This window comes from Callithrix jacchus, chromosome 21 (assembly GCF_049354715.1).
Source record: "Callithrix jacchus isolate 240 chromosome 21, calJac240_pri, whole genome shotgun sequence".
NCBI lineage: Eukaryota > Metazoa > Chordata > Mammalia > Primates > Cebidae > Callithrix > Callithrix jacchus.
Window position 1 is genome coordinate 31,834,568 of NC_133522.1, and position 144,179 is coordinate 31,978,746.

The 144,179-nt window shown below is 39.9% G+C and overlaps 3 protein-coding genes and 1 pseudogene across 9 annotated transcripts in view; 2 read left to right on the forward strand and 2 right to left on the reverse strand.

Annotated features, from left to right (window-relative positions):
• The first annotated feature begins 15,329 nt into the window (after positions 1 to 15,329).
• JAM2 (junctional adhesion molecule 2) lies at positions 15,330 to 91,291 on the forward strand. 2 transcript variants are annotated; one of them, XM_008986518.5, is made up of 10 exons: positions 15,330 to 15,810; positions 57,773 to 57,838; positions 64,036 to 64,143; positions 68,220 to 68,372; positions 72,293 to 72,495; positions 75,413 to 75,512; positions 79,508 to 79,615; positions 83,581 to 83,596; positions 86,754 to 86,796; positions 88,826 to 91,291. In XM_008986518.5, the coding sequence occupies exons 1-10, from the start codon at positions 15,747 to 15,749 to the stop codon at positions 88,856 to 88,858; spliced, it is 894 nt and encodes a 297-aa protein (XP_008984766.1). In that variant the 5' UTR covers positions 15,330 to 15,746; the 3' UTR covers positions 88,859 to 91,291. The 2 variants fall into 2 exon arrangements, with proteins under 2 accessions (XP_008984766.1, XP_054105062.1); XM_054249087.2 differs by lacking the exons at positions 79,508 to 79,615; positions 83,581 to 83,596; positions 86,754 to 86,796; positions 88,826 to 91,291 and adding an exon at positions 77,518 to 77,855.
• A 5,262-nt stretch (positions 91,292 to 96,553) lies between these two features.
• On the reverse strand, positions 96,554 to 107,850 carry ATP5PF (ATP synthase peripheral stalk subunit F6). Of its 5 annotated transcripts, none has more exons than XM_008986522.3 (4): positions 107,681 to 107,850; positions 101,866 to 102,033; positions 97,264 to 97,388; positions 96,554 to 96,731 (listed from the first exon to the last, which is right to left on the reverse strand). In XM_008986522.3, the coding sequence occupies exons 2-4, from the start codon at positions 102,024 to 102,026 to the stop codon at positions 96,694 to 96,696; spliced, it is 324 nt and encodes a 107-aa protein (XP_008984770.1). In that variant the 5' UTR covers positions 102,027 to 102,033; positions 107,681 to 107,850; the 3' UTR covers positions 96,554 to 96,693. The 5 variants fall into 5 exon arrangements, with proteins under 5 accessions (XP_008984770.1, XP_008984768.2, XP_078214660.1 ...); XM_008986520.4 differs by lacking the exon at positions 107,681 to 107,850 and adding an exon at positions 107,183 to 107,247; XM_078358534.1 differs by lacking the exon at positions 107,681 to 107,850 and adding an exon at positions 107,133 to 107,247.
• GABPA (GA binding protein transcription factor subunit alpha) overlaps positions 107,166 to 144,179 on the forward strand; it is a 44,848-nt gene continuing 7,834 nt past the window's right edge. The window contains exons 1-8 of one of the 2 annotated variants that reach the window (XM_002761327.7): positions 107,166 to 107,772; positions 114,142 to 114,244; positions 118,059 to 118,203; positions 124,177 to 124,261; positions 126,922 to 127,167; positions 130,302 to 130,496; positions 141,841 to 141,894; positions 143,924 to 144,064. In XM_002761327.7, the coding sequence (XP_002761373.2) occupies positions 114,168 to 114,244; positions 118,059 to 118,203; positions 124,177 to 124,261; positions 126,922 to 127,167; positions 130,302 to 130,496; positions 141,841 to 141,894; positions 143,924 to 144,064 (943 nt within the window). In that variant the 5' untranslated portion in view covers positions 107,166 to 107,772; positions 114,142 to 114,167. The remainder of the gene's footprint in view (positions 107,773 to 114,141; positions 114,245 to 118,058; positions 118,204 to 124,176; positions 124,262 to 126,921; positions 127,168 to 130,301; positions 130,497 to 141,840; positions 141,895 to 143,923; positions 144,065 to 144,179) is intronic. The other variant, XM_008986519.5, reaches the window with a different exon arrangement.
• Positions 142,682 to 143,179, reverse strand: LOC108589407 (protein LLP homolog pseudogene; annotated as a pseudogene).

Sequence of the window (144,179 nt, forward strand, 5' to 3'; positions counted from 1 at the left end):
GCTGATATCCAGAATTTACAAAGAACTTAAACAGATTTACAGGAAAAAAACAAACAAGCCCATTCAAAAGTGGGCAAAGGATATGAACAGATACTTTACGAAAGAAGACATATATGAGGCCAACAATCATATGAAAAAATGCTCATCGTCACTGGTCATCAGAGAGATGCAAATCAAAACCACATTGAGATACCATCTCACGCCAGTTAGAATGGCAATCATTAAAAAATCTGGAGACAACAGGTGTTGGAGAGGATGTGGAGAAAAAGGAACACTTTTGCACTGTTGGTGGGAGTGTAAATTAGTTCAACCATTGTGGAAGACAGTGTGGTGATTCCTCAAGGCCTTAGAAATAGAAATTCCATTTGACCCAGCAATCCCATTACTGGGTATATATCCAAAAGACTATAAATCGTTCTACTATAAGGACACATGTACACGAATGTTCATTGCAGCACTGTTTACAATAGCAAAGGCCTGGAATCAACCCAAATGCCCATTGATAATAGACTGGATTGGAAAAATGTGGCACATATACACCATGGAATATTATGCAGCAAGCAGAAATGATGAGTTTGTGTCGTTTGTAGGGACATGGATGAATCTGGAAAACATCATCCTCAGCAAACTGACACAAGAACAGAAAATGAAACACCGCATATTCTCACTCATAGGTGGGTGATGAAAAATGAGAACATATGGACACAGAAAGGGGAGTACTAAACAGTGGGGTCTATTGGGGGGAAAAGGGGAGGGCCAGTGGGAGGGGGAGGTGGGGAGGGATAGCCTGGGGAGAAATGCCAAATGTGGGTGAAGGGGAGAAGAAAAGCAAAGCACACTGCCATGTGTGTACCTACGCAACAGTCTTGCATGCTCTGCTCATGTACCCCAAAACCTATAATCCAATAAAAAATTAAAAAAAAAAACAAATGTACAAGAAAAAAATAAACAACCCTATCAAAAAGTGGGCAAAGGATATGAACAGACACTTTTCAAAAGAAGACATTTATGAGGCCAATAAACATATGAAAAAATACTCATCATCACTGGTCAGTAGAGAAATGCAAGTCAAAACCACATTGAGATACCATCTCATGCCAGTTAGAATGGCGATCATTAAACAGTCTGGAGACAACAGATGCTGGAGAGGATGTGGAGAAATAGGAACACTTTTTCACTGTTGGTGGGAGTGTAAATTAGTTCAACCATTGTTGAAGACAGTGTGGCGATTCCTCAAGGATCTAGAAATAGAAATACCATTTGACCCAGTAATCCCATTACTGGGTATATACCCAAAGGATTATAAATCGTTCTATTATAAAGACACAGGCACATGTGTGTTCATTGTGGCACTGTTTACAATAGCAAAGACTTAGAACCAACCCAAATGCCCATCAATAATAGACTGGATAAAGAAAATATAGCACATATATATCAGGAATACTATGCAGCCATAAAAAAGAATGAGTTCATGTTCTTTGCAGGGACATGGATGAATCTGGAAACCATAATTCTCAGCAAACTGACAGAAGAACAGAAAACCAAACACCGCATGTTCTCACTCATAAGTGGGTGTTGAGTGAGAACACATGCACACTGGGAGGGGAACATTACATATTGGGGTTTGTTGGGGGGTGGGGGACTAGGGGAGGGATAGCAGTGGGTTAGGGAGACTGGGGAGCAAAAACATTAGAAGAAATAGTTAATGTAGGTGATGGGGGGATGGAAGCAGCAAACTATTGTGGTATGTGTATACCTCGGTAACAATCCTGTAAGATCTGCACATGTACCCCAGAACTTAAAGTATAATTTTAAAAAGAAAAAGAAAAAAAAGAATTTCCTAATCTTCGTTTCTGAATTTGAAGACTCAAACCTAAGAGCAGTCTAATTTTATATTTGAAAATGTTTTTAAGATTACATATCTCAGTCCCATTTTCTGTATACAAGGAACCAAAGTACCAGAAGTGTTAGGGGACTTCTCAGAGAGTAGGTCTGGGGGAAAAGGTCTTTGCTTCTGGAATGGCCAGTATTATCTCTACCTTTGATTTTTAGTGCTCCAGGATGTTGAGTCCCTATCCTAGGAAGGATTGGCTACTTCCGCCACAGGCGCTCACACTGCATCCTGCTTCTTAAACGTCATCCACCCCAAGGGGCATTTTCAAAGCCTCTGCTGTTCCCTGCTATTGTGTGCCCTGGCTCGAAGCCAACAGACAAGCATTTGAACTTCTGTCTCTGTGATGATGTCTAGCTTCAGGGAATTGACAGCTTGGCCTTCTTTAAGTGCTAAACTTCAAGAAAGGATCTTGCAAAACTGGTCCCATTCCTAGGAGCACTCCCATCTATAAGGTGCAAGACCAGCCTTATCATTCTGCAAAACAAGGAAGAACTTCTAAGGCTATGAGAAAATATCTCCTTTCTTGACTTATCCAGAGAAACTGAAATCTTGGCTAGTGGGGTGGACAGAATGTTGTCACTTAACAGAAAATCAATTACGAAACTAAACATTAATCTGAGGCTGTTCCCGTCAGCTACTTTTCATTAGGGCCAAAAAGAGCATTCCAGAAAGACTAAAACCATCCACCTGGTTTAAAGGGGGCAGATCCAAGAACACAGCAGAATTTCTAAATCTTTCAAAGAGAACAGGCATCATTCTGTTTCTTGTACATTCAATTTTCATTGTAGCAAGGGAGATCAAGTTTATCCATGTTCTCTGACATCTTCTCAAAGATTTCTAAAGATAGAAGAATGCAGCTGAGATGCTTTTAGGTATAGAATTCCATCATCATTAAGAATTTGATTTGTGAAAATATAAATAAATGTTTATAGCTATTCATTAGAGGAAAATGTGTTCAGGATACATAGTAAACACCAAATATTCATGAGCAGTCTATTGTTTCTACATGTACTCATATTTATCTGTCTTAAGTTGGAGTATATAATAAATTCTGTACTTCAAAAGAATGTCCTAAGGCCTAGATCCAAAAAAAAAAAGGGTTGCAATGGATTTAATCTTTTTTTTTTTTCTGTACTCCAGGATAAATTCACAAAAATGCAAAGTATTATTTTGAAGTTCTGTTTTTTCTTGTTGGCACAGAGGGAGAAATATTCTCTTGGCAAATAGGCCAAGTGATAGAATCAGTTACTAAAAACTCAAGTATTACTGTTGCCAATTTGGCCCATGAATCAAACGCTTTAAAAACTGCTTGATGTTTTTACTAAGTACCCTGAAGAAATAATTAGACAAGTGTACAAATGTTTAAGAATGTGCATCACAGTTTTAAAATGTTAAAAAATCAAAATGACCTAAAAGTAAATAAAATATGGGTTCGTTCAAGTTATTATATCCCTACTGTCAACCCAATGGTGCCATCAGGCTGACGTTGCAGTAGACCGATTAACGTGGAAAGATGGTTATAAGAATGAAGGCAACGTAGCAGAGCTGTAGAGTAAAGGCTTCAGATATAGATAGACCCGAAGTCATCTTGTTCTGCTGTTTGCTAACTGGATGATCTGGAAATTTATCTCACTCTGACCTTCATTTCTTTCACATGAAGATTCAAAGTTGATAATGAAAATAGAACATTTAGGCCCAGCGCGGTGGCTCAAGCCTGTAATCCCAGCACTTTGGGAGGCCAAGGCTGGTGGATCACGAGGTCAAGAGATTGAGACCATCCTGGTCAACATGGTGAAACCCCGTCTCTACTAAAAATACAAAAAAAATTAGCTGGGCATGGTGGCGTGTGCCTGTAATCCCAGCTACTCAGGAGGCTGAGGCAGGAGAATTGCCTGAACCCAGGAGGTGGAGGTTGCGGTGAGCCGAGATCACACCATTGCACTCTAGCCTGGGTAACAAGAGTGAAACTCCATCTCAAAAAAAAAAAAAAGAAAGAAAATAGAACATTTAGCAATGAGATTGGCATATTGAGATACTGAAACTAAATGTACCATTGACTTAAAAAAGATATTGTTAAGTTTTAAAAACTTACTCTTGTCAAATGACATATGGATTTATATATTCATCCAGTAGCCAAATATTTGAGCATTTATTAACAGACAAGCACTTTGTTAGACAAAGAGACTATAAAATAACAATAAAAGACTTTGCCTTCGGAGTCCTGCTCATGACTGATTGTGATCAATTACGCGTAAAACCCCAGCTATAATGCAAGAGAGGAAGCGGGTAATAAGAGCTTACAGGAGTGGGGTTGGATCCAGTTGGGAAGGACGGGAAGTTTCCTAAATTAATGGCAGCTGAGTAGACGCAGAGGCTGAGTAGGCTTTGACTAGATGAGATGGATATAAATGAGGAGCAGTGCACATAACAGTTAAGCAGATTGAGTCTACAGTCAGCCAGGAGTGGTTCCAAAGCTTGCTCCACCACTGTCTTGGTTAGTTAGGCTTCTGTAACAGAATGCGATAGATTGAGTGTGGCTTAGACAACAAACATTTATTTCTCACAGTCGTGGGGGCTTGGAATCTTTCTATTCCGTATTAAGGCTCTGGCGAATTGAGTGCCAGTGAGGCTCTGTTCTCTGGTTGATAGTGGCCATCTTCTGATCATATCCTTTTTTTATTTCCTTGAGACAAGGTCTCACTCTGTTGGCCAGGCCGGAATGCAGTGGCATGCTCATAGCTCACTACAGCCTCAACCTTCCAGGCACAAGCCATCCTCCCACTCCAGCTTCCCTAATAGCTGGGACTACAGGCACGCACCACCTTGCCCAGCTAACTTTTTATAGAGAAGGGATTTTGCCATGTTGTCCCAAGCTGGTTTCCAACTCCTGGACTCAAAAGACCTGCCTGCCTTGGCCTCCTAAAGTATTGGAATTACAGGCATGAGCCACTGTGCCCAGCAAGTGAGCAGAGAGAGGAAGCAAGCCCTGTGTCTCTTCTCATAAGGGCACTAATCCTATTCATAAGTGTTCCACCATTATGACCTAATCACCTTCCAAAGACCCCACATACTACTACCATCACTTTGAGGGTTAGGATTTCAACATATCAATTTTAGGGGGACACAAACATTGAGTCAAGACAACCACCCACAAGCTGTCACAATTCTGGATCTATTACTCAACTTCTCTGTCCCAATGACCTCACCTGTAAAATGGAAATAATACTTTTCCTTATTTAATATGATTATGAGGATTAAATAGACAAATAGGAAAAAACCTAGCCCAGTGCCTAACGCATAGCAACTATTTAGTAAATGCTAGATAATACTAAAGAAATAAAAGAATTGGAGAATCAAAGGAGAAGCAGCATTTGCCAAGGCTCTGTGGGAGCTCCATGAGAAAAAAAGATGAAGCCTTGTTACATGTTCTGCTTTTATTCTAAATGCTGCCGGAAACCATTGAGGATTTTAAGCAGGGGCACTCTGTGGGTTCCATCCTATTCCCTCATAACCTTTGTGCTGCAGCCACACCTTCTGACTTTCTTTCTCTAGTACTTGTGACAAGTCCTTTGCCCGTGGTGTCCCCTTTTCACAGACTCTTCTTTCTACCTGCCTTCTCCTGCCTCCTTCAGACTCCAGCCTTCCGATTCCCCTGGGAAGTCTTCCCTGACCTCTCTGATAGCAAGTTATTTTTCATAGCACCCTCAGCCATTGCTCTGCCTGATTTCTCTCTCTTTCTCTCCCACCTACATCTTCACAAGATGAGACATTGTCTGTGATTGCATGTAGTTGTGCCTCCATCCACTAGCACAGTGGCTGGCCTATTGTAGGCATGTGTTTCATACTGGATAATGGAAGATGAAAAGAATAGGAAAGAAAGAGGGAGGGGAAAATTAAAGAGAAATAAGGTGGAGTCGGGGGGTGTTGAGGCCAGCTCAATTTTAGACATTCATTTTGAGTGGCACATCTAGGTAGGGATTTCTGAAAACAGATGTGGAGGTCAAGAGATGTGGACAAGGCCGGGCATGGTGGCTCACGTGTGTAATCCCAGCACTTTGGAAGGCCAAAACAGGTGGATCATGAGGTCAGGAGATCGAGACTATCCTGGCCAACATGATGAAACCCCGTCTCTACTAAAAATACAAAAATTAGCTGGGTGTGGTGGCCGATGCCTGTAATCCCAGCTACTTGGGAGTGTGAGGCAGGAGAATCACTTGAACCTGGGAGATGGAGGTTGCAGTGAGCCAAGACTGCATCACTGCACTGCAGCCTGGAGACAGAGCAAGACTCTGTCTCAAAAAAAAAAAAAAAAAAAAAAAAAAGATGTGGATTAAGGAGTCCTTAGAACATGGGAACTAACTTCAGCAAGTGAATGAAGAATAGCAGAGTCTTTGGATGCAAGGGTTGGGGTCGCTAACTATCAATATGGACAAGTTACAAAGTCACTGAATCCTCTTTAAGAACCACACAGAGATAGAACTTGATCCCAGCCACACAGACCCCCAATAGTATGCTTCCCATATCTCCAAGCTAGTCACTTAGAGCAGCCTGAGTATTGATCATACATAAATGAGACACTCCTAATGGTTTGGCTTCTGAAGTTTATTAGGTACTTACTAATATCCATCAGTTACAGATAGGGTTGTTGAAATACACATGATGGTACTTTTCCCCCAGCTCCCTCTGGAGTGTTGTAGAGATCTAAAAAGAAAATGCGCATGAAAAGACTTTCACAATATCAAGGGTCAAACATGTGAAGATGACATTGTCATTACAGAGATCAAGTGACAATATTAAGGATGGTTTTTTCTTCTTCCTGGAAAGGAGAAGTGCATTGAATTGGAGTCCATTTTTTTAGACACCTTCGTGGTTGTCTGTCTATTCAAGGTTTATTTTGTTCATTTGTTTTTAATTTTTAACACTCAAGCTGTTTTAACAAAAGACCTTAGGTTGGGTAATGTGTAATGAAAACATATTGTTCACACATGTGGAAGCTAGGAATTCCAAGATCAAGGTACTGACTGAATCAATATCTGGTGAGGGCTCACTCTCTGCTTCAAAAATGGCACCTTATGGCTGCGTGCTCACATAGCTAAAGGGCAAACTAAGTCCATCAAGCCTTTTTTTTTCTTTCGATACAGAGTCTCACTCTGTCACCCAGGCGGGAGTGCAGTGGCGCCGTCTTGGCTCACTGCAACCTCCACCTCCAGGGTTCAAGCAATTCTCATGCCTCAGCCTCCCAAATAGCCGGGATTACAGGTGTACACCACCACACCCAGCTAATGTTTCTATTTTGGTAGAGATGGGGTTTCACCATGTTGGCCAGGCTGGTCATAAACTTCTGACTTCAGGTAACCTGCCTGCTTCGGCCTCACAAAGTGCTGAGATTACAGGTGTGAGCCACAGTACCCGCCAAGCCTCTTTTATAAGGGCATTAATCCTAGACATGAGGACTTCATCTTCATGGCCTAACTATCTCCCAAAGGTCCTACCTTTTAATGTCATTACCTCAGGGCTTAGGTGTCAACATATGAATTTGGGGGGGCCACAGTCTTTCACAGCATAGCAGTGGTTAGGAGCATTGGTCTTCAAGTCAGACACATCTGGTTTAAATCTGTTTCAATTATTCCTAGTTGCCTAGCCCTGAGTCAGAGACTTTTCTAAGCCTTTGTTTCCTCATCTAAGATGAAAATAACAGTACCTCCTCACAAAGCAGTCTATTTGATGTTGCCAATAAAGTGCTTTGCACAATGCCAACCATATAGCACTTAATAAATGTTAACAATTAATATCGTCATTATCTTTTTTTTAAGACAGGGTCTCGCTCTATTACCCAGACTGGAGTGCAGTGGCATAATCTTGGCTCACTGCAACCTCTGTTTTCTGGGTTCAAGTGATTCTCCTGCCTCTCCTGAGTAGCTGGGATTACAGACATGCACTACCATGCCCAGCTAATTTTTGTATGTTTAGTAGAGATGGGGTTTCACCATATTGGCCAACCTGGTCTTGAACTTCTGACCTCAAGTGATCCACCTGCCTCAGCCTCCCAAAGTGCTTGGATTACAGGCGTGAGCCACCGTGCCTAGCTATCATCATTATCTTTAAGAGTGATCTGGAGAGCAGGAACCAAATGAAAGAATTCCTGAATCTATCTCAATAGCTTTGAGCATCCTCTCATCAGGATTATATTACCCAAGATGCAAGATGTTGCATTAGACTGCATAGCTCCCTGCAACAGAATGGAGAGTGCCTATCACCCCACCTGCTGTTTAATTAAGGCCATATATTAAGCATAGCTGTCCTAAGCAAGGACTCTGGGAGGAAATAAGGTATAACATAGGTCATGTTATATGCTGAAAATCTTTTCCCTGCTCATGTAGAGGGATCTATGCTGATTTGGAGACTGCATGGGAAAAGACCTAATGTGTTTATTCCAGGTATGACTCTTTTCTTATCACGGAGAATAATCTTGAGTAAGCCATTTCACCATTTTGGGTCTCATTTTCCTTGACTGTGAAATGAATAAGGGAGAAATGGTGGGGAGTGAAGCTGGAAAGTATCTCTACATTGTCCCCAAAGGTTTTCATTGTTATGAGGTTATACTTGCGGACTAATGGATGCCTGTCCATCCTTTGTTTGATCCTGGCAAGTGTTTGTTAAATGTTAGTTTCTCCCCAAGAAAATGCCATTAAAAACTATTTTCATATCACCTGATTTCTTGTAAAATTGCTAATTAACATTCAATAAAGCACCAACTGCTGAGCTGATAATAAATATGCTTTATAAAAGAAAGAAGTCCACCTGTAATCCCATCGCTTTGGGAGGCCTAGGTGGGTGAATCACCTCAGGTCAGGAGTTCCCGATCAGCCTGACCAACATGGTGAAACCCCTTCTCTACTAAAAATACAAAAAATTAGTTGGGCTTGATGGTGCATGCCCGTAATCCCAGCTACTCAGGAGGCTGAGACAGGAGAATTGCTTGAACCTGGGAGGTGGAGGTTGCAGTGAGCTGAGATCACCCCACTGTATTGCAGCCTTGGAGACAGAGCAAGACTGGAAGGGAAGGGAAGGGGAGGTGAGAGGAAGGGAGTGGAGGGGAGGAGAGGGGGAGGAGAGGGGAAGGGGAAGGGGAAGGGGAAGGGGAGGGGGAAGGGTAGGGAAGGGAAGGGGAAGGGGAAGGTGAGGGAAAGGGAAGGGAAAAGGGAAGAGAAGGAGGAGGGAAGGGAAGGGGAAGGGAAGGAAAGGGGAAGAGAAGGAGGAGGGAAGGGAAGGAGGGAGGGAGGAAGGAAGGGAAGGAGGAGGAAGAGAAGGAGGAGGGAAGGGAAGGGGAAGGGAAGGAAAGGGGAAGAGAAGGAGGAGGGAAGGGAAGGAAGGAGGGAGGAAGGAAGGGAAGGAGGAGGAAGGGAAGGAGGAGGGAAGGGAAGGAGGGAGGGAGGAGGGAAGGGGAAGGAAGAAGGGAAAGAAGGAAGAAGGAAGGAAAAGAAGCACTAACAAGGGCTTCTTTGCTGATTTTAATTGGCAGGTAAAACTAATCTAGTGATGTAAAGTAATTTAGGAGCAGACAACTTGAAAGAATATTAACGTTTGTAGTAATTAGAACCAGGTGAAACTACTGAGTTGTTAATTTTTCTTGAAAGTACATTTTGAGTGCTGTATTGTTGTAAAGTACCTGAAGGAAGGTGTCACTTTGGGACAGTAAGGTCAGCTGCATGCTGGAGACACCATGGGCTTCCCTGAATAGGTGTATTTGGCTAGAAGAGAGGGTGGGAGGGGCACAGCATGGGTGTGCTTGTGGGCTTAACAGGACGGAATGTTGAAATCAGGCTTATTTCAAAAAGTGATCTGGGCTGGGCCCGGTGGCTCATACCTGTAATCCCAACACTTTGGGAGGTCAAGACGGGTGGATCACTTGAGGTCAGGACTTCAAGACTAGCCTGGCCAACATGGTGAAACCCTGTCTCTACTAAAAATACAAAAATTAAAAAAAAAAAAATTAGATGGGCACTGTGGGGGATCACCTGTAATCCCAGCTACCCAGGAGGCTGAGGCAGGAGAATGGCTTGAACCTGGGAGGAAGAGCTTGCAGTGAGCCAATCATACCATGAACTCCAGCCTGGATGACAGAGACTCTGTCTCAAAAAAAAAAAAAAGAAGAAGAAGAAGAAGTTAGGTAATCAGGAACCTGTTAAAGACCTTACATTCTATCCATAAGAGTTTAAACTTATAGGAGAGACACATTTGGGAATGTATGTGGTTCTGGAAATAGGAGATATCTTTTTCTCTAAATTTCAGAGTGTGGGCACACTTTCCAGCACCTTCTCCACACCCATGAGGAAAAATAAACCATCCAACACAGAAATACCAAATCTGAGTTGTGAGAAGTCACTCCATTTAAACCCAGCCCTTTCCTTCATTGCTTGTTTTAGGAAATGTGCCTCGACTCCTCCTCAATATTACTTTGAATTCAGAATTAGAATGGGTGAAAAGAATTAAAAACGGTAAGATGGCCTGAAACGCCGAGTCCTCTTTTATATTGACCTGACAAATCTGCTGATAGAGTCCGAGTGAAAGTGACTGTGACAGGCGGGGGCAGGTAGTGTGACCGTGGAGGAGAGAGCAGAACTCTGAGGGACTCCCATGGTATTTTCTCCCCATTCCTGCCCCGTGCTCCTTGGTGCAGTGATTACTGCAGGCAGAACCACAGTACAATCAGTTCCCAAACGCTCATGAACAAAGCAGCATTAACTATGGTCATTTCTTTCACCATCGTGTTGCCGATGATTTTTACCTAGGATTTTGTTACGTGTTTTTATGGAACAACACACTCTCTTTCGACCAAAACTTTAGTCAAGGCTCTCTGAGTCCTCTTCTTGACTAGACACAAGCATGGGCTTCCCTCTCTGTCTCTGTAGAATCCAGTTTGAGCAAGAATCCTCCTAAGTCAGTTTACTGAAAATTCCCCACCCTTGGTATCTGACCTTGGATATCTTGTCACCCTGGCCCGCCCTCAGCAAGAACCCTATCAAGTCAGTTTCGCCAGAAACCCCTTATCCTTGATGATTCCCGTTAGTACTTTTCCATCCACTGACCCTGCTACTGAGTTATGAGTCCACTTGCCCTTGTTAGAATTGAGTCCAATTTTTCTCCCCCATAGCAAGACCCCGCTGCCGTGGTTCCTATACCCATCTCCATGGCCTCCCACTTTGAATAAAGTTGCCTTACCATCTTTAGCAAGCATCATGAGTAGTTTTTTCCTGGAGTGTTTCTGAAACCACCAATGCAAAATTATAACTGGAACAGTGAAAGAGAGCTGACCTAACCAACTCCATCTTCTAACCTCCAACTGTCCTTGTTTACTCCTGGGTGTAGGCTGAACTAACTTTGGGAGGAATTTAGTTTATTGTTTATAGTTAGAAACCTTTCCCCCAAAACCAACCCCCTTCTTGCCTGGGGACTAGACTGCCTTTGTAGGACTAACAAATTGGCCACAAGATTAGAAATTATGGTTTAAGAGTCATGCAAATGGAAGCTATAAGATTTTGACCCTCCACAAACTACTCCTAAAATCAGTGCTTGAGATATTTTGCAGACCCTGCACTTGATGGCACCATCTAAACTGAGAAACTGGCTCATCGGATCTTGTGGCCCCGACCCAGGAACTGACTCAGCACAAGAGGACAGTTTCAACTTCCTACAGTTTCATCTCCAACCCAGTGAATCAGCACTCTGGGCTCACTGGTCTTCCTCCCACCCACCAAATTATTCTTAAACATTTCAATCCCTGAATGCAGAGAGACTGATTTGAGTACTAATAGAACTCCGTCTTCCACATAGCCAGCTCTGCGTGAATGACTCTTTCTCCATTGCAATTCCCCTGTCTTCATAAATCAGCCCTGTTTGGGCAGCCAGCAAGGTGAACCCACTGGGTGGTTACACTCCTAACACAATGAAACCATAAACACTTCAGGAGATGGATATTCCAATTACCCTGCTTGCATCACTACACACTGTATGCTTGTATCAAATCATCACCTCTACCCCATAAATATAGACAACTATTATATACCCATAATAATTTTAAATTTTTTAAATAATTTTAAATATGTCTTATGCATTAATTGCTTTACTAAGTATAAAACACGAGTCTGCAAATTTTTTCTACACGTTTTTTGGAGGCTTGCTTTCTCTATTATCCACATGGGCAATACCCTCATAATCACTAAATACAAGAGACAATTTTCAATCCTCTTTTTACCATTTGACTGTACAAACACCTCCACCTTGAGATCCTGATTCTTTCCCAGTTCTTTTTGTACTTTCTGACTGCTCTTTCTGGTGTTCTTTTTCTTCCTACCTCTTTGCAGTTATTTCCTTAGATTTATCCATAAACATTCACTTTTTTCTCTGATTGATCTCTTTCACTGCTCCTGCCTTCTAGAAAGATATTCAAACAATAGTCCACGGATTAGTTGCATCAAAATCAATCAAGGTACTTGTTAAAAATACAGCTTCCTGGGGCCACTGAGATTAAAACTTCTGAGACTCCGAATTTTAACATAATTTGAAGGAAAGAATCACAATGAAGGAGCTCCAAAGGATTTTGGGGAGAAGACAGTCCAATGATCACTGTTTTAGAAGATGCTGCTGATATTTATATTTATTTCTTTAGTCAATCCTGAGGGTTTCCTGAGCTCTAGCCCACTCATTGTGACAGTTTACTGGTCACCCCAGCTATATTTCCCTCCCTCAACTCATCCCAAACCTGCAGAACTATGTATGTCCTTTATGTTTCTTATATTCCTTTAATGACACGATTTATAACCACCGCATATAGTCACCCACTCTAGAAATCTGACACCTATGTCTTCTCTCCTTTCTCACCCCTATATCTAGCTGATAACATAATCCTGCTGACCAGGTCTGTGAAATATCATCTGAATCCACCTGGCTTTTCACTTACCACACAGCGACCATTTACTTCACACCTTCATCTCTTTCTCGGGATATTGTAATAGTTTTTAGACTTGTCTAACACCCTGATTCTCTTATCTCTAATCCATCCTGTACATCCCTATGAATCATCATTCTAGGGCAGCACTGTCTTCCTGCGATGATGGAAATGTATTGTCCAATATGGTAGCCCCTACCCTCATGTGGCCATTGAGAACTTCAAATGTGATCGGTGTCAGTGGAGGACTGCATTTTAAATATAATTGAATTTAAATTCATATTGCTGGCCAGGTGTGGTGGCGCACACCTGTAATCCCAGCACTTTGGGAGTTGGAGGCAGGTGGATCACCTGAGGTCAGAAGTTGACCAGCCTGGCCAACATGGTGAGACCCTATCTCTACTAAAAATACAAAAATTAGCCACCGTGGTGGTGCACACCTCTAGTCCCAACTACTCAGGAGGCTGAAGCAGGAGAATCACTTGAACCTGGGAGGCAGAGACTGCAGTGAGCCAAGATTGCACCACTGCACTCCAGCCTGGGTGGCAAAGTGAGACTCTGTCTCAAATTAAAAACAAAACAAAACAAAAAACTTATATACCTACTTGGATCTAGACACCACGGTTCTAAAATATGGGTCTTTTCTTATCTCATTGCTTTCAAAAAGTTCATTAGCTGTAGGATGAGGTCTAGACAGTAGTATGAATCACCTTCATAATTTAACCTCCTCTGTATTTTCTACCATCACCATCTACCTTACCATCCCATTCCCACATATACTGTAATACGGTAGAACCTTGCTTTTTCTAAGCCAGCCATAATTTTTTTATCTTCCAGCTCTTGATCCTGCTGTTTCCTCTATGTTTGACCTACTCTTTGAGGTTTATTAAAGAAAGCTGTGCCCCCACTCCCAACAGAAGGAACATCCTCTTATCATGGACCTCAGACAAGCCATTTAGCATCTCTCAGCCCAGTTTTCTCATCTGTAAAGTGGGAATGATAACAGTTCCTCTTTTACAGAGCTCTTGGGGGAATTAGATATTGCATTATTTAGATTCCATCACTAAGAAAGCCTGCAATAAAAATAGCTGTTATTATTTTCTGTCCTCCTGTCACATTTATCATGTGGTATCAGGCGCCTTTCCAGATAAGACTCTCTCCCCTCAAGACTGTGAGCTTGTTAGCAAGAAAGCCTCGATCTTGTTCATGTTTGTCCTTCAGCATCTGGCACATTGTTGCCATTTGACAAATGCCTTGGCTGGGTGGCAAACAAGTAACTTAGCCAGTTACTCACATAGGATTGCAGAGAATTTTTTGTAAGTATGACATTTTTGTGTATATTTTTAGGGAGGAGTAAAAGAGTAGCAAGAATTAGAAAAAAAGAAGATGCCAACAACTTTTCTTTTTAAGCATCAAATGTTTCTCATTACTGCCCAGAAAAACTGGCATAAGCTGTTGTTAAATCTGTGTTCCTTCTCCTCGCTTGACTGGAGTTTGAGTTTTAACATTTTGCCATTCTGACTTTCCTTTCTGGGCCCCCTGGGTCCTCTCCTCCCACCCCCTCCCTAGGTACTAAGTTTTCATCATTGTCACCACGGCAACAGCAAGGATGCCCCATTCCTCACAGCTCCGCACAGCTAAACTCTGGTGGCCTTTGTCCACTGAGCTAGATGAATTCTTTATATGTACGTCACTAAATCAACTATGTTCTATACAGAACTTCATCCATTATTCAATCATAAGAAAAAAAAATGATGTGTACCAATTTCTTCTTCTGGGAATGGCCTTTTTCCAGACCTGCCAATACTCTTGAATGAACCAGACATTTTTGGTCCCTAGGAACAAATATAAAAATTGCCAGTGTACGTGCATCCAATGTAAGTGCGGTGCAATTTTAAAGCACGCAACAGAGCATTTATAATGGGTTTCCCTTTTAAAAGCACAGTAGACCAAAAATAAACCTGACAAAGGGCAGCTGTAGAGTTTTAACACGTGGAAAACTCCACAAGCAGCAGTTATGTAACTTGAAAGAAACATGATAAATATTTCACACCATTAGATGAACTTCCAACTCTGACACTGAAAAAAAAAAAAAAGCAAAGAACACGAAATAAACGCACCTCAAATCTCCAAGGAGCAAAAAGCTTAAACTGAAAAGGGACCGAGGCTGTGCTAAAATCTGAGACCTGACTTCCAGCACTAGTCTTGATTGCTTTTTTTTTGTCTCGAGTCCGAGGCGGAGCCCGCGAACCCCATCTCCTCAGAGCGCCACCCCCTCGGCTTCTCCCGTTGGGCAGAAATTTTCCGATTTTCTCCACCCCTGGGCTGAAAAGCCAGAAAGAAGTTCTGAGCCAAGGAGGGGAAGAAAGGAGTTGGGGCAAAGCAGGAGGCGTTTCCTCACCCGCACACACCCCCGTCCCCCAGACACCCAACCCCCCACCCCGCCCCCCAGCCTGCCGCGCCTCCCGCCCCCGGCTCCCCGCCCTAGGGACAGCTGGCAGCCCCGCGCGGACCAGACACAAAGCCGATCAATCCCGGAGGCGTGGGGGCGGAGGGACGACCCGCGGCCGCTTTCCCGGGCGCTGCTCTCCTCCTGCTGCCCCCTCGCTAGGACCCGGCGGACGCTTCGCCTGGTTTTCACGCCCTCAACCCCCCACTCCCACACCCCCAGAAAAGGACAGACCCTCATCCCTGGGCTGGAGGACCTGCCTCTTGGCAGCCAGCTGAGAAGGCGCCCGGGGGGGCGGGAAACTAACATCCCATCTAGAGCCGTCCCTCTCCTTCCTCCCCTCCCCGACTCTCTGCTCCTCTCCCACCCCAGAAGTTCGAGGGCCCCCGGCCTCCTGCGCGCCCGCCGCCGAGACCCTCGACGTCGTCTGAGCAGCCGGCTCCGGCACCGCGAAGATGGCGAGGAGCCGCCACCGCCTCCTTCTGCTGCTGCTGCGCTACCTGGTGGTCGCCCTGGGCTGTAAGTTGCTGGGGTTCCTCGACCCTTGCACCCACTCCTGCCGGGACCATCCTGCCCCCAGCCTCCAGCCCCCCACGGGGCGCTCGCGCGCGGTGTCTGGGCCGCTCCGGGCCGAGGTCGCCGCGGGGCGCTGACTTTGCTCCCCAGGGCGCCGGAGGGCGGACGCGAGGGTCAGGAGCGCGAGGTCGTGGGCTTCTTGTAAATTGTGTCTGATTTTGTCAGTTCTAGATACAGAAAATTAAGGGTCCCCACTAGCGGGTTCTCATCTGTTTGCAAAGTTGGGGTAAGTTTTCAGACAGAGGGACGTGATTCGAATGCAAAACTCACTACCCACTCGTAAGATGCTAAGATCCCAAGAAAGATGGCATCACCGGGAGGCGGGCGCCGGCCGCTCTGTGAGTCCAGGGAGGGGACAGCGTCCGCGTGGTCTGGACTCTCTAGCGTCTCAGCCGAGCCGGCGTTAAACAGAGCACTTGGGGGCGGGGGTGGGGAGTTCGTGGCTGCTGAGCCAGAATTACTTTTATCCTCTCCACCTGCACATCTACATTCAGTTAGAGAAGTCTGGTCTGGGGACTCTAGCCAGCTGCTGTGTCCTCAGGGGACGTCCGGCGGGACGATTGTTAGAAAGATGCAGAAGCCACATGATCCAGTAGCTGGGGAGACATCCCAAAGCCAATTTCACCGGATGATTTTAAACAGGATTTTCACGGATTCTGGGCTCATGAGATTTAAAACCCTGGGAACATTGACGTTATTTTGTTTTCTTCGTGTTAACTTTTTAGGAAAATGGGAGAAATTACAATAGACCTTAAGCAATGCAGTTCTACTTTTGCTTTTTCTTTTTTCTCCCACTATTTTTGGCTGGCTCGCTTTTCTTTCTTTCTTTTTCTTTCTTTCTTTCTTTTTTCTTTCTTTTGTAAAATGATTTATTGTAGCTATTCACATTCTGGTGATGTAATACTTACAATAATTAACCTGCGGGACGAGTGCCTAGTGTCTACTATCACAATACGATGATCTTTTCTCACATTCTGGCTGCCCAAGTGATCGTCGCATAGCTCAAGTGATGTGAGCCACGTCCCTTTGTGGAGGAGGAAGGTGCACATTGTCTCCGGGAAGGGACATGTGCTGACCAATATTATATAAAGTCAAACCAGAAAGGCAGAGTTTCACAATGAAACCCTTGTGCAATTTTGAAATATCAACTGATATACGGAACACACAGAGAAAAAAATGCGCTCCTGCTAAAAGGCAACAGAGAGGTAGGCTGGAGAAATTGTAACAGAACATCTGAGAAAGTTATGTATTCTGCTGAAATCCTAAATTCAAATAGAAAAGAGTGTGCCTTTTAGTGTAGAATTGTCACTAATTAGAAACAGAAAATCGTTTTGCTGTGCTATTCCTATTGAGTCACCAACATAGAAAAAATACACCCTAATTTTGAAATTGTAGTGTAGAAACAACCAAGAAGCAAACAAAAGAATAGATGAATGGGCCTGAGTGAGCTCTTCAGGCTTTAGGTAAATATAACACATTGGCTCTGCTAACCTTGATTCCTAGAGGGGATAAATTTGAAAGTGTTGTGGGAACTTTTCTATATTGTTTCTGAGATACCAAAAGATCTGGCATTGCAAGAGTGTTTTCTTTTCTTTGCGTGTGGGTTTTTTTTTTTTTTTTAACGTTTCAAACAATTTTAGAGTAGTTTGGTTTTAAAGAAAAATTCCAAAGCTGGTATAGAGAGTTCCCACATACCCCACACCCACTTTCCCCTATTGTTAATGTCTTTCATTAGTATGGTACATTTCATTCAGATTTCCTCCATTCTTACCTAATGCCTTTTCTATTCCAGATATGGAATAGCCATCCAGGCTATCACATTACATTTATTTGTCATGGTTCCTTAGGCTCCTCTTGGCTGTAGCAGTTTCTCAGGCTTCCCTTGTTTTCTCTTACTATGACAGGTTTGAGGAGTATTGGTCAAGTATCTGGTAGAACGACCATCAGTTGATGTTTCTCTGATATTTTTCTCATGACTAGACTGGGGTTATAGGTTTTTTGGAGGAAGATCAGAAAATGGTAAGGGGCCTAGGTAAAGTCACATTTTCATCACATCATCTCCAGGGAACATACTGTACACATGATTTGTTGCTGTTGATGTGAACCTTGATCACCTGTAATCACACTCATCATGTAGTGCATACCAGTTTTCTCCACAGATCACCCACCCCTTTTTCTTCATTTCCATGCTAGATTTTTTGGAAGGAACTCACTACATGCAACCCACACCTCTTCAGGAAGGAGAGTTATGCTCCATCTCCTCAAAGGTGAAGTGTCTTCATAAATTATTTGGAGCTCTTCTGCATGGGAGATGTGTCTCTCCCTTCCCCTCACTTATTTATTTAATCATTTACTTTTCCATCAGTATGGGCTCATGAGTATTCGCTTTATACTTTGGGTTATAATCCAATACTATTTTATTTAGTAAATACTTAGTGGATTTCTTATGCTGTTATTACATATTCATCTTTTTAATATTCTTCCCAGTTGTAACAGACCACTCTTTTGGCCACTCCTATTATGTACAATGTCATGCTTACTCCCTTCTTTCCTTTTTTTCCTGCTGTTTATCAACATTTTTTAATATCTTTCTTAATAGTCTGGAGGATTGCTTTTTGTTGCTGTTCTTTTTATTTGAACTATGATGTCAGTATCCCTGTGGACATAACAGACATTTTCTTGTGTGTTTAGTTGAATTGTATTTTTCTTTCCCACTCCATTGGGAAAAGAATTTCTTGATGTTTATTCACCACTGTATATCCAGAGCTGAGCAAAGTTCCTGGTTAATAACAGGGATAAATATATGCCTGTTGATTCTATAGTATCTTAGTCCATTCCTGCTGTAACCAAATACCATGAACTGAGTAGCTTATAAACAACATTTATTTCTCACAGCTCTGGAGGCTGAGAAGTTCACAATCAAGATACCAGCAAATTCAGTGTCAGGCAAGGGCCCACTTTCTGGATCATAGATTGAGCCTGCTCAGGGTGATCGCCCATGATGGAAGAGGAAAGGCAGCTCTGAGGTCTCTTTATAAGGGCACTGTTCTCATGACCAGATCACAGTTCAAAGCCTTCACCTCCTAATACCATCACATTGGTGATTAAATTTCAACATACAAATTTGGGGGGGACATAAATCATAGCAGATGGAAGGGGGATGAGGCAGGGTAAGTAAAAAGAAGTGTATGGATTGAACTGATTGCAGTATGAATCATGAAGCTCTAACTTCATGTTAAGTAGATGGGGTGTGAGATGTCTTGGAGCCATCATTTAAGCTGATATCTGAAAAAATAATAGGAATGAGGATTCTGTGTGTGGTGGGGTGTTGTTATGCTTTTTGGGGTCTCTCAGAGCCTACGAGCTAATCATAAATGAGAGCAGTTCCTGATTCTACCTAGGAAGTAGCAGCTGGTCCTCAGATCTGGACTGGAACCTGATCCAGGCGCTTAGCCTGAGTCTAATCTCTCATCAACTGATAAAGATTGTGGTGGGAGAGAGGTCTGAATCTTTTGTAAAATCACAAGGCTCTGCCTTTTTGCCAGAACTGACCCAAAACAGCACTCCAGGGAACCAAGAACAGGAATTCTGCCCTCTGTATCTATTATTAAGAAACAACTGTCATAATCAATTTGCTGGAGAGAACTGGTTTCATGCTGACATAGTCTTAATTATCTGATGAACAGAAAGGTTCAAATGGGCGTGTAGGTGGATTTAACAACCATTTCAAGACTATGAAAGAAATTATATTAAAAAGAACAAAGTCAAAAACAAAAACTTCAGCCTGAGCAGCACAGCGAGTTTCCTATGACTGAGAACACTCATGTATCCTCCCGCATGAGCAGTTTAATGAGAAGAGCCCTTGGGAGCTTACAGATGTTCACCACCCATAGTTTCCATTGCTTTGATTTCCTTCTATGGGCTTTCTCCACAGAGAAGACGTATTAGAATATAGAGGTAAGAGCTGCTAATTTTATTGAAGTAAGACTTCCAGGAAGCTATAAAGGCCATTGCTTAAAATAATATTTTTTCATCCCATAGTAATATAGTAGTAATACCGTTGAGTCAATACTCCAGTTTACCCGCCTTGATAGATTGATGTTTTGAGAAGATGATGGTGAGGATGGAAAAGGAGAATCACAACCTGGGTCAGGTGCTTCCTTTGGCAAAAGCAGTAAAAGAAAGCTTAAAACCATATACTGTTTTCTTGGACAGTATTACTGTTAACAAGGCTAGAACTCAGAAAAATAATCCAACTGTATGACTTTTCTATTGCTGTGAAGCATGGCCATAAACAAAACAATACAAATGTATTGTCTTAAAGTTCTAGAGGTCAGAAGACTGAAATAGGTCTCACTGGGCTGAAATAAGGGTATCGGCAAGGAGCATTCCTTCTGGATGTTCTAGGGCAGAATCTGTTTCCATGGCTTTTCCAGCTTCTGGAGGCTCCCCACGATGGCCCTGTTCCACCAGCTTCTAACTCTGTGACGCCAGGCTGCCACCTCTCTTAGTTTTCTCTCTTCTGCTTCCTTCTTCCACTCATCAGGACCCTTGTCATTACCTTGGACTCACCTGAATAACTCTGGATACTTACTCATTTCAAAGTCAGCTGGTTAGCAGCTTTCATCCGTCTACAACTTCAATTCCTATTTACCATGTAAAGTAAGATATTTATAGGTTCTGGGGAGTAGAATGTCTATTTATATGTCTATGGCTATTATTATGTCTCTCACACCGGCTAAAATGAGGTTATGCCCAGCAACAGTGTTTTCAGTGTTGTACTCAAGAATATTCTAGATCCCATGAAGCCACCATAACTTTTACTTTTAAAGTACAACTCATAGTGATATAAAGCTGGTTGATTGTTTTGTTTTGTTTTGAAATGGAGAGTCGCTCTGTTGTTCAGGCTCAAGTGCAGTGGCTCAATCTCAGCTCACTGCAACTTCTACCCACCAGGTTCAAGCGATGCTCCTGCCTCAGCCTCCTGAGCAGCTGGATCACAGGCACCCACCACCACACCCAGCTAACTTTTGTATTTTTAGTCAAGACTGAGTTTCACCATGTATGCCAGGGAAGTCTTGATCTCCTGACCTCAGATGATCCGCCCACCTCAGCTCTCAAAGTGCTTGGATTACAAGCATGAGCCACTATGCCTGGCCTAAAGCTATACTTTTTTTGAGTTGTATTTTACATTGCATAGTATGGTGGTAAAGAACATTCACTCCAATGCTGTACTCTGTGCTCTTACCAGCTGTGTGACCTTGTACAAGTTATTTAACACCTGTATATGTCATTTTACTCATCAGTGTTGGTGATAGTCCAAATAAGACTGCTAACCTCATAGAGGTTTAGGAAGAATTACATACATTGACATGTATGACAGACTTAGCAAACTGGAGAAGCCATTGAAGCTCTTTGACATGAAATCTCAGTTAGATTTGCATTTTAAAGAACATGCATTGGAGAGAGTATGGTGAATGGAAGGATTGGGGTGGGAGGAATCAAACTGGGGAGACCAGTTAGAAGTTATTGGAGTAGTCCAGGCTTGTATAAGTATTTATTTTATGTAATTTATCGATAAATATACTCACATAATTTCACATACACGTATAACCACTGACAGTTGTTTTTTACAGTCATGTGTCACGTAATGAGGAGATATGTTCTGATAAATGTGTCATTACATGATTTTGTTACCGTGTGAACATCATAGCGTGTACTTAAAGAAACCTAATTGGTACAGCCTGCTGCACACCAAGGCTAATGGTGTAACCTATTGCTCCTGGGCTACAAACCTATACAGCATGTTACTATACTGGATGCTGTAGGCAATGGTAAACAGTTGAAAGTATTTATGTACCTAAACATATCTAAACAGGGAAAAGGTACAGTAAAAACACAGCATAAGAGATAAATGGTACACCTGTATAGGCACATACCACGAATGGAGCTTGCAGGACTGGAAGTGGCTCTGAGTGAGTCAGTGAGTGAGTGGTGAGTAAAAGCGAAGGCCTAGGACGTTGCTGTATGCTACTATAGACTTTATCAGCACTGTACACTCAGGCTACACTAAATTTAGAAAACAACAGAGTTCTTGTGCTGTATCAATACAGGCGTTTCAGCATCACTAGATGATAAGAATTTTTCAGCTCCATTATGATCTGTGGGACCACTGTCATATATATGGTTCATTGTTGACCAAAATGTCATTATGCAGTACCTAACTGTATTAATTAAGTCTGATCAGGAATCTAAGAAAAATGGCTCTTCAGTTTTTAAGGAATTTTTTTTTTTATGTATGCTGCATTTTCAACTTTCTGTTCAGTTCCCAACCTGTAAACATGAAACAGTAGCTCTTTTGGTTACTGTATACCTTCTTTCAATATTATTCTGTTTCCCACACCTAAGTTTATTTTCAGTATTTGTTTTCAGTGTTTCCAGAGTTTCTCTGAGTTGTCACCCTTAGAACAGTTATTTTTACTTGATCTGATGTTCAGAAGAGTGGCCCTCTGTGTTCTAAAATGTGTGTGTGTGTGCATGCATAGGATGTGGGGAGAATGAGAGAGAGAGAGGATGGGTGGATGTGTGCTCAAATGAATGCCTGCTGGCAGGACCACAAACCCTACACTATGAATCTTCAGGCCAATGAATGGGTAGGAAATGCTCTCCAGTTTGAATTGTTCCTACATTTTATGAGCAGAGAAGCAAATCCTGTGAAAGTATTTCAAGACCTGCCCTCTTAGCTGTCCGTTGTCTTGGCTCAAAAGGCCCTAAGGAAGAATCCTTATGAACTTGACAGGAATTTGGTTCTTTACTGGAGAGCCCTGCTCCTTATTGCATATCATCAGCATCAAATTTTTGTGTTTTGTTGGGTTTTCTGTTTTCTTGAGGTTGCCGAGAGTTTCTACTGGGATAATTTAGGACGGACTCATCTTTAGATTTGTAAAGAGTAAAAACGCATAACCTGGCTTGTCTTCTTTAGGTTAGGTTTGTCCACTTTGCTTGCTTTCATTTTGTCAATGCGGTCACCTGCTTTTTTACTCTTGCTTTCTTCACGCTGTGAAAACTTGCTAAATACCTACTATGGACAAAACCAAAGATAAAAATGAATTAATTGTTAAATACATTTTCTTATATGTCTAACTAAAAATAGTATAAGCTTAGGGTAAATTCAAACAGAGCAGCAAGTTTACAAAAGGAGAAGTAAGTCTCCTTCGCAGCCTTCCTGATTTCTATTTAGGCCTCACAGATAACCCATCCTTAAGTTTTCTGCAAATAGTTTCAGAAAATTGGAAAAGAAATGTTCCATTATATATAAGTATACTCTTATAGTTTCTTTAGAAATAAACATCACAATTTATTATGCTTACTGCTCTATACCTTCTAGAAAATCAAGTCATATTCTATATAGTGTTGTGTACCTTGCTACAAAAAAGTGATTTATGTTAGTAATTAAGCTACAACATAAAACTCAATGTCACAAGCAGGACTCAAGATAACATCCTACAGAAGCCTTTAAAACTGTTGTGCCAAAATGCAGTGGGAGCTATTTTCTAACTAGAACCACCAAAAGCAATGAAACAAAGTGATTAGTAAAACAGAGGGACATAAACTTCCAAACCAGTAACCAAATCTCGAAAGGGAAAAATTCCAATCAAGATCCAATTAAAAAGTCCAAAGGAGAACGTGTGCAAACCCAGAAAGGGCAGAGACACTGGCACCAGCTAAGATTCACAGGCAAGTGCAAATGGGTGCTATTTTTAAAGGAGGCCAAAGAAGAAATAATGACCACAAAGAAAAAGGGAACATGTGGAACTTCTGGGCAAGTGCTAAATTTGAAAAGGGAGAATGGTGGTTATGTTTTTTTTTTAAATGCACGAGAGGGCTGGGTTTCATGGCTCATGCCTGTAATACCAGCACTTTGGAAGGCCGAGGCAGGCGGATCACCTAAGGTCAGGGGTTTGAAACCAGCCTAGCCAACATGGTGAAACCCCGTCTCTACTAAAAACACAAAACTTAGTGAGGTATGGTGGTGCCATGAGTAGCTGATAGTCCCAGCTACTTGGGAGGCAGAGGCATGAGAATTGCTTGAACATGGGAGGCAGAGGTTGCAATGAGCTGAGATTTCACCACTGCACTCCAACCTGGGCAACAGATCAAGACTCTGCCTCACAAAAAAGGCAACAGAGGAAGACTCTAACACACACACACACACACACACACACACACACAATTCACTAGAGGCATTTAAAAATAGGAATGGATTTTGATCAGAAGCAGAATTGTCACAGTGGAATAAGCAATAACTCAAATATCCACATGCAGCCATCTATGTCATCAAACATTAAAACTGAACCTAAGCATATTGGAGACATGAGATTATTTTACAGTCCATATAGTGCTTTTGGATCTAGAACAAGTCAGGTTCTTTTGTGCCGTGTGTTGGGGTGTGTTTGTGTGTATGTAAGTGTAAACGAGTGAACTTCTATGCCATTTCATCTAGATACAGTACTTCTTCCCAACCTCCATTCATCTCTGTTGTTGTTGCTATTGTAGTAATTATTCCTCATGTGGCCAAATGCAATTTCTCTCTGAAGGTCTAACTCCAAATTTCCCTGTACCTTCTCTTGAGCCTTTCCTACTCATCAATTCCCTGCACCTTCTCTTAAGCTTTTCCTACTCATCAAAAAATACTAGCATGTTTGAAAAGCCCTTATCAGTGATCTTCAAACTTTTTTATGTTACATATCCTACTCCATTTTTTAAAAAAGTGTGTGTCCTGACATGCTTTTCTTTATAATTTATAATATGTATTTCTGGGTCAACATATTAATCACAAAACATAATACATAGGATAAATGCCAAATGAATGAGATAATGGAGAAATAAATAAAACACTAACAGAGCAGGAATGAAGTGGTTACAGCTTTATATTATAGTATTTTATAAACCTCTATAAGCAAAATAATGTGAGATTGGTACATGAATAGACAGACAAACCAATGGAAGAGTATATAAAGTCTAGAAATTATGCCAACTTCATTTAGAAATTATGTGTGTGTGTGTGCGTGTGTAAAATTGTAGCATTTGAAACCATGGAGAATACTTAATTAATAGTGTTACCACTGTAAAGCCATTTAAGGAAAAAATGGATCAGAACCTGATATTCTCCATGATGATAAATTTCAAATGGATCAGAGATCTAAATGTAAGTAGGTAAACAAATAATAAAACCATACCTCCCCCCACCAGAAAAAGCAAAACCAAAATAAAACATAGGTCTACTTTTCTATAAACTGGACTGTATATCAAATGAGTATCTGCATGGGTATAATAAAACACCCTGAACAAATTTTAAAAATGACTAATTGGGAAATGATATTTGTAATTTACATCTCTGACAGAGTATTATCACTGATATAAAAGGAGCCCCTAAAAATTAAAACATAAACATCAAAATTTTATAAACAGCACACCAAAAAAAAACAGAGTTCTCAGAAGAAAAATTTAAATGGTTCTTCAAATATGAAGCTTTTCTCAGTATAACTTAAAATGCAAATTAGATTGTCCCAAAGATAGCACTTCTTCCCTTAGCCTGATTGCATTAACTCATCCACATACTCTGTTATGAAGTTGTATGGAAATAGGCATTCCACATACTTCTGATGGAGCTGTGAAATGATGCAACTGCTGTGGAACAGCAATATGTAGAAACATTTTATTTCTTCCCTTTGACCAACGATATTCAGCAATGTGTAGAAAAATCCTTTATCTGCCTTTGACCCATCGACCCCACTACTGGAAACCTATTTTAAAGCTGTAGTTGCAAACGCAGGACACAATTTATGCATGATATTATTTTCTTTTTTATGCATTGTGTTATTTATTTCACAACTATTATAAAAAAGATTGAAAACAAATGTCCAGTCATAGAGGACTGGCTAAATAAATACAGTACATACAGTGGTACACGCTGTAACAATATAATGATGGTGATTACTCTGTACTTTTATCTCCAAAATATAGTAAGTGAAAAAAGCAAGATGCAGAACAATATAAATGCAGCATACTACATTTTGTGTAAGACAGAAACACTGGCAGCTTAAACTGTTAACTAATGAAATTATTATTATTATTATTATTTTGAGATGGAGTTTCGCTGTTGTTACCCAGACTGGAGTGCAATGCCACGATCTCAGCTCACTGCAACCTCTGCCTTCTGGGTTCAAGCAATTCTCCTGCCTCAGCCTCCCGAGTAGCTGGAACTACAGGCACGCACCACCATGCCCAGCTAATTTTTGTATTTTTAGTAGAGACGAGGTTTCACCTTGTTGACCAGGATGGTCTCGATCTCTTGACCTCGTGATCCACCCGCCTTGGCCTCCCAAATTGCAGGGATTATAAGCGTGAGCCACCGCGCCCGGCCAACTAATGAAATTTTTAACAGTAGGTAGAAAGAACAGGAATGGAACAGACCTCTCTTATTATATATAACTTATTATATAGATTTGATTTTCAAAATTTAAATGTTTTGTTTCAAAAGATGAAATTTACTAAAACAGCCATCCCTAAAATTTGAAAACAAATGGAAATAAATGAACTTACTGAGCCTTACACCGGTAATCCCCATACTTTGGGAGGCCCAGGCAAGAAGATTGCTTAAGATCAGGCATTCAAGACCAGCCTGGGTAACATAGGAAGACCACATCTCTACAAAAAAAGAAAAATAAATAAAAATTAGCTGGTCATGGTGGCATGCCTGTAGTCTCAGCTACTCAGGAGGCTGAGGCGGGAGGTTCCCTTGATCCTGGGAGATCGAGGCTGTAGTGAGCTGGAATTGTGCTACTGCACTCCAGCATGCGTGACATAGCAAGATGCTGTCTCTAAAAGAAAAAAAGGAATAAAGAAATAAACCTACTGTATATCAAATCAGTGATGTAACCATGCAGAGGAAATAATAATTTCAATCTGAACCTAAAAACATAATATCCCACCAAACAGTAGAATATATCGTAAGGACAAAAATAGCTGCAAATATGTCTTAAACTTTAGGACTTTAAAATAATGATTTTGTTATTTTGACACTACATTACATTGCAGAAAATACAAATCAATAATTATACTAATGTACATAGAAATTAAGATTTTTTAGTGTAGGAAAAAAGATACATGTAGAAAGTTTTTAAAATTCAGTACAAGTCCTATAATGTTCTATCTGAATTGGAAATGTTCTACTTGAATTGAGTTTGAACTCATGATGCTTTTCTCTTTTCAAAGCTGTTTTTTCTATCTGTCACTAAAAAGGCCCAGAAGTCGTCATAACTTTTATCAATCAGCTTAGAAGTAATGAATAACGTCAAAACCCTCAGTAAACTCTTTGCTGCCATATGCATTATTTTTGGCTTTGTTTCATTCTCGTGGCTCCAGATTAGCTGCTGGTCTCTTCTCTACAATCTTCTCATTCCAGGACTCAGCCTGAAGGAATTGGCCCTGTTTGGAACAGACAGTCTTGGTGGCCTAGGAAAAAGCAAAAGACAGAGCTAAGCTGTGTCCTTAATGGCTCTAAAAGCTTCTATTTAATGTGCTATATGCCCATTGGTCAAAGCATATCACGTGGCCAAACGTGGAACTGGGATGGAGAATTGTGTTCTGCTTGCTGGGGGGCCCTAGAAATCATACAATAATAAATGAGAAGGGATTTAGGAGTTGGGGATAATAATATAAACTATTCTACAACCTCTCGAAAATGAGCATACTTAGCATGTAAACTATAATTCCTAAATACCATTCCATACTAATAATGGCTAGGGGACTTTGGAGGGACGCCTGATTCCAGTTTTAGGGTTAGGCAATTTAAGATGAACCTGGGATGTTTTGTTGCCCTCGTGTATTAGTCTGTTTTCACAACTACTATCAGGAATGCCAGAGACTGGGTAGCTTATAAAGGAAAGAGGTTTAGTTGACTCACAGTTCAGTGTGCTCTGGGAGGCCTCAGGAAACTTACAGTCATGGTGGAAGGTGAAGGGGAAGCAAGGCACCTGCTTCACAAAGTGGCAAGCAGGACAATGCCAAATGAAGGGAGAAGAGCCCCTTATAAATCCATCAGATCTTGTGAGAACTCACTATCATGAGAAAAGCATGGGCAAAACCGCCACCGTGATTCAGTTACCTCTATCTGGCCTCTCCCTTTAAATGTGGGGATGATGGGGATTATGGGAATTACAACTCAAGATGAGATTTGGGTGGGGACACAAAGCCAAACCACATCACTTAGAAAGCAAATTAGCTGTCAAAGACTAATGAGATTGTGCCCAAAGGGCAAAGGAATCAAACTGAAAAGGCTTTCTTTGGCCAAACTGGAGGCAAGTTGAGAATCAAAAGAGAAAATATATACTGAATGCAATTGATTTAAATATGTTGAATATATTTTTAAATACGTTAATTATAAAGATACTAAAAAGAAAATCAATAAAATTTTTAAAAGTCATCACTCTTTGGTCACCATCAGAATTGACTAGGTAAGTTACTTCTCACCCTGATAGTTGGCACTCAAAATAAATAATTGTCATTATTCTGCAGTCTTAAAAGACTGCATGTATGTGTAACCACATAACCTTAAATTAGAAGGAAAGTTCTACTTTATAGAATTCAAGCTAATAAATGTCAAAGATAATAGATGATTTAAAAACAATCGAATCTAATCATATTTTGCAACATGTAATTGACATAGGGTATGATTATTAATGGGTAAGATCATTAGACAAAATGTTGATGGGAGCTTTACAATGGCAAGATCCATTTTTTATTACCTGAAACACTGATTAATCTTAACATCATTGAAAGTAGGACAACCAGGCCAGGTGCCCATGCCTATAATCCCAGCACTTTGGGAGGCCAAGGTGGGTGAATCACATGAGGTCAGAAGTTGAGACAAGCCTGGCCAACATGGTGAAATCCCATCTCTACTAGAAATACAAAAATTAGCCAAATGTCGTGGCTCGTGCCTGTAATCCCAGCTACTTAGGAGACTGAGGCATGAGAATCGCTTGAACGTGGGAGGCAGAGATTGCAGTGAGCCAAGATTGTGCCACTGCACTCTAGCCTGGGCAACAGAGTGAGACACTCTCTCTCAAAAAAAGGTAACTAGGGCAACTAAACATTATGTGATATGATAGGAAGCACATAGCACTCCCTGTGTAATATTCTTGCCCATCCCTCCACAAAAGAAAATGACCTTCACCTGAATGAAGCCTCTCAGCAAGCGAACTTCTCATTACAGAAGGATAGATGCACAAATTAAATGACATCACAAGGCAGCACGTGCACGAACTCAGAAAGTGGGTTGTTTTGCAGAATAACTGACTAGGTTTCTGCAACGAGTCAATGGCATGAAAGGCAAAAACAAAGAGGGAGACAGGAAAGAGCAGGTCAGCACTAATTAAAAACATGCATCAAAAGTCCTGAGCAGCAAATCTAATGCTGAGATGTGATGTGTCCTGTTTCAAATAAGGCATCAGGGAAATGTGGCTAGATATTAAATTATACTAAGGAATTATTTTTGTTCGTTGTTCAAATGGTATTATAGCTATATGTCTTTAATCTTTAGTGATGCTTGATATAGAAAGAAAGAAAATTATTTTATATGGGCTGGGCGCGGTGGCTCAAGCCTGTAATCCCAGCACTTTGGGAGGCCGAGGCAGGTGGATCACGAGGTCAAGAGATCAAGACCATCCTGGTCAACATGGTGAAACCCCGTCTCTACTAAAAATACAAAAAATTAGCTGGGCATGGTGGCGCGTGCCTGTAATCCCAGCTACTCAGGAGGCTGAGGCAGGAGAATTGCCTGAAGCCAGGAGGTGGAGGTTGCGGTGAGCTGAGACCGCGCCATTGTACTCCAGCCTGGGTAACAAGAGCGAAACTCCAACTAAAAAAAAGAAAAATTATTTGATATATATGATTTGCTTTAATGTTTTTCAATAAGATAAATGTAGTAAATATAACAAAATCTTTATAACTGTTTAATCTGGATGATGAATATATAGTGTTTATTGTGTGTTATTTCTTTTTATACTTTTGAAAATTTTCTTAGCAGAAAACTATCTAAAACCATAAAATAGAAAAAAAAGATAGTAACGTGATAAATATACTGAAATTCTAATTTTTTTTTCTTGAAGCCCTCTGGGCTTTTTTGTATGTTCCACTTTTCACTCTACAGTTTTAAGGAGAAAATAAATCGAACAAAGTGAATTTACTTGAAATATTTGAAACACCATCTCTCTTAAATGTTATGCCTTAACCAGGGTAGTTGGTATAAGAAATGCAAATTGTGTTTAAATAGTCCGTTTTAAAAAGCCATTTATTTTAGTCTATTTCCCACTAATCGTTTTTTATTAATGCCTTAAAAAAAAGAAAAAGAAAAGGAAACCAATTTAACCCTGTCATCAGCAAGATCCTGGGTAATACAGCAGAGTCTGTTAGTATATTCACTGCATAAGAGCTACATTTTTTTTTTCATAATGTAGCATGGACCTTTCAGTGCATTTCTTTTGAAAGGGACTTTAATATTTTATTCCCTAAAATGTAAAAATACTCATCAGATGAATGCATGCCACATTCATAGACTGATGGCAAGAAAAAGTGAATATAAAAAGAGTTGATTAAATTCCTAAAAATTTAAAATTTTTGTCTTGCATTTGTTTAGTGGAGACTGGTGCCATCAAGGCCTTCTTGTCAACCCTCAGGCCCCTTCTAAACAAGTAAAGAGAATATCTGCAGATGCCTTACAATAGACCTATCAACTCAAGCACATTTCAAAATTGGTCATAATTTCTAAAATATTAATTCAATGTTAAAGTTCTTGTCATTAATAATGTAGTATCAAGCTTCCTATGGGTTCTTCATATGATTTAATTTTTTATAGTTTCTTTAGCCCTGAAGAGCCCCAATCTGTAAGGATTCTCTAGAGATGAGGATCATGGGAAAAGAATGGAAGAAGTAGAAGCATTTAGCAGCCACATTAGAATAGCCTGGAGCCTGTGTCAGCAGCATATGCACACTGTCATTGTAGTCATTTGTGTCAGACGCTATTTCTGTGCTGGTTAACACTTTCTCCAAATACACTATGAATTCATGAGCAAGGGAATGTACATGTTAATGGAGGAAGAAGTTTCACTTCACCTCCCACTCCTTTGCCTCTTAGTTTTAGAGTGGAAGCAAGGTTGCATCACAGCCCTCTACAGGATATATATTCCTCATTATTTGAACAATTATAAATGCCTTGCTTGTACAATTCTATGTATGTTCAAGTATTTATATTTAGCCACAAGTTACCAAAATCTGCTGAGTAATGATGAGACCAATCAAGACCAGTCTTTTTCGTTATGTGGACTAGAATGTTTGAGGAGATTTATTTCTAATTATTAGAAAATAAAAGGACAAAAAATTTTGGAAGTGAGCTATTGCAACGCTTCTTTTATAGAGAAGTTATCCCATTGACATGTATGTTGAATACAAATGTTTTCAGAGGACAATGGACTTACATCTATTTGTTTTCCTTTTTTGAGATGGGCTCTCTCTCTCTGTCACCCAGGCTAGCTTGCAGTGGTTCATTCATAGCTTGTGCTAATTGATTTATTTATTTATTTTGCAGAGATGAGGTCTCACTGTGTTGCCCAGGTTGGTCTTGAACTCCTGAGCTCAAGTGATGCTTCTGCCACCACCTCTCAAAGTGTTGGGATTACCGGCATAAGCCACTGCAACCAACCTGGCTTTCATCTTTTACCTCAAAGAATAGTAGTTACATCTTCTCTTACAAGGTGACTCATGGCAGGTTCATATGGACAGGGATAATGGGCAGTATCACCTTCACTTTTTAAATCGATTAATTTTATGAATTATATTTCTAATATGTATTTGCCAGTGGTACATTATTGAATTCATAAGTTAAATATCCATGTGAATTGTCTCTACTAGATGTTCAAAGGATCTCCTTATATCTAACCACAAATGGCAAATTTTGTTCGCAAGGAAGCAAATAGTATGATATAAATAAAATGAAACTAGAGTTCCAATGGGCTAGATTGAGTCAGTTCTGCCCTTAGTAATGACATGGTTTTAGAAAAGCTACTTTATTTTATTTGAGTTTTTTATCCCTCATTTGTTAAATGAAAAGGTTTGATTTAATGATAATTTGTGTTGTTCATAATTTAATGCTTTATGGTTTTAAATGAGAAAATGTACCATATTTTAGCCTGTTATAATAAAATTGTGTGATATGTAGCTGAGAACATGTTTTAAAATTCTAAACTGCCTCCTTTAGAATTCTTGTTGGTTGGAACAGAGCCTGTTTTGGAAGGAAGCAAGAAATTGGCTCCGAAAACTCTGGATATTCATGGAGTTGACTGTATGTCATGCTGTACACTTTTTGTTTGATGCAGCAGGCAACAGGAAGTTGTTGAAGGTTTTGAAGAGTGAAATAATATATCAAAAAATAATACTGGGGATAGCAGTCATTTTGATCCTTATATATAGACTAGACTTGGAAAGAAAGGGTAACTGTAAGGCAGGCCTTAGGTAATGAGATCAAGATTAAATTGGGAGCTGTCAAAATTCTTCAGGAAAAGTTGAATCCAGAAGACATCGAAAATAAAAATTGATGAGATGTGGTGATTGATTAAATATAGGGGACATCAAAGAAATCAAAACAGTAATTCCAAGGTTGTATAACTTTGTAGGACCAGAGAATCCAGGTATTTAATTGAGAAGGAATAATTTTATAAATATATATTTTAGGAAGCAACAAAATAGCCCACTAAATGTATCTCTAAAGACTGTTGGAGGCCGGGCGCGGTGGCTCACGCCTGTAATCCCAGCACTTTGGGAGGCCGAGGCGGGTGCATCACGAGGTCAAGAGATAGAGACCATCCTGGTCAAAAAGGTGAAACCCCGTCTCTACTAAAAATACAACAAAAAAAATTAGCTGGGCACAGTGGCACGTGCCTGTAATCTCAGCTACTCAGGAGGCTGAGGCAGGAGAATTGCCTGAACTCAGGAGGCGGAGGCTGCGGTGAGCCGAGATCGCGCCATTGCACTCCAGCCTGGGTAACAAGAGCGAAACTCCGTCTGAAAAAAAAAAAAAAAAAAAAAAAAACCGTTGGAGAGTGGATGATCATGATCTGTTGCCTGTCCCCTCTGTTTAAGTGGTAAAATGTTAACAGAAATGTGAAACCAGTCTGGAAAAAAATATGGAGAAGATTTGTAGGGGGCAAAAAAAACTCAACTCTGGAGAATGTGCTTGGTTAAAGAATGTAAAAGAGCAGAGACCACGACAAAACAAGTGCCCAGAGAAATAACAGACAGCAGGACGGGTGTCCGGGAAGCTGGGGAGGAATTCTGCAATGTCAGTCGTTATCTAGAGGTCAGGAAGAATGAAGGGAAAGATCAGAGTGAAGTGTTGGGTAACCTGAGGGGATTAAAAAGTAAAGAAAACACAAAATTAGCGTTTGAATGGAACATTACAATGGACAAAACACTTTCACGGGAATTATTTTAATTCTCACGTTAACATCACTGTGAGACACATAGGACTATTTTTTATCACTGTTTCATAAATGAGACACACAGGAACTTAGAATACTTTCAGGACTTACGCTGAGGCAGGACTGGAAGTTAGAGTTACTGACTCCAAATCCCACCTTCTTTGCTATCCGGAAGGCAAGGATACAAAGAATAGGCTGGAAAGCATCAACCAACAGCATATTTGCAGTGTTCCTCCCTGTCTCTTACCGTATACAAATGCTTTCCATATTCACAACTCAAACCAAATTCAAAGCAATATTAACCTGAAGGGCAAGCCATAAGCCTGTAATAAATATTTCATGTTCTGAAAATATTATTTAACTAAATGGGAGAAATATCCAAAAATGAACATGTGCCATATTGTAAGGGGTTTAGTTTCCAATTTAGTCACCCTAACAGTATCACAGATCATTTAAAAGGGAAATAGAAAACATCCTCATAATTTTCTAGTGTTATCTTGCTGTAAGTTCATATTAAAAGAATAACATTAATATTGTCTTAAGCAAAGATAAATAGTATTATATATCATGCATTTACTAAATTTCAATTATGTTATTTTTAAAATTGCTATGTGCGTCTGATGATAGGACATAAAGCGGTATTTTTCCTTCCTTTTAACATAAATAATAACTCTTTTAGCTGATTTCTTTGGTGCCATTTTGTAATTTCTTTTGTCTTTCACTACTTCCCAACTTTAGTTTCCATAGGAACAGGATCAATTGGAAACCATTTGGGATTCTTTCAAAATGTTAAGTCCGAGATTTCTAATTAGGGTTCAGGCACTTATGGTTTAATTGCTACCAGACTTTCTCTGTGTTTTATCTTTGAAGGTGGCAAAAACTGGGTTATGATTTCATGATATGTTTTCCTTTTCAAAGATTTTTATTAAAGACTTGGATCAAAGAGCTTTAAGATCATTTAAAAATGTGTTAATACATGCTTGAAAAAACTAAATATATTATGCATACTATTCTTGACAGATAAGAAGACTTAAAACAATAATTATCCCAGTTAAATGCATCAAAATTAGTTGAATTTTTTTTAGCTGAAAATGTGATTCTTTGAAATGTAGCATAAATCTAGTTTCTTCTCCAATACCTATTTTATAGTTCATTGTTGTTGTTGTTCTTCTGAGATAGAATCTTGCTGTCACCCAGGCTGGAGAGAGCTGGGTGACACAGCAAACTCAGCTCACTGCAACCTCTGCCTCCTGGGTTCAAACAATCCTCCTGCCTCAGCCTTCTGACTGGCTGGGACTGGAGGCACACACCACCACGCTCCACCATGCTCAGCTAATTTTTTTGCATTAATAGAGATGGGGTTTCACCATGTTGGCAAGGCTGGTCTCGAACTCCTGACTTCAAGTCGTCAGCCTACCTCGGCCTCCCAAAGGCTGGGATTAAAGACCTGAGCCACTGTGCCCAGCCTCGTTTATAGTTTTATTGTGAGAACAGGTATGTCCAATGGAAAATAATGTAGATGATAGATTTTACTTTTTAGAAACTACCGTTAATGGTCACAATAGGTAAGCTGTATAAGAGAAAATATCCCTTGTTTCTAAAACAAAGCATTCAATTTTCTATTAGCAGAGAGTGTGCTCAAGGAATTAAATCAGGAACTATAAGCAGAAAGGGGATTACTGCCCGCAGGGGGGTGCTGTGAAATGTTATGGGACCTATTCCAGTAACAGTGATGAGTGGTTGCTACACATTGCTGAGCAGGTACCAGCCCTGTTCAGTAGCTTGCGGGTGCCAGATAGTCCTGCAAAATAAAGCACTTTCCTGAGTCCCTTATTTTTCATAACTCTCCAAAGTCCTACTGCATGTTGATATAAGTAAAAATTTCATAATTATCTGAGCTTATACTGAAACTTACCCTGTTTTACCTATAAACACAAATATTCTTTTGGACAATCTTATATAATTAAATATACAAATTTGTATTCTAATGTTCACAATAACTCTATTTTTTTGTGGGGGCGGGGATGTAGTCTCGCTCTGTCGCCCAGACTGGAGTGCAATGGTGTGATCTCGGCTCACTGCGACCTCTACCTCTCAGATTCAAGCGATTCTCCTGCCTCGGCCTCCTGAGTAGCTGGGATTACAGGCACACCCCGCCACACCCAGCTAATTTTTGTATTTTTACTAGAGATGGGTTTTCAACATGTTGGCCAGGCTGGTCTCAAACTCCTGACTTCAGGTAATCCGCCCGCCTCAGCCTCCCAAAGAGCTGAGATTACAGGTGTGAGCCCCACTGGGCCTGGCCACTAACCCTATTCTATTTTCCGTACTATTTGGAATGGTTTCTGATCTTACTTAAATCCCACTTAACATTATAAGTGTATACCAGGCATGGTGGCTAATGCCTGTAATACCAGCACTTTGGGAGGCTGGAGCAGGAAGATCTCTTGAGGCCAAGAGTTTGAGACTAGTCGGATTGAACAAGATGACAAGACTCCGTGTCTATGAAAGTAAACATTTAAGAACATTAGCTAGGCATGTGGTATGTGCCTACAGCTACTTGGGAGGCTGAAGCAGGGGGATCTATTGAGCCCAGAGGTTCAGGGTTACACTGAACTATGATCATGCCACTGCATACCAGCCTGGGTAACAGAGCAAGACACTGTCTCTTAAAAAAAGAAAAAAGAATAATAGTAAGTGTAGGCTAATATGTAACTACATTGTGTTTTCTAGTATACTCATGTATAAGCATTTATGAATTAAAATATATATTATTCGGTTTTTATTTCTCTTTAACATTAAAAGGACATTACATTATTTCCCAAATTTTACATACAAATTAATTTTATGTATATGTATCATATGTTTGTATATGTAATGTTATAGTATTGATAAATTTTGTTTCAGGATAATAAAGGAGGCATCAAAATTTATTATTAAATGAGTGTCTGATAGTATTAAGAGACAATGAATTAAAATAAATGAATGCAAATTTCATGTATTTCATCACTGCACTGAATAGGTTTGTGGTGGTTGAAAACAAATTTATTTTATACTCTATTTGAGGGAAACAGTTTTTCCCTTTCCAAGATTCATTTTTAGTTAACATGAGCAAAAAACTTAAATGGAAGAAAAGTGTTAAAAAATAATTACAGAACATGCTGCAGAATAACCATGGATATGTGTAGATGTGGGTGTGTTTCATTAAAACATATTTAAGTATTTTTTTCTTTTATATGTAGTTAAGGTGATGAGAGTTTTTGAATTATTCATTGTCAAAATTACTTTTGGATTTTTGTGCCAACAGGCTATAAACCTGTAACATTATAAAAAATGTCAAATATAGATAAAACTTACTACTTTTTTATTTGATTGATTTGATTGATTGATTTAGAGAAGTGGTCTCACTCCTGTCGCCCGGGCTGGAGTGCAGTCATACAATCACAGTTCACTGCAGCCTCGACCTCCCGGGCTCAAGCCATCCCTCTCACCTCAGCCTCCTGAGTAGCTGAGACTACAGGCTCATGCCACCAAGCATGGTTAGGTTTCGTTTTTGTTTTGCAGAGACAGGGTCTTGCTGCATTGCTCAAGCCAGTCTTGAAGTCCTGGGCTCAAACAGTCCTCCAGACTCTGCCTCCCGAAGTGCTAGGATTACAGGTGTGAGCCACTGTGACTGGTCTTATTTTTATATTTTATTTTTTTGAGACAGGGTCCTGCTCTGCCACCCAGGCTAGAGTGCAGTGGCATGATCATAGTTCACTGTAGCCTCAACCTACTGGGTTCAAGTGGTCCTCCCATCTCAGTCTCCTAAGTAGCTGGGATAGGAGGCATGAGCTACTGCACCTGGCTGTACTTAGTTTATAATTTAACTGCTATTATTTGTAGGTCTTGTAGCCTAGGTATTGCAATAAATTGAACAATAGTTAATATTTAAGTGTATTTTATATGCTTATACTATTCTTAAAATATAGTACAAGAAGTTTATACGTTTGATTTGAAGACAAAACATGTCCACTTTTGTTTACAAAAGACATTTAATTATCTCCTATTGTGGGTTAAGTATGGTGTAGATACAACCTACTATCATATAGTTCCTAACATCATGTTTCTAACTATTCGATGGGAGGATCAGACATGTAAAATATTATAATTCTTTTAAAAGTCTTATAAAAAAGTACCATGTCAGATAGAGGAAGGGATGACTATGTATGGGGAGGATGGAAGGGGCCAGTGAAAGCTTTACTTTTCTTGACATTTAAGTGGGGTGTTGAATAACATAGACGTTCATCATTCAGCAGGAAGTGTTGAAGAAAGGGGATTCCAGGCAGAGAGCACAGAGAATGCAGAGAGCCAGAGTGTCTGAAAACTCCATGATGGGTGCCTTGAGCATAGGGTTTGTTGGGGGCAGCAGTCAAAGGGGAGGCTGGCAAGATGTGAGCCTGTTCCAAAGGCCATTTGAAGGAATTTGGAATTCATCCTGGAGGTAACAGGAGGCCTCTGAAGGAAGCTAAATATCAGATAGTATTTTAAGCCGCTAAGTCATGTAAGAGTAAGGAGGATGAACTGCAAACTTGCCCACATCTATGTTCACCCTTGGCAATTGCCCTCCTGAATCAAAGGAAGAGGGGTGCTATGGCTTGAATATTTGTTCCTTCAAGACTCATGTTGAAACATAATCCCTAATGTACCAGTATTGAGAGGTAGGGCCTTTAAGAAGTGATTGAGTCATGAGGGCTCTGCCTTCATGAATGGATTAATCCATTCATGGATTCACAGGTTAAGGGACTAATGAGTTATCATAAGAGTGGGACTGGTGGCTTTATAAGAAAAGGGAGAGACCTGAGCTAGCACTCTCTCCCACTGATCCCCCTCACCATGTGATGCCCTGTACCACTTAGGGACTCTTCAGAGTCCCCACCAGCAAGAAGACCCACTCCAGATATGACCCCTCTACCTTGGACTTCTCAGCCTTCATACTTGTAAGAAATGAATCCCTTTCCTTCTAAATTACCCATTTCAGGCATTCCATTATAAGCAACAGAAAACAGACAAAGACAAGGGGTCTCTCCTACCCAAAGCTAATTTCATGCCTGTGCTCATGATCCTGGTTTCCAGTCTCTTGTGTTCTTTGCTGCAGCAATTATCTCATGTCTCCGCCATGTATCTTCAGCTTATCTTTATTATTGGCTCTCTTACCACAGGCTATACATACGCTCAAACCTCTACAGTTTAATGTAGGAAAGAACCCCGCCATGATTTTCCAGGGAAACTTCTTGAAACAGTGATGTATATTTATCTCAATCTTCTTACGGACCATTCAACCCACCGCACACTGCCTGTTTCCCATGCCGTTGAAATTGCTGTCATTCATCACCAGTAATTTACTAGCTCCTAAGTCCATGGCTTCCGTTGTTAGTCAAAGCCTTACTTGACCTTTCTGGAACATCAAACATTGTTGGCACTCCCTCTTTGAAAGTCTGCCCGTCCTTGATTTCCCTGACATCATTCTGTCCTAGTTTCTCTTATTTCTCTGATTGCCTCTTCTCAATCTCTTACATGGATTCTTCTTGGCCTTTTTCTCTCTTATTCCATGCCAATGTTTCATGCTCTAAATTATAGTCCTCCCTAGAGAGTCACAATGCTCCTTAGCATGTTAGAGGCTCCGAGAAGTCCTTTTAGACAATAGAGAACTTTGTTTAACTTGTTAACCCAGTGTTTAACCCAGCGCTTTTTTTAATTGCCATGGAATCCGTATCCCTTTGTAAAATGCCAAATGTCACTGGTCAGAGGGAGAAGATGCAGGAAAGGAATATCAAAGAAGAGAACAGTGTCACAATAGCCACTAAAGGTGACAAATCATAAAATGCTACTTAATTTTATCAACACAGATTGGAGAGAAAAGTCCTATAGGTTGTCTAGAGTGTTACCTTGGGCTTTCACAGGAAAACTTCCCTTAAGAGGGTTCTTGGGGATTGGAGAACACTGTATGGAGAGGAAACAGCACTCCCACCCCTGCCTGTACCTCCTCTCAGAGTGAAGACTGTACAAAGGGTAAGAAAGGCTAAATGAACATGTCCTTTGTCCTTGACATGCCCCTGAGGAAGGTATGTGTTAAGGTTTAAAGGCTGTTTTAGATCAGCATTCTCAGAACAAAAGAGACTATGAAACACTTTTAAAATGACTGTGTTGCCACACCTTCAAAGGAAGTCCTTAGGTACAGAGCTCACTAGTTTTAAGTAGGCATTCAAATTAATTTACTACTATAATTCATTATGATGCTTGTATTAGGGTTGTCCAGACAAGTAGAACCAACAAGATGTGTGTGTGTGTCTGTGTGTGTGTGTGTGTGTGTGTGTATGCACATGTGCATATAAAGAGACTTGTTTTAAGGAATTGGTTCATGTGATTATGAAGCAGGAGTGGCCACGAACAACCCTCTCGAACACCAAACGGGGAAGGAAGTGGCTTTTTATTCGGCCTGGAGTCTCAGCAGACTTGTGTTTCAAGAACGGAGCTCCCTGACAAAGAAAATCCTAGCTCTTGTGAGAGGGTCGTGATCGATGAAGTAGGCATGGGATACGTGACTAGGTGGGGGTATGAGTAAGACTGAACGAGAGCAATGCTTTCTGGAGGGCGTTTCTCCATATTATGCCTGTGATGTATAGATATAAGTGCAATTAAGGGTGGGGGGTTTAATCTTTAACCACCAGGTCTGTGGACAGCCAGCCTTGCCACTGACTTCATGCCTGCTATGTCTCAACTTTTACTTCTCCTTTTGAAATGCAAGGCTAAGGGGAGTGGTCTTAGAAGCTTAAGAGGAAGGGGTCTCCTTCCTCAATTACAGAGACAGGCAAGCCACAGACCCAGGAATTGCCAAGGCTGCAGTTGAAGTCCAACGGCCATTCTGCTGGCAGAATTCCCTCTTGCTTGAGAGAAGTCCGTCTTTTTTCTATGTAGGCCTTCAATTGATTGGATGAGACCCACCAACATTACAGAGGGCAACATGCTTTACTGATTCAAATGTTAATCCTAGGCCGTGCACAGTGACTCACATCTGTAATCCCAGCACTTTGGGAGGTCGAGGTGGACGGATTACTTGAGGTCAGGAGTTTGAGAACAGCCGGGCAAACATGGTGAAAACCTGTCTCTACTAAAATATAAAAATTAGCCAGGCATGGTGGTACACACCTGTGGTCCCCACTACTCGGGAGGCTGAGGCAGGAGAATTGCCTGAACCCAGGAAGTGGAGATTGCAGTGAGCTGAGATTGCACCATTGCACTCCAGCCTGGGTGACAGAGTGAGATGAGACACCATCTCAAAAATAATAATAATGTTAATCTTATCCAAAAACACCCTCACCGGAAACATCCAGAATGTTTGACCATATATCTGAGCACCATGAGCTAGCCAAATTGGCATGTAAAATGATAGATAATTCCACTATCACAACGCTATTATCAATTGTATGTCAACATTTTAAAAAAGCAAATAATTTTAAGAAAATTGTTTACCTTGAGTTATTAAATTTAGAATGCTTTATTAAGCTTATTTTGATTTTATAGTAAAAGATTTTTAAAATTACATCAAGTTATGGCTTTTATTTATTTAGTTTTTACTTTTTTGAGACCAAGGTCTTGCTATGTCACCTAGGCTGGAATGCAGTGGCGAGATCACAGCTCACTGCAGCCTTGACCTCTTGGGCTCAAGCTATCCTCCCACCTCATCCTCCCAAGAAGCTGGGACAACAGGAGAACGTACCATGTGCAGCTCATTTGTTTATTTTTTGTAAAGATAGGGTCTCACCGTGTTGCCCAGACTGGTCTCAAACTCCTCAAGTGATCCTCCCACCTCCTTCTCTCAAAGTGCTGGGATTACAGGCATAAGCCATCACACCTGGTAGTTGTGGCTTTTAAAATCATATTTTAAGTTACTATCTAGAAATATATTTTAGGAGTTGAGTTTTTCTGTCATTTTAAGCATCAAATATATTCCTTTAATTTTTTTGTTGCAGCATAATGTGAAAAGTGTTTCTGCACAGTGATGTCTTTTGTGCCAGAACTGGCTACTTCAAAATCTTTTGTTCTTTAATCTTGGGCTGTTCATCGCTTAATTTAAAAAATTATAGTGGTATACTCATTATACAGTAGTCTCCCCTTATCCATAGTTTCGCTTTTTGCAGTTTTGGTTACCTGTGGCCAATCACGGTCCAAAAATATTAAATGAAAAGTTCCAGAAATAAACAACTCCACTGGGATAGAAATCATCCCCTTGTCCAGTGTATTCATGCTGTAGAAGCTATCCACCTGTTAGCCACTGATACTGCCTGCTCCTGTCATCCAACCAGTGATATGGTTGTGACTGGATGATTCAGGATCCCTTGAAGTGGATATTTCTCCTTCTGATGTATTATCAGAAGGTCAATAGTAGCCTAATGCTACGTCACGATGCTTGTTACTCACCTCAGTTTATCTCATCACATAGGCATTTCATCTCTTACATCATCACAAGAAGGGCGAATACAGTACAATATTTTGAGAGACCTCATTTGCATAGTTTTTATTACAGCATATTGTTATAATTGTTCTATTTTATGTAATCATAAATTCTTCTTGTTAATCTTGTACCATGGCTAACTTATAAATTAAACTTTATCATATGTATGTATAGGAAAAAACGTAGTGTATGTAGGGTTTGGTACTATCTGTGGTTTCAGACATCCACTGGGGATCTTGGAACATCTCTCTCATGAATTAGGGGGGACTAGTGTGTTCCATTCCATCTTCTCCAGAATTAACTTCATTTCCATTCATTCAGCAAATATTTACTGAGTACCATATAGCAAGCATTGTCCTTTGCCCTTAGGACTATTAACAAAAATTAAGGGCCCCACCTTTAGTACATAAACACATACGTAATGTATTAGAAGATAATAATGCTGTTTTCAATTGTATGTCACTGGAAGAGCGAGGGAGTTCAGAGACATCTGAAGGAAGAGTCTTTCAGAGCCTGGCCTGATTGAGGATGAACAAGGAAGCCAGTGTCCCTGGAGCAGAAGGAGGGGAGAGTCTAGAATGGAGGTTCAAAAGCAATGAGCCACATTGCATAGGATCTTCTAGGCCAATGAAAGGAGTTTTCCTTCTATTCTGGGGAAACGAAGAACTAGTCCAAGGTTTTGAGCAAGAGTGCCGTGATCTGATTTAGCATTTTTAAAGAGTCACTCTAGCGGATGTGTTGAGATTAGATTTCAGACAGGCAGGACAGAAGCAAGACAGTCAGGAGGCTATTGCAATAATCCAAAAGAGATGTTAGTGCTCAGACCACAGTAGTAGCTACGGGAGGAGTGAGAAGTGGTCAGATTCTGAAGCATTTTGAAGGTAAAACCCACAGGTCTTGCTGATGAATTGGATATGGGCTGTGATATGTGGGATCACTAAAGATAAATGCCAGATTTTTTTTAACCAGAGCGATGGAATAATTGAGTTGCCATCCTCTGAGATGAGGAAGGTGGAGCAGGTTTAGAAAGAAAGATGAGGTTTGGATGAAGAGTTTGAAACATCTAAACCTTCAGGTGATAGACATTTGGATCTGAAGTTCAGCGAAGACGTCTAGATTGGAGATAAATATATTTGAGCACGTTTAGCATATCAGAGTGTTAAATGCCAGGAATCTGGATCACATCATTAGAGAAGGAAATAGAGATAGAGAAGTAGAGATGATCAAGGATGGGAGCCATGAGAAGAAAAACTGGGAAAGTGTGTTGACATTAAGTGTAGAAAGCATGTTAAGAAGAAGGGTGTGATGGGTTGTGTCAATTGAGTTAGTTATGGAAGGCATCACCATGAATTATCTTTTACAGAGGATGAGACACAGCTAAAGAGGCTTTGAGTATCCAAAACATTTTATAGTAAGGACAAAAAAGGAAGTAGGATTTAAACCCAGGGCTTTCCACTATAATGAAGTAATCATTACCTTTTAAAAGGTGGGAGAGGCCAGGTGCGGTGGCTCACACCTATAATCCCAGCCTTTTGGGAGGCTGAAGCAGGTAGATCGCTTGAGCTCCCAAGTTTGAGACCAGCCTGGGCAACACAATGAAACCCCAATTCTACAAAAAAATGGAAAAATTAGCCACATCTGTTGGCTAACAGCTGTGATCCCAGCTACTTGGGAGGCTGAGGTGGGAGGATCACCTGAGCCCAGGGAGGTTGAGGCTGCAGTGAGCCATTATTATGCCCCTGAACTCCAGCCTGGACAACAGAGTGAAACTCTGTCTCCAAAGGAAAACAAAAAGGTGGGGGAAAATTATAACCCTAACAATTCATTTTCTATTTTCATAGAATATCCTCAGACACGATTATTGTGGAAGAATCATTTGTGAATGCTCTGTGTCACCACATTGGATAAAAAGCAATGTGAAGTGAGGGGAGAGGGATGAGAAGCAAGTGTTTATAGAGAATCTACTGTGTGCCAAGATCTAGACTAAGCAATTATGTACATGATTTCATTTAATCTTTACAACCAGCTAGGGAAGGCATTACTGGCTTCATTTTACCAAAACGAAACTGAGGCTGTAGCTTGTCCAAGGTGACATAGCTAGTAATTCATCGCACTGGGTTTCAAATACTGGCTTATGACTTCCTAAAGACAGAATGGTTCTGTTTCCATCTATAACGAAGACTTGAGTTGCATTTCTCTTGTACGCTACTCTTTTCTTATCTTGCTAGACTCTAATATTGTCTTTTATTTAATCCTAGATGATGTTTATTCAAAAAGCCAAGCTGTTGGATATAATAGTGGTGGAACACAATTTAGTTGTTTATCCCGGTGTGGGTAAAGTCAGTTCTGATACCACCTTATTAAGACTCAGTGCTAAGATTAAGTGCTAAGGCTGACGCTAAATAATTTCATAACTTTTGGTGGATTCTGTCATAACTCCAGTTCTCTTCATGCTGTGACACACACATCAAATAGCCATTTCACTTGAGTTGTATTCTGACAATTAGAATTTTGAATACCATATCTGGACACAGATACCTTTGTTCCTCTTTTCAATACTCAATTTGAAAGAGTTTCAAAAATTTGACTTTGCCTGCTCACAGTGGCTCATCCCTATAATCCCAGTGCTTGGGAGGCCGAAATGGGTGGATCACTTGAATCCAGAGGTTCAAGACCAGCCTGGGCAACATAGAGAGACCCCATCTCTACAAAAAATACAAAAAATTAGCCAGGCATGGTGGTGTGTGTCCACTGTCCCAGCTATTCAGGACTGCTGAGGTGTGGTGATCACTGGAGCTCTGGGAGATACGGGCTGCAGTGAATTATGATCATGCCACTGCACTCCAGCCTGGGTGACTGAGCAAGACCTTGCGTCAAAATTAAAAAAAAAAAATTGACCTTTATCCAATAGCACAAAACCTTATTTCCTGACCATTCCAGGAGGCAGCTCCAAACATCCCACTGATTTTAATGTGTGCAGATATTCATTAAATTATTTACTTTATTGATCTAGGTTACTGACCCTAAAAAATTGTGTGTTGGTGTTAGCTCACAGTTGGATGTGTAGAATTAGTTTTGAAATAAAAAAGTCAAAGATCTGCTTTTGCCAAAAGAAAAGGGAAATTATAGTCCCTGGATTTAGAGGACCCAAGAAATCAGGGTAGCTAATTCTTAGGAATCTTGCCTGATAATTGTGAATATGATAGTTAAGCGATGCCAAACCGTTGTTTCCGTGTTCTGCACTTCAAAATAAATGGTTCTTGTTCTTTTGGCTTCCTGAGGACTAATCAAAGGAAGCACGAAGCAACAATAAGCTGGGAAGTTTCCCTTAGCTTTCAAGTTTCTTCTGTAAGCACTTGTGGTAATAGAACTTAATTAATAACATTTGTATGTAATGTAAGGGCCAAGATTTTATGAGTCATCTTTCAGCAGGAAAGTTGAAAAATGAAATTCACACAACTCTCATGTTTTAAGAAATGAAGTTTGATAGAGAGTGTGCATGCTAAATCATTGGACATAAAAAATCTTTAGTGTTTTTAAGGCTGAATATCCGATCGTGGTCCATGGAGACCATTTCTTTCTCCCAGCTTTGTGGGTGGTAAAATCGAGAAAGCTAAGTAAACTCATTAACAAGAAGCCCAAACTTAGGTGTAGGAGTGGATTGTTAGTTCCCAGTGTAAGAAAAATAATACCAAAAAAAAAAAAAAACAAAACCCTTATTCTTGCAAATTTTACAAAATGTGTATGCATTGCTGAGTCCTCCTCACTTACCCTTTCTTGGGCCTTGGGTGGTACCATTGTAAGGGTCGGCCTCAAAACTAAGCCTTGTTAAATTCGTAGTCAACCTGTATCCCTTTATGTGCCTCTTTATTATATATAATTCTTCTATTTTTGAGAAAGATTAACTTTTTCTTTTTTTTTGAGACAGAGTCTTGCTCTGTTACCCAGGCTGGAGGGCAGTGGTATGATCTCAATTCACTGCTACCTCTATCTCCCGCGTTCAATTGATTCTCTTGCGTCAGCCTCCGGAGTCACTAGGAAGGACTACAGGCATGCACTACCACACCTGGCTAATTTTTCTTATTTTTTTAGTAGAAATGGGGTTTCACCGTGTTGGCCAGGCTGGTCTCAAACTCCTGAGACCTCAAGCAATCTGCTAACTTTGCCCTCTCAAAGCTGGGATTACAGGCGTGAGCCACTGCGCCTGGCAGAAAAGAATTATCTTTGAGAAATGCAAAAATAATCTCATTTGCAGATTCTACATTTAACAGATTGGTGATATTAGAGAATCCTTTTGATCTTTTTTTATGCTAATCTCTACAAAACACATTAAACTGTTAGTGATTTTGGAAATTCACTCAGTAAGGCACAAAAGTAAAACTACAAAGATAGAAAGTTTGAAACAATACCAAACATTACGTAGTGTGGCAGGTTGAGAGAGTTTAGGAGATGGTAGAGTGATACATCTTCTCACATATGTTGTTTAAGCGGCTATTTTTCTTTTTCTTTCTTTTTTTTTTTCTTTTTTGAGATGGGGTCTTGCTGTATTGCCCAAGCTGGTCTCAAACTCCTGGGCTCAAGCAATACTCCCAAATCAGCCTCCCAAGTAGCTGGGATTACAATTACAGGCACATGCCACCAAATCCAGGCAGTTTAGTAAGTAACAAACACCTGTGGAATAATTTCTCTATCCTCTGACCCAAACAGCCTCTGAGTAATCTGTGTGTGTATCAGCTGTTAGGATGTTTTATGCAGAGATGCACAGATTCTCGCAGAATTTCAGAACGAGAGTTCAAATCCAGGTTCAGAAACTCAGTTTTAAGCATTTGCCCATAGCTGATCAAACTCTGGAGAACTAATTTGTTTGACAATTAAATTAGTAAGTATATTTCAAGTGAGAAATAGAACTGCCAAATGCTGGCAGTGGTTCTGTACTTCTATTTTTTAAAAGCCATATCTAGGTCTAAGAGTTAGGTAACTATAATTGCAGATTAAAAAGCAATGACTAATCCTAAATTAATCTAGCTCTCAAAGTCTGATGCACCGTCTCTGCTGTAGAGACATGCCCGTACATAACCCAGACCATATGTATCATTAGTAAGGAGGGCACTCAGGCTTGTTGTTCTTTGTCTCTTTGCTATCACGCCATGTGTCTATTTTGATGCCTGACATCTTTGATGATTTCCTGCTTTCCACTACTGAGGTTTTAGGGCCATTGTTTTTTTCCAGTATCTTAATCTTAAGGAGAAACAATTTAAACATGGAATGGCCAGTAACCATAACTTCCATTGAGTATGTGGTTCTTATTAGCATCCATTTTGGAAGGGGTATTTCTTCATTTGTCTTGATAATCTACTAGATTTGAGTTGACAGTTGCCATCTGTCTAAAATCAATAGTTAATGTCACAGGTAAATGAACTGTGTTTGGCTGAGATTGTCACTTGGGGAAAATCAAAGACTACAGAATCCTAAAATGACTTCTTCATGTCTGATGAGGAGTACCTGGTGAGAAATTCAGCCACTGATGGTTTTCCTGTGCCAATGGCTACCATTACACACTTGAACATGTGCAGGACAATTTTTTTTGAAATTTTTGAGAATTTATTTTACTTTGAGAATTTAATTACTTCATCTCTTTCTAATAACACTTAGAATTTTTAATCTAGTTGTTTGGGCAATGGAATGGCCTGAAAGTTTTCCTGAACTTACTAATGCATATAACTTATATGAAAATAACTTTATCCTCAATTCTGAATCACCAGTACTTCCCTCTTACACTGAAGTTGTTGAAGAACCAGAAAAGGGGGAAGGCATAAAACTTTTGTGCATAAATATACATCATTTATTCAAATTAGTTCATTCACCATAAACATTTACTCATTAACACTGTCTCTTTGAAAATGGCAATTCGTAATAGACTCTCTGAATAATACCTTTACAACTCTAAAGGTTGAAAATGGCTATGAAGGTCTGGCAGTCTTCCATCTGGCACTACTTTCTCATAATGCCGTGTACTGATTAGAGGGCAGGGAGAGAAGAAAGGGGACTATGGAGACAGACTAAGTAGCTATACACCTTGGCTTCCCTGCTTTCTAAAGCATTGTGACCTTGAGCACCTTCCTTAACTACTCTAAATTGTAATATCTGTTGATATAGTTTGGCTGTGTCTCCACCCAAATCTCATTTTGAATTGTAGCTCTTGTAATTCCCACGTGTTGTGGGAGGAACCTGGTGGGAGATAATTGAATCATGAGGCAGTTTCCCCCATGCTATTTTCATGGTAGTAAATAACTCTCAGAGAGCTGGTGGTTTTATAAGTGGTTTTGCCTTTCACTTGGCTCTCATTCTCTCTTGCCTGTTGCCATGTAAGACGTGCCTTTCACCTTCCGCCATAACTGTGGGGCTTCCCCAGCCACATGAAGCTGTGAGTCCATTAAACCTCTTTCCTTTTTAAATTACCCAGTCTGGGCTAGGCTCCTGTGGCTCACACCTGTAATCCCACCACTTTGGGAGGCCTAGGTGGGTGCATCATCTGAAGTCGGGAGTTTGAGACCAGCCTGGCCAACATGATGAAACCCTGTCTCTACTAAAATTATGAACATTAGCCAGGTGTGGTGGCATGCACCTGTGATCCCAGCTGCTCGGGAGGCTAAGGCATGAGAATCGCTTGAACCTGGGAGGTTGGAGGTTTCGGTGAACCAAGATCATGCCACTACACTCCACCTTGGGTGACAGAGCAAGACTTTGTCTCAAAAAAATAAAAAATAAACAAATTACCCAGTCTCAGGTATGTCTTTATTAGCAGCATGAGAACAGACTAATACATCTGACTAATGAGTATTTTAGCACAGTGGAGTGAGTGATATCTTACTTAGAAGATTTTTTTCATTCAGGAAAATTATCCTTAAATTCCTAAGATGGTCATAAACTGACCAGGACATCAGCCACTGGTAACTCTAAAGTCAAGTATGTCTTTTCTTTCTCCTTGCATTTTGATGTGGCTTCCCTTTTTCTGAAAATAAGATATTGATGTCTCATCAGAAGGAAGGGCCAGATTGTCTAGTTCAAGAGACTAGAAAAACCTGTGTCTGTTTCTTTCTCTTGCTCTCTGATTTTCTTTCTCCCCTACCCTCTAAATCTAGTATGGTTGACGATAATGAGATAGATGACTGTAATATGTAGCTCCGAATTAGTTCCTACCTCATTGGGTTACATTCTATTAATACACATATTTATCCATAATAAACACTGGGTGGCATTCTTTTATTTGTCAATGCCGACCTTGTGCAACTTTTTATATTTGTTAGCGTATGTGCTAATCTGTTCTCCCATTGCTATAAAAAAATTCCTGAAACTGTATAATTTATAAAGAAAAGAGGTTGAATTGGCTCATGGTCCTGCAGGCTGTACAGGAAGCATAGTGGCTTCTGCTTCTGGGGAGGCCTCAGGAAGCTTCCAATCATGGAGAAAGGTGAAGAGGGAACAGGTATCTCACATGGTGTGAGCAAGAACAGGAGAGAAAGCAGGGAGGTGCTACACACTTTTTGGCCAGGCACAATGGCTCACACCTGTAAATCCCAGCACTTTGAGAGGCTGAGGTGGGTGGATCACTTGAGGCCAGGAGTTCAAGATCACCCTGGCCAACATGGTGAAACCCTGTCTCTACTGTTAGTACAAAAATTAGCAGGGCATGGTGGAACATGCCTGTAGTCTCAGCTACTCAGGAAGCTGAGGCACAAAAATTACTTGAGCTCAGGAAGCAGAGATTGCAGTGAGCCAAGATGGAGCCATTGCACTCTAGCTTTGGTGATACAGGGAAACTGTCTCAGAGAAAGAAAAACAAAGAAAGGAAGAGGGGAGGTGCTACACACTTTTAAACAATGAGATCTCATGAGAACTCACGCACTATCATGACAACAGTACCAAGGGGGATTGTGTTAAGCCATTCATGAGAAATGATTCCCATGATCCATTCACCTCCCACCAGGCCCTACTTCCAACATTGGGAATTACCACTCAACATGAGATTTGGGTGGTACACAGATCCAAACCATAACAGTATAATAATTCAGTAATTACCAAAACCACATGACCATACATTTTTATTTTTATGAAACTTTTGATATAATTGATATCCATAGTTTTTATAACTTGCTTTTATATGTGATACTGTGTGTACTATACTTTTTAAACAAACGAAAAACTTCAGGATGGGCACAGTGGCTCACATCTGTAATTCTAGCACTTCAGGCAGATCACTTCAGGTCAAGAGTTTGAGACCAGCCTGACCAACATGGTAAAACCCGATTTCTACTAAACACAAAAATTAGCTGGGTGTGGTGGCACGCACCTGTAATCCCAGCTACTTGGGAGGCTGAGGCAGGAGAATCACTTGAACCTGGGAGGTGGATGTTGCAGTGAGCCGAGATCATACCACTATACTTCAGCCTTGGCCACAGATGGACAGCCTAATCCATCTTAAAAAAAAACAAACAAACAACTTATATAACACTTCTTCAGTTTTTCCTAGTCATGATTTCAATTAAAAGTGTTAATTTAAATAACACCTTTATAGTAATTTTAAAATTGTAGTAATGTAGAGTCAATATTTATTCTTAGTCAAACCAGACTATCTTAGATGAGTAATAGAGAAGAAAAATACTTTTGTTCTTAAAGTTGGGCGGAAAATAAACACAAAAGGTTTCACTTGACTGGGAATTATTTGACTTGGAGTTGGTAGCAGTTAGGAAAATAATCATCCCTTCACCTTATTTGATGAACTTCTGCCAGTGCTTTGAGAGCATGTTCATGACTATTAAAGATGTTCTGAGGCCAATTTTAAGACAATTGTTGACCTCAGCCAGCAGGCCTACATGCCCATTTTCTTTTGTTTATTTTCCTCTTTAATTTATTCTGGAAAAGTGAAGAAAAAATAAAAATCACTTCAAGAAAGCAGCCAACAGAGGCTATACCTAACATCTGCTAGTGATACGTTGATGTAAAATCCAACATTTTGTTTTTATAAAAAGAGTTATTAATACAAGATTGTTAAAAAGGAACTCTAAGACTAGAAAGCTAAACAAGCTAGAAATCTTATAATAAATCAATTTTTAATGTAAAGATTCAGAGCTTTCCGTTCAAATAAGTTCCACATATGTGACCATATATTTTAAATATTTTTACTTAATTTGTTGGTAAACCCTGAAGTAAACAGAGTTAGAGGAAGAAAGGTAGCTAGAAGGAGAAGACACTTAAAATCACAAACGTGGGTACAATGTATGTTTGGATGCCAGGTACTCTAAAAGGCCAAACTTCACCACTCACAACATATCCATGTAGCAAAATTGCACTTGTACCCCTTAAATTTATACATGTAAAAAGAAAAACATTATGGAAATCAATATTTGGCTACTACAAAATACTACCAATGATTAATTTATTAGCGCTAATTCCCTTTATAATTTTTTGCCTGCGTAATTTTGCCAGTTCAACTAATTCTCTTTTAACATCTGTGATACATTACTTTTCTGTTCAAATATTAATACACACATAAAAAATGTACAAGGGAATTAACAAAATTTCTCAAGTTAACAGCTGTTATTTTTCACAGAACTTTTATAGTAATTTTTGACAATTTAAGAAATGTTTCTTAAATGAAATGTTAACACGTAGAAAACTGGAATTGAGAAAGAGAAGATGATTTTCTTACTCAATGAGTCCTGAAATCCAGTTCCTAAATCTTCTAATCTCAGATTGTACTAAAATTTGCCTGAAATGAAGGAAGGCCAGGACCGACTGAAGAAAGTAAATATTCTCGGTAGCCAGTGTCGTGTCTGAAAATGTCAAAGGTATGATGATATGGAGGGAACAAAGATTATCTTTTCCTATTTTGCCCAAAGGTTTTTCTCAACTGGTTTCCAGGGAATTTGAGTCTTTATTGTTTTGTCTAAAAAATGTACTAAAATGCTTCAAAAATCACAAGAATTATCAGTCATAAGTAGAGTTTCTCTGAGGACATTAATTCACACATTGCTAAGGGAGACAAAATGCCTTTTTTGAAATATACTTTGAAAGTTTCACAGGATAATGGTTTGGCATTGGAATCATTGGCAAAAATGTTCAGAGATTCTGTCATTAAAAGTAGGAGTAGGCCGGGTGCAGTGGCTTACGTCTATAATCCCAGCACTTTGGGAGGCCAAGGCAGGGGGATCCTGGAGGTCAGGAGTTTGAGAACAGCTTGGCCAACATGGTGAAACCTCATCTCTAAAAAAAATACAAAAATTAGCTGGACATGGTGACATGTGTCTGTAATCTCAGCTACTCAGGAGACTGAGGCATGAGAATTGCTTGAACCTGGTAGGCGGAGGTTGCAGTGAGCCGAGATTGCACCACTGCACTCCAGCCTGGGCAACAGAGTGAGACTCAGTCTCAAAAATAAAAAATAAAATAAATAAAAATAAAAGTAGGAGTAAAGCAACAAGAACATTTAAGGTCCTGTCTTTTCCCCAGCTCACTGAAGACGATTCTGGCTTGGTCTCCTATGCCTCATTCCTTCCTCTGCTCTCTGAAGATTCAGACTCTATCTTTGGAGTCTATAAAATAACATGTGAGAAGCAGAGGAGAAGCTAAGAAAGAAAGGGGCACAGGAGAAGAAAGAGTTATGGGGGAAGAGAAAAGAAAGAACAGCTGTCATGTGATCAAAGTGTATGGAAAAGGAGGAATAGGATATTTAAAAAGATTGCTTGGACCCCTTTCACGGTTCTTGAAATATACAAGCAAAAGAGTTCTTTTGAAATTACTCCTTGGTGGCCCTGACACCTAAGATTGAGCCACATGGGTCACTGCTTTCTACATACATATTTACAGCTGTCAAGAGAAAGGATCAGTTCAATCCTATACTCTTCATATAGACACCATGTTTGCCAGTTTCCCTACTGAATATATTTTCCATTGAGAGATATAGAACGTGCGTATCACTGGTTTTACTGTTGTACTAGAAATCTAGTAATTCGTGTCCCATAGACTTTTGCAAATTAAAAAAAAGATTTTTTTCTTTGGGTCCCTGTGTTGTCCAGGCTGGAGTACAGTGGTGCAGTCATACCTCACTGTAGCCTCAAACTCCGGTGCTCAAGTGATCTTCCTGCCTCAGCCTCCCAAGTAGCTGGGACTACAGGCAGGTGCTACCATACCCAGCTAGTTTAAAAAATTTTTGTAGAGATGGAGGATGTTACTATGTTGTCCAGGCTATTCTTAAACTCCTGGCTTCAAGTGATCCTCCTTCTTTGGCCTCTCAAAGCACTTTTGCAAATTTTAGCTTCACAATTAGATTGCTGTCTAGGATTCTAAGGAAAAAAAAATTCTCCAGAAGAATAGCATATATTATTTAGGAGTGATACAATCTAGCACAATGGAAGACTAATTTACATGTTGATATATATAGATGAATAAATAGATGTCATGTCATCTGAAAGATTTCTGTCTTTTTTCCAGGAGTTTAATCAATTCTCTTTCATAGTTATAAAATTCTGATTTCATAGGAACTTTCAAAATCCTAGAATTCATGGTTCTTTCCCCTTCTTTATAGTCTATTGGTTTATTCCTGTTCCTGGTTGTTCAAACTGGTCTAACTATAAGTCTAGGGCAATGAGTGAGCTCTTCACCCACATCTCTCAGGGGACATTTAGTTGTCATCACTTGGGAGCGTGGTGATACCAGCCTCTAGTGGATAAAAGCAGGGATATTGCAGAACATCCTACAGTGCACAGGACAGCCCCCTAGAACAAAGAATGACTGGGCACCAGATATCAATAGTGTCAAGATTAAGAAACCCTTACCTAGACCTCTCCTCTGGAACTACCTTGGTGTCTTACTTTCCTAGTTCAGCCTCTTAGCTTCAATTTTCCTGTTGTGCTTCAGAGCCAGTCTTTTGCCTTCATTCTAACCAATATCTCAAACTCTCTTGTCTTCATTAGACCAATGAACCTTTCCACCTGGCATCTTTGTTAATATTTTGCCTTTATTCTAACTAATTTCTCAAACTCTCCTGTTTTCATTAGACAAATGAAACTTTCCATCTGACATCTTTGTTAATCTGCTATCCTTGCTCATGTTCAGCTTGGGGAGAACATGGTGCAGGCCTAGTATAGCACAGTAATTAACTATGTGGGCTTTAGGTACTGACTGAGTCTGAATCCAAACTCCACCACTTACTTCCTGTATAATCATGGCCAAGTGTCTTACTCTCTATGTGTCTCTGTTTTCTACCCTCAAAAATGGAAGTAAAAATGACCCTGCCATGGAGAATGGTAAGAGTCAAATGAGTTAATACTTGTAAAGCACCAAGTGCTTAATAAATGTTAGCTATTATCATCCTTCTCAAGAACCCATCAAGGTCCGTGTCCTCTAACTTCCTTCCTTCTCTGTACTCCAAGTCCGGAAAGCAGGTGTATTTTACTCATGATGGCTTCTCTTAAATGTTGGCCTAAATTGTGAATGTTTTCCCTTACTCTGATGCCTAGGATTTTGGATGTGGAAAGGCATGAAGTACCCTATTTTTCTCTCTCAGGTTTGGCTGTCCATATCCATTCCCTGAGCACTTTGTGGCATAAAGGTAGGAGGTGGGAAAAAGAGGGAAGGAAAAATATTTTAAAGCATTTTCATGGATGACACACAATTCTTTGTCTATAGATGGAAACTGATGAGTGAAGTGATGAGAGGATGGATGCACTCTGGGCAGCTCCTAAGTTTCTGATGTGAGTGGCCATATGGAATGTGATGCTTTACACAGAGATGGGATTCGTAGAAATAAGAGATAGTTTAGGAACATGCTAATGAGTTTTACCCATGAGTTTGTGGTAATTGTAGGAAATAGAAATACAGATGTCCATCAGAAAGCTGGGCTTGTGGATTTAATTTCAAGAGAGAGATTAGAGCTTGAGATGTGAAGTTAGGACTTTATGGCAAATAAATGTTCATTGGGTCAATGAGAGTATAAAATCATCTATAAAAAGGAAGTTGTTTAGTCAGAAAAGCAGTTTCTGGATGGATGAATGGAGGGATGGATGGATGGATGATGGATGGATGGATGGATGATGGATGAATGGATAGATGGATGGATGGATGGATGGATGAGCAGAACAAGGAGGAAGAATTCATAAAGCAGCCAGAATGAAGCACCAGGATCAGAACAGAAGGACGAAGACTAGGAGAGAATCAAGTTACATAATAATACAAGGGAGTCAACAGAGTCTCATGTCATAGAAAGGTCAGGCAAGATATAGACTGAAAAGTGTCCATTAGATATACCAACGCAGACAGGTCATTTTTGTCTTGGAGAAAACAGGTTCAATAGACCACACAGGAAGTCAGAGGACAGATGGTAGAATGAGTGGAGAAATAACATTTCAAATAAATTACAGAACAATATGGTCAAGAGATAACCTTCCTTAGATTTTCACGATAGGCTTAATTCAGTCTTACCTTATTTCATGTGTAATTTTTGGGGTGAATAAGGAAAGACAGCAGTTGGATTGTTTGCTTAATTTCTTTACTTGAGATGACCAATGTATTAGTCTATTCTCACCCTGCTAATAAAGACATACCTGAGAGTGGATAATTTATAAGGAAAGAGGTTTAATTGACTCACAGTTCAGCATGGCTGGGGAGGCCTTAGGAAACTTACGATCATGGCAGAAGGGGAAGCAAACACATCCTTTTCACATGGTGACAGCAAGGAGAAGTGCAGAGCGAAGGCAGGGAAAAGCTCCTTTTAAAACCATTAGATCTCGTGAAAACTCAACTCCCTATCATGAGAACGGCATGGAGGTCACCACCCCATGATTCAATTACCTCCCACCAGGTTCTTCCCACAACATGTGGTGATTATGGAAACTACAGTTCAAGATGAGATTTGAGTGGAGACATAGCCAAACCATATCAAACAACAATAATGCTTTGTATTATTCTGATTTTGAAACAACACTAATCCAATATTGTATACTTACAACACTTTCCCCAAAGAATTGCTTTTCTTCAGGAACTCTTCCTTAGTGTCAGTTTGAGCCAACCTCATTTCCTGGACTTTTCTCATTAGTATACAAAAAGGAATGGGCTTATTTATTCAACAAGTATTTATTGTGTCTTGCTTTATGCCAGGCACTGTTCTGTGTGTTGGGGTTAATTTCAGAGAATATAACAGGCAACAGTCTTATGCTTGTAGCATTTATATTTAGAGATGTATACTTATAGGAAAATATTTAAATTATTTTTAAACATGGCCATTACTTGGAGTATAGAATGACATCCATAAAGAAAGTTATACAAATCAAAGACGGAATTAGAAAGTTTTAAATTCCTATCTCTGCTACTTTCTTCTTTAGTGATAATAATGCCTACCACACCAGATTATTTTCAATATTGAATTTTTTGGGATAAAAGCAAGTATGTGAAGGTGAAATGGGAGAGTTTCCTGATCCCCCTTGCAGGACATGTGACAAGGGTGTGGCTCACCTGTTTAGTCGTCAACACTACTTGAACCCCCGCAGAGGGTGGGAGGGGTGCAGCATGCAGACAGACAGGTTCAGCAGCCCAAGTGGGTGTGTGTTACAGTGTCCCCTTTTAGCCCTACCATCCACAGATGGCCTGAGTGTTAACCAGCCCAATGAACCCTCTGCCTTTTCGCATGGGCCAAGGGCCAGTGTGACAGCTTTCTGTATCCTGAGCTCTTGCTCAGCGTTTCAGAAAAATCGGGTCACACACAGGCTTGAGGAATGAATGCAGAGTTTTACTGGGTGGTGGAGGTAGCTTTCAGCAGGATGGATGCGGAGCTGGAAGAAAGGATGGAGTGGGAAGATCATCTTTTCCTGGAGTTTGGTCATCCAGAGGCTGAACACTTCTCCGACGGCCCCCAGTCAGACTCCTCTCAGTGTTCAGACGTCCCTCTTCTCTCTCTCTCTGCCCCATTGTTCTGCTCTCTGTCTGCTTGTCTCCTCATCTCCTCACCTGCTCATCTGCATCTGGAGCCTGGAGTTTGGGGTTTACATAGGTACAGGATAGGGGGCATGAAAACAGGCATGCCTCTCCCCTTTTAGGGTCACTGGTCTCCAGGCTTGAGGGTGTGGCCTTTGCCAGGGAGCTGCCCTCTTCTACCCAGTACTGCCCTGTCTCCTCTCCATATCAAATGTACTTTTTAAAGTGAAAATGTCTGTGTTAGTTAAGGGAGTGACAATGAATCAACAGCAGCATCGTGTGACTATTAGATCACAGTAGCGGTAGCCACCATAGTCAGTTACTTCCGTCTATAGACCAATTCTCAAAAATCATTGAAATGTTTTGGGGAAAAAAAATAAAGATGTTCTGTTTCAATTTTTCATCATAATTTTATATACAGCTTATATACATTATACATATACAAATTTCATCAGAAGTATGTAAAATGACTCATTTCTATATGACAGGTGTTGTCAGGGATAATTTCATAAAGCTATTTATGCTTTTAAATAAGAACTAAAAACAATTAGGTTTTATTTGTGGGGCAATACCGTGTGATCCTAGATTACATATTAAGGGGAATTAAGGTTGTAAGTTATTTTTCAAGGATTGGGCTGGCAAGAGTGTTGTCTGTGGCAGGGTCCAAATAGATGCACAGGTTCTACTTTGAGAAATGCCTGAAGGCCAAAACTACAATCTAGAAAATAAACCTGTATAGTTTGGTTTGGGTTTTTCCTATTTTGATACTTTAAAACTATGTTTTATGAATTGGGTAAAACTGTCACCCAAACTTTAGGATAGTTTTCTTGAACATGGCATACTATTCAGACATTCGAAAATGAATTTTTGTATAATTTTAATTATTCTGTCTATTTTAATCTTTCAGATCACAAGGCCTATGGGCTTTCTGCCCCCAAAAATCAACAAGTAGTCACAGCAATAGAGTACCAAGGTACAGTATCTTACTGATTTTCACAGGCTGTATTGTTTATAACTCAGGAGACTGACTCGTGTGATGTTATTTCTATTGGTTGGGATTCTCTGCCTTACCTTACACTAATTCCACTGCTTAAAATGCTGCTTCATGCTGACTGCACCTCAAGAACATTTTCTCCACCTTCTCAGTGGAAATTTTGGACATTCCGTCAAAGACTGGATGTACAAAGAAGGTTCCTTGTTATTTAAATTATCTGCAATAAAGCAAATCTAATTTGTGAAACTGGGAGATGGAGATCTTGAAAAGTTTCTAGCCAGCTAGATATGAAAAATAGAAATCAACACTTCAAACCCCACTCTGTGTATTTAAGATGATATTAATATAGCTTACTTTGGGTTGCCATTTTCTTACCTATTTAGATTCTTTAAAATGTGTATAAAAAGGAGTTAATTAAAGAATATAAAGTTTCTGTTTTGCAAGATAAAATAGTGCTGGACATTGTTATACGCACATCAATATTCTTAATACTACTGAACTATACAGTTAAAAAGGACCAAGACGGTGAATTTTATGTTTATTTTGCCACATTTAAAAAATTGTCAAAAGAAACTTGTAACCTATATATGGGTTTTTTAGTAAGTTTTGTTGTTGTTGTTGTTTTACTTTGCTTTGTTTTGTTTGAGTCAGAGTCTCTCTGTCACCTAGGCTGGAGTGGAGTGGCATGATCTTGGCTCACTACAACCTCCACCTCCAGGGGTCAAGTGATCCTCCTACCTCAGCCACCTGAGTAGCTAGGATTACAGGTGCAGGACACCATGTTTGGCTAATTTTTTTGTGTGGAAATAGGGTTTCACCATGTTGCCCAAGCTGGTCTTGAACTTCTGGGCTCAAGCAGTCTGCCCACCTTGGCCTCCCAAAGTATTGGGATTACAAGTGTGGGCCACCACGCCTGCCCTCTAAGTTTATTTCAAATATTGACTACCCTACTTCTTTTCCAAAGGATCCTTTAACTTTTCTGCAATTAATAATTCTAGGCAATCAGAAGAATTACTGTTTCTTAAATTTAATACTTGATTCGGCCAGAGATTGTAGCCATTTAAGAAACAGGTCCTAAATGTCTGATCTCTCATCATCAGGTATGTCTTAGGTTCCTGGAGCTGAAGAAAGATAGGTTTGAAGGAAAGAGACAAAGATTAAAGTAAAGGTCTGGAGTGCGGGGAATTAAATGAGTTAATATTTACATAGTGCTTTCAATAGTGCCTAACACATGATACAAATTACATGTGCTTGTTAAGTAAAAAATACACTGTAATAAGAATCAGTCCTGGCTGGGAGTGGTGGCTTGTGCCTATAATCTCAAACTCCTGAAGCCAGCAGTTTGAGATCAGCCTGGGAAACATGAAGACCCTGTTTTTATTAAAAAAAAATCAGCCAGACATGTTGTCCCAGCTACTCAGGAGGCTGAGGCAGGTGGATGGATCACTTGAGTGCAGGAATTTGAGGCTGCAGTGAGCCATGATCATGCCAATGCACTCCAGCCTGGGCAACAAATTGAGATATTGTCTCAAAAAAAAAAATGGCCAGGCACAGTGGCTCACACCTGTAATCCCAACACTTTGGGAGGCTGAGGCAGGTGGATTACCTGAGGTTAGGAGTTCTTGACCAGTTTGGCCAACATGGTGAAACCCGTCTCTGCTAAAAAAAATTAGCCAGGCCTGGTGGCAGGCATCTGTAATCCCAGCTACTTGGGAGGCTGAGGCAGGAGATCACTTAAACCTGGGAGGCGGAGGTTGCAGTGAGCCGAGATCACACTACTGTACTCCAGACCTAGCTAACAGACCAAGAGCCATCTCAAAAAAAAAAAAAAAGTTCATCATTTAAAAACAAATGAATAACTTAATAACAAATTACTTAAACAATTATTAGGTTAACTATGTTCTCTTAAGGTCTAATATTTTATATGCTTAAGCTATATAGGACACTCTGTTATGAGTTAGTTTTGAACGGAGGGAAGAGGAAATTCATGTTTGAGGGAATCTGGGACTATGGAGCACTTCCAGGATGGAAAAACAGGGTGGGGTGAGATGCCAGAACGGAAGCTGGAAAGGCCACAAGGTGAGCACAGAGTGAGAGAGGGGAAAATGAACCAGGATGTCCCTGAGGAACAAAGGAAGCGAGTTCAGTTCCCCTACTTCTCACTTACTCGGAGGTTCTTAATGCTGGGTCCAGCTGGATACAGTGGATGTGTATCCTCTGCCATCACGTCTGAGTTAGGACATCAAAATTATGTTCTTTAATCTTACATTATTTTAAAAACACGTATCAGGATGAATTTCACATAAACTGAAATCCATGGTTTTTAAGTGAACAATTCAGTTGCATTTGGTAAATTCACAGTATTGTGCAACCAGTATCTCTACCTAGTTCCAAAATATTTTCATCACTCCAAAACCCTGTACCCAGTTACATTACTTTTTAATGCATGTTTTATTTTTCCTACAGAAAATCCCAAATCTCCCCTAATGTATTGCAATCAAATGTTAATCTCACTCCAAAATAAATTTTCTATTTTCTTGTTTCATCTCACCTCTTTTTAATTAAGAATTTCATTTAATTGTATTTTATACGTATCTCCATCATTCCAGCTTGGCTCTTCATAAGGCATAAATACATTTCTGTCTCTTCTACATTTTAGTTTTAGGATATTTGATTCGGTAACTTAATTTTGCTTTAAATCTATAATATTTCGTGACTTGTATATTTGTGTATGTTTGTTTTACCCAATTTGTTCATTTGTTATGTCTTGTTTCTCTGAGGTCAAGAAGTTACTAATTAATTCCTTCTTTCCAGCGCTGCACTGCATCACATCCCATGGTAGTGCAAGAGCAGGACACTGAAATCAGGGCAGCTCTGCCAGACTTGTAAATTATATGAGCAGCCTCCTGCAAAGGGAGTTTAAACCTGAAAGCTATAAATCAGAGTTTAATAGCAAGCATTTCTTCACAGAAGTAATTTCTGCTAAGTCACAGCTATTTTGGTAGTATCAATTCTTTTTCTGTTATGTAAGATTTTGATGATTTTTAACTTGAGCCCTGAGAATGAAATCAAAGGATAATTAGCCGCACAGAATCCAGGAAAATTAAAATTCACAATGATTCTATCTATGTGATTCTGAAATGTAATTATTTTGCTGCATGTTGTTGCTAATGCTTTTTATAAACAAAAAATTCTCTTTTCTTGATCCAAATGAAATAGATATTTTGGCACTGAAAGAATAGAACATTTTCCTGAGGCTAAGAAAGCAAATGAACATACAGCTTAACTCTAATGAACTCTCTTCTCTCTTATGTTGAGAAAATATGATTTATAGCCATATTTTTTGCTATCTCCTACAGAGATAACATTTTATTTCAAATTGGAGAGGTTTACAGGAAATCTGTAATGGTATAAAGTATGGATTTCTATGTCAAGGCAAGCTTGCAACTATAACTAAGAGAAATTCCTCAGGAGTGGAAAAAAATAATGACCATTTATGGAGCACATACTATATGCAGCGTGGTATCATGCGCATCATGCACGTAAATATAGTGTCTCATTTCATCTTAGTGACAACTTTGTAAGATGAGTACTGTCCTTTTTATCATTTCATAGTCATGAATATAATGTTCAAAAAAAGTAATTCTCCCAATATGACATACCGAGTATGTGGTAGAGTTAGGCTTTGGCCTAACTCCAAAGCCTCTGCTATAACCTACTGTATTATGGTACATTAACCCTAAAGCCTGATAGAGAAAATTATGCTGACATAAGTACTGAATTTTGGCTGAAGAGAGGGAAGAGAGTTCATGGGAGTTAGGTTGTAAGTTCATTTGCTTCCTTAACCTCAGATACTGACCCCATGATTCCAGTATTTTTATTCTCTGCAGTTGTTTCCTATGGCTGCCATTTAAAAATGCTACAAATCAGGTGACTTAAAACAATAGAAATTTATTCTCTTATGGTCCTGGAGGCTAGAAGTTCCAGATCAAGGCATTGGTACCCACGGGCCTAGGCGCTGGCTCTTTTCCTGCTTGGGATATTCTTTCTCAAAGAACCATGTCATGAATTCTCTCCCTCTTTTAAACCTTTGGTCAAACATCACCTTCTAAATGAGGTGAACTCTGGCTACCGTTTTCCAAAAGTCGTAGCCCTGTCCTCAGCACTTCCAAACCTGCTGTACTCTGCTCTGCTGTCTTTTGTCTTCATAACCTTCATCATCTCCTAATGTACTAAGTAATTCCCTTTATTATGTTTCTTGTTAGCGTGACTTCCCCTGCTAGACTGTGAGATCCCAAAGGACAAGGCTTTTTGTTTTGTTCACTGATATAGCTCAAGAACAATGCGTGGCATATAGTAAGTACTCAACATATTTTGGATGAATTGGATGAACCATTTCTCCACATTTTACATGGCCAGTGAGAGGCTGGAATGAAATCACTGGACTTAGGAAAATTATTGCTATATTTTCTAGTATAGTTTTTGTAGAGGTTTTTCCACAGCACATAAGGACAGAAATTAGGAAGAATTCACCAAGAGAGGGGTGTGTGTCTGTGTGTGTGTGTATCTGTGTGTGTGTGTATCTGTGTGTGTGTCTGTGTGTGTGTATGCACGCACATGCATGAATATCTAGTTAAATATGTAAAAGTGCAATTATTTGAGTATAAAATTATTTTTAAGACACAGAAGTAAGACATGAGGAATAGGCTAAAAATGAGTGTGGGTGTGTGTTGAATTGTTGGAAACTCACAAAATACCGGAAGGAAACCTATCTACAACTCAAGACTCCGGAAGGTCACCACCCATTCTTCTTAATCAACAGAACAGAACTGTGTTTCCTCAGACAGCTCCCTTAGCACGCATTTGTCTTTGTAGCCTAACTGTAAACATGTCTGTAAAATGATGTCTCTTTGTAATGTAGACCTGCTTTAAAAACTTTAGACATCCTTGAAAACATCTTTTGGCTCTTTTCTTCCTTGCCTTTCTTTTCTTTGCCCTACTTTCTATTTTCCATTACCTTTTATTCCATTTTTGTGTGTCCAGCAATATGTGTGGAATGAAAAAAATTAGAAACTAAATATTCTGCATTCTTTTTTAACATTCATTTGCTTAACACTAAAATCAGAGGTATGAAAAGAATTTTAAAATAATTTCTGGTCAAAGACACTGTGCTTTTTTAGGTCAAACCATATGCCTTGTGGGGAAAAAATTGTCTCAGAAATACGGAATTGACATTCTAGTGAGCCTGGTTAAAAAATACTTAAAAAATATTTATAACTGGAGGTTTCCATTTGGCAACTCAAAGCAGTTCCCAGACTGGCACTGGTTTTTTTTCTCTCAGACATCTTGTTTGGACAGTGAAAAGAAGGGGATTCCTTTGGAGGCTCCAAGAATTATTTTAATGGCACAATTGCAGTAAATTTCTTATAATAAGGGAACTTAGGTACATTGAGGCAGTTACACTTGATGCCAAGATTTAATATTTTAATAATTTATCTGGACTGAGACAAGGTTATAGGCAGTTGTTTGGGGGTAAAAATCAATGATTTGTTAGAAGATCGTATTGGATACGTATTAACATATTTGTAGAGAAGGTTGACAAAGAAGGGATCTGAGTGAGAATGTAGCATGTTGGGGAAACTTCTCTGGGTTTCTCAGCATGCCCTGGGTTGGACTAAGTGCCCTTCTTGGTTAATAAGCATGAATCACCATCCGCATATCTGGTACTCAGCAACTCTGGGCTTAAATGCCATTACCTTAGTTGCCTCTTCTACCAGATGGTAGATTCCTTCAAGACTGAGACTAAGAATAATAAGATACACAATTAATCATAGCTGCCATTTGTTAAGTCCTCACTCTGTCCAAGCCTGTGTGCTTTTCATATCTTATTGTTGAAGACTCACAAGGACTCTGTGAAATACTAGCCATTTTACAGGTGAAACTTTATAACCAGGGAAATAAGCATAGTGTCACACAATTATTATGTGGAAAAGATAGAAGGCTTCCAATTCATCTCTGGGTTGAGCCAACATGGGACCTGTTGATGTAATTTTTGAATGAATGAATAAAACTATACAGGAGTAATTTTAAGATGTTTAAAATTTTGTTACCTAGTTAAGTAAAATATAAATTCCTGGCAACAATTAGAAAACAAATATTTTTGTTGTTGTTCCTAGAGGCTATTTTAGCCTGTAAAACCCCAAAGAAGACTGTTTCCTCCAGATTAGAGTGGAAAAAACTGGGTGAGAGTGTCTCCTTTGTCTACTATCAACAGACTCTTCAAGGTAAGAAGCTATAGGCTTGAAGAGGTGAGCGCAAGAGAATGCCAAGTACAACCAAAATTATTTAATTGACAAATGAGATCAGGATGTGTTTTTGTTAAGTGTGAGATAAAAGCAACTATGTCTGAGACGTAAAACACATAGCCACAAAAGCAGAGAACAGCGGGTGGATCACAAGGTCAAGAGATCGAGACCATCCTGGTCAACATGGTGAAACCCCGTCTCTACTAAAAATACAAAAAAAATTTGGTGGGCATGGTGGCGCATGCCTGTAATCCCAGCTACTCAGAAGGCTGAGGCAGGAGAACTGCCTGAACCCAGGAGGCGGAGGTTGCTGTGAGCACCGAGATCGCGCCATTGCACTCCAGCCTGGGAAACAAGAGCGAAAACTCCGTCTCAAAAAAAAAAAAGCAGAGAACAGAGAGAAGTGAAGCCCACTGGGTCCATGGACTCTTCTTTCTCAACCCAGGCATAAAAGGGGCAAAGTGCAATTGCTTTTATTGGCTCAATAGATTAAACTCCCTTTCTTCTTTTCTGTTCTGTTCTTTTCTTTTTTTCCTTTCTTCTTTACTTTTCTTTCTTTTTCTTCCTTTCTTTCCTTTCTTTCTTTTTTCAAGGTCTTGTTCTCTTGCCCAGTCTGGGGTACACTGGTATGATCATGGCTTGCTGCAGCCTCCACCTCTGGGACTCAAGTTATCCTCCCATCTCAGCCCCCATGTAGCTGGGATTACAGGGGCACACCACCATGCCCGGCTAATTTAATTTTTATTATTATTGTTTTATTTTTATTTTGGAGATTAGGTGAGGTCTCTCTATGTTGCTCAGGCTGGTCTTGAACTCCTGGGCTCAAGCCATCCTCCCGCCTCAGCCTCCAAAAGTACTGAAATTACAGGTATGAGCCACTTGCCTGGCTGTAGATAAACTCCTGAGAGAAAGGAAGAAAAAAATGGTATGGTTTGGAAATGGAAGGTTGCTTCTCAACAATAATGCTGTTACCCTGTTTCCTTGCTTCTCAGTAATAATTCTGTCACTCTATTTCCTTGTGTCCATCTTGAAAGGTAGGCCACCACTGAGAAGCTAAGGGAGTTAAGACTTATGGGTGACTTATGACAACAACCATTATCAAGTGCTTTTTTTCTTTTCTTTCTTTTGTTATACATTTCTTTCCACTGTCTACTCTTGCCATTGAATATGTGATGAACTTATAATTTAAAATACTGATAATGATGGATGAACTGTTATGATGTCCATTTGTTTCAAAATAAACCAGTGGTTAATGATACAGATGAAACAAGTCATGCATTGATGACTATTATAGGTGGTCAATGGTACACTGAGGTTCAATTCACTCTACTTTTTTTTAGACAGGCTGGAGTGCACTGGCGTGATCTCAGCTCACAGCAATCTCTGCCTCCGGGGTTCAGGCAATTCTCCTGCCTCAGCCTCCTGAATAGCTGGAGTTACAGGCACGCACCACCGTGCCCAGCTAATTTTTGTATTTTTAGCAGAGACTCAGGTTTCACCATGTTGACCAGGATGGTCTCGATTTCTTGACCTCATGATCCACCCTCCTTGGCCTCCCAAAGTGCTGGGATTACAAGCGAATTCACTCTACTTTTTAATCTTGTGTATGCTTGAATCTTTCCATATAAATATTTCTAAAGCTGGAAACATAATTTTACAAGTGTAGTTAACATGTTATTATTTTAAAATACTATGTATTTCTTTAATGTTAAAGACTTAAGTGAAAAAAGTTTGAAGTTTATAGAAAATTTAAAATATCCCCTTGGGTGCTTATCTGTCAAGATAAGACTACTAGCTATAATGTGATAATAGCACAGCTGTCTTCATTTGAATTTCCCGTAGTTGCCATTTCTGGCACATGCACATTATGCAAAACTTTTCATCTGAAATCCTTTAATTGACAAATGAGATCAGGATGTGTTTTTGTACATTGCACCTGCCTAATTTTTACATTTTTTTAAAGAGGTGAGATCTGGCCATGTTGCCAAGGCTAGCCTCAAACTTCTGTCTTCAAGTGATCCTCCCACCTCAGCCTTCCAACTGGCTGGGACTACAGGTGCAAGCCACCACACGAGGTGCAAAACACTATTTTAATTCTGAATATGTTACTATCAAAAAATAAAATGTTTTTAAACACCTTTTCTTGTGCCACAGTGTTACGTGGGCCGCCACACATAAAGTTACTGTTCCAGCCAATTAAACCAGACTCCCTGGTTTTCTGACGACATTAATATTTTTACAAGAGAACTAGAAAGGGAATGAGGCAAGCATTTGAGTTGAATTCTTTAAAATATAATATGGGGCTGGGCGCAGTGGCTCATGCCTATAATCCCAGAACTTTGGGAGGCTGAGGTGTGCGGATCACTTAAGGCCAGGAATTCAAGACCAGCCTAATCAACATGGTGAAACCCCATCTCTACTAAAAATACAACAATTAGTCAGTGTGGTGGTGCACATCTGTAATCCCAGATGCTCTGGAGGCTGAGGCATGAGAATGGCTTACAGGGAGCCAAGATCACACCACTGCACTCCAGTCTGGGCAACAGAGCAAGACCTTGTCTCAAAAAAAAAAAAAAAAAAAAATATATATATATATATATATTTTAATATGGAAGGGCCTCAGTGGCCACCTGCTGGCCTCTGCTCCTAAAAGGGTCCGTGCTGGAGCTGACAGCCTGCCAGGGAGTTGTGCACTTGGGGATCAGGTGGGAGCACCAGGGTCAGCCAGAGTCAAACATGTCAGTGCAGGCCCAGAGCAGCCCAGAAGATGAAATTAACAGTCCGCTTTATAAACCAACAGTGAAACATTAACAAACAAAGGAAAAGTTGATGATGCTCTGTTAGATGTTGTGGTTGAAAATAATCTAGATATTAATAGGTTTGTTGCAGGGGAGGGAACCTTGGCTTGCTCTGTCTGTCACCTCGTCTTTGAAAAACACATATTTGAGAAGTTAGACACAATCACTGACAAGGAGATTGATATGCTTGATCTGGCATATGGACTGACGGACAGATCAGAGTTGCATTGCCAAATCTGTTTGACAAAATCTATGGACCATATGACTATGAGTACCTGAGGAGTGGCCAGTGCCAGACCATCCATTGATATGGGCAAGACCACCTAAGCTAGAATGAATTAGGAATGCTTTCACAAAATTTTACCTATTTTATAATTATTTCTTAATATAATTAAATGAAAACATGCATGAATGAACTTATTACTATGACCCACTTTACTATTTTAACTCATCTTGTATAACTACCGAATTTTGTAGTTCCAAAAATATGCAGTTTTTATTTTGTTAAATGATAAAAATATGCAGTTTTTATTTTGTCAGTTAAATATTAGAAAATAATTAATATGATAATACCTTAAAATTTTGCCTTATGTTTATTTACCAACTTTTAGCAAAATGTTTTCACATGGCCTTATGTCTGCTTACCTAGAAAGTAAATTTTAAAAAAGATTTTATTAGCCCTGTTTTATGTGAGTGAAGACAAAGACCTAAACTATCTTGTTTAGGGCCATCCAACTAATTAGAAAATCATATGAGAACCTGCATCTTGTTACTGTAAGTTGTATGTTAGACTGAAACTGGATAAATTAAGACTGTCTTATAGGAGCAATTAAATCTGAGTGCATAGGGACAAAAACATTTACTTGCTCAGTGAACTGCTTAACTGACAGTTATTAAACTTCTACGTAAACATTTCAAAATTTTGATTCAGTGAGAAGTATAATGTCAAACATAGGCATTACAGCACTGCCAAAGAAGTTTGATCTTTGTTTTGACTAAGCTAGTAGAATAAACTAAAATTAGATAAATAAAATAAAATATGAGAATATAAAACCAAATTTTTTTGAACATTTTAGAAACTGCCCTTTCCAAAAGAAAAATGTAAAATAACAGCATCCATATATAATTTTTACATTTTAAACTTTTTAATAGGGAAATAAATGTTTTGGTTACTAAATCAACTGACTAGATGAGGAAGGTATTGCACAGAAAGCTACTTGGGTTGTTACTAACATCAATGTCTTGTTTTCCTAAAAGGTAATTTTAAAAATCGAGCTGAGATGATAGATTTCAGTATCCGGATCAAAAATGTAACCAGAAGTGATGCGGGGAAATATCGCTGTGAAGTTAGTGCCCCGTCTGAGAAAGGCCAAAACCTGGAAGAGGATACGGTCACTCTGGAAGTATTAGGTGATGTGCATGTATGTGTGTGACTACGTCTCCCACCCCTTCCCCACTGCCCAGCCCGGGGGGCAACCAGCCACTGGTCCATGAACATGGCAGCTTAAACTGGGGGCCTCAACCAGTCAAGTTACAGAGACCATAAGCATCACCTTCTTGGCCACTTCTCCACATCCCCTCATTGGCTGCTGAAATTTTAGTAACTCGTTATCACAAAGTATCTCTTTGTTAAAGATGGAGGTAATTCCTAATGGTCTTACAATGTACATAGGAGTATCTTTCCTGAGGGTTTATTTTTCAGTAGTTTTCAGCATATATACATTTCTCCAACCATTTAAAATAGTAACATATAAGATGATAGAGAAGTAATAACACACAAAAAAGTAGACCAGAGGTAGGATGAGAAGTCATTTGGTAAATAAAGGAAATTGACATTGATTACATAGCTGATATGTGTTAGGCCGTTTCGCATTTGTAATTTTACTTCATCTTCACTAACAGCCTGATTTGTACAGATAAGTAAATGGAAGTTAAATGATTTAACAAGGCCATACAGCAAGAAAGTGTCTGGACTGAGATTTAAACCCAGATGGGGTTAACTCCAAAACCAGTATGTAGTTTCTATATGAATCATGGATAGGCTAGGCACAGTGGCTCATGCCTGTAATCTCACCACTCTGGGAGGCTGAAGTGGGAGGATCCCTTGAGGCCAGGAGATTGAGCCTAGTCTGGGCATCATAGTGAGTTCCCTATATCTCTTTAAAGAAAAATATGTGTGTGTGTGTGTGTGTGTGCGCGCGCGCACACACATGCGCACATGCATGTATAGGTGAGACTACAGGTGCATGCCACCATGACTATGTATATATATATGTGTGTATATATGTGTGTGTGTGTGTATAGGTGAGACTACAGGTGCATGCCACCATGACTATGTATATATATGTGTGTGTATATATATGTGTGTGTGTGTGTGTGTGTGTGTGTGTGTGTATAGGTGAGACTACAGGTGCGTGCCACCATGACTATGTATATATATGTGTGTGTATGTGTGTGTGTGTGTGTGTGTGTGTGTGTGTGTATAGATAGATAGATAGACACATATTGTATATATGTATCTCAGGCAGGAGGATCACTTGAACCCAGGAGTTCAAGGCTGCAATGAGCTATGATTGTGCCACTGTACTCCAACTGTGCGACAGCAAGACTGTCTCGAAAAAATAAGTAAATAAAAAGAATCCTGACAGATCGTAACAGTGTAATGGTAGTTTGTGGAGGAACACAATCTCGTCTCTTTCATTGGTGGTGTTTAATCTACCAAGCAAAGAGACTAAAACAGCTCCCCTTCCTTTTTCATGTTGTTCATGCTCTTTCTTAAATACTAGTGATGTACTAGTATAGGAGAAATTTAATTCAGAAAACCTGGCAGCAGATCCAGCCAGTTTGTTCATTTTTTAGTGTTATATAACAAATTCTCTCTCATTTAGCAGAATAAAAGAACACGCACTTATTAGCTCACAGTTCTATAGAGCAGAAGTCCAAAAGACTGGTTATGTGCCCAAGTTATCACAGCTGAAATCAAGGTGTTGACAAGGCTGAGTTCTCATCTACAGCCTGTAAAGAAAATCTTTTTCCAGGCTCATTCTTGGTGTTGGCAGAATTCAGTTCCTTGTGGTTGTAGGACTGAGGTCCCTGTTATGTGCTGGCTATGAGATGGGGGCCCACACTCAGCTCCTAGAGGATACCACATTCCTTGTTACCTGGTCCCTTCCATCTTCAATGAAAAGCATGTCAAATTTGTCGAATTCATCTTGTACTTGCTGTTGTTGTTTTGAGACAAGATTTTACTCTGTCTTCCAGATCACAGCTTACTACAGCCTCAACCTCCTTGGCTTAAGCAATTCTCCCATCTCAGCCTCCCAATTAGCTGAGACCTCAAGCAATCCTTCTGCCTTGGCTTCCCAAAGTGCTAGAATTACCGGCATGAGCCACCATGCCTCGCCTTCTTTTTGTGCCTTGAATCTCTGACTTTCCCTTCTGTAACCAGCCAGAGAAAACTCTGCTTTTAAAGGTTCATGTGATTAGGTCAAATCCATTCATAAAATCACCCTCTCTTAGAGACAATGGTTTTGGGACCTTAGTTACATTTCTAAAATCTTTTTTACTACAGTACCTAAATTAGTGTTTGACTGAATAACTTGAAAAAAGAAAGTGTATTTATACCAAGGACTGCAGTCTTGGGAGACCACCTTATAATTCTGCCTACCACAGCCAATTCTGGCTTTTCTCAGATAACAGGTCACCTGATGAAGTTCGGTTTACTTTCTAATACCTGAGACCAGAACAACCCTAATACCTGGAGCAGGTATCTTCTAACTTGGCCAGTTCTAGACAGAATGAGATTTATACTTGAGTACTGGGCCTGAAAAAAATACTCAGGTTTGGCCAGGCATGATGGCTCATGCCTATAATTCCCCCACTGTGGGAGGCCGAAGCAGAGGATAGCTTGAGCCCAGGACTTCAAGAGCAGCCTGGGCAACATAGTGAGACCCTGTCTATATTAAAAAAAATATTTTTAATTAGCTGGTTGTGGTGCCTCGAGCCTAGATTCCAGCTACCCGGGAGGTTGAGGTGGAAGGATCAATCACTTGAGCTCAGGGGTTGAGGCTGCACTAAACCATAATCACACACCACGGTACTCTGGCCTGCGTTATAGGGTGAGATCCTGTCTCAAAAAAAAAACAAACATCTATCTACACCCACACACATTCTCTCTGAAATTTGGCTTCTTTTAAATATAATGGGTAATAAACCAATTGAAGAAAATAAACCAAAAAGAAAAAGAGATTGTTTATAGAATAGCTGTTATATTAGCTATGGTAATGCTTACTATTATAACAGATAAGCCCTTAACTCTCAGTGAATTGCTTAACTTAGTAAGTTTCTTTCTCACTTAAGTAAAGCCTAAATAGTTGGGGCAGTGGTGGAAGAGCTATATTACTTTACTTCAAGATATCATTGGTGTAAGGTTAGCCGAGAGAAAGGAGAATAGACCCAAAGTCAGGCAATCAGGCTTTCTTAACCTGCCAGGCTGCTCCATAACGATCAGAGGAGGCAGCCCTGAGCTTACAGGTCAAGGGTTTATATGGGGTGAGAGGGGCATAAGGGAGTTTCAGGTAACAGGCACAGAGATAGTTTGTTAACTTGCTACAGACCTACAATACATTATCCTGTGACTTTTGTGGCGGCAGTCTTTAAAAGAGAAGACAGAAACCAGAATTTTTTACAGATAGGTGTCAAACAGGAATTTACAAGTATGGATGACCAACATATGTTTTCCCTGTCCTGTGAGCTGCCTGGATGGCTGCAATCAGGCTTTGCTTAATTGCCACACGTCTGGCAGCCTTGGTGTGGTGCCTAGGTAGGGGTTCGGGAATGCAGCTGCAGAGCAGTCAGAGGGGATGGGGTCAGCCTGCACAGAGGGGGTTTTCTGAGACAGCACAGCTCGTCCCTAACAATTAGAGACTCAACCTAATGTAGGTCCAACATCTTCAATACATGACTTTCCAAGGTCACTATTATTGTTGACACCTACTTGGTAGTGGGAGGGGGTAGAAGATATAAATGAATGGAGACTCGCCGGAGGTTTTTAAAAAGTCGGACTTTTTCCCACATTCCACTGGGCAGAACTCATGTATGTGACCCCATCTGGCAGCAAGAGTGCTGGGAAACATGGTCTACTCTGTGCCCATGAGAAAAGATGGGTTTGTTGGACAAGTAACCGGTTTCTATCACAGGGTCCAGTAGGCACACATCTTTACCTGCTATTAAAACCTTTGATTGTGGAGAGGAAGTCAACAGCCTTGAAAAAAACAAGCAACCTTGATTAGCTTATAAATAACCAATATCATTTGACTTCCACTGTTTAGTGGCTCCAGCAGTTCCATCGTGTGAAGTACCCTCTTCTGCTCTGACTGGAACTGTGGTAGAGCTACGATGTCAAGACAAAGAAGGGAATCCAGCTCCTGAATACACGTGGTTTAAGGATGGCATCCGTTTGCTAGAGAATCCCAGACTTGGCTCCCAAATCACCAACAGCTCATATACAATGAATACAAAAACTGGAACTCTGGTAAGGCCATTTCTAGAATTGACTTGATAACTGTCTTGCATTTGGATTAAAAAAAAAATTAGAACTTAAGATGATGTTGAAGAGAGAACTGATACCATTGCTTGCTAAGCGGAGAGGGGCAGGGGGAGCAGGAAAGATGGCAGCACTTGCACCAAGAAGCGATGGAAAGAGCTGCTACAACAGATGGGAAGAGAAAACAGAGCTGAGCGTGAAGAGTAAAGGCTCCTGAAGCAAAGGAGCAAAGGCTGCATGTTTATCTTTTCAGAATTTCAAAAGATTCTGGAATTGATTGTCCTATAAATGATACCACTTAAGGTTTTTCCTAGACCCTAAGCTACTTTCTGGTAGTAACTCTGGCTCTTTAAAGGAAATGTTTATTATTTGCTGCTTGTGACTTAGGAAAGTGCATTAACCCTTTTACCAGGGAGGCCTTCATTTATATAGGTGGTATTTCCTAAAAATTAGAAATCCCTAGACTACTGAATACTGCTATGTGCTATAAACTTTAAAAAAATGCACACTGCCTTCTTAAGTAACAGTGCCCCAAAGCCCACTAAGCCTGATTCATGATGATGAATCTATCTTCTATATCTTTATCTTCTGGGCTGGAAAATTATTAAGTGCAGCCTCAATTTACAACAGCAGGAAAATGCATGAAAACTTGCTTGGGGATACCCTGGCCAGGTGAAAATAGTAACTGTAGTCAGTGCTAGTGAATCATGGTAGGATTCCTGTGTCAGTAAATATTTCCATGACTGTAGACCACCAACAATCGACTGTGACTTGAGTAACTGTTACTTTAGATTGAGTCCAGGTAGTCTGTTTCCTCCTTTAAAATATTCTTATTGAAAGACCTTTCTAGGAATACTGATCACAATCTATGAGTAAGCTCTGTGAAGCTAATTTCATTTAAAAATAAAAAGTATTTTACTTTTTCATCTGTGATTTTTAGGAATAGAGTGGAAGTTTGCTTGAAGCTTTATAAAAAAAAATTCAGTCGATGTAATATTCCATGTCAGTTTAAAATCATCTGCCTTCTAACAACGCAGAATCACTACATCGGCCATTATTTAAAAAATCTTAAAGGTGTGGTGATAACAATAACAATGAGTTTTGTTGTTGTTGTTGAAACAGAGTCTCACTCTGTTGCCCGGGCTGGAGTGCACTGAGGTAATCTCGGCTCACTGCAACCTCCACCTCCTGGTTCAAGCAATTCTCCTGCCTCAGCCACCTGAGTAGCTAGGACTACAGGTGCCTGCCACCACGCCTGGCTAATTTTTGTATTTTTAGTAGAAATGGGATTTCTCCCTGTTGGCCAGGCTGGTCTCAAACTCCTGACCTCAAGTAATCCGCCCACCTTGGCCTCCCAAGGTGCTGGGATTACAGGCATGAGCCACCAGGCCCAGCCAATTTTAATGAATTTTGAAAGGAGGATATAATGCTTCATTCCTTTCATCTACAAGTACACAATAATATTTACAAACTAGATCTTCTGATAAACAAGAAAGCAAATTGCTAAAGTGGCTGAATAATGAAGCCAGTTGGCTGTAGCTACTCCTTTACCACCGCCAGGCTCTGGCCTCTCAGCAGTCAGCAGGCGCAGTCAGCAGGTCTGAGTGATTTTACCCTGAGCAATTGGGCAGAAAAACCTGCTGTCACACTTTGCTATATTTACTTTTCAAATTTATTTTTTTCTCAGGGCAGGTGATAAAAGCCCCAAGGCAAGTCTGAAAAGATACAGATTCACTTTCCTCAGCTAACCTCAACCTTTGAAATAGCTTGTGATGTCAAAGGAATGCACCTGGGTTGAACCAGGATGGGTTTTTATGTGAGAAATGAACCACAAAGACTCCAGTGTGTGGAAGCCAGTGACTTCCTTATAATTACCAGTTATAATGTGCTGGAAGATCATTTTGGGTTTTAGTCTAACATATTATTTATATGTAACCTTGGCCCTGAGTTCATGGTGAATATTCTAAAAGCATTCTGGCTTTGAGGAGAGTGAGAGATGATTCCATAGAGTGAAAAACAAAAAAAAAAGAAAACTTTTTCTCCCTTCATTTAGGAGGCTCTAAGACAATGACCCTTCAAGGTGACCAGGATTACACTCCCTTTCTTCCCTCCCTACCGCCCTTTCTTCTTTCCTTCCTTCCTTCCTCCCTCTCTTCCTTCCATCTTTCCTCCCTCCCTCCCTCTCTCTCTTTCCTCTTTTCTTCTCTTCTTCTTTTTTGTCTGCCTTCATTCCTTCCAAATATCCTCCGAGGGGATGAATCTACTGATAAAAATAATGAAGTCTGTTATATCAGTCTTAGCTTTCGGTTGCTTTGACATGGATGGAAGGAACAAGGGCTGGACTTTATCTTTTCAGAATTTAAAAAAATTCTAGAATTGATAGAATTGACAATCCTATAAACTGATACCAATTAAGATTTTGCTAGGCCCTAAGCTACTTCCTGGTAGCAGCTCTTCCTTGGCTTCCAAGGAAGTGTTTATCCTTGGCTGCTGCAGTGAGCTCACTTGTGACTTAGGGAAGTGAAGTAACCCTTTTACCAGGGAGGCCTGCCCTTCATTTATAAATCATGTTTCCTAGGATTTAGAAATACCTAGGTTACTTAGTGCTACCATGTGTTATGAACTTTAAAAAATGCTTGCTGCCTTCCTAACTACTGCTTTCATGGTTAAAAAAAGGAACTTCCCTGTATGTATTTTGTCTTTGTTCTTCTCTGTCAAATGAAGCAAAAGTCTAGCTTAAACTCGAGACATGGCAGATTTTTAAATTCATAGTAAAGATATAAAGTCTCACCTTTTTAAAAAGAAAAGCCAGACTTCATGCTAAAATTCAAGGGACAGGGTTATTTTAAAAGTCTACTTATAGATCTGTGGCTTGATATATATATATTTTTCCATCCATAAATAGCAATTTAATACCGTTTCTAAACTGGACAGTGGAGAATATTCCTGTGAAGCCCGCAATTCTGTTGGATATCGCAGGTGTCCTGGGAAACGAATGCAAGTAGGTAGGTATGAAATCTCGGGCCAGGTGCGGTGGCTCATGCCTGTAATCTCAGCACTTTGGGAGGCCGAGGCGGGTGGATCACGAGGTCAAGACCATCCTGGTCAACATGGTGAAACCCTGTCTCTACTAGAAATACAAAAGATTAGCTGAGCATGGTGGTGCGTGCCTGTAGTCCCAGCTGTGCGGGAGGCTGAGGCAGGAAAATTGCCTGAGCCCGGGAGGCAGAGGTTGCGGTGAGCCGAGATCGTGCCATTGCACTCCAGCCTGGGTAACAAGAGCGAAACTCCGTCTCAAAAAAAAAAAAAAATGCATCAGAACATCTTTAAAGTTTAAGACATTATTTTCTCATTTCATTCAGTTACATATGTTCTCGTGGTTTTTGGTTTTTCGGTTTTCTTTTTGTTTTTTTTGAGACAGAGTCTTGGTCTGTCGCCCAGGCTGGAGTGCAATGGCGCGATCTTGGCTCACCGAAACCTCTGCCCCCTGGGTTCAAGCAATTCTCCTGCCTCAGCTTCCCTAGTAGCTGGGATTACAGGCGCACCCACCACACCCAGCTAATTTTTGAATATTTAGTATTTGTACTTAGAAAGAGTAGATATGTAAGAATCATGTTCAAATTAAACTGATCCTAATGGAAAAACAAAGTTTTAAATTTTATTCATTTTGTACTTATTATGTGCTAAGAAAAAGTAATACATCAAAACCATGACTTCCTAGATAAAATTTCTTAAGAGAAGGTAAAGGTAGACATTTAAACTAAACAGGACCATTTAAATGAAAGGAAAAAGAAACAGAAATAGTGCTGATAGTACAAAGTAATGGTAAAAACAATGAAGACAGACCAGGTGCAGTGGCTCACGCCTGTAATCCCAGGACTTTGGGAGGCTGAGGTGGGTGGATCACCTGAAGTCGGCAGTTTGAGACCAGCCTGACCAACAGGGAGAAACCCCATCTCTACTAAAAATATAAAATTAGCCAGGCATGGTGGCACATGCCTGTCATCCCAGCCACTCAGGATACTGAGCCAGGAAATTCACTTGAACCGGGAGGCAGAAGTTGCAGTGAGCCAAGATCACACCACTGCTTGAGCAAAAAGAGCAAAACTCCATCTCGAAAAAAAAGAAAAGAAAATTTTTTCGAAGTGCAGAAAGTAAAGCACAGATTTGTTGCTTTTTGGCTGCCTCACTGTCAAACTCCAACAGACTCCATTTACTCTGAGCTTTTCAGCAGTTTAGTTCCTTTTCTTTCAGTCAGAAAAATTGTGCCTTCCTTTTATAGAGGCTTTTTAAAAAAAAAAAAAAAAACCTCATGAATTATTTTCAGACTTTATGTTACATTTTCTTTTCGCCAAGGCATAATATGGCTGTATGACTTACTCAACAATCATAGGAAACAGCGAACAGGATGTAAGAGGCTAACTTACTTCTAATCTATTATCTTCTGTCTCCCATTGCATTGAAGAAAAATAACAAAATTCATACCACGACTTAGCACTTACAGGACAAGACAGTTTTTGGTCAGGATTTGCCTTTAGGGTGAATCCTTCATAAATGTCAAATTCATTGACAAACTACAAGAAACGTTTTTGGTCAGGTAATAGCCCTTACTTTGACTGTTTCATAAATGTCAAATTTATTGACTACAGCTACAAAGTAAATAGAAGGAACACGTTGGTTCTCAGGAATTTTACTTATTGGTTTGACTGATTTGATTATGATTACTGTAAAATTTTTTCACTCTCTGCTTTTTTTTTATCCAAGTAAATAAAAAGCTCAATACCCAAGCTTGAGTTTATACCAAGGAATAATTAATGTTTTCTACTGTGGTCTAATTACTTAACCTTTCAAAAGATGTATCATGTTTCCTTTTTAAAAAATAATCAATTAATGTTTTGGAGGTATTTAAGAAAATTAATAACACACTTGGCATTAGGAAAGAATTTTGAGACTAGAAGTTTTTTATGATAAGAAGATTCACTTAAACTATATCTCTTTTTTTTTTTTGAGACGGAGTTTCGCTCTTGCTACCCAGGCTGGAGTGCAATGGCGCGATCTCGGCTCACCGCAACCTCCACCTCCTGGGATCAGGCAATTCTCCTGCCTCAGCCTCCCGAGCAGCTGGGATCACAGGCAGGCACCACCATGCCCAGCTAACCTTTTGTATTTTTAGCAGAGACGGGGTTTCACCATGTTGCCCAGGATGGTCTCGATCTCTTGACCTCGTGATCCACCCGCCTCGGCCTCCCAACCATATCTCTAAAAAATATCTTCTCCAAAATGTACATTGTCTTAAAATATTTAAAATTACTGTTGAGAAAAATATCACCTAATATTTTCTCTAGGTTATTTAATCATATGCTAATTAAAACTTGCTTTTTATTTTGATTATTTTATTTTGTTTTTTGAGATGGAGTCTCGCTATGTTTCCTAGGCTGGAGTGCAGTAGCGTGATCTCAGCTCACTGCAACCTCTGCCTTCCAGGTTCAAGTGATTCTCCTCTTTCAGCCTCCTGGGTAGCCAGGATTGCAGGCGTGTGCCACCACACCCGGCTAATTTTTGTATTTTTAGTAGAGGCAGGATTTCACCTTGTTGGTCAGGCTGGTCTCAAACTCCTGACCTCATGATCCGCCTGCCTTGGCTTTAAAATGGGAATTCTTTGAAGAATTGCTCCTTTAATAAATATATGGAAAGTATCTAAATGGCAGAAGAGTGTGGCTCATGAAATCCTCATGGACAAGATGGAGAAATATGGCCCAAACAATGTTTTAGTGGATCCACACATAGTTGAATCGCATGCTCAGAGAATGTTAATAAATTGTGTTGTATGACAGGAGGTGTCTACGGGCCTGTTATATAGTTCTTTCCTAAACAAAGTCATTTTCATCATGTTATTAATGACTTGAATAAGAGTATTTTTAATAAAATTCTCAATTTGCAGAAATGTTAAGCTTGGAAGGTTAATAAGTAATTATTGAGCAACAGAAGCAATCTGGGAAGAAGAAAAAAACCTCACAAGTAGTTATTTCCAAACTTGGGTCCAAAAAAATCCAGTTGCATTACACACATTAGAAGATGGATTCCTTGATAGCCATAGGAAAAGCCTCGGGGAATTTAATTCATTTTTAATAAATGGGATGACAGTTTAGTTGCATATATAATGTGACTGTGTATACACACATACACAGACACACATAATTCAAGAAGGAAGGTATTTCTTACACTTAGTTTTACAGAATAACAATGACTTGTGCTCTTTTTAAGAGACAGTCTCACTCTGTCACCTAGACTGCAGAGAAGTAGTGCAATTATAGTTCACGATACTCTCAAACTCCTAGGCTCAAGTGATCCTCCAGTCTCAGCATCCTGAATAGCTGGGATGCCAGGAATGCCCCACCATACATTTATGGCTAATTTTTTTTATTTTTATTTTTTAGAGATGGGTTCTTGCTATGTTGCCTAGGCTGGTCTCAAATTCCTGGCCTCAAGCAGTCCTCCCACCTCAGGCTCCTGAGTAGCTGGGATTACAGGCATGAGCCAACACGCCAGGCACCACATGCTTTCTTTGATACTGAGTTTTTTGTTATTTGCGAAATTGACGCAGATGATAATGTAGGAGAATTTTAAGTAAGATATGGGGTAGGGAGTGGCAGTAGAATATTTGAACTCATTGAACTTCAAAGATTGCTTCCAGTCTGATATTTAATCCTGTGAATTATTACACATCTCCAAAGGAATGCAAAAGAATACCATACATTTTATTTTTTTAATCTGAGAAGTTTCTAAAGTTTAGTATTTTTCCAAAGCTTAAGTTCTGTTAATATTTTTAATCAATTTTGAACCATGTCTTAGAAGTGAGTTAGTTGAACAGGCTTCAAAATCGTTAAAGTATGCTCTACTATAGCTGCAAAGGGGACCTTTTTTGAACCTTTTCAATTTAATGACTGCATCTGTCTGTGTAATCCACATAAATTTATGCATGGTTTATTTTACATTTCAGATGATCTCAACATAAGTGGCATCATAGCAGCCGTAGTAGTTGTGGCCTTAGTGATTTCCGTTTGTGGCCTTGGTGTGTGCTATGCTCAGAGGAAAGGCTACTTTTCAAGTAAGTGAATTTCACCCTTCTTTGGCAGATAACTTTCTGTGGCTATGGAGTTTATTTATGAGAACTCTTTCTCCTAGAAATGTGTGTTTGTTTCTGAGACAGAGTCTCGCTCTGTCGCCCAGGCTGGAGTACAGTGGCAAAATCTCTGCTCAGTGCAACCTCCACCTCCCAGTATCAGGTGATTCTCATGTCTCAGCCTCCCAGGTAGCTGGGATTACAAGTGTTCACCAACACGCCCAGCTCATTTTTGTATTTTTGGTAGAGATGGGGGTTTTGCTATGTTGGCCAGGCTGGTCTTGAACTCCTGGCCTCAAGTGATCTGCCTGCCTTGGCCTCCCAAAGTGCTGGGATTACAGGGGTTAGCTAATGCACCCGGCCCTCTCCTAGGAAGTTCTAATAAATTCTGGAGAATATTCTTCATTTATTTTTTGCTATTGAAAATGTTCAGGATGACATGCAGGTGGCTTATGAAACACCTTGGCAAACCTAGGAAGTAAAGACAGAACTGCCTAGTTACAAATTCCAGAAAGCACCACAGAATATGCAAGAGGCATCCTCGGAGTGGTGCAGTGCAGCGAGACAGAGTATTCCATGTGAATGGATATTTATAGCATCTTTGTATGTTTTTAACATATTTTTATTTTAAGTTAGGAATTGTATATCTCAAGAGATAAGTTGATTTCTAATTTTACAATAAATTTCATTGAAATAAGTAAGTGAAATATTTTATCAGTGTAGAACAGTGAAATGCTGAATGTTAAATTTGGGACAACTGTATTTAGAAGAGACTTAATTGTTCAGCCAGGTGTGGTGGCTCATGCCTATAATCCTACCACTTTGGGAGGCCAAGGCAGTGGATCACTTGAGGTCACTAGTTCGAGACCAGCTGGGCCAACATGGTGAAACCCCATCTCTACTAAAAATGCAAAAATTAGCCACAATTGGTGGCATGTGCCTGTAGTACCAGCTACTCAGGAGGCTGAGGCAGGAGGATCACTTGAACCTGGGAGGTGGAGGTTGCAGTGAGCCGAGATCATGCCACTCCACTCCAGCCTTGGCAATGAACAAGACTCCATCTCAAAAAAAAAAAAAAGAGAATTGTTCAATGAAAACTAGAAACCTATTGTATTTATGGGAGCTACTTCTGTACACAGTATTTAGTTCTTCAAGTTTAGACCTCTTCTCACTCATGCCTCCATTTGATGATGTAATAGGTTTGACGTAAATGGGTAAGATTGAAAAATGTTTTATTCTCTTAATGCATTTCTTCACTCCCTATTTAATCTTATTTGAGAGCTCAGAAGCTACAGCAGTCCATCAGGTCCACTGGCAATAGTGTATAAAATAGAATTTTTAGGCCGGGCACGGTGGCTCACGCCTGTAATCCCAGCACTTTGGGAGGCTGTGGCGGGTGGATCACGAGGTCAAGAGATCATGACCATCCTGGTCAAAATGGTGAAACCCCGTCTCTACTAAAAATACAAAAAATTAGCTGGGCATGGTGGCACATGCCTGTAATCCCAGCTACTCAGGAGGCTGAGGCAGGAGAATTGCCTGAACCCAGGAGGAGGTGGTTGCGGTGAGCTGAGATCGCACCAATGCACTCCAGCCTGGGTAACAAGAGTGAAACTCCGTCTCAAAAAAAAAAAAAAATAGAATTTTTAATTGAATTCTAAATAAATTTATAGCATATACAAGTTCTAGACTCATTGTTTTCCAGTGGACATTAATTTTGGAATTTAGATTCTTAAATAATTTTTTTTTTTGAGACAGAGTCTCACTCTGTGACCTGTGCTGAGTGCAATGGTGTGATCACAGCTCACTACAGCCTCGACTTTACGGGTTCAAGTGATCATCCCACCTCAGCCTTCTCAAGTAGCTGGGCCTACAGGCACATACCACCACGCCTGGCTAATTTTCTTTAATTTTTTTGTAGAGACAGGTTCTTGCTCTGTTGTTCAGGCTGGTATCAAACTCTTAGCCTCAAGCAATCCTCCCACCTCAGCTTCCCAAAATGCTAGGATTACAGGTGTGAGTCACCCTCCTGGCCTTAAAAAAAGTTTTACACCAAAATAAAACTTAAATATAAAATGTTTCTGATAATACCTACAACTAGGTATTATGTCTCATAAAATGTTTCAGTGGACATGGATTCAAAGAGATGCCCTATAATTAAGAATAACTGGGCTGGGTGTAGTAGCTCACACTTGCAATCCCAATACATTGGGAGGCCGAGGCGGGAGGATCACTTGAGCCCAGGACTTCAAGACCAGCCTGGGCCACATAGGAAGACCCTGTCTTCACAAAAAAAATCAAAAATTAGCCAGGCTTAGTTACACACGCCTTTAGTCCCAGCTACTCAGGAGGCTAAGGTAGGGGGATCACTTGTGCCCACAAGGTCGAGGCTGCAGTGAGATGTAATCTCACCACTGCATTCCAAGCTGGATAACAGGGAAAGACACTGATCAAACAAACAAAAAGAACTGCTCTGTCAATTAATACTTGCTCAGTAATTCAATACAGTCCACTGTAATGTAACTTTATGAGTTGAATCCAGCTGTGTCCCCCTGCTGGTCACCAGTGAAAATACAGACAAATAAGATTACTCTTTAAAAACTCTTTTGTCAACTTTATCTGTACTTGAAAAGAATACTGGTCTGAATTTTTAAATGAGGAATTAGTGAACAAATTTTTATTAAAATACTGAATTAATTAAAAGTTGACTTGAGGCCGGGCGCGGTGGCTCACGCCTGTAATCCCAGCACTTTGGGAGGCCGAGGCGGGTGAATCATGAGGTCAAGAAATCGAGACCATCCTGGTCAACATGATGAAACCCCGTCTCTACTAAAAATACAAAAAAGTAGCTGGGCATGGTGGCGCATGCCTGTAATCCCAGCTACTCAGGAGGCCGAGGCAGGAGAATTGCCTGAACCCAAGAGGCGGAGGTTGCCGTGAGCCGAGATCGCGCCATTGCACTCCAGCCTGGGTAACAAGAGCGAAACTCCGTCTCAATTAAAAAAAAATAATAATAAATTTAAAAAATGAAATTTTAAAAAAGTTGACTTGAATATTAGGAGTTCGTTACCTAAGAATGTTACTCTTGTTTTCATCTGGCAGAAAACTCTATCCAAGAGAATCATATTCTTGAACTTATGTTTAGGACAAAGGTTGGCAAACTACTACCTGTGGACCAAATCTGCCCTCCCCGCCTATTTCTTTATGGCCTGTGAACAAAAATGGCTTTACAGATGAACATTGCAATCCATTCGATGATAGGGACTACTGAATCCCAATTAAGAGAAATGTTGTCTTCCTCCAGAAAATTCCATTTTTCTAACTAGTAGACCTGTATTTGAAGACTTTTGTTTTTATTGATGTTTTTTGTTTTGTTTTGTTTTGTTTTGTTTTTGAGACAGAGCCTTGATCTGTCACCCAGGCTGGAGTACAGTAGTAGCACAATCCCCGCTCACTGCAACCTCTGCCACCTGGGTTCAAGCAATTCTCCTGCCTCAGCTTCTTGAGTAGCTGGGATTACAGGCACCACTACACGCAGCTCATTTTTGTATTTTTAGTAGAGACAGGGTTTCAGCATCTTGGCCAGGCTGGTCTTGAACTCCTGACCTCATGATCTACCCATCTTGGCCTCCCAAAGTGCTGGGATTACGGGTGTGAGCCACTGCACTTGGCCTTATATTTTTAATTTTATCCATAAAAATGTTTGGAAATATTTTTGCTCTCTTGTTACATAAGTATCTACCTAGTATCCTCTTGGCTCCAAAGCCTAAAATGTTTGCTGTATGACTCTTTCCCAAATAAGTTTGCCAACTTTTAATTTAGAAGGTGTAAACATCAGCAAGTGAAGATTAAAATGAATAAGAATAAATTAAACCCAAACCCATTTTTATATGAATCTGTATCATACCATAATAACCTTTGCATTAATGATACATGCTTTTCTTTTGTAGAAGAAGCCTCCTTCCAGTAAGTATACTTTCTTACAATGCATGTCTTTCCCCATGTCAACTAATTTTCTATTAATCGTCTGTTTAAAATCAAAAGAGGGAAGTTGGGTTATTTGTGTAGGTTTACTCTCCCAAGAAATTACTCAAATTTATCAAGAAACACATCTGTATTTGGCTGTTCTTGCATTGCTATAAGGAAACACCCGAGACTGGGTAATTTATTTTAAAAAGAGGTTTAATTGGCCCACAGTTCTGCAAGCTGTACCAGCCTGGCACCAACACTGCTTGGCTTTTGGGGAGACCTCAGGAAGCTTTGACTTCTGGCTGAAAGTGAAGAGGTAGCAGACACAACACACGGCAAAAGCAGAAGCAAGGCTGAGGATGTGCCACATGTTTAAAGAACTATATTTCAAGAAAACTTGGTCACTATTCTGAGGACAGCATCAAGGGGGCGTTACTAAAACATTCATGAGAAATCCACCCCCATGATCTAATCACCTCCCGCCAGGCCCCACCTCCCTTCAACACTGGGGATTACAATTCAACCTAAGATTTGGGTGAGTCAAATATGCAGACTCTACCAACAACCCACTTCACACTTCATACCTACTTGTAAATGATAGTGCAGAGAGAAGGATGATTATCCACACGAGAATATGGTCACTAATTTGATTTCATAGGCATTTCTATAAGCTACTTAAAAAAAAAATATTTACTGTATATTGCCAAATTGAAAATATTCAAATAAAATTTTAGTTAACTTTTTTTTTTTTTTAAGACAGAGTGTCACTCTGTCACCCAGGCTGGAGTCCAGTGGCGTGAGCTCCACTTACTGCAACCTCCGCCTCCCGGGTTCAAGTAATTAATTGTCTGACTCAGCCTCCCGAGTATCTGGGATTACAGGTGCCTGCCACCATGCCCGGCTAATCCTTGGCATTTTTAGTAGAGACAGGGTTTCACCATCTTGGCCAGGCTGGTCTTGAACTCCTGACCTCGTGATCTACCCACCACAGCCTACCAAAATGCGGGATTACAGGCGTAAGCCACCGTGCTTGGCTAACAGTCATTTTTTAATATTAATTGAATACCAATTTCATGCCTACACTGTTGTAAGGACTGGGGATACAGTAGTGAACAAAACAGTCCAAAAACCCCAAAAAACTCTGCCTTATGGAGCTTACATTCTAGTAGAGAAAGGCAGAGAGTAAACAGATAATACTATATAGTACATTAGACAGGGATAAGTATTATGGAGAAAAATAAAACAAATAAGAGAATATAGAATACAAAGCGTAGGAGTGGAGATTGTAATTTCAAATAGGATGGTCAAGAATGATCTCACTAATAAGTGATTTTTGAGAAAGGCCTAAAGAGGGTGAGGAAGCAAATCATGCAAATAACCATGAGAAGAGTGTTCAGGCAGAGGGGAGAGGGCAAATGCAAAGATCCTGAGGCCAGGCAAGCCTAGAGTATCTGAGGGATGTCAGCGGGACCAGGGTGACTGGAACGGAGTGAGAGAAACAGTGTACAAAAGTAGTGGGGGGCAGATTGTATGGAGTCCCTTTTAGGCAGTTGTGAGGAGTCTGGCTGTGTATCTGAGTAAGATAGATAGAAAGTCACTGAAGGGCTTTAAGCAGAGGAGTGGTGTCATCTTACTCAGTTCTTCAAAACGCAAACTGGCATCTCTGTTAAGAATAAACTGTGAGATGACAAAAGGTGGAAGCAGGGAGATCAGTTAGGAAATTGTACTAAGTGAGGCAAGAGAAATGGTACCAAAGCAGTAGTGCTGGAGATGCTGAGAAGTAACAGTGTTTTGGACATAATGTTTAAATCACCTGCTGATCTGTTGGATGTGGGCTGTGAGAGAAACGAAGAAATCGAAGATGGCTTCGAGGTTATGAGAAGGATGGAGTTACCATTTACGGAAGTGTGGAAGATTTCAGGAGAGAGTTTGGGAGCAGTGGTGGGGACAAGTGGAGATGTTGAAGTGTTTGGAATTTTAATATTTGATGTGCTTATTTGATTCTAAGTAGAGGTAATCAGTAAGTAACTGAATATTCAAAATCTAGAGTTTGGGGAAATAACTGGAAATAGAATTATAGAGTCAATGGTGCATGAAATATGGATGAGCTCCCCAGAGCCCTGCAGTTTGTGTATATTTGTTTTATGACTGTCCTGCTTGTATGTATGAATATAGCAGACCCAACTTTGGCTCTATGAGATAGAGAGATGACAAACTATCTGCAGCCATGGCAGCTGGAAGTAGAGAAGATACACTGAAGCCATCGCGTCAGATAGCTTGCCATCTCCTCATTCCTTTGAAGAATCAGCTGCTATTGACTTCCTGTTCCCTGGTTTCTGGCTCAATCCTGGTCTCTCATCCTCATAAGATCCTAATACAAGTCTAGGTTGACGTTCAAATTATCAAGAACTAGTAGTTACAAAGCCAGTGTGTACAGAAGTGCAGGGTAGCCTGAAAGTGTTGCTGCTTCCCACCCCTAACCTCCAGGTGATTGTGAGGACTTCTGCTTTTATTGAGTGACATAGAATGTAATCAGAAGGTTTTGAGCAGAGGGGAGACATCATCTTACGTAAGTGGGGAGGGTCATATTGCTGCAGTGAGAGAAGTTATTCTTCCATCAATCTCTCTAAAAAATCAAGTAGTCATCTGGTGGGGAGTAACTTCATTTCTAGACGTATGCCCTCACTTTCATTAAATCTGTGGCCTTCAAAATATGTTGAATGACGAAATGGGTGACTGGAACCCTAGTCACCCTGTAAAACTTTCTTTCCATGGAAAAATAAATACATTTTGAGATTATAATAGTCAAGCTTTCAAAATGTTAAATGTGAATTAAATGTCAATATATTAAACTAAAAGTTAATTAAATCTCTGGTTTGTGTATTCCACACAAATCTTTAGTATGCTAGTCCTGGGCTACATTTATGTGCAGAAGGCTTCACAAACACGGATGTTTTATGCATGACTTTCTCTGTGAATACTGTCTGTAAATATAAGAAATTCAGTAATAATTGTTATCTTTTCTTCTACCTGGCTAAGATAAATGTTCATGTTCTGCTGGAAATGTATGGAAGTAAAATTAACCAAAAGAGCATATGTGTTCCAGATGAAAGTGATAATATAGTAAATACTGTCTTTTATATTCCACAAACAGGAAGAGTAATTCTTCATCTAAAGCCACAACAATGAGTGAAAATGTGAGTATTTTTAAAGCATATTTATAGAATGAATGCATTTAGGGAATAGGGCAGGGAAATGAAATAGTTACATGGACTTCGTGAATTTTCACTTTGGGTACACTTTGCACTAGTGTTTATCACTGGCATTTAAAAGGGGCTAAGTAAATATTAGTTTCCTTACCCTGTCTGGGATGGCACGATAAAGATACTTGGCATTTCCCACTGCAGAAGATATTTAATCATTTCATTATTTGTTTCATGGTATTTTCTCTATAGTGTTCCTTATTGGCATCACTAGTTATCAGCTCTCTTTGAAAGATGAGTAAATTGAAACACAGGTTCTTACAGGATAACCGTGTCGGAGCTGGGACCCAGGCCCTTTTCTTCCCTGTAGTTTGACCAAGCAGAGTGCTTCCAGCAGATCTGTGGTTCTAGGACTCGCCTTTGTTTCTCTGAAGCACTTGGAAAATTTTAGGGGTAGGCAATGTCTTAGTCATTTGGGCTACTGTAACAAAAATAGCACACACTGGGAAATTTACAAACAACAAATTTATTTTCAGTTTTGAGGCCGGGAAGTCCACAGTCAAGGTGCCAGTAGATTCAGTGTCTACTGAGAGCCTGTTCCTCATAGATGGAGCCTTCCTGCTGTGTCCTCACATAGTAGCAGGGGCAAAACAAGCACCCTCTTGCCTCTTTTATGAGAGAACTAGTTCCATTCTTGAAGGTTCTCCCCTCATCACCTAATCACCTCCTGAAGGCCCCACCTCTTAATATTACTGCATTAGGGATTAGATTTCAACATGCGAATTCTGAGGGACAGAAACACTCCGACCAGAGCACAGACTATCCTCTGTTAAACTGAAAGGAACATTCCAGAAGTGTTTGAAGAGACATAGTAATTAACCAACTCATAGGGTTTAAGGAACATCATTTAGACTTTTAGACCCTTTGTAAACATTTCATTGACGCAGTAAATACCATCGTTGCTCAGATTTTGTATGAGCATTGGAAGGATATTCAGCCTTCTGGATGATTTTCTCAGGAATATAGTGGGTTGGGCTGGGGGGAGTTCCTATGGTTTTAGAGGCCTAAGTCATTTCTTGAGAAACAAAGGATGGGTTCTCAGAAACGCTTTACTCATCTACGACAGGAATTCTCTCAGCTTTCCTCTCAGTAGTCTGGGGTGGTAGGGCAGGGAGCCTGAACAACAGTATTTTAAATGCTTAAGTGATTTTAATGGGTAGTAGTGTTTAACACTCACCTACTTTAAAAATTTGATTTTTAAAAGTTACCTGTTTCAGAAACTACTACAAAAGCCACCCTATTTTATGGTTTACTATACTGAAAGCATACTGACATTTAATTAGGGGACAAGAAACTTCGTTCCTACAATTTTTATTCCTACAATGTATGGAACATCTTTGTTCCTAAATTTAGGGACAGTAATCTTAGAGTGTGGAAATGAATATTCCCATCCTTCCAAACAGTATAAAGCACCTTGAGGCTAAACTGAATGAACAAAAGCCATTCATCTTTTTTCGTTGCCTTCCTCTCAGTTGCCCTTATCAGCTAAGAGCTAGAGTCCCCTTCAGTTTCCTGTGCCCTACCACAGGGTTTCTCATCCTCAGCACTACTGACACTTGGGGCCGCAACATTCTTTGGTGTAAGGTGCTGTTCTGTACATCATAGGCATCCTATGATGTCTGGCCTCCAACACTGGATTGGAGCAACAGAAGAGGCCTGGCCTCCAACACTGGATTGGAGCAACAGAACAGGCCTGGCCTCCAATACTGGATGCCAGGAGCATCCTCCTAACAGGACTTCTCTGGCTCTGCCTTCCAGTCCTACCTCTTTACTCTCTAAGCCAAGCTTCAGAGTACCTTGTCTGCTAGGAGTTAGTTCATTAGGTCCCCATAAAACAGGTTTAATTAAATATATACTGGTTTGTACCTATAAAATTTTTATAATATAGCTTGATATTCATAAGATTATGTTTCTTTAAATATGAATTAATATATTTACACTTGGTTTTTCTTTCTTTTCCTAGGATTTCAAGCACACAAAATCCTTTATAATTTAGACTCCACATTTGAGATGCACCAAAACCATGGTTGTTACACAAGTTATTAAACTATTATAAAACTCTGCTTTGTCTGACATTTGCAAAGGGGTACATGAGAACGTGAAATTGGTATTTCATTATAATTTTTATGACTACTAACTCACCTGAACTTGTTATTTTAAACAAATAGTTCTGTCCACACCTAAAATACGGTCTGGCCTCTTGTATCTGGACTAAGTTAAAAGAATCAAAATGTCACTAGACATTTTGAGAATGTCACTAAAATGTAACATACTGATGGTGAAGTTAATCCACAGATCATGAAAATATAAATCAGATTCTGCAGGAGAGTCTGATTTAGGGGGTCCAATAAATCTCTGCAGATGCAAAAAGAACCCTGGTCTCATTTCTGCCAGAATCCTCTTCTCTCCCCAATATCATTTTGATTTAGTATCATCATTATTCCGTTGCTCATTCATCACTAACACGTCCACAGAAGGGAGGAAGCGGAATGAGTCTTAGGCCAAGGATTCGCGCTTTGTGTTTACTTTCATTTCTGAGAACTAAAAGCAACCTCAAAAGAAATCTCAAATGGCTGGAGCTCACAGGTGTGCACCATAGGATTTGCCTGCTGTGTGTCACTTACTTCTTCATTAATTCTGATGGTCAAACGTAAACCCAAGTGGCTTATTTCACCCCAGTGCTGCTTGCCACTGCTTCCTAAGATTCCTTTGAAGAGGATCAGTGACATTGACATCAGAACTCTCCACCGGAGCCTACACGAGTTTGAAGATACCTTTCCCTGCCTGAGTGGTGACTTCACATCTTTCTGTCTCTAAAAATTGTGCAGTGAAATTCCGGGCCAAGTCCCTTGCTCAGGGGTTGCCAATTCTGCTTTTGGACAGGGAGGGATGTGGAGGGAAGAAAAAATTGTCTACAAGGAAAATGAGATGAAAAAGCTCAGTGACTCCCTGCATCTGGCACCCATCTTGATACATAGTAGGCACACGAGAAATGGCTCAAATGAAAAGTGAGGCTAATGTGGGTTTCTCAACTGCTGAACCACAGAAGCCTCCAGCTACTATTACAATGTAAAAACTCCAATGATCCATTTATCAGAGCAATTAGGCTATGTTAAAAATACTGAATTGATACTGAAAACAAAATATGGCCAGGGCATGTCCTGTTCTTCTGAGCAAATCTGGATAAAAACATCACTTGCTACCTTTGACAACTGGGAACATAATTAACCTTCTTTCAAAAGAGTTCACTCTTTCTATCCAATCGGCAAAGCAAATCCCCAGGATTCACCAAACAAATGGATTAGGAACTGAATGCCTAGCATGTGCCTGGACACCAGGCCACTGGGAAGATGTCTGTGACTCTGATGCCCTTTGACTTGTCTGTGACATTCTATGTCTCTCACCAGATACCTTCCTGGAGGTTGGGCTTTTGTAACGTGGTTCTGCCCCCAGAGTGGCAAACATTTTCTGTACAGAGACAGAAAGTAGATATTTTAAGTCCTAAGATCCCTGTTAACAACTGCTTGACTCTGCCATTGTAGCACAAAGGCAGCCATAGACAAAATAAGCAAATGGTCATGTCTGTGTTCCAATAAAACTTTATTTTCAAAAACAGCAGGCACAGACAAGATTTGGCCCACAGACCTAGATTCACAACTCGTCGTGATGAAGGACAGAAAAAAAACACCTGTCTACAAGCTTTTGTAAGAAATCAGGCTAAATGGTACCTACGTTTTAGTTGGAAGATTTCTTTGGTTTGAGGAATCCTTTCCTCTTTCACTGGCATGCCAAGAGGATAGACGACTCTGAAAGACATCTTTTCAGACATACGTGTCATCACACAAGATCAACTTCTTTCAGTTTAAATGACACAAATTCATATTGTGGGGGGAAATATGTAGTGCCTTAGCTTCACTAACCGCTAAAAAACTTATTTTTAAGAACTCAAAGGCTAGAGGATTCATTTTATGCAGTGTGAACATCTAACACACTCTTCGTGTCAAATATATATTGTACCTTAACTTAAACTATTGTAATAGCTAGGTAAAAAAAAATCCTTGTATAAAGAATGCTTTCTCCCACACAAAGGGCGCAGTATTGAGCACTAATTTCCTAATTATTAAAAGTATATATATCTATATCTCTCTATATATATCTGTGGGTCACTGGTGTCCAGACTTGTATTTCCATTTGCGTTTACTTGAGAAACTTGAATACTAACAATTGGTTAAATCCTATTGTAATTCTTAGAGCATTTTGACTTTTATTTTCCTGCAGTGAATTGTGTTGTATAAGGATTAGGGCTTTAGAATCTTTATTAGCAAGGTTTGTTTTGTTTACATTATATTTGTTGCTATTGTAACTAGATTTAATTTCTTTTTAGTTGGGGGTGTGACCTAAATAAATCTGGACTGATTGTTTTTCAATACAACTTTGCAAAGAGCTTCCTTCATCCACAGGTGGGTTTGTTTGATTAAAGTCTACCCTGATAAAAATAGCTGAACTTGTTAAACTTTTTAGCCCCATATAACAGTGCAGGAAAGAGTCATCCACCTATTGTTGTTCAAAAAACCCAGGAAACTACATCCTCTTCTTACCTTCTGTAGCTACAAGGCTAGCTGCTCATTAGCTGCTTAAAATTAGAATCTCATCATCTCTGTTTGGATGGCTGCCAACTTCTCAAATGCTGAGCAAAATACTCTGAAAAAGGAAAAACTATTTATTGAACACTTTATATGTGTCCGCGGTGGGGATGGATGGGGGTGAGGATGTATAAAATCTCATTCATCTCAACAATGCTATAAAGTGGGTAAGGTCATCAATTTGCAGATGAGGCAACAGACTGAGTTAATGACTTGCCAAGTTCACGGAGCTGAGGAGTGAGGAATCAGGATCTGTGGGGACCCAGATCAGTCTGATCCAGGATGTTTCATTCACCATGTTTTTCTCTACCCCTAGAATTACTTCCTTTTAAACTCTGTTGCTGTTGTTGAGATGGAGTTTTGCTCTGTCACCGAGGTTGGAGTGCAGTGGCGCGATCACAGCTCACTGCAGCTTCGACTTTCCAGGCTCAATGATTCCCCCAGCTCAGCCTCCCTAATAAAGAGGTGGAACCACAGGTGTCTGCCACCATGCCCGGCTAATTGTTACTTTATTGTATTTTATTTCTGTGGAGCGGCATCTTGGTATGTTGCCAGGCTAGTCTCAAACTCCTGGCCTCAAACACTTCTCCCTCTTTGGCCTCGGAAACATGCTGGGCATGAGCCCACTCCTTTTCAATACTTTTATTCTGCTGTCACATGTTCCCTTCATCCTCAGTTATCTCTGGCCACTCCATGGCCTTCCTAGTCTCACAACCAGGCAAAATACCCTTTTGTCATGCCTCCCCCCCAACCCGGTCTAAATATCACAGTGGACCATTTCATTATCGTCCACTCTCCTCTCATTCTCCAAAGATGCCCAAATCTCTAATATTATTTTGGAAAATATTGAGGCTAACAAGGATGAATGCATTTAAATCCTATGACTACCACTGCCCCTTCCTATCTCTCAATCTCTCCATCTTTAACCTTCCATTTATTCATTGACTACATCACTCATTGTCTTGATTCTTTAATCACTACTTTTATCCTTTTCTCTCAGGCTTTACTACTATCTAACTTTTGTCTCCTGCGAACTTCCACCCTCAAGTACCTCTCAGTTAGTTCTGAACTCTCCAGTTCCAAAGGCTCCTTTCCCCTCCAAATCTCTTCTTCCCCCGATCCCATCTGTCAGTTGGCCCCATTTCTCTTGAACAACGTCAACTCCCTCTCCCTTCCCCTGGCTAACAGGTTTTCTCTCTTCCTTTACCTAGTCTATCACAACATCTAAACTCCTCAGCCTGGAATTCAAGGTTTCCCACAAACATATCTCAGCTCACTGCAACCTCCTGGGTTCATGTGATTCTCATGCCTCGGTCTCCTGAGTAGCTGGAATTACAGGTGCTGGCCAACATTCCTGGCTAATTTTTGTATTTTTAGTAAAGAAGTTGTTTTACCATGTTGGCCAACCTAGTCTTAAACTCCTGACCTCTGTGATCCACCTACCTCAGCCTCCGAAAATGCTGGGATTACAGGTGTGAGCCACTGTGCCCAGCTAACTTCTTAATTTTTCATTCTCAAACTTTCTTTCCAAATATTTACTATTGAATTTAACTGCTGAATTGAAGTTACTGTAGGTTAAGAAACATTTTTTTCTAAATTTTAGGACAACATATACCAAAGAGAATGAATAAAATTTTGTAAAGATGATATATTCATGTAACAGGACGTTAATTGGGACTTTCTCTGTTGCTCAAAGACTAAAAACAAGTATCCCACTTTCTAGGGAAAACGAAGGCTAGACACAGTGGCTCACAGCTGTAATCCAAGCACTTAGGGAGGTTGAGATGGGAGAATCATTTGAATCTAGAAGTTCAAGAATAGCGTGGACATCGCAGTGAGACTATCTCTACTAAAACTGAAAAAATAGCTGGGTGTGGTGACATGCGCCTCTAGTCCCAGCTACTAGGGAGGCTGAGACAGGAGGATCACTTGAGCCCAGGAGGTTGATGCTGCAGTGAGCTGTGATCACACCATGGCAACTCCAGCCTGAGCAGAAGAGTGAGGATGTTATCTCAAAAAAAGAAAAAATGAGAAATACACTGGGTATAAATACCCCTTCACTGTTCATGAAGAGACAGCTACCCTGAAATAATTTCTCCAGTCCACTACTCCACTTTACCCTTTACCTCATCACACAGTCCATATAAGCTGAACTGTGTATGTATGGATTTGGGATGGGAAAGAATGAGGGGACAGAGAGACAGAGAATGCATTTTCCAAAGTCATGAGAATCATTCCCGAACTCACCCCCAAGGGAAGTAAAGAGAATGTTTAAAACAATCACTTGCAAATGAAGGCACCTGCCAAGGAAATGGGAGCTATTTGAGCAGGTGGAAAGGGAGCTGGACAAGAGGGGGAGGGCCGGGCATGGTGGTGTATGCCTGTAGCCCCAGCTACTCTGAAGGCTACACTGGGGGGACTGCTAAAGCGCAGGAGTTGAAGGCTGCAGTGAGCTATGATCAAGCCACTGCCTGGGCACCAGAGCAAAATCCCATCTCTTTAAAAAAAGGAGAGCAAGGTAAGGGAAGATGGTGAAACACCTGTTTTCCCAAGATTTATGAGGTCAAGGACGAGTGTTCTTTGGCTCAAGTAGGCATCACTGAAGTAGCTGGCCTTGAGCCTTCTTGCCAGTGTCTCACCAGAGCAAACATGGGAAACAGTGTGTACTTACCATTCCATTAGGTGCTAAGGGGAATTTGGAAGGGAGTTGGAGTGAACCGGCCAATTAAGGAAATGGAATCTGTACGATTGGGAAGACCTCCTCAGCCACAGGGTCCCCCAAGAACTCATACATGCACTTTATGAAAGAGCTAGCATTGGGAAGGCTGCTACTACCCCAGGAGCAATAATCAGAGAACAGTAACAGCCAAAAACAAACAAAAATGCTTACACTAAATGTTAAATAAGTAAAAATTGCCTAGCCTTCTTGGGTTACTATTAAAGGTAGTGCTATATAAGTAACAGACACGTGTCCCTTTAACTCTCCTTACCTCTCCTCAACTCAAATTTCCTCTTCGTATAAGGACACCAGTCAGATAGAATTAAGACCTACCCTAAAGGTCTCATTAGTTAAAGTCCTTATTATGAGGTAGTGGGGGTTGGGCTTCAATTCATCCAAAGTATGAATTTTGGGGAAACACAATTCAGTCCATAACACCAGACAAGGGGGAAAATAACCATTTAAAATAACCAGAAGCCTGAGGTCATTCGTCATAATCACATAAGGTGGTTCTGAATGGTTAAGTGTGGGACAAGGAGTGACCTGGCAGGCTGAAGTGCTGCACAGAGGCCAGTTTGGGGCAGCCTAGCCAGCAAAAGGAGGGGGTTCTGAGGAATACAGAGCCTTGGTTAAGATCCGTGACTCACAGCACCACGAAAGGTTCAGCTGGAAAACGGAGTGCTTGCCTGACCAAAATTTAAATGTAAATGCACTGCCCTGTAACATAGGGCACCAGAATAGGATGCTTCTTACAGTCACAAAGAACCCTGTTTCAACAACGAACAACAATACTGGGATATCCAAGCAAATTCCACAGTTGTGAGACAAGGAAAAAATGTGTTAGGAGATAAATACGTGTAAGCTAATAAAAGGTAAAATTCAATTAAACTTTGAAGAAGGAGGTAGAGAGACAGGGAGATGAAGTATATGCAGAAAGGGTCAGTTTGTCCTCTAATGATTGGCAGTTCCAGCTGACACAGACAACTTCGCAGCCACAGGTGGGTGGAGGGGAACTGTTTGCGGGGAGGTCAGAGAAAGACCCTGGGCCAAGTTAGACTTCCTTGATTACCTGTAGATAGCGCCATAATTAAACACTGGATTCTCTGTTCCAAAGCCTGCAATTACTTAAATAGAAGTAGTTCAACTGCTCTGTCACTGCTTAGCCATATTTGAAGAAAAGTGGGCTGTTTCGTCCTACTGTACTGCTCTCCCCAATTCCTTCTCTACACATCTTATTAATCATATCTATGTCATTAGGAAATATCTGTAGATCTTTCAAAAAGGTATTCCCTAGCAGGTTCTGCCTTCAGCTACAGTATGCCATAAAAAAATTTATTCCCTTTGGGCCAGGCGCAGTGGCTCACGCCTATAATCCCAGCACTTTGGGAGGCTGAGGCAGGCGGATCACCTGAGGTCAGGAGTTCAAGACCAGCCTGGCCAACATGGTGAAAACCCATCTCTACTAAGAATACGAAAAATTGCCCAGGCATGGTGCCCGCCTGTAGTTCCAGCTACTCGGGAGGCTGAGGCAGGAGAACTGTCTGAATCTGGGAGGCAGAGGTTGCAGTGAGCCGAGATCGTGCCACTGCACTCCAGCCTTAGCAATGAGAGCGAAACTCTGTCTCAAAAAAAAAAAAAATCTATTCCCTTCAAGTGAGCTAAATCTCATAAAGAACGCTGTTCACTTCACACATTTAAAGAAAATCTTAAAGATGTATTAAAGACCCATATTTATTAACACGTATCAGAGATATTGTCAAATATTAAAAAGACATGGCTGTTTTTCCTTTAAAATTTACTTTTTTGTGAGCCTGTTCGATTTTGACCTTTTAAAAAAAAAAATCTGCTTTTAAACAACTTCCTTGAGAGCCAGTTATAGTTACTAAAATTTTGACCATGTCTGATATGCCAGTTATCCATATGGTATCTGCTGGAATTCTCACTAGGACAAAACACCATAGAGTTTACTCTTTTAATTTATAGAACCGCCTTCCTTCCTACCTTTCCCTCATCAATCTGAACAGAAGTGTAACAGACTCTGTGATCTACAAGCAAAGAAGAGGGGCCTGGGTTACTGGGAGAAAATCATTTAACATTTGAGGAGAGCAAAGTTAAAACACAATAGATGTTCCAGGACATCTAAAAAATTACACTCAGATTTCTGAGAAAGCTATGACGAAGAATTTATAAGCCATTTCTTCATGTTCTAAAAGAAGGGTAACACCCCTCCACAACAAGCAGGGTTATGGGCAAGGTCTCCATCTGCTTTATTGCAACCAGGATCTAAAAACAACCCTAACACACAGAACTCAATACATCAAGAACACACTCAACATCACCAAACAATTTATTTGGACTCAGAATTAAAAGGACATTTGACAGTTATGAATTGTATGTTTATTCTGAAACTTCTAACTAGCTGTATAACTAACCCATGACAAATTACCAGATTAATTTTACTTTATTTCTTCAGGCCGGGGGTTTATCAAAGACTTCAAATTTGGGATCTAAGAGGGAAAAAAAAGAAGGTTCAAGCTTAGCCATACTGCAATGAAATGGATTATGTAGAATGCTCAAGATTTAATTCATCAATCTTCTGATTTTTTTTAGTGAATATCTACTGTTTGTAAACATTTACGTAGAAATATAGCTAAACATTTATGCAACACTTTCTATGAGCCACGCATTCCATTAACTGACTTTGCATATATTATGTCATTTAACTACACGTGCAGAAGATACTGTGATTCTCCCCAAATATCAGATGAGAAATAGGCACCAGTTACTCAAGGTTACACAGTTGAAAGTGACTGTCAGGATTCAAGATCAGCAGTTCGATTTCAGATCCCCACCATTTAATCACTACGTTACATGATCTCCTATACTGCTCCTGTTCTAATGGCGGACAATAGCTGGCAGCTCAGGCACACGTCACAGTCCTAATAAATTCACATTTAACATTGTCATTAAATTCTCTAAAAATCCAAGAAGTGTAAATATTCTTCATTTATCCTCCACAAGAATGAATCACAGACTTACCTTCAAATGTGAAGGTGGGGAAGGTATTCATGTCTCCTTTACCAAACATTTGCTTGAGCTTAAAAAGCTCTCTCTCCAGATCTTGCTGATACTCTGGACCAGTATCAACAGGTCCTCCAGCTGTCCTGTTAAATAAATGAGCAAATAAAAATTAACGCTATCCACGAGCTTACGAAAACAAAATTACTCTTCACCATCACTTTCAATAGACCTTTTTTAAGCATTCATGTAGTCAAAAGAAAAAAAACTTCACAAAGAAGTATTTCCACTTCAATTTCAATTCCAATTCAAACTATTTTATTATGATGAGGTTTCACATAAATGAGCTAACCTCAAACAAATCTCTAACATTCAAAGTTCCTTAGTATCACAAACACTAAGTCAGATTTCTCAGGGTCTAAGTTGTGATAAGGTGTATGGTTAAGTCTATGGGCTCTGGAGTCAAAGACTAATGCCGTCTAAGTGTAAGCTCAACTATTCAGCAACTGTGTACACCTGAGCGAGGCACAGAGCACTCTAAATTTTAGTTTCTTCAACTAAAAATGAAGGACCTCCCAAACAAGGTGTTATGCACACGCACCTCCAAGCACAGTGCCTGGCACACAGTGAGTACTCAATTATTATTTACTAATATTGTCTGCTTTAAGTCAGTCACCACTAAATGGCTTTTAAAGACCTTAGTAACTTTAAGTCTCTATAATAGGGGTCCTATTAAAGAAGCAAATTATTTCCGACCCTCAGAGATTTTGCAATTTAGAAGAAAAAAAGTACATGTTCACAAACATCTATGCTGTAAAGGAGTGATGTGATGAGCTTCAGAGACATGGTTTACCAAAAAGCTACTCAAGTTGAGGAGAGATCACTTTTGCTAAGCTAATCAGGGAAATTTTCATTTTAAAAAGGTGGCATTTGAGAAATACCAGGCATTTGGGGCCACAGTTTATTTTGAGACCTTCTAAGACTGAAACAGCAAAGACGTGGAGGTGGTAAAGGACTGGCTAAACGTGGGGAATGCTAAGGAGTCTAGATGGAAAAACTAGCAGAACCCAGAGAATGGGAGGCCTGGAATGTTAAGCCTGGGAGTTTCTATTTTATTTGCTAAGTAATAAAATGGCAAATTTAGACTTGTGCATTTTGGGAAAATAAATATAGCATCATGGACCAGCAGCAGGGCCACTTGGGTCTAATTAATTCTTTGAAGAAATTCTTCTGTTTTTATCATAAATATTACTGCCTACCTAGCAATAAACAATATTCTAAACATTAAAAATGTACACGTGAAAATTCCTTCAAGGGTAGTAATATTTTCACACATGCCTATGATCAAAGTGTAGAGTCTTATGTGAGTTAAAGAACTTGCACAAAAAATACATAGGTGGCTCCAATGTAAGAACTTGTTAACAATGTTTCTTTTTTCTAATTGCATTTTAGGTTTGGGGGTACATGTGAAGAACATGCAAGACTGTTGCATAGGTACACACATGGCAGTGTGATTTGCTGCCTTCCTCCCCTTCACCTGTATCTGGCATTTCTCCCCATGCTATCTCTCCCCAACTCCCCACCGCCCCCCCGCTGTCCCTCTCCTATTCCCCCCAACAGACCCCAGTGTATAGTGCTCCCCTTCCTGTGTCCACGTGTTCTCATTGTTCAACACCCGCCTGAGTGAGAACATGCGGTATTTCATTTTCTGTTTTTGTGTCAGTTTGCTGAGAATGATGGTCTCCAGTTTCATCCATGTCCCTACAAAGGACACGAACTTGTCGTTTTTGATGGCTGCCTAATATTTCATGGTGTATATGTGCCACATTTTCCCTGTCCAGTCTATCATCGATGGGCATTTGGGTTGGTTCCAGGTCTTTGCTATTGTAAACAGTGCTGCAATGAACATTCGTGTGCATGTGTCCTTATAGTAGAACGATTTATAGTCCTTTGGGTATATACCCAGTAATGGGATTGCTTGTTAGAGACCCAATTTTCTTTTAGATTAGCACTGTTCAATAGAACATTTTGTCAAGTTAGAAATGCTGTCTGTGCTGTCCATATGGTAGCCACTAGCAGTATCTGGTGGCTACTGAGCACTAGAAATATAGCTAACATGAATGAGAAAGTGAATTTATACATACACTTATAAACTAATTAGAATTTGAATAGTCTCATGGATAATGGCACCCAAACTGAACAGTGTGGTTTGAAATAGATCCCTCAACTAGATACTCTAATACTGGTTACTAATGGATGATGGCTATTTTAACTTTAATATGCACTTTTGTGATAAAAAGAGGCCAGAAATCATCTACCTCCTCAACTGAATGTTAAGTCTTGCTGCTTCTCTTGTTTATTACTATATCCCTAGGCTCTCACATGGTGACTGGGACAAAGCAGTCACTCAGGAAACACTTGTTCATTTCACTAGCAAATACTGGGCATGCTAATGTATTGAATCATATCCTAAGAAATAGGTTAAGTACTATCATCATCCCGATTTTACATATGAGGAAACTGTCCTACAGAAGTTAAACCCGCCCAAGGTCATAGGGCTAATCAGTGGCAATGCTGGATGCCAGTCCAGGGTCTATCCTCAGAACTCTCTATGTGTGTGTTTGCACAAATGAATGAATGACCCACAAACAAGATTCCTTAGATTTAGGGTACACCTAAGAATTAACTTCTTACTAGATAGGCTTTTTAAGGACACTTAAAATGCAAACAATATCAATATTATGATGTAACATCACATTTGGACAGAAGACACTCAAAATTCCCTGACGAGTCCTGCACATCTGATTACTTGGTAGTATGATTTCTGGCAAATTCTAACTTTCAGCCCTGGTTTTCTCATAGGGTAACATCTACAGGGTTGCTGTTAGTTTCATTACCATGTCTACAAAACACATAGTAACTTACTACATGTTAATTCCTTCACTGTCTCCTCCTCAGTTTTAGCAATGATACCTTTGTCAGTTACCTCACCTCAAAAGTCAGTTTTCTTCTATTGCTCCCGCTCTTCTTCCTCTCCAGTAGCTCACCAAGACCAGTTATCAGTGTTTCAATGTCTCCTCTGTTGCTTTTACAACTTTTACATTACCACTGCTATAAAGTCGAGGTTCTCATCGACTAATGCTTAGGTTACACATTGCTAACATATCTTTGTTCTCTTCTCATTTCAATTCTTCTAATACCCTGGTTAAAATTATCCTCCCAATTCAGAGTAATCTTCTTCCATCCCCACAGTCATGTTCAAAAAGCTTTAATTTCTCACAAATGCCTACCACGTATCTTAATTGTCTAGTCTATAATCAAGGCCTTCCATAATCCTTCATTCTAACCCCATACCATCCTTACACTCTTCATATACCCTATACTCCAGGGAAACAGAATTATACCATTCACTAAATATATTTTGTGCTTTCTAGTTTTCATGTCTTAGTTCACACCATTCTTTCCTCCTAAAAGATACTCTCTTCCTACTCTCATTTATCTGTCCAACCTTCATACACTGTTAGAATCTAGAGTAAACCCCTGGGTGTATACGTCTACTGAAGGCCTATGGGCTTGAGAACCATTTCATGCTACAAGCAAAATCATGTGAGTAAATTCTTCATGTTTTTCTCTTTAAACTGAGAAGATGATCCACAGTTGTCCACGAGATTCTCAAGAGGGATGAATACCCAAACATTGCCTTCCAAGAAGCCTTCTAAAATGCCTCTAGCTGGAAGGAGAATTCTTTCCTATTAACTTCCCAAGCACTGAATGTTTCCCTATCTTAGCATCTAACTCATTTTACTGTATATTGTATTTATTTGCTTACAAGCTTTATGCTCCTATGAGACTTTAAGAATATTGTGGAAATGCCCTGTGGCCCACCACAGTTAATAGTAAAAATGCTTTACATGCAGTAGGCAACTAAATGAAAGAAAATGGAACTAGGAATTGATGCACGTCACTCTTAGTAAGACTTGGCCTTTGGACTTGAGGACGACTAAGGTAGTCATTCATCTCCAAAACTATGTGGTTCTACAACTGTTTTTCTTGGACTTACGTTTACATTACGCCATTTCAGAGTCTTTTGACCTTTAATGTGTATTCTCAGAGATCTATAACTATGGAAATAACCTTAAAAAAAAAAAAAGCTGTGTTTATACATTTCCCCCAAATTACGATGTCAAAGAAAGGCCACTAAATTGAGGGTTCAATAGACTCTGATAATACATTTTTCCTCAATTTGTTTTATGATCTTAGGCTAACCAGTATCTAAGAGATGTACTTTTAAAATACTTAGCTGCTAAATGATTTCCAAGACTCCATGTATTTGTATGAATTGACTTAGTTTATAACATATGACATTACGGTAAGGATATATTTTAAATGGCAATAGATTCAGTAGATTTGCTCTTGTACCTCATAAAGAAGATACAGTTTACAACTTGAAAAAAATCAAGATCATTATCTTCTTTTCTGAGGGCACCAAGTGAACTTCTCTGTGTCAGAGAGGAGCTCAGTGAAGGTCTGACACTTTCAAATACCGAGTAATTTTTTATTACCCGCTTGAAACTTACATAGTTTGAATATTTATATTTATACTGTAGTTGTTCATTCACTTACTGTCGCTTAGATTTGTATTCTCTTATCTTGTCCACAAAGAGTTTCTGTATAGGATCAAGTTCCTTAAACGCCACTGCTGTAACACCAATGTTCCTCCGCAAATGGACCGAGACTGCTGACTGAATGACAGAGGAGAACCTGAAGAGTCTCTGAAGAATCATGCTGATTCTATGTTACGGAAAACAAGCATCAGAAATGTTAATATACTTACTATAAATCACCTCTACATATACCACGAGAATCTAATTCTACTAATTGTTACTGTTAGAAGGACTGTTAGAAGGCTGTCCTCTCCCAAGAGGAAAAGCACACTGTCCCCCAAACTAATGTTACAGAATTAAATCACATCAGATCTCCGTCTATACCTGACCACAGTTCCCTCCTCCTTATTTCCCATTGCAAGTTTAAGTCTTAACCAAAAGGACCTGGGATCTAGGAACTGAGTTAGAAACTCAGGCCTGAAGCTTCATCAGGGTTAGGGCAGAAAGCACAAAATATGAGGTGAAGTATGTCTTCTCCCTTGAACGTAGTCTTGGATTACAGAAACAGTAGAGGTAGACTGTTAGAAGGCTGTCCTCTCCCAACAGGAAAAGCACACTGTCCCCCAAACTAATGTACCAGGTTTCCCATGCCTCAGGCAGGCATGATAGTCTGAAAGTGTACATTTCACAGGCCCACAGAGAGAGAAACTGCTCTGCCTGGATTCCAGCCTTTTAAGAATACTGTGACAACTAAATCCAAGTCCAGAAGAACCAGCAAAGAAAAACAGCAACCAGTCCAAATAAGCTGTGCATGACGGGGGCGGGGCGGGGAGAGATCTGGCAGTCCAGCTTTATCAGTGAAATCAATTAGTGAAGGAGATGGAAGTCTAAATTTTAAAAATAAGGACTTAAAGACTTCTAAGTCCCTAGACTTCATTAAGTTAAAATATGTTACGTTCTAACTAAAAAATTTCAATAGAGGACAATCCTATTGAGATTTACTTTAGTGATTTAAAAATCAAACACAAAAAACATTCCAAATCACATAGGTGCAAACAGGAATTCCAGAAGAAAAGGAATAAAGAGGGCCAGGCATGGTGGCTCATGCGTAATCCCAGCACTTTGGGAGGCCGAGGCAGGTGGATCACTTGAGGTCAGAGGTTTGAGACTAGTCTGGCCAACACGGTGAAACCCTGCCTCTACTAAAAATACAAAAATGAATCGGGCATGGTAGGGCATGCATGTAATCACAGCTACTTGGGAAGCTGAGGCAGGAGAATTGCTTGTACCCGGGAAGTGGAGGTTGCAGTGAGCCCAGATCACACCACTGCACTCCAGCCTGGATGATAGAGCAAGACTCCAACTCAAAAAAAAAAAAAAAAAAAAAAAAAAAAAAAAAAAACGAAAAGGAATAAAGAGACCATAAAAAACTAGAAGAATATATTTTTCTCAGATTAAGGCTGAGTCTATAAATTGACAGGGCTTGACAAAGGCACCACAGTCTGGTAAAATTTTTTTTTTGAGACAGTCTCACTCTGTTGCCCAGGCTGAACACAGCTCACTGCAGCCTTGGCCTCTTCTTGACTCAAGCAATCCTCTCACCTTAGCCCCTTAAGTAGATTGGGAGCACAGTTGTGCGCCATCACATCAGGCTAATTTTTACTTTTATTTTTTTGTAGAGACAAGGTCTTGCCATATTGCCCTGGCTGGTAAAATTTCTGAATCTTTTAAGTGAAAACATGATATGCTAACATACTTCCCACACTCTCCCCAAACTTCCTAATAACAATATTAGTCATCATCACATTGACACTGACTTCTACTAAGTTATCATAGAACTAATGGAAGTAAACAAACTATGTTATTGGGCCTAAAATAATACAGAAATTAGATAAGCATTTAGAGGCCAGGCACGGTGGCTCACACCTGTAATCCCAGCACTCCAGGAAGCCGAGATGGGCGAATCAGTGGGGCCAGGAGCTCGAGACCAGCCTGGTCAACATGGTGAAACCCCCATCTCTACTAAAAAAAAAAAAAAAAAAAAAAACTAGCCGAAGCATGGTAGTGCACATCTGTTATTCCCAGCTACTTGGGAGGCTGAGGCAGGGGAATCACTTGAACCCGGGAGGTGGAGGTTGAAGTGAGCCGGGATCATACCACTGCACTCCAGCCTGGCCTACAGAGTGAGACCCTGTCTCAAAAAACAAACAACAACAACAAAAATAAATTAGAAATAAGCATTTAGAAACTTATTTATAACAATTCAAGAGATAATTTGTTTGCTGAATTTAAAAATAAAACAATTAGAGCCAGGTGTGGTGGCTCATGCCTGTAATCCCAATACTGTGGGAGGCCAAGGAGGGAGGATTGTTTGAACTCAGGAGTTCAAGACCAATCTGGAAAAGATGGAGATAACCTATCTCTAAAAAATTATAGCTTGTATTTTTTTTTTTTTTTTGAGACAGAGTTTCCCTCTTATTACCCAGGCTGGAGTGCAATGGCGAGATCTCGGCTCACCGCAACCTCCGCCTCCTGGGATCAGGCAATTCTCCTGCCTCAGCCTCCTGAGTAGCTGGGATTACAGGCATGTGCCACCATGCCCCGCTAATTTTTTGTATTTTTTTTTTTTTAGTAGAGATGGGGTTTCACCATGTTGACCAGGATGGTCTCGATCTCTTGACCTCGTGATCCACCCGCCTCAGCCTCCCAAAGTGCTGGGATTACAGGCTTGAGTCACCGCGCCCGGCATAGCTTGTATTTTAAGTGACTTCATTTTTTAAAAATTTCATTTCTTTCATAATTCATTTTTACTGTATTCAAGAGTGTCCACAAGAGTGGGTGGTGGGAATGGCTCTTTACTACTGTTTGAGAAGCATTAGCTAAGAAACTATAGAGTAGCACAATAGTTCTCAAAATAGACTGGGGGAGTGGGGAAAGAGTTGAGATGTTTCTCTCCATTTTTGGTTGTTCTCACCAAGCTGAGTGCTACTTACTGGCCTATAATGAATATGAAGCCAGGAATGCTGCCAAACACTATATAATAACAACAATAATAACAGCCTTCCCAACCCCCAAGAATTGTCTGATCCAAATGTCAGTTGACAAACTCTGGAATGGAATGTAAAAATTATCAAAAGAAATCCTACAATGAGCCAGGCACAGTAGCTCATTCCTGGAATCCCAGCACTTTGTGAGGCCAAGGCAGGAGGATCACTTGAGCTCAGGAATTCAAGACCAGCTTGGGCAACATAGTGTGACCCCATCTCTAAACAACAAACAAAAGTATTAGCCAGGTATGGTGGTGGGTGCCTGTAGTCCCAGGTACTCGGGAGCCCGAGGTAGGAGGATCACTTGAGCTTGGGAGGTAGAGGCTCCAGTGAGCTGTGACTGTAGCACTGCATTCCAGCCTGGGTTACAGAATGAAACCCTGAGGGAAGGGAAAGGGGAAAGGGTCCTACAATCAACACAATCAACAAGATACCCTTCACCTGACAAAATGAAAGCAAACTATTTGAAGAAATTATTCATAAGATATCACTTTTATACCCCATCAGGGAAAAACACTTGAGAAAAGGCTACAAGCAAACAACAAATGACCTCATAAGGTCATGTGTCACTTATTATCATTCCTATGCTTACACACACAGAAACTTGAAGATTAGAAGTATCTCATCAAAGTTACAAAGCAAAACCTAACAACGCAAATATGTAAAACAAAAAATTGTGCAATTCAACGTCTACTTTCCCTTCTGGCAAACTAAGGACATGCTTAACATTCCACAGTAAGTTCACCCAACAATAAGCTCAACCCTAGATACTTTCCAAAATATGCATCTTCTCCTTGTACCCTTATGGGAATACTCTTAAAAAGTTAGAAGGAGCCTGGGGAGAAATGCCAAATGTGGGTGAAGGGGAGAAGAAAAGCAAAGCACACTGCCATGTGTGTACCTACGCAACTGTCTTGCATGCTCTGCTCATGTACCCCAAAACCTATAATCCAATAAAAAATTTAAAAAAAGAAAAAAAAAGAAAAAATAAATAAATAAATAAAATAAAAAATAAAAATAAGCTGTTTACAATAAAAAAAAAAGTTAGAAGGAAACGTTCTTATCTCTGCTTTACAGATCTATGTCTAAGAAGTCAAGCTGCACATATTCATACAGCTAATTTTCTCTAAGTCTGACTGCAGAGATGTTATTCCTGCTACAACATGGGTAAAATCCACTTTCATCGTTTCAATTTTCTATCTTCTAAGTGCCTATCATTCCCGAATCGCATCTCTAATTTTGGTATTCTTCCTGAACCCCAAATCTATACACTCTATTCAACAGTTCTCATCTCCCTTATAAGTTCTACGAACTCATCCAAAAAAATTAACACATAATCTCATACCAAAACTTGTTCCTTCTTTAATCCCTTTCATTTTTTTCACTGATTAGTGAATGCATATTGTCCACTGACTCGCAGAAGACAGTCATTACACAAACAGCTGTGGAATACCACCTGCCATAAATTCTCCATTCCAGTACCATCGGGTGACACGAGAGAATATGATAGCGTCTGACATGATCAGAAAGACTGGGGAACGCAACAGTAAGAAAACACTACAGTCCGAGCAGAGGTCTTGTCGTGGGCGGGAGCAACGTTGTCCCATTACAGTGATGACTGACAGGCCAAAGGTTAGTAGGTTCGCTGTCTCGTCAGTGTATGTTCTTAAGAACAATCCATAAAGCTGCCTAACGAAGTGTTAGCACTATCATCGTTTGTAGGTGGGAAGCAAACTTTCAAGATTATGACTACTCTTTGCCCTCTTTTGGTGGACATTTTGTCTAAGGAGCTAAGACGGCTACTTGCGCCCGGGGCGGGCAGGCCTAGCCGAAAACCTCTCCCGCGCGCCTGACCTTGGGATGCCCCAGCCAGGATGCGGGCCCGAGACCTCCCAGCCTCCCTGCCTCCCGCGCGGCCCCGATTTGCCCCCTGGGAAGGTATCAGTCTTATTTCTAGGTTTAAGGCAAACTCCAAGGTCTAGAAGCGTAGAGGTCAGCTGTGACCCCGGGCCAGGCCGTAAATGTCCCCAGGACACAGAGCTGCTCTCTCCTTCTAGTAGAGCAAAGGTGAGAGGCAGCCCAGCCCTCGTGAAGAAACCCAGATCTGGAGTCCCAAGAGGCCACGCTGATCTAGCTACCCTCCCAGTCACCTTGCACTCAGTACCGAGTTGCCAAAGCCGCCGCAGCCACCACCACCACCGTCCTACTTCCGGCTCTGGCTCCGCCCCCACACGCCTACCCGCCATCGCAATGCATTATGGGCCGCCGTTTCAGTCGGTCGACGCTCACCGGACAGGAAGCGTCTCGGAGACAAGTCTGCGACCGGACGGCTCTAGGTGAGACAGAAGCCAAACAGGAGGAGGAAGTAGAGGGTAAGTGCTTCCGGGTCCCGTGGCGAAGACTCCGCCATCTTTTCTTCGCCTAATTTGACCCGTTCTCTTTCCCTCCTTGAAACCTTGCTCTGTACGCATGCGCACTTTGTCTAACCTGTCCCCTAGTTCAAGCTGTCTTTCGACTCAGCGTCCTGTTCCTTAGGGTTATCGAGGTGTATAATGGTACAGGGAAAGTGAGACTGTGTAAAACAAAGCGGATTGGGGCGTTGTGCTTCCTTGTGCCTCGTGAGCCTCCGTTGCCTTGGGCGTTTGTTTCGCGCACCCTGCTGGGAGTTGTAGTCCTGGACCTGGAGGTGCTTGGGAGGCGGGAGGGGGGTTGGGGCTTCTCAGCGCCGATTCCGCGGGAAGGGCCCTAGGGCCTCACACTTCTAGTCGCGGGAGCTGAAGGTCTTACCCGGAGAGACGCAGCACGTGGAGCCTGTGCCGCTGCCATTCTCAGCCGGCTCTGGAGCGCGGGCGGGGGCCACAGGGCCGATTCCGGAGCTGGTGAGTGCGGCCGCCGGGGAGGAGGGGAGCGTGGGCCCGCGCGGGCCGGCCTCGTTCCGGGGCCTTTTCGCCCACAGCGGCCCCCCCGCGGCCGCCTCTGTGTTTTGTTTCCGCTGGTCCCCGGCGCTGTGACTCCCATTTCCGTTCGTGGAGACTTGAAGGAGCCGGGTGGGGAGGGGCGGGAGAGGCTGTGCGGGGAGCAAAGGGGAGGGGCGGGGGGCGAGCGGCCGGGAGCCTCGGGGAACCGCGCGTCCCCGGTACCCGCGCTGGACGGGTCGCCTGTCACCTCTCCCTCCCTTCCCAGTCCCCTCCTCCCGCCAGTCTGCATTCCGCGGCAGTCTCAGCCTGCTCAGCTGGGATGTGGTCCTGACACCCCCGGGATTTTAAGAGCAAGATGCAGAGCCTGTCTCATCGCGGGACTCAGCGATTCACTCACTTCAAATCCACTCTTTCTAGAACGACACAGTTACAACAAAACCATTTGTCAGTCTTTATGGTATCCGTCAGGGTTTGTGTTTTGTTTTTAAGCGAGGAAGTAAACCAGGGAAATAACAGGGTAAAGTAGCTTCCCTACTTTTTAAAGTGCCTTGTGTGCTAGAAGACACGCCGGGTGTGCGTGTTCGGATTTAGGGACCCCAGTTTGATCAGATTAGCGGCCGAGAGGACAGTGCCTAATACTGTATTCCAAGATGATTAGAAATTTAGAAATAAAATTCACTTCATAAGTAGTTTCCACTAATACACGTAGGTCTTACTCTTGAGAGGAGCAAAGATTTAGCAGGATTCCCTTGAGCGAATTGCAGAACAGGGCGGTGATAACATTCTTAGGTAGTGTTATCTGGAACTTCAGAAGGAACTGCTCAGCTCTTTAGCAACTGCTTAAGGGACTAGCCTGTCTCTCAGGGTTCCATCCAGACTTTCCAGGCTTCTTTATATTTAGACATACACTGACGCTGGGTGGACTTAAATCAGTTCTACCTGAATTGTGTATACAGGAGCATCTGTCATGACGCATGTATAGTATTGAAGTAATTAAATCCTGAGCTAGATGTTAGGCTGAAGCAAGTCATAGGACCGAGTACTAAATTAAAACGGTTGACTTTACCCTTCCCTCAACTCTTTATATGTAAAACTGCAAACCTACAGAAAAATTCAGGGAAAAAAATCATACAGCGAACACCCATATACCCTTCACCTGGGGGGTCTCAACTGTTAATCTTTCACTCTGTGTGCTTTCTCTCTTTAAATTACATAGATGTATATGCTTTGCTTTTTCTTAGCTGCTACCTTTATTTTTGAAAATAAAAATGTCTTTTAATTTCCGTCGTACTGAAAAGCATCTGATAACTTGGGAAAATGTGCAGTTAATCTCGCAGGTACCCCCACACTCCACTTAGTTTTATAATTACAATATATTGGGAGGAAAAAAGCTCTGTAATTAATGCACTCCAGTGAATCCTCAAATAGGTTGACAACCCTCAAATTTATCTGTAGTTTCAAACAGGAATGTTCCACCTATCAGTATTTTAAAAGACACAAGCTGTTCCCAGAACTTTTCGTTAAATTCAACTTCAGTTTGTATTCCATCTTGTGAAACGTTCCGAACTCGGTTGGATGGAATCTAGCAGTACCAAAGTGTCAATGAAAGTATATGAAGTTGCTCTATGCAATTCTGACGGGGGCAGCCTTTAGATGGAGAGACTGCAAGTAATTTTCTCTCAATTTTCCTAAGTATTGACATACAAACCTGGGGAATTGGTTTCAGAAAAAGATAAGACTCACTCAAAAACTGTCATGAAAAATTTGGACTGTTTCTCAAATCTCTGTTTTGCTTCTCTAGACTAAGCATAGAGAGCCGAGAGAGAAAAAGATCATTTAAGAGATTGGGTAATATTTTTTGAAAGATCATTTAAGAAACTGAGTAATATTTTTTTTTTTCTCCAAAAGGGCATGGGTTTTTGTTTGGTTTGGTTTGGTTTTTTCTCTGGCACTTTCTAGGGAATGGTCTGTAATTTTTTTGAAAGGTCATAGGACAAATTTCTTTTTAACAACTTATTTTAGTGTTTATATTAGGGGTGCTGTTTTATAATCTTTAAAAAATTGGGAGTAGACCTCCTTATAAGTCCTGAAAATAAATGATTTTTTAAGTGCTGCTCTGCTGTAAACCTGATTCTCACTTTTTTCTGTGTAATTTCTCACATTATTTCCTTGTAACCAATACCAAATATGTTTTTTCCATGTTTTTTTTTTATTAATATTTGTTTAACATAGACACTTGGATTGGCACTAGCTTCCAGCTGTCACCCACAAAGCTGCCCTGAACATGATCAATCAATCTTAACCAATTTGAGAAATTTTCTGGACTGCTTAGTTAAGGATGAAATTGCTGGCTTATAGATAAAAGAATGATACTTTTCTCCAGAATATCTACACAGACAAAGGAATCTTTATGTCCCTGCTGACTGCTCTGGTTATTTAACTTTCTAACATTCTGTGTGTGGCAGGGTGTTGTCCCCCACCCCCTGCCACACATACGGTATAAAGTTGTAGTTTCTTGTTTTAAATTGCCCTTTTAAATGATTTGAATTTGGGCATTTCTTTGTATCCTGCATTATTTTGGTTTCCCTTTATGTGAATATCCTTTTCCTGTGCTTTGCCTACGTTTTTAATTTGTCCCCTTTTTTGGTTATCAAATTCCAAGCCTTCCATTGTCACTTTTGGGTATTAGAAATATCTTCCCATTCTGTAGCCTATCTGTTGAACATAAATCTTGATTTTTGTATAATCACATCCGTCAGTTTTCCCCTTACGGTTATGTTCTTGGAATTTAAGAAATCCTTTTCTGTCCTGAGACCACAAAAACGTCTTCACCATTTTCTTCTGTTAGTTTTATAGTTTTTGCCTTTTATGTTTAATCCTTTAAGGCACCTGTAGTTCATTTTATTTGGTGTGAAATAGTTTATTTACTAATTTATTCAACACATATTGGTGGAGTGCCCGCTCAGGGTAGCACCGTTCAGAGTACTTTGTATATATCTGTGAACACATATTCCTGCGCTTGTGAAGCTTATGTTGTCCTTCAAGGTAGATCCCTACTGGGTCTACCCCAGCATTAGCAAGAAAAAAAAAAAGAGTTTCTTCATTTTTTCATCATCCCCAAAAGAAGCCTCCTGGAGCTTGCGCAGTCGGCTAGATAGGCATGTGACCAGAGCCTGCACAGTCTGTTAGATCGGCATGTGAACAGAGTCTGCGCAGTCCTCTAGGTAGGCATGTTAACAGAGCCTGCGCAGTCAACTCGATACGCATGTTTTCATCCCAGTGGACAATATTACCCTTTCATTGTTTGTCCTTAAAGGCTGTTGTACTGGTATATGCAATACAGAGCCTATATTTAAACAACCATGGTTCATCCCCATTTGGAATGTTCATCCCCATTTGGGAATTAAGGTTGCTGAGAGCAACCTTAATTATGTGGGAAAAATTAGACCATTTTGAATCAGGCAGTCTAGATTTGGGTGCCAGCTATTTGTCAGAAAACCAGCTACCCCATAGTTGAAGATACTGAGAACTGAGGAGAGTTATAGCGCTTTCTGAAGTGGGAAGTGAGAGTTTCTTAATGCTAGTGTAACAAATTATGCAAATTTAGTGGCTTAAAAACACCACCAGTTTGTTATCTTACAGTTTTGGAAGTCAGAAATGTGAAATAGGTCTCTAGGCTAAAATGAGGTGTTGCCAGTGCTGTTTTTCTAGAGCCTTAGAAGGGGAATCTCTGTTCCTTGTCTAGCTTTCAGAAGCTACCTGCATTCCTTAGCTTATAGCTCCTTGCCACCATCTTCAAAGCCAGTTGCAGCTGACCACGCTAGTCCTCACATTGAATCACTCTGGCTCTCTCTTCCAGTTTCCTCTTCTACTTTTAAGGACCTTTGTGGTTTCACTGGATCCACCTAGATTAAATCCCGAATAATTTCTGTTTTAACGTCAGTTGATTAGTAACCTTAGTTCCATCTGCAACCGTAATTCCCCTTTGCTGTATAACTTAATATATAGTCACAGGTTCTGGGTGGTTATTCTGCCTACTACAAAGAGGTAAGGGATTTAGCCAAGAGGTTATCTGGGGGAAGTCGGTTCCAGTGGACTGAACAGTGAGAGCAGAGCCACAAGGCAGAAAGATGTGAGGACAAGCAGGGGGGCCATGTGGGAGAGGGAATCACATTGATAGTGGGGTTGGGATGGGGGTAGATCTAGTAGAGCCTCATGGTCTTTGTGAAGTATTTGGATTTTGTGACTGGCATATCAAAGGAGTGCTATTATCTACCTTCAGTTTTTAACTTTTTGGAAACCACAGTGCTAGTGAGGATAGCTTCAATTTTTATTTTTTATTTATTTATTTTAAGAGATGATCTCACTTTTGCTCTGGAGGGAGTGCAGTGGCATGATCATTATTCACTGCAGCCTTGACTCCTGGTCTCAAGTGATCTTCCCACTTTAGTCTCCCTAGTAGCTGGGAATACAGGTGCATACCACCATGCCTGGCTAATTTTAAAAAAATGTTTTTATAGGAGACAGGTTCTTTTGATGTTGCCCAGTCTGGTCTTGAACTCCTAGGTTCAAGCAGTCCTCTCTTCTCAGTCTCCCAAAGTGTTGGAATTCAGTCATGAGCCACCATATCTGGCCCTAGCTTCAGTTTTAAAAACGACCACACTCTGGCTGTTGTATTGACTGAGAATAGACTGTGGGGACAAGAGTGGACCCAGGGACCTCTCTTAGGAGACTGTTGCAGTACTCCAGGTAAGGGGTGGTGGTGGCTGTTGTACTGGTATATGCAATACAGAGCCTATATTTAAACAACCATGGTTCATCCCCATTTGGAATGATACCTATTTAGGTTGATACAGCAAAGGTGTGACATGGAGCCACAGGTGGTTTAGCGTCACCCCTGAATAGTGTTTGTATGAGATGGGACTCAGAATAAGATTGCTCTCTGCAAAGCATTTGAAGGCAGTGTGTGATGCTCAATGAGTAATGGTTATTATTAAAGCAAATTAATTTTTAAATATTTAAAGTCTTCATATCGTCAAATCTTGTAAGTGGGAGCGCAATTACGTTGTAAATGTCAGAATACCAAATCTAGTAGAGCATTCCTTATAAAGGAATGCCTTTTTTAGATGTGATAGTAAACTTAAAAACTTCTCAGAAGGTGCTGTGGACTGAAACTGTGTATGGAGTCCAAACACAAATGCATTGACCTCCAGTGAGGTGGTTAATAACAGAACCTGGAACTTAACAGTATTAACACCTCAGAAATGACCACAAAGAAATACGTGTGTTTATATAGCTTTTGATGCATTACTTAGCATTTAAAAATTCTAATGGTTTTGTATCAGTGGTTTGAAGCAATAGATAGAAATTTTACATGGGATAATTAAAAACTGAAGTAGGAGTTTGTTTAAAATCAAACCACATATGAAAAAAATCATTAAAAATTTTTACTGTGTAATCAGGGAAATAATGGTCATATCTATAATTTGTTAGTTTGTTTTGCTGTTTTCTCACATGTTCTTGCATTATAAGAGACATCATTTATACCAAATCCTAGCTGATTAATTTGCATATCATTCTATCAGCATGATACTTTGCAGTACATTCTGCTACTAAGGTACAACTTTGAGCTGAATAAACATAGTTCATCTCCATTTAAGCTTCAGGTTGGAATCTGTTACTGAGACTGAGTTGCTTTAATATAGTAACATACCCTTCACTTAATTTTGAAGTAACTTATTAATTGTGACTGGGCCCAAAAACATCCCAGTAAATCCAGTAGATTGATGAAGTTGTCGTGTTAGGTTAATAAACACCACTTTAAAATATACATATTTTATGTCATTTGTGTATTTTCTTTATTTTATTTTTCAGACAGGGTCTCACTCTGTTGCCCATGCTGGAGTGCAGTGGTGCAATCATGGCTCACTGCAGCCTTGGCCTCCTGGGCTCAGGTGATCCTCCCACTTCAGCTTCCCAAGCATTAATAGCTGGAACTATAGGTGCATGCCACCATGCCCTGCTAATTTTTGTATTTTTAGTAGAGACAGGATTTTGCTAAGTTACCCAAGCTGGTCTCAAACTCCTGGGCTCAAGCAATTGGCCAGTCTTGGCTTTCCAAGGTAGGACTCCCAACTGGACTTGACGTTTAAAGTGCTAGGGTTAGAGGCATGAACCACCACGCCCAGCTGATTTTCTTCTATTTGTCAAGACTACTTCCCCCTCTTCTGCTTGCCCTTTGCCTTTTATTTGAATTGGGTCTCTACTTCTTGTGTGTCATTTCTGTTTATGTAGGTAATTTCAAAATATCTTAAAAAGTCACTCTTGCAGGACTGGTCTTTTGAAACACTTCAACCATGACTAAAAGAGAAGCAGAGGAGCTGATAGAAATTGAGATTGATGGAACAGAGAAGCCAGAGTGCACAGAAGAAAGGTTGGTGTTTTCTGAATTTATCGTGTTTTTCAAAATATCAATATACCTAATTAAAACCAGGAAACAAGTCGTAGCTCTTTTGGACTTTCTTTTTTTTAACTGTTCTCAGCATTTTAGGGGATGATGTATTGATTTATTTCCTCTCACTTGGTGTGCTTGTAGCTAAGAGGAAAGACAGTTTTAAACCAATAGTAGTAATAAGGGTAAATGATAATCAAGCGATTGATTTCAATAATTTTCTCCTTTGGGCATTTGATTCTTCATTGTTTTCCTCAGCACTGCTTTAATTTCAGAACTAGTGTAATTCAGCCTGAACTAATTTAACATATTTATAACTGTCGTAAACAGCTAACTGACAATACGTGAATAAATAAGATACTAATCTTCCCTTATAAAGGCCACATTGTATTTGAGGAGACATACAGGTATATGAGTAATTATGTGACCAGTACTAAGCTTAAAGTGTAGTGAAAAGTGTTAATTCTTATTTGAAAGAAGGACAGTAGTGATGAGTTCAGAATCCAAGGAGAGAACAGGGAGAGAAATAGACATTTGGGAGTCAACAAGAAAATTGAGAAAAGTAATAGTTAATGGTCCCTGTTTTACTATGTAAAGCAGAAGGTGAGGTAATAAGCTGAAAATAAAAGAGATTGAAAAGTAGTGAGAATCTCCCTAGAGTAACAAAGGTTTAGAAACCTCTGCAGTGGAACTGGACAAGATTGTTAAGGTTAAGGAGGATACTGAGTGTTGAGAGTACAGTTGAGATTTAAAACCTTAAATTTTAAATGGAGCTTTTCAACTTGTTTATCCCAGTTTTCCCATGATAAGAGGGAAGGCATGCTTCTGTCCGATTTCATGTATAGATATTTGCATAACAAATTGCCCCAAAATTCACCAACTAAAAATGCCCAGCATTCATCCAGATGCAGTGGCACATGCTGGTAATCCCAATACTTCATGAGGCTGAGGTGGGCAGATCACTTGAGCCCAGGAGTTCAAGACCAGCCTTGGCAACATGGCAAAACTCTGTGTCTACAAAAATACCAAAAAAAATTGGCCGGGTGCAGTGGCTCATGCCTCTAATTCCAGCACTTTGGGAGGCCAAGGCATGCAGATTACCTGAGGTCGGGAGTTTGAGACCAGCCTGAGAAATCCCGTCTCAACTCAAACACAGAATTAGCCAGGTGTGGTGGCACATGCCTATAATCCCAGCTACTCAGGAGGTTGAGGCAGGAGAATCACTTGAACCCAGGAGGCAGAGGTTGCAGTGAGCCGAGATCACATCATTGCACTTTAGCCTGGGCAACAAGAGCGAAACTCCGTCTCAGAAAAAAAAAATTAGCCTGGCCTGGTGGCATGTGCCTAATTCCCAGCTATTCTGGAGGCTGAGGTAGGAACACAGCTTGAGCCTAGAAGTTCAAAGCTACAGTGAGCCATGATTATTCCACCACACTACAACCTTGGTGACAGGACAAGAGGCTGTCCCAAAAAGAAAAGAAAGCCCATTATTTTTTATTGCACATTGTTTCTCAGAGGAACCTGGGAGCAACTTACCTGGGTGGATCTGTCTCGGGTATTTCATGAGTTTGCATTGAAGCTGTCAGCCCAGGCTGCAGTCTTATTCTAAAGACTTGATGAGGTCTAGGGTGTCTGCTTTCAAGGTCATGCTTGAGATTCTTAGCAGGATGCCTCAGTTCCTCATCACATGACTCTCTCTAGGGCTGCTTATGGGTTGGCAGCTGGCTTCCCCTAAAGCAAATGGTCTGAGAGACATAGAATGCCAAGGTAGAAAGCCCCAGTGTCTTTTTAAATAATCTAAGTGAGGTATCACTTTATCTTAGTCTTCTGGTCACACAGTCCAACCCTGTTAGAGTGTGGGAGGGAATTTTAAAAGGGCATGAATTTAAGAATCATTAGGCACCCTCTTGGAACCTGCCATGTGTATATTTATGTCTATACATACATGCACACAGATGGTCCACGAAGTCTAAAGTATGTACTATCTGACCCTTTGTGGATAGTCTAGGTTGGGTGACAGGTGGGTAATTAATATGTGTGGCCTAGGTGAAGAAGGCAGTAGTTGTCATTCACCTAACAGATTTTTGCTGTGCAGGAATTTAGGTCCAGTGATAAGAGATTTTAAGAGAAATTGGTACTTTAGATATTTGCATGAAGTCTTCCAATGTTTAAATGATAGCAGCAAAAACTTATTTTTTAATGTTTAATGTTCAGCTAGTATCAAATAGTTCTTTAAAATTTTGTTTTAAAGTGACATCTGAATCTTAAGAATAATTATTACAAAAAAAAAAAAGAGAGAAAAAAGCCTACCATGGCTATACTGAAGGGTTTGGTTAAAAGGTTTACTTTAGGTAAAAAATAAAATAAAATACTTTTTTTTAACCTTAACAAAAAATGCTTTTTTTTTTTTTAACCTTAACAAATAATAGTGTACTAGTATTTTAAAATAAGCTTCTTTTTAGTCATGAGGGGTCTATTTAATAAGTTTTAAATGTTCTAAGTCAGGTGCAGTGGCACACACCGGTAGTCCCAGCTATTTGGAAGGCTGAAGCGGGAACAACGCTTGAGTTCAGGAGTTTGAGGCCAGCCTGGCGAACATAGGGAGACTCTCTCTCAAATTAAAATATAAATAAATGTTTTAGAAAAAGTTTAAGCTATGTACATTCTTTGAATATCATGTATATATCTCATTTACTTGTAATTTATGTGAAAACTCCACAGATTTTTAAAACATACTGTTTTTGACAAGCACAAATGAGATTTGAATTATATTTAAATTAAACTTGTTGCCATACTTAATTGAATTCCACATTCACCAATTCAGCAAAATGACAGTGTTGTCTTCTATTTGGCCCTATATAAGGATTTACAAGAGATACGTAGGAATACTTACAAAAGATTTTAACCCTTTTGAATTCAAAGTATGAAATAATAATATAAAAGAGTCCTAAGACAGTTTTTAGAAGGAATATAAACCTTTTTTTTTTAATGTGGAACTGTCGTGATTATAACCAGTTATGTTCATATTAAATAAAGGGAAAGTGTTTTACTTATTATATTTTTATATCTTTATTATTATTATTTTTTTTTGAGACAGAGTTTCCCTCTTGTTGCTCAGGTTGGAGTGCAGCGTGTGCAATCTCGGTTCACCGCAATCTCTGCCTCCTGGCTTCAAGTGATTCTACTGCCTCAGCCTCTCGAGTAGCTGGGATTACAGGCATGCGCTACCACACCCAGCTAATTTTTGTATTTTTAGTAGAGATGGGGTTTCCACGTTGGTCAGGCTGGTTTTGAACTCCCAACATCAGGTGACCTGGCCACCTCAGCTTCCCGAAGTGCTGGGATTACAGGCCTGAGCCACCACGCTTGGCCATATCTTTTTCTATTTTTATTATGTGGGTAGAAAAATTGACTAGTAGAGGTAGCGCACAGATTTTGAGGAAACAGTGTTATCTTCCTTTCTGGGTCTAAAATTTGTCAAAATAACTTGAAAACGTAATGCAAATGCAAATATGTATGTGCAATACTTATATGTGTACACATACACACATCTGTATGTACATATGTAATGAGGCATATATATAAGAATGTTTTACATTTTAAGCTAGCATTTCTCTATGAAATTCAGTGTTCATTGTGGCAACATTAGTGATAAGCTTACCGCAGTATCTATGTAGAAGTGAGTTTTCAAAGACCAGAAATGTGTTTTGCTTTTGGATTGTGTTTTTAGCATATTGTTACTTTGAAATCCAGGGTAAAAAGTGTGACTGTTAGCACTTACATTTTTAACATTTAGCATTGTAGAACAAACCTACGCACCAGCTGAATGTGTAAGCCAGGCCATAGACATCAATGAACCAATAGGCAATTTAAAGAAACTGCTAGAACCAAGACTACAGTGTTCTTTGGATGCTCATGAAATTTGCCTGCAAGATATCCAGGTAATTTTTATTTTGTAAATTTGTATTTTACTATTTTAGTCTGCATAGGAATATTTTTTTGTTAGCCTTTTCTTTGCAGCTATAGACTATCTCTGTAAGATTTGACCTGTATTACAGTGAAATTTAAGTGTTTAGAAGTAAAAAGGTTTTTAAGCAAAATTTTCTCCATTTAAAATTATATTTTAAAAATTTAGTACTAAAACAAATGAAACATTTTTTACTTTCACAAATATGAAGTGAGAAGTTTAAATAAATTAGAATCAATACTTAAATATAAGTAGTAATAGTAGGAAGTACATTGACTTTTGAAGCTGAAGTGTATTTCTGGCTAACTTTTAACTTCTCAAACATATCATTTAACTAAATGATTTCTACATTTCCCTTTTATCTTTATTTTCTCTGACAGTAAGTTTTAGATAAGAATTTAAATATCAACTGATAGGTCCTGGAATTTGTTCTCAAAGGATTTTGCCCATGGTAGTATTATATAATATGTTATGTTTGAAACATATTCGAAGTCATATTTTATAGTACTTTTAGGTATAAAAGGTAGCAGCCTAAACAGGATTGCTGATACAGTTTTTCTGTGACCTTCTTTAAACATATGATTAAATAGTAGAGTTTTATACTTTTTTTTTTTTTGAGATGGAGTCTCATTCTGTCACCCAGGCTTTAGTGCAGTGGTGTTATTTCAGGTCACTGCAACTTCCACCTCCCAGGTTCAAGCGATTCTCCTGCCTCAGCCTCCCGAGTAGCTGGGACTGCAGGCCAGTGCCTCCACACCTGGCTAATTTTTGTATTTTTAGTAGAGATGGGGTTTTGCCATGTTGGCCAGGCAGGTCTCGAATGCCTGACCTCAAGTGATCCACCTGCCTCAACCTCCCAAAGTTCTGGGATTACGGGTGTGAGCCACCCCACGTGGCTGAGTTTTATACTATTTTAAAACTGACTTACAACTAATGTATATTGTGTCATCTTTTGGATCATTTGATTTATTTTATTCTTTATTCCTCCCCTACTACCTGCTTTGTGTTATGGGTATTCCTTATATTACAGAACTTTTGTGTTACTTTTTAAAAAATTCAAATCATTATATGCTGCTACTGTTTTTAATAGGATATTGTTGTATAATAAGTTGAAATGTTTTAATGAAATTTGTGCATTTTACCTGCCATTTAAGATACTTGAATCTTTTCATTTCAATATAAATCTAGTAATTGGTAGTGGGTGGGGATGACAGAGTGCTTCTAAAACTAAGGAATGTAGGAAGATCTAGTAATGTTGCAATTTTAGGATTTAAAGTTTTTCTTCTCTTAAGAGTGAGAGGATGAATTAGCGTAGTCTTTTTGGAAGACCACGTAGCATTTAATTAATATCTGTTAATGTGAAATGTGAAATACCTAAGAGTTCCACTTCAGCAAATTGTTGCTACAGAAATGCTCACCTGGGTGGGTAAAGGTATATTCCTGAGGATGTTCATGGCTTTTCAAAAACTGAGAACACATCAGAAGTTCCAATAATGAGATTTAATAAATTAATTCCATAGAATAGAATTCGAGGTAGCCATTAAAAACTGGTGAACCAGAACTATATGGGCAGGGTCGGATGAGAGAAAAAATACTTTGAAAACACTTGTAATCTTCACATCAGTCTTTGAAATCAGCATATTCTTAGTCATGCTCTGCACATGTAGAAACAGATTTAAAGAGGTTAAATAATTTGCCCAATTTGTGGCTACAAAGGGGTATACGGGAATTTGAACCCAGACCTCTGTGGCTCTAGAACTCTCTTCACTTGTTTGAGGCAAATTAAAAAAAAAAACAAAAAACAAAACCTTTTTAAAGGTTTATAGTGAATATAACTCAGTGTCACTGGAATTTGCGTGGTTTTGCTCATATGTAAAATAAAGGGAAATCTGGACTTGATCTCTTAGTTGTCTTTCAGCTGTAATATTTATTGCTTTATTTATAAAATACTTGATCTATCCAATGAAAGTATGGCCTGTAGATTACTCAACCTCTTATAGCTTCTCAATAAATATCAGTTGGATAATTGGTAATACTTATAATTCATATTGTCATAGAATTCAGGGCCAGCTTTGGATCTAAGGGCGTTTTACATTATTCCTCATCCCTCTTTCCTCCTTAAAAAGGATATGAGGATCACAGCTTCTATTCTCCATGTCAATGCAAACATACATTTAATCAGAGGTCTTGATGCTGTGGTAGTGCTCTTATATTTTCAGATGTGGGCTGACTTTAAAGCTGAGGGAACAATAGCTAAGTTGCACTTTTTTGAAGAATGTAACACAAGATCAAATACTGGTCTTGAGTTTTGTCCTTGTTCTGGCTTTTAGTGAACTGGCTAATGTGTTGAGTACCTGAGAGCTAATACTTTCAGAGTTATATATGCCATCGCTTCTAGTGTATATTACCAGTCATAATTAATTTAATCTATCTGCCTGCAAGGTTACACAGTTCTTTTTTTTTTTTTTGAGCTACAGTTGCTCTGTTGCCCAGGCTGAGTGCAGTGGCGCTCACTGCAACCTCTGCCTCCTGGGTCCAAGCGATTCTCGTACCTCAGTCTCCTGAATAGCTAGGATTACAGGCATGTACCATCACGCTTGGCTAATTTTTGTTTAGACAGGGTTTCACCATGTTGCCCAGGCTGGTCTGAAACTTCAGACCTCAGGTGATCTGCCTGCCTCGGACTCCCAAATTACTGGGATTGCAGGTGTGAGCCACTGTGCCCAGTCCTACACAGTTTGTCCTGTCCCCTGTTCAAGTTAGAGTCATAGTCATTTCTCATGTGTTTGTACCATGACTACACCATCAGTTGAATTATTAGGAATGAGAGTAGGACATGCAGCTATATGCCATGCAGACACAGTTATAAATTATGCAAGATAATTATAATGGAAGCCTGTCTTTAAGCTGATGACAAAGTGCGTGGAAGTCAGAATTAACATTTTGTCATCAATTTGCCATAGTGTGAAATGCATTCATTATAAGGATATATGAAGGAAAACACACTAATACTGAAATGATACAGAATTATGATTAGATATTCATAGCTAGGTGAAGTAGTAAGGTCATAAGTACTTTATTTTTTTTTAGGGAGGGAAGGAGGAAGGGAGGAAGGCAGGTAGGGAGGGGAGGAGGAAGGGATGAAGGAAGGAAGGGAGGAAGGAGGGGGAGGGAGGGAAGGGAAGGAAGGAATTCAAGCAATGAGAGAGACATTGCCAACCTGGATCTAGAGGTTTACAAGTTGATTTCTTTTTTTGAGAGAAGGAAAGAAAAAAAAATGAGTAAAGGAGAGAAAGAAAGAGGAAGAGAGAGAGGGAGGGTGAACAGAAATATTGCTTTATTCTGAAAAAAAAAAAGGGTATTAATAATGGCCAATCAATGTTTCATTTAAACCTATGAGTAGGTGTGATGTGGTATTGACAAGAATGTATATTTTGTGTATTTGAAGTGGAGAGCTCTATAAATATTTATTAAGTTTACTTGTTCTGGATCTGAGTTCGAGTCCTTGATATCCTTATTTATTTTCTGTCTCATTGAATCTAAGTCTCTATGTATCTGGGTGTTAGGATCATCAGCTCTTGTTGTTGCATTGATCCTTTTACCACTATATCTTTGTTGCTTTAAAATCTATTTTATCCGCTACGAGAATGGCAACTCCTGCTTTTTATTTATTTATTTATTTATTTATTTATTTTTGCTCTCCATTTGGTTGGTAAATCTTTCTCCATCCCTTTGTTTTGAGTCTTTGTGTATCTTTGCATGTGAAACAGGTCTGGATGTAACATGCCGTTGGGTTTTGGCTGTGTCTTTTGATTGGGGGATTTAGTAGATTTAAATTTATGGTTACTGCCATTTGATGTTAACTGGCTGTTTGATCCATTCGTTGATGAAAATTCTTCTTTATGTTGGTGCTCTTTACTTTTTGGTATATTTTTAGTAAGACTAATACTGGTTGTTTCTTTCTGTGTGTAATGCCTCTTTCAGAAGCTCTTGTAAAGCAGGCCTGGTGGTAATAAAATCTCTGAGTACTTGCTTGTTCATAAAAGATTTTATTTTTCCTTCAGTTGTGAAGCTTAGTTTGGCTGGATATGAAATTCTGGGCTGAAGGTTCTGTTCTTTGAGGATGTTGAATATTGGCCCCCACTCTCTTCTGGCTTGTAGAGTTTCTGCTGAGAGATCTGCTGTAAGTCTGATAGGCTTCCCTTTGTGGGTAACCTGCCCTTTCTCTCTGGCTGCCCTTAGTATTTTCTCCTTCGTTTCAACCCTGGTGAATCTAACGATTATGTGCCTTGGGTTGCTCTTCTTGAGGAATATCTTTGTGGTGTTCTCTGTATTACCTGGGGTTGAATATTAACCTGCTTTGCTAGTTCAGGAAAATTTTCCTGAATAATATCCTGAAGGGTATTTTCCAGCTTGGATTCATTCTCTCCGTTGCATTCAGGTACACCTATCAAACGTAAATTAGGTCTTTTCACATAGTCCCACATTTCTTGGAGACTTTGCTCATTCCTTTTTATCCTTTTTTCTCTAATCTTGTCTTCTTGCTTTATTTCATTAAGTTGGACTTTGACCTCTGTTATCCTTTCTTCTGCTTGAACAATTCGAGTGTTTAAACCTGTATTGTATTCTTCAGTTCCATTAATTCACTTCTATTCCTAAGTTGTCTATTCTCAATAGGATTTCATCAAACCTTTTTTCAAAGTTCCTAGTTTCTTTACGTTGGGCTACAACATGTTCTTTTAACTCACAGAAGTTTCTTATTACCCATTCCTTGAAGAGTGATTCTGTCATTGGGATGCGCTCGTTCTCTGTCAAGCCTTGTTCCATTGTTGATGTGGAACTGTGATCATCTTTAGAGGGAGAGGCGTTCTGATTTTGAGTATTCTCAGCCTTTTTACGCTGGTTTCTTCCCATCCTCCTGTCATCTTTGAAATTACCAACTTTCAGATTAGGTCTCTTGAGTGGACATCCAAGTTGTTAGTTCCCAGGGCCAGAACAGCGGCGTTAAGACTGATGGTGCTTTTCTGCCCAGGATTCTCCTGTCTGGCTTCCTTCTTGTGTCCGTAATGGGCGACTCTGCCTTCCCTGGGCTCCAACCCTCGGTCAGAAGGGGAGCCGGCCCTGTTTACTCTGCTCCGAGAGCTGCCGCGCTGAGGTGCCGGCGAAACCGCTGCGCCAACCACAAGAGTCTCGCTGGCGGCCCGTGTGGGTCCTCCAAGCCTCAGTCAGAATAGGAGCCAGCCCTGTTTACTCTGCTCTGAGAGCTGCCACGCCGAGGTGCTGGTGAAACCGCTGCGCCGGCCACAAGAGTTGCGCTGGCTACCGTGTGGTTCCTCCACTGGGGATCTTCTGCTCCATGAGCGACCAGATTTTGTCTGAAAATATGGCATCCTCTAGTTCTCTGCGCTTTGACTGAAAGCTGCAATCCCGAGCTGTTATCGATCGGTCATCTTGGATCGTTCCCCCTCATAAGTACTTTAATTTTATTAACTTTATGCTGAGAGTTTTAAGAGTAAACCCTTCAATATGTAGCATTGTTTACAAGGCAGATATGATAAGAATAAGTTAATATATTTAGATAAATTGTCACCATTAATTAAACACTCTTACTTATTCATGACAGACATAGCATTACCTTCTACTTTAAATACATTTCAGAATGAATAATTGCCTTTTGGAATTATTTAAAATCCCAAACTAGACTCCAGAGATAGAGAAAACTGACACGATAAATTTGGTGGTATGCTATCCCGAATTTCTTCCTCAGTAGTGAAAGTATTTTAAATTTTGGCAAAGAATTAAATATGACAAGCTAGATAATGTGTTCTTATTATTTAATTAGTATGTTCAGTAATTGTTTGGCACATCCATTTATACTAAACCAGAGGCGAGGGACTTAATCTAATGATTACACTAAAAGAATCTTACTCATTTTACCCATGGTTAGCTGGATCCAGAACGAAGTTTATTTGACCAAGGAGTAAAGACAGATGGAACTGTACAGCTTAGTGTACAGGTAATTTCTTACCAAGGTAAGTTACTTTTGATGATAGTTATTTAAATTTTAGCTCATGTTTTTCTGATATAATTTATAAGTTTTAGGTGTTGTAGATGGTTGTCTAAATTACTTGATATAATAGCCAGTGTTCATACTTTTGGTTTAGTAGTTATATTTGACAGGGTGAAACAGATAGTATAATAGATTCTACCTCGCTCAATTGTATAGTATAATAAATTCTACCTCGCTCAGTTGTAAAAGGATGTATGGCAGTAAATAGCAGAATCATAGAGTGCTGAAAGTCGGCAGGTTCCAGCTCACTTCCTAAGAGTACCTCAGCCACACTGGAGAACTGGACTGCCAAGGAAGCTGCTGCCCTGCCATGATTTGGAAAAATAACAATACCTGGAAGCTACCATGGTAGCTGTCAGCTTTAACCACGTTGCCTTTACAGTGATTCACACTAGTCAAAAGGCTTCGGCTGGGCACAGGACCTCATGCCTGTAATCCCAGCACTTTGGAAGGGTGAGGCAGGTAGATCACTTGAGGTCAGGAGTTCAAGACCAGCATGGTCAACATGGTGAAACCTCATCCCTACTAAAAATAAAAATGAGCCGGGCATGGTAGCACATGCCTGTAATCCCAGCTAGTTGGGTGGCTAAAACAGGAGAATCACTTAAACCCAGGAAGTGGAGGTTACAGTGAGCAGAGATTGTGTCACTACACTCTATCCTGGGCAACAAGGGCAAAACTCTGTCTCAAATAAATAAATAAAATAGATGTCATCTGCCTCAATGGTCCCCAGCCTTTTTTGGCACCAGGGACCAGTTCCATGGAAGACAATTTTTCCATGGATTGGGGCAGGGGAATTCAAGCACATTACATTTATTGTGTGCTTTATATGTATTATTATTACGTGTGGGGGTGATGGAAGACAGTGACAGAGTATCAGGCATTAAATTCTCATAAGGAGCACACAACCTAGATACTTAGCATGTGCAGCTCACAATAGGGTTTGCGCTTCTATGAGAATCTAATGCTACCACTGATCTGGCAGGAAGCAGAGCTCAGGCAGTAATTTAAGCAATAGGGAGCAGCTGTAAATACAGATGAGCCTTCATCCACTCACCTGCCAATCATCTCCTGTTGTGTGGTCTGTGGCCTGGGGTTTGGGGACTCCTGATCTGCCTGCTTGCCCCTGCTTAACTCATTTCCAAGTAGAAGGCTTACACCAGTGATTCTAAAGCCTAAATCATGCCTGGAACCCTAGCTGCAAGGAAATCCAGTCTGTACAGTTTAGCACAGAGAGAAGAATTTGTAATAGACATAGAGTCATCTAGTCAGCCTTATCCATTACAGTATTTTACTAATCTTGTATAAGTACCCAAATTAGAAAAGAAAATTAGGAAACCATTTTTTGGTGGGTTGAATTTTAGTTTTTTAAAATTTAGAATAATTTCATCTCTGGACATACATTGTTCACAATTATGTTTTACAAACCAAATTTTTCTTCAGACTCTGAAAATGGTAGTTACTTCTGATCCTGAATTCCCTCAGGATTGATTATTGGGAATAGGAAATAAATTAGTGGTTTTTATCTTTAAAAGCCTAGTGACCTCTTGATGCCACTGTGTTTAAAAAGAGTTTACTTAAAGCCATAAAATTATTAAATTTAGATGAAGGATTAGGGAATAGATTTTTAAAAATATATTTTTGATTCTGATTATTTTTATCATGTATATTTAAAAAGTTATTTTGTTAATGAATGATAGTACAGTTTCTTGCAATACTGGTTTTCGCAGGAGATTGAAGTTGAATTGTGCTTTTTTTTAAACTGTACTTGGATTGAATTTTTATAGATTGTAATATATTCAATAAGGAACGGAAGCAGTTATATAATATGATAGTGTCTTAGAGCTGTTATTTTAGTCTGAGGTTATTTCATAAAGGGCTAATTCCATTTTGAATAGATAAATAATTGTCTGTCTTACAGATAACTGCTTTTATGGCATAATTTCTTGGCTTAATTATAATTTCTGAAACACAGGTTTAAATGCTTTGATTCTGGATAGTTGAGGAGCCTTTGTTAATAAATTATTTATCTTTCTTTTTATTTTTTTTTTAGAAATTACAGTTATTAACACCTATATACTAAGGGCTTAAAACTATTCAGGATTTGGGGTTTCATCCAATTTAAAATGAAAATTAGAATTTAATGGCAAATTTAATTTAGCAAATTTGTCATTATTTATAACACATCTACTTTGTGCTTTAAAAAGAAAAACCGAGTCAGAAATTATAATTTTAATTTCCTTAGAAGGATTTTTTAAAATTCCGAGGATAGGTAGCTACTTATTCATACTCTTACCTAGTCTAATTTTTATTTTGTTTCATATTGGTAATTTTTATTTTTATTTTTTTGTGGTAAGAACTGGTATTTCTTTTTTTCTAATGATGTTTAGAGGTAGGGTTTGTGTATCTTATTTTTTATAAAATTATTTTAAACTTGTGGAAAAGTCACAAGACTAGTAAAAGAATTCTTGAGTATCTTTCACCCAGATTCCCCAAATGTTAACTTTTACTACCTTTGCTTTATTTGATGTAGTTTTTCTCTACCATTCAGAAACATAAATTATTTTTGGGTGACTTCTGTGTTTTCATTTAGATTTATATATTTTTTTATCCACTGTTAAGGAATTGAACCCAAGTTAAACATCCTTGAAATTGTTAAACCTGCGGACACTGTTGAAGTTGTTATTGATCCAGATGCCCACCATGCTGAATCAGAAGCACATCTTGTTGAAGAAGCTCAAGTGATAACTCTTGATGGCACAAAACACATCACAACCATTTCAGATGAAACTTCAGAACAAGTGACAAGATGGGCTGCTGCACTGGAAGGCTATAGGAAAGAACAAGAACGCCTTGGGATACCCTATGGTAATAAAGTACATAATTCTATATTGGGTAGAAAAATAGGAATTTAGCTTGACGTAGAAGACACTAGGGTAAGTTATAATCTATTGTATATGTAAAGTTATTAGATTTTTCTGTATCTCTGTCTTTTTTAATTGTAATGCACATTTAAGCTCATAGGGTGGACAAATTCTGTCCTGCATCCTGGAAATACAAAGAAGTCTAAAAAAATTCTGCTCTTAGGGTGTTGAGAGTGTAGTTGAAGAGAGAGAAGATAGATGAAAAGAGATAATTGCCATAAAAGATAACATGTTTTTAAACTGTCAGTAACTCTGGTAGAAGCAGCATGTTATTGGAATCTCAAGGGGATCATGGTTGGCCTGAGAGAAAGTTGAAAAAGAGTTTATTATAAGTAAGATACTACTGGGCAGAGAAAGACATTTAAGACAGGAAATGTTATGTGCAAAGCTTAGACTTGGGGGTATGCATGAGTAGTGACAAAATTCAGTGGTTAAGGAATTACTCTGTAGCATTACAGAACTGTTTTTGATTGATGAAAATGATAATTGAAAAATGACTATGGCAGTGGTGTATGGCTTATGTTAGAACAGGTAGAGACTGAGTGAAGGGAAAACAGGAGCATATTATTATAGTTGTAACTAGATGATAATGTCTACATTAGCCCAGACTAGGCGATTTCTTTGTTGAGTAGAAAGGAAAAAGTGGATGAAAACAGTGATAGGACTGAATAGATTGGCAGATTTTATGAGGGTAGAGAGGGAAGATACAATATTGATCTAACTTCCTCAAGCTTCATCTTGGTAACTAAAACAGTAGTAATCTTGATAAAAATTGGTTCCATCTTTATTACATATTTAGTGAACACGACTGTACACCAGGCACTATGTTAAATGCTGGGCTTAATGATTGTACACTAGAAAGAGCTTGCCTTCGGAAGCCCAGCTGGGGAAGTAGGGAAGTCTGGTATAGGAAATATTCTTTCAAGAGAAGGTGGATAGCACTTGATTTTGAAGTGAAAGTTCATATTCAGCTGGAGGTAGCCAGAAAATGGTTTCAGCTATATAAGATTTGGGCTGGAGATGTTACATGAGACTCATTCACATGAATTTGTATTTGAAACTATAAAAGTATATGTAGTCCCTGATGGAGAGCAAGAAATGGAAAAGAGCACACAATTAAAGCCTATTTCCTAAACCCTATAAAAATGTAGGGTTGGAGAAAAGGAAGACAACAAATAACCAAAGAGATAGAAAGAAAGAACTGATATGTATGATGTCACTCAAATTGAGGGGAGAGTTCGAATTGTCAAGACTCTCAGATGCTGCTGAGAAAATCAAAGGACGCTGACTGGTATCTCAGATTTGATGATCAAAGGATCATTCTTAGATTTAGACAAAAGTAACGAGTCGGTGAGACAAAACAGAATGATAAGAAATAGACATCTTAGAAATGGGGGCAGATGAGGAAGAATGCTGGGTAACAAATAATACTGATGGTCCAAGAGTTGGTGGGGACCTGAGTGTATTTGTAAATGAAATAGTATTGTTGGGTTTTTTTGTCCTTTTTTTATTTTTAGAGACAAGGTTGTACCCTGGGAGCAGGGCTGATGAAAGAAAAGCTGTATTATTACAGAACTACTGTTTTCCCGAGGACATTTTTTTCTTTCTTTAAACCAAACCTAAAAGACACATTAAATGATAGAGCTTACCCATGGAACTGAAAGAGAGCTATGGAACCAGACAGTTAGTGTAGAATTTTATCTCTGCACTGACCAGAACTGTAGCCACTAAACACATGTGAGCACTTGAGGTGTCCCTGATCAAAATTGAGATGTGTTGTAAATGTAAAATATCCATTAAAAGAAAAATAACATAAAATCTTTTTAAATTTTTTATTGAATACCAGTTGAAATAACATTTGGCATGTTAAGTTAAAATACATGTATTATTAAGATGTATTTCACCAACTTTTTAAATGTAACTATTAGAAAATTTGAAATTACATAATGGTCTGCATTATATTTCTGTTGGACAGCCCTGATCTTGATCGTTGTAGCCTTCAGTTCTGGATGCTCTTCCTGCATTATTTTGATAATTGCCTCTGTGTTCTTTTTTCTGGAATTCCTGTTGAATCTCTTGTGTTGATCTGCTGCATCTTTCTTCTTGCTTATTTTTCATCTTACCTATCTGCACTACTTGCTGCCAGATTTTCTTGTCTTTCTAATATAACCTGATGTTTAATTTTAATTTACAAGGGCTCTTTATTTTTGTTTGCTCCTTTCTGTAGCATTCCGATCTTACATTGCCAATCATGTTTTCTCCTACTTCTCTGAGTCTATTGATTATAGGTTTTTTTTTTTAACTTTATAAAAAGTTTTACAGCATTATTTGTTTCTTCTGGATTCTGTTTCTCTTGTGGTTTTTATTTGTTTTGTTTTTAATTTCTCTCAAATATCTAATTATTTTTGCTCATCTTTTCACATTTAAGAATTAGTTGCTTTAGGCCAGGCACAGTGGCTCATGCCTGTAATCCCAGCACTTTGGGAGGCCGAGGCAGGTGGGTCACTTGAGGCCAGGAGTTTGAGACCAGCCTGCCAACATGGTGAAATGCTGTCTCTACTAGAAATATAAAAATTAGCTGTAATTCCAGCTACTTGGGAAGCTGAGGCACAAGAGTCTCCTGAACCTGGGAGGTGGAGGTTGTAGTGAGCAACTTCAAGAGGGAGGGAAGAGGATCTGGTTCATATTTTGGCAAATAAAGCTAGCTTCCTAGCATCCTCTTTTGATTTTTTTTCAATGCAACTGCAAATTTTTTTTAAACTTGGATAATTTACTTCATTTCTCTCCAGAATAATCTCATGTTTTATTCTTTGACATTTGGCCCACGGGAGAGAAATTTTGCATTTTGTTTTTCTTGATACAGTTCCAACTGAGGTTGAACCAAGTGACTCCATCAGAAATTTAGATTAAGAAATTGAAAAGGAACTGAGAAAAAAATTACAGCATGTTTTTTTCTTCATATACATTTACCTCACTTATTTGGGGAAAGAAAACATATGTATGTATATTGACAAGTTAACTGTAAATTTATATAGCATCTAAAATGGAACTAAGCTAAAGTTAATATTTTCTTTCTAGATCCCATACAGTGGTCCACAGACCAAGTCCTGCATTGGGTGGTTTGGGTAATGAAGGAATTCAGCATGACTGACATAGACCTCACCACACTCAACATTTCTGGAAGAGAATTATGTAGTCTCAACCAAGAAGATTTTTTTCAGCGGGTTCCTCGGGGAGAAATTCTCTGGAGTCATCTGGAACTTCTCCGAAAATGTATGTAATTACAGTTATTTATTTACATTGTAACTTAAGCGTAATTTTATTTCCTTATAACTTTGTTTTCATCATGTTTACTGATGATAAATAAGCAATAACAACATTTATTTACTGTATAATGCTATGCTGAAAGCTCTATATGTTATCTCATATAATTGGTATGGTAATGCCACAAATCATTACTTTCCTTATTTTTTAGATAGGAAAGTGAGGCTTTGAGAACCCCACAAAGTCACAGCTAGGAAGTGGCAGAGCCAGGATTCAAGCCCAGGCTAACATTAGAAATTCAAGTTCTTAAATAAGATGATGTGCCCTACACTTAGCCCTCTTCATACATTCTATTGGTTGCCTTCTGTTTGATCAGGTCTTACATTTACGGCTCATCTAGAAACTTAAGATCATCTGTTTTCAGGTGGCTTCCTTCCCATTCTCTTCATTATTGATGAGATTGTCTTTTTTTAGTCTTTACTATTAACTGGATAGAGCCAAGCGAGAGGGAAGTATATGCAACCACTTTCTTGAATTGGAAACCACTGGTTATAACTTACAAAGCTTCAGACATTATTATGATTAAGTGACCATATAAAAAAATTGGACCAGCACTTTGGGAAGATAAGGTGGGCAGATCACTTGAGGTCAGAAGTTTAAGACCAGCCTGGCCAACGTGGTGAAACCCCGTCTCTACTAAAAATACAAAAAATAGCTGGGCAATGTGGTACATGTCTGTAGTCCCAGCTACTTGGGAGGCTGAGGCGAAAGGATTGCCTGAACCTGAAAGGCGGAGGTCATAAGTGATCTGAGATCATGCCACTGCACTCCACCATGGGTGATAGAGCAAGACTCCGTCTCAATTGAAAAAAAAAGGCCGGGGGGAGTTGGAAACTGCTTGGCTGTTTAAGAAAACAAGAGCGCAAATGTAAATTATTTCTGCTTGAATTTTAATCCATCTTATATTTCAGTAACTGTTAAGACACTAAAAGCAACCCATTCCTTGACAGTTTTGCATATCAGAAATGCTAGCCAGACCCACATATTTTTCAGAACACATGAATACGACACACTCTGACTTTGCTTTTCTAGCAGTTGTGGATGAAAATGTTATTGGTAGCATTTTGTTCTATTATATACCCAATAAGGGGAGAGCTCTGGTGGAGGGATTTCCCACATTGATTTAGTGCTTGCAGTTTTCATTCAAGGTGCTTTCTCTGCTCGGGTGCAGTGGCTTACTCCTGTAATCCCAGCACTTTGGGAGTCTGGGGTGGGAGGATCACTTGAGGTCAGGAGTTCAAAGTGCTTTCTCTGCTGGTGAATAAGAAATGAGCTCTGGAGAGAGGCATTTCTTCATTGTTTATATCTATAATTTTACTTTCATAAGGATTCTCTCAGGTTTTTTTTTTTTTTTTTTTTAGGTTTTTTTTTTTAGGGTAATGCATCTTGTATTTATTTATTTTTTATTATTTTTTTTATTTTATTTTTTTTAATTTTTTATTTGATTATAGATTTTGGGGTACATGAGCAGAGCATGCGAGACAGTTGCGTAGGTACACACATGGCAGTGTGCTTTGCTTTTCTTCTCCCCTTCACCCACATTTGGCATTTCTCCCCAGGCTATCCCTCCCCACCTCCCCCTCCCACTGGCCCTCCCCTTTTCCCCCCAATAGACCCCAGTGTTTAGTACTCCCCTTTCTGTGTCCATGTGTTCTCATTTTTCATCACCCACCTATGAGTGAGAATATGCGGTGTTTCATTTTCTGTTCTTGTGTCAGTTTGCTGAGGATGATGTTCTCCAGATTCATCCATGTCCCTACAAACGACACGAACTCATCATTTCTGATTGCTGCATAATATTCCATGGTGTATATGTGCCACATTTTTCCAATCCAGTCAGGTTTTTTTAAAATATGTATGATACTAGCCGGGCGCAGTGGCTCACGCCTATAATCCCAGCACTTTGGGAAGCCGAGGTGGGCGGATCATGAGGTCAAGAGATCGAGACAATCCTGGCCAACATGGTGAAACCCCGTCTCTACTAAAAACACAAAAAATTAGCTGGGCATGGTGGCTCGTGCCTGTAATCCCAGCTACTCAGGAGGCTGAGGCAGGAGAATTGCCTGAACCCAGGAGGCGGAGGTTGAGGTGAGCCGAGATTGTGCCATTGCACTCCAGCCTGGGTAACAAGAGCGAAACTGTCTCAAAAAAAATATATATATATATACAAAAATTAGCTGGGCGTGGTGGTATGCACCTGGAGTCCCAGCTACTCAGGAGTCTGAGGAGAATTGTTTGAACCTAGGAGGCAGAGATTGCAGTAGGCCGGGCTTGCGCCACTGCACTTCAGCCTGATGCCTGGTGACAGAGCAAAACTCTGTCTCAAAAAGAAAAAAAAAATTATCTATGATACTAAAAGACAGTACATTCATTGTATTTGTAGCATTTATTTCCAGTTTCAGTTCTTACTAGATAAATAAGTTGAATGTCCTGGTTGAAGCTTTATCCTTGGTTTCACAGATTTCCGTCTCTGCAGAGGTTTTGAAATGAATAAGGTAAATTCTGAATTGTGAAACATGTGAGTCATGTTTATTGAAACACTTTCTTGTAAGAATTCTCAAGAATACAACAAGGATAGTGCATAGATGATCGTTTCATTTTTCCCAAACCCACATTTTTCCATTCTATCTCAGGTCAGCTCTTTGTTGTGGCTCTTTTTGGTTCTCTTATTGCTTCCCAAACTTCCTAGAACAGAAGTCAAAGGTGTCTTGTATATCTTTTCATTTCCATGCAGTTGAATGAGTCTTCCTCAGAAAAGCTCTGTTCTGGAACCGTTGCTTTGTCTTTTTTTTTTTTTATTGCATTTTAGGTTTTGGGGTACATGTGCAGAGCATGCAATACAGTTGCATAGGTACACACATAGCAGTGTGTTTTGTTTGCTTTCTCCCCTTCACCCATATTTGGCATTTCTCCCCAGGCTATCCGTCCCCACCTCCCCCTCCCACTGGCCCTCCCTTTTTACCCCCAATAGACCCCAGGGTTTAGTACTCCCCTCTCTGTATCCATGTGTTCTCATTTTTCATCACCCGCCTGTGAGTGAGAATATGCGGTGTTTCATTTTCTGTTCTTGTGTCAGTTTGCTGAGAATGATGTTCTCCAGATTCATCCATGCCCCTACAAACGACACGAACTCATCATTTCTGATTGCTGCATAATATTCCATGGTGTATATGTGCCACATTTTCCCTGTCCAGTCTATCATCAATGGGCATTTGGGTTGATTCCAGGTCTTTGCTATTGTAAACAGTGCTGCAATGAACATTCGTGTGCATGTGTCCTTATAGTAGAACGATTTATAGTCCTTTGGATATATACCCAGTAATGGGATTGGTGGGTCAAATGGAATTTCTATTTCTAAGGCCTTGAGGAATCGCCACACTGTGTTCCACAATGGTTGAACTAATTTACACTCCCACCAACAGTGTAAAAGTGTTCCTTTTTCTCCACATCCTCTCCAGCATCTGTTGTCTCCAGATTGTTTAATGATCGCCATTCTAACTGGCGTGAGATGGTATCTCAATGTGGTTTTGATTTGCATCTCTCTGATGACCAGTGACGATGAGCATTTTTTTCATATGATTGTTGGCCTCATATATGTCTTCTTTCGTAAAGTGTCTGTTCATATCCTTTGCCCACTTTTGAATGGGCTTGTTTGTTTTTTTCCTGTAAATCTGTTTGAGTTCTTTGTAAATTCTGGATATCAGCCCTTTGTCAGATGGGTAAACTGCAAAAATTTTTTCCCATTCTGTTGGTTGCCGATTCACTCTAGAGACTGTTTCTTTTGCTGTGCAGAAGCTGTGGAGTTTGATTAGGTCCCATTTGTCTATTTTGGCTTTTGTTGCCAATGCTTTTGGTGTTTTGTTCATGAAGTCCTTGCCTACTCCTATGTCCTGGATGGTTTTGCCTAGATTTCCTTCTAGGGTTTTTATGGTGCCGGGTCTTATGTTTAAGTCTTTAATCCATCTGGAGTTAATTTTGGTGTAAGGTGTCAGGAAGGGGTCCAGTTTCTACTTTCTGCACATGGCTAGCCAGTTTTCCCAGCACCATTTGTTGATCAGGGAATCCTGTCCCCATTGCTTGTTTTTGTCAGGTTTATCAAAGATTGTATGGTTGTAGATATGTTGTGTTGCCTCTGATGCCTCTGTTCTGTTCCATTGGTCTATATCTCTGTTTTGGTACCAGTACCATGCTGTTTTGATTACTGTAGCCTTGTAGTATAGTTTGAAATCCAGTAGTGTGATGCCCCCCGCTGTGTTCTTTTTGCTTAGAATTGACTTGGCTATGCGGGCTCTCTTTTGGTTTCATATGAAGTCCATGGTGGTTTTTTCCAGTTCTGTGAAGAATATCAATGGTAGCTTGATGGGTATAGCATTGATTCTGTAAATTACTTTGGGCAGTATAGCCATTTTTACGATATTAATTCCTCTTAACCATGAACATGGAATGTTTCTCCATCTGTTTGTGTCCTCTCTGATTTCGTTGAGCAGTGGTTTGTAGTTTTCCTTGAAGAGGTTCCTTACATTCCTTGTGAGTTGTATTCCAGGGTATTTTATTCTGTTTGTAGCAATTGTGAATGGCAGTTCGTTCTTGATTTGGCTCTCTTTAAGTCTATTATTGGTGTAGAGGAAGGCTTGTGATTTTTGCACATTGATTTTATATCGTGAGACTTTGCTGAAGTTGCTTATCAGTTTCAGGAGTTTTTGGGCTGAGGCGATGGGGTCTTCTAGGTATACTATCATATCGTCTGCAAATAGAGACAATTTGGCTTCCACCTTTCCTATTTGAATACCCTTTATTTCTTTTTCTTGCCTGATTTCTGTGCCTAGAACTTCCAGTACTATATTGAATAGGAGTGGTGACAGAGGGCATCCTTGTCTAGTGCCGGATTTCAAAGGGAATGCTTCCAGTTTTTGCCCATTCAGTATGATATTGGCTGTTGGTTTGTCATAAATAGCTTTTATTACTTTGAGATACGTTCCATCGATACCGAGTTTATTGAGGGTTTTTAGCATAAAGGGCTGTTGAATTTTGTCAAATGCCTTCTCTGCATCAATTGAGATAATCATGTGGTTTTTGTTTTTGTTCTGTTTATGTGGTGAATTACATTGATAGACTTGCGTATGTTGAACCAGCCTTGCATCCCCGGGATGAATCCTACTTGATCATGATGAGTAAGTTTTTTGATTTGCTGTTGCAATCGGCTTGCCAATATTTTATTGAAGATTTTTGCATCTATGTTCATCATGGATATTGGCCTGAAGTTTTCTTTTCTTGTTGGGTCTCTGCCGGGTTTTGGTATCAGGATGATATTGGTCTCATAGAATGATTTGGGAAGGATTCCTTCTTTTTGGATTATTTGGAATAGTTTCAGAAGAAATGGTACCAGCTCCTCTTTGTGTGTCTGGTAGAATTTGGCTGTGAACCCCTCTGGACCTGGGCTTTTTTGGTGTGGTAGGTTCTTAATTGCTGCCTCGACTTCTGACCTTGTTATTGGTCTATTCATAGTTTCAGATTCCTCCTGGTTTAGGCTTGGGAGGACACAGGAGTCCAGGAATTTATCCATTTCTTCCAGGTTTACTAGTTTATGTGCATAGAGTTGTTTATAATATCTCTGATGATGGTTTGAATTTCTGTGGAATCTGTGGTGATTTCCCTTTTATCATTTTTTATTGCATCTATTTGGTTGTTCTCTCTTTTCTTTTTAATCAGTCTGGCTAGTGGTCTATTTTGTTGATCTTTTCAAAAAACCAGCTCTTGGATTTATTGATTTTTTGAAGGGTTTTTCGTGTCTCAATCTCCTTCAGTTCAGCTCTGATCTTAGTTATTTCTTGTCTTCTGCTGGGTTTTGAGTTTTTTTGATCTTGCTCCTCTAGCTCTTTCAGTTTTGATGATAGGGTGTCAATTTTGGATCTCTCCATTCTTCTCATATGGGCACTTATTGCTGTATACTTTCCTCTAGAGACTGCTTTAAATGTGTCCCAGAGATTCTGGCATGTTGTGTCTTCGTTCTCATTGGTTTCGAAGAACTTCTTTATTTCTGCCTTCATTTCGTTGTTTATCCAGTCAATATTCAAGCGCCAGTTGTTCAGTTTCCATGAAGCTGTGCGGTTCTGGGTTGGTTTCTGAATTCTGAGTTCTAACTTGATTGCACTATGGTCTGAGAGGCTGTTTGTTATTATTTCAGTTGTTTTGCATTTGCTGAGCAGTGCTTTACTTCCAATTATGTGGTCAATTTTAGAGTAGGTGTGATGTGGTGCTGAGAAGAATGTATATTCTGTGGATTTGGGGTAGAGAGTTCTGTAAATGTCTATCAGGTTTGCTTGCTCCAGGTCTAAGTTCAAGCCCTGGATATCCTTGTTGATTTTCTGTCTGGTTGATCTGTCTAATATTGACAGTGGAGTGTTAAAGTCTCCCACTATGATTGTGTGGGAGTCTAAGTCTCTTTGTAAGTCGTTAAGAACTTGCCTTATGTATCTGGGTGCTCCTGTATTGGGTCCATATATGTTTAGGATCGTTAGCTCTTCTTGTTGTATCGATCCTTTTACCATTATATAATGGCCTTCTTTTTCTCTTTTGATCTTTGTTGCTTTAAAGTCTATTTTATCAGAGATGAGAATTGCAACTCCTGCTTTTTTTTGCTCTCCATTTGCTTGGTAAATCTTCCTCCATCCCTTTATTTTGAGCCTTTGTGTATCCTTGCATGTGAGATGGGTTTCCTGGATACAGCACACTGATGGGTTTTGGATTTTTATCCACTTCGCCAGTCTGTGTCTTTTGATTGGTGCATTTAGTTCATTTACATTTAGGGTTAATATTGTTATGTGTGAACTTGATACTGCCATTTTGATGCTAGCTGGCTGTTTTGCCCGTTAGTTGTTGTAGATTCTTTATTATGTTGATGCTCTTTAGCGTTTAGTGTGATTTTGGAATGGCTGGTACTGGTTATTCCTTTCTATGTGTAGTGCCTCTTTCAGGAGCTCTTGTAAAGCAGGCCTGGTGGTGACAAAATCTCTGAGTACTTGCTTGTTCACAAAGGATTTTATTTTTCCTTCACTTCTGAAGCTCAGTTTGGCTGGATATGAAATTCTGGGTTGAAAATTCTTTTCTTTAAGGATGTTGAATATTGGCCCCCACTCTCTTCTGGCTTGTAGAGTTTCTGCCGAGAGAACTGCTGTGAGTCTGATGGGCTTCCCTTTGTGGGTGACCCGACCTTTCTCTCTGGCTGCCCTTAGTATTTTCTCCTTCATTTCAACCTTGTTGAATCTGACGATTTTGTGCCTTGGGGTTGCTCTTCTTGCGGAATATCTTTGTGGTGGTCTCTGTATTTCCTGTAATTGAGTGTTGGCCTGTCTTGCTAGGTGGGGGAAATTTTCCTGGATAATGTCCTGAAGAGTATTTTCCAGCTGGGATTCATTCTCTTCGTCACATTCTGGTACACCTATCAAACGTAGGTTAGGTCTCTTCACATAGTCCCACATTTCTTGGAGACTTTGTTCATTCCTTTTTGCGCTTTTTTCTCTGATCTTGGTTTCTCGTTTTATTTCATTGAGTTGATCTTCGACTTCAGATATTCTTTCTTCTGCTTGGTCAATTCGGCTATTGAAACTTGTGCATGCTTCGCGAAGTTCTCATATTGTGTTTTTCAGCTCCTTTAATTCATTCATATTCCTCTCTAAGTTATCCATTCTTGTTTTCATTTCCTCGAATCTTTTTCCATATCTTTTTCAATGTTCTTAGTTTTTTTGCATTGATTTAAAACATGTTGTTTTAGCTCACAAAAGTTTCTCATTATCCACCTTCTGAAGTCTAATTCCGTCATTTCGTCACAGTCATTCTCCGTCTAGCTTTGTTCCCTTGCTCGTGAGGAGTTTTGGTTTTTTCTAGGAGGCGAGGTGTTCTGGTTTTGGGTGTTTTCCTCCTTTTTTCGCTGGTTTCTTCCCATCTTTGTGGATTTATCCACCTGTCATCTGTGTAGTTGCTGACTTTTCGATTGGGTCTCTGAATGGACGCCCAGATTGTTGATGATGAAGTATTTCTGTTACTTGGTTTTCCTTCTACCAGTCTAGTCCCTTCGCTGTACGACTGCTGAGGTCCACTCCAGGCCCTGCTTGTCTGGGATGCACCTCTAGCAGCTGCGGAACAGTGAGGGGTGCTACCAGTTTCTTTTTCTGCTGTCTTTGTCCTAGAATGATGCCTGCCAAATGTCAGTCTTTTGGATATAGAGGGGTCAGGGAGCTGCTTGAGGAGACAGTCTGTACTTTATAGGAGCTCAATTGCTGAGCTGTGAGCTCTATTGTTCATTCAGAGCTGTTAGGCTGCTATGTTTAATTCTACTGCAACAGAACTCATAAAAAAAAACCCTTTTTTTCCCTGCTGCTCTTTCTGAAGGGATTGGGGCTTTATTTTTTAGTGTCCGCTGTGCTGTCCTGCCCAGCTAGGAGGCAGTCTAGTCACTATTTGCCTGCCAAGGCTCCGCCCTGCTGGTGTGAGGTTCGCCCTGTTGCTGCAGTCTCCGCCCTATTGCCACGGGCTACGCCCTGCGGTGGAGTCTCTCTGTTGTACCCGGTTGCCTCGGTAACGGCAGGCTGGGTCAGCAATGGGCGTGTACCTCAGTAGGGGCTGATTGCCTCGGTAGTGGCAGACGCCTCTGCCCCACGGAGCTGCGCTTTAAGGGAACTTCCTCACCGGGAGCGTTTGGAATCGCCATTTTGTCTCACTGCGCCACCCCAAACGCTGTGTCCCTGGGATTTCCTGGGCTGGCTCACTGTCCAAGTCCCGTTCAGTCTCAAGTTCAGCCCTCTCAGGTCTCAGTTTGCCGGTTCAAAACAGGGCACCCGTAACAGTGCGCTTTTGTATGGAGCGCTGTGGAGCGCCTCTGCGCTCCGGTGTGGGCTGCAGCCACAGCGGCTGCCGGCTACACCAGCCAAAACCTCTGCCTGTCGTCCCGCGTCTCTTTTATACCTGGGAATTTCCCCATTCTGTGGGCAACTAAGATCTGTCTGGAAATGCATCCCCGACTCACCCTCTCCACGCATCCAGCGAGAGCTTCAATCTTGGGTTGTTCTCACAGCCTGCTTTGTCTTTTAAAGCAACAAAGTCCTATAGCCTAGGTGAGTGTCTCACAGAATTTCTTGGTAATCCAGCCATGGTTCTTCACTCTGCCTGGGCAGGGAAATCCCATCTGGCTTGGAAATCTAGTGCTCAGTTCAGAATTGGGAGATGGGCAGGATGATGTGTAAGCGTATTTCTAACAGACTTTCTAGAATTCACAAGTCTGACTTCTCAGAACAGGGTTTCTTGAACACACCTGCAGTACTCTAGTCCCTCCTATAGAGAGAAGTCTGCAGCATATCTGTGAAAGGCACTGATTCTCGACAGAACTGTTTGATAATAACCCAGCCTCTATTATCCATCCTCAATGATCTCTCAAGAAGCAGCAGTATGGAAGAGGTAGAGCTCCTTCTTCAGACATTTGCATTAGATTGTTCACCTGAGCTGCCACCTGCCTGCAGTTCCCCTTATGTTGAAACGTCATCCAAGTCCTGCTGTCCATGGGGAGGATAATTAGGAAATGTTCCAGTACTACCAGTTCCATGATGTCCTTCTCGGCATAAATATCTGTCTTCTGTCACAAAAGGCAAAGAAAGGTCTCAGTTTGCTAAGGGTTTCTTTAGAAAAAATAATTGTTTTATTTCCGTAGTGTCTAATGTTTCTTCATAAAATGGCTCCATATGCCCCAGGACTTTGCCTCTTAAGACTGCTTCCTTTGTGCAAAGCAGCATGGATTTGGGGCTCCAGGGAGGAATGTGATATTCTGAGTGCTTATTCTCTGAAGAGACTGATCTTGGACCAGTCTTTTTTTTTCTCCTGTGGTCTGCCTTCTAATGAAACTCCAATATGAGAATTAGGACTTAGAAGGTGATTTTACAAGTTGATCACGCCTGTGCTGTGTGATTGGTGATGCTTTCGTTCGCCTCTTTTGAGGCTAGGGTCCTTTAGCCTCAAATGAAACAGTTTCAATTGTCTTTGCAGAACTTTTATAAAATTCTGAGGAAATTCTACTGCAAACATAAGGTGTGTATTTTTTTTTTCGTAATCAAGAAAGACCACAGTTCTGGAGAAGAATGCTTAGAACTAGGAGTCTGGATAAAACAGTGAGGTTGTCAGTTGACTGAAAAAGTAACTTTAGTGCGCTGTGCTTCTTAAAAACATGTTCCTTTAATCCTTGCAATAACCTCATGAGGCGATAAGTATAGGTGTCTAATTAAACATGAGGAAGTTAATGTTGAAAGAGGTTGGCAATTTTACCAAAGTCATATAGTCAGTAAGAACTAAGAACTGAATCCAGACCTGTCAAACCAGGGTCATATAATTGTTTTAAGTCCCCAGTCTTCTAATCTCAAAGCTCCCATCTGATAGGATTCAGACCTCTTTTTACTTCCCTAACCTTTTCCAGCTGTGTGTCTGCAACTGGGTCCTGGAAAGGCACCCTTAGCAGAGTCTTCTTGAGAGCCCAGGCCTCAGTACCCAGAATGATTGCTGGAGGGTATAGTTTCAATTTCAAGAGAGAGGCATGCAATATATGATGGGCACAAAGTAGGCTGAAGTAATAGAGACTGGGATGTGCAATTCTTGTGAGAGGTAAAGAATAACATTTAAGTAGACAATAGCAACAGATCAGTAATGAATTGTTCTGTAAAGGCTTATCTTAGGACCTTATAATATTTTTATGTTGGGAGCTGTATTTTTAGACATGAAATTATTTAGTTTAATTCAGACATTTAGGACCACTACAATTGTACTGAAAATTTGCTATCTTTAAGTAGAAGCATTATAAAGGTTAAGCAGCTTTGGTCAAAAGAAGATGGTATAACAAACAGATAATGGGAAGGAGGCCTTTTTGGTGGAGATATGTATCTAAATAACTTCTTTTTGGTGTGTATTTTATATTTGATCTGATCTTGAAGATTTCCATATTTTTACATGGTTTTATACAGATTTAGATATAAATATTTACATTTAAAAAACAATTGTTCTCTGCAGAACTTTACTGAACACTAAAACACATTGGAGCTTTTTCCTGTGTTACTTCTCTTAAAGGTATCTTTTCATTATAAAGTGACTATCAAATATTTTTAAGGTTTTTATGCCAATAAGTTTCTGTTTTTCAGTGTTTTGGTTTTAATTGTGGAGTTCTTTTTAAAAGAATCATGTTTATTAAGTTGAGTTTTACTAGAGTGGGGTTTTTATATTTTTGGTTTTAAATAAAAACAAATTTTTATGTTTTCTTCAGATGTATTGGCAAGTCAGGAACAACAGATGAATGAAATAGTTACAATTGATCAACGTGAGTATTCTTACCTATAATATTTTTATTAATAAGAAATGTTTGATACTGCAAGGTAGTAAAAAGGAAAACTATTTTAATTTTTTTTTCTACACACAAAATGTCTTTGATTCTGCGGAATCCAAGCTCTACACAAGTACTTTATAAGCTCTAGTAATGTTGTGTTTTTAAATGATATGATTACATAACAGCTTTTTTCGTATTTGAGTTCACTAAAATTTGTTAAGACATCGTTTGTTTCATCTTTACTGACTGTTAATTACCAAGTTGTAAGAACAGTGCTAACCACATTGATACCTGACAGAACTTTTATGCCTGATAATAACTGGATATTGGGTAGCATCCAATTAAAGTATCAGTATAGCTTGGAAACAACAAAGAAAATATTTTACTCAAGCTTCCAAAACAAACTTGAGGAGTTATACTGTGTTTGAAATGAAGAAAAGGGCCAAGTTAAAATAGGAAAACAAACAGTTTCATTTGGTGGAAGTTGCAGTCAAAGTATACATTTGTATACAACTGACCATCTGTGCCATCTGGCATTTTCCAAGGTTTTGTTTTTTTTTTTTTTTTTTTTTTGAGAAGGAGTTTTCGCTCTTGTTACCCAGGCTGGAGTGCAATGGCTCAATCTCGGCTCACGGCAACCTCCGCTTCCTGGGTTCAGGCAATTCTCCTGCCTCAGCCTCCTGAGTAGCTGGGATTACAAGCACGCCGGTTAGCTCAATTGGTGAGCTCTTGGTGCTCAACTGCCCAAGGCCGCGCGCTCGATTTCCAAGGTTTTAAGAGTTTACCAGGCCAGACCCTTTGCCGCCTTCAGTTTTGCTTGGCTTTTCCCTTTTCTTTTCTGTCACTTTGCCTTCAGCCTTTTCCTTCACCTTTGGTTCATCCATATTGGGTACTATACATGCTTGTCTAGAAGAGTCTTTTTGGTTTTCTTAATATCAGTCTCCATTTTCATGTCATCTTTTCCATGTTTTACCTTATACTGCATTGTCTCTTAGCATGTTTGGGTTTGGGTATCACCACAGTTGCTATCTCTTAAACATCTTTCATTAAAATATTACTGTCTAGTTTGAGAATACTTTTAAGCCTGCTGAGCTCCTTTGGGGCATTCATTTTTCTCTTTTCAGCACACATCTTTCTTTTCTGCTTTCGCCATAAGCTTTTAGCCATATTTTACCGCAGATACGAATACACATGCCACAATATCCTGCCAACCAGCTACAATTTTTAATGAGGAATTTGAGTTACACAAAGAAAGCATAGCACCTGTGTACATAAGAAATAAAATTTTATATACCAAATTTACCTGTTCTAGATTTTATTTTCCTCTCTCCTACCAGAGAGTTGACTACCTTGAATTTTATGTTTATTACTCTCTGCATATATTTTTACCAACTTTGTAACCATAAATACTGTATAGCATTGTTTTGCACATATTTAAACATTTTCTGTAAAATAATACATTGTACATACCCCTTTATAAGTTTTATCATTTGAGAATTACCTACCCTAATACTTGCAGCCGCTTTATTCATTTTAACTCTGTGTAGTATTTTTTAAATGCTGTGAACATCATTCAGTGAATACGTGTAAGAACATATGTGAGAAGTTAGCGTCATAGGGTTTCCATCCTTTCAGCCTTATTTAGGGTATTGCCAGAGTCAGAGTGGTGGTGTGAATTCTCATTTGTCCACATATTCTACAATATTTGACAAACTTTTTATGAACAAATGTTTTAAAACATGTTTAAATACTCCCTTTGTCTAATGTGTGTGCACCACTAAGTTATTTCCAAATAAGGATACTAGCTCTGACTAAGTTAAGATGCACAAACCGTAATACAAACATCATACTTAACCCTCTGAACTTTTTCATGATTTTGTTTGAAACTATGGGTTGAGGCTTTCTATAGTGAAGTCCTTTCTTGGGGTTATTTGCAGGGTATTAGTTAAACTGATGTCTTTAATTTTTTTTTTTCTGCTTGTATTGAAAGAAAAAAAAAATTCTCCTTATCTGCCCTTTGCAGCTGTGCAAATTATTCCAGCATCAGTGCAATCTGCTACACCGACTACCATTAAAGTTATAAACAGTAGTGCAAAGGCAGCTAAAGTACAAAGAGCTCCAAGGATTTCAGGAGAAGACAGAAGCTCACCTGGGAACAGAACAGGTATTTTTGTATTTTCTCATATTTATAAAATGTATCTAATTGCGTATATTTTGTTTTATTTAACTGTATGAAAAATGTGAGTTTGGACCATCCCTCTGGCAATATTTAGACAGCA

What these genes read in the sequence shown, in the direction of transcription:
- JAM2 (XM_054249087.2), top strand. Translation starts at nt 15,747, where the DNA reads ATGGCGAGGAGCCGCCACCGCCTCCTTCTGCTGCTGCTGCGCTACCTG. An exon ending in GGTCACTCTGGAAGTATTAG is followed by an intron (nt 68,373 to 72,292) that starts GTGATGTGCATG and finishes TCCACTGTTTAG; the next exon opens with TGGCTCCAGCAGTTCCATCG. An exon ending in TGGGAAACGAATGCAAGTAG is followed by an intron (nt 75,513 to 77,517) that starts GTAGGTATGAAA and finishes TTTTTTTTTGAG; the next exon opens with ACGGAGTTTCGCTCTTGCTA.
- ATP5PF (XM_078358534.1), bottom strand. An exon ending in GAATACAAATCTAAGCGACA is followed by an intron (nt 97,389 to 101,865) that starts GTAAGTGAATGA and finishes TTTATTTAACAG; the next exon opens with GACAGCTGGAGGACCTGTTG. An exon ending in CCCCACCTTCACATTTGAAG is followed by an intron (nt 96,732 to 97,263) that starts GTAAGTCTGTGA and finishes TTTCCCTCTTAG; the next exon opens with ATCCCAAATTTGAAGTCTTT.